Consider the following 116,175-nt stretch of genomic DNA (forward strand, 5'->3'; position numbering starts at 1 on the left):
AGGGGCAGACTGCAGTTAATCCTCTGGGTTAGTTGGGAATCTAGTTGCATAATTGCAGCTCTGTTTGGATTTTCCTTCCTGATGGATGTCCAATAGTATAAATGGATGCACAAATTTGAAAATACAGTTGTGTTAAATATTTCTACAGATGGGGTGATCCAGTACAATTTTACTTTGGTGTAAGCCATTTCAAAGTGAAAGCGGGTTGTTCACCAATGGCAAGAAATGTAGTGCAAATCTAGAATCCTCTTCCCTCAAAATAGCTGTGGGTACTGGGGAACATTGTAGTTCTTAAGACTGATTGGTTGTTAGTTTTTATTTTATTCATTGGTGGAAGGTGGGCATCGTTGGCTGGCCAGAATTTATTATCCATCTCTAGCTGTCCTTGAGAAGATGGTGATGAGCTACAGTCTATGTGCTGTAGATGAGAGGAGGCTCAGTTCTTATGAGTCTGGAATAACTCTGACTCTGCTAATAGAGTTGTAGTTTCTGGGTGTGCCTCTATCATTTTTGCTGAATCCTTGGGACTGTATTCATCTGTTTCAGTGGACCAAAACACTTGCATCTTAATTCGGTCCTCAACATAACGCAGCGCTTCATTAATCTTGTCTCTTGTCTGTCTAACCACAGTGGGACGGAATTAATCCATTCTGGGAATCTATTAATTTAGTCCCACTCATAACTGTCTTTCATGTCAATGTCTGGAATATATATTATTGGTGGGCTGTACTTGGCTTTTTACTTGCCGCCTGCTTGTTATCCCACTTGTCGTCTAACCAAGACCCTTGGGGTTTTTTCTTCTTGTTCTTTTCCCTTTCCTGATCTTAATGTATTAAGACATTCTGCATCTGTAGTACCTCCCCTTGAGTAGTCTCTTGGCTTCTTATCTCTTTTGATTTCATGTGATAGAATCTTTTGCTTGCCCCTATAGTTTCTTCTTCTGACAACAAATACTAATAAAAAACAATACTATGGCTTCTGCTTGTTTTCAGTCATATGGGGTGCATTTGGGTGGTGGCCCAGTCATGTGGGTTGGGTGCTCTTTGCTGTTTTAGCTTGTCCCCCTGACGAGTTTCAATGCAAATATTGGTTTTCTAACCTGAAGATTCTTTGCAGAATATAAAGTACCATCTTTCATTAACAGGACAAGTACAGTGGAACAGCAACATTCTATATAACTAAACCGTCCAGTGGTGCCCATGTACTGAAACTGTAAGAACATATTCTCACCATCTCAACACTAACAATTATCCACATCCCTTCGATGGAGCCGTGTAACAACCCACAAAGCAACTCTCGCCTGATTCCTGTATATGGAAGAAATTTTTTGACAAATGTGAGAGAGAAAACATTTTTCAGAGAAATTCTGTCAATAACAGACTCTGATGGGTGACAAAAACTGAAACCCCTGACTCCTGGTGAGGAATCAGATATGACCTTTAGTCCATTGGATCCCCTGGCTTAGTGTGGAGTATTGTACAACAGAACCCAACACAGCCATTATGCAGATATATTTGGGAGAGCTGCCTGTCATCTGCAGTACTATAACTAGTTTGAAGGAGTCACCAGTCTCTTTCCCAGGTCCTCCATGTTTATACCAGGGCTGCTTGATGCATATTGGGTTTGTAACTAAAGCAGGTAAGTGGAATTGAGATACAGGTCAGCCGTGATCTAATTGAATGAACACAAGAATAAAAATCAGGTCATTCAGCCCCTCGAGCCTGGTCTGTCATTTGATAAGATCATGGCTGATTTGATTGTGGCCTCACTCCACGTTCCTTTTCTGCCCTCAATCCTTGAGGCCCCTGGTGATCAAAAATCTGCCTAACTCAGCCTTGAATCTATTCAGTGAAGATTGCTGGAATACCTGAAAGGAGCTGAATATTCTGTTCCTGTTTCAATGCTCTTACCATTTTGTACTTGTCAAAATTTTAGTGGCTGTCTCTTCCAACACTGCTGGATGCAGTAGTCTTCTGTTGGCAAGTTAATTAAGCTTTTTGTTTTGTTTTCTTGGAGAAATTGACTTTTACTAGAATGTTACTTCAGGGCACTGGACCCCTCTCTCCCTTAATAGTGTATCCATGTGGCCATTCTCTGTGTTTGAGCCTACACTGTGAGCATTGATAGGTTACTGCTACTGCACAAGGATTACTTGATGTCTACACCTGCAGGTCTCACCAGAGCCCACTGCATTGTGATCGAGCACTGAACCTAGAACTTTATTCTGTGAGATTCAGTACCAACCTAGGCTATGGACCTAACCCACTAAGCCATCCAGAGAAGAATTGAAGTGTTGGTGTGTGAACCATAGTTATTGATGAGCACATTAGGATGTGACAGAACTGCTACTTCTTGGTACATGGTACCATTTGTCCCAGGTTTTTCTGTTGTTTCTCAATAAAATTTAGGGTACAGTTTATGCAAATTCACAGTTCAGCTGTTCTTTGAGATATCCATATTTTCCACTCAAAAAATCCAGTAACACAAAAAAAAACTTCGTATGGTGGTCTGAAGTGTTTGCTATTTTAACCCAATGAACCTAAAAAGAAATTGCACAATACATGTCTTCCATGGTACGTATAGAAGATGCTCGACATCTTTGCTTTGGAAACTATTGTCTGAGGAAATCTATGTTTGAAGTTAGTCAGAGAAATGATATCGCCTGCAAATTCAAACTCTGGCACTGTTCCATTAGATCGTGGGTGATCTATAATCGACTGGCATTAGTTTTATAACCATCACTACCTTTACTTGGGAAAAGGTTATCTATTTCAGTTTTTAGCAGAGGAAACAGTTTCTTCTTTCACCTTCCATTCACCACCTAAAACACTCTTGGATAACCCCTTAAACCTCTATACTATTCACAACAGATTCCAGTCTGTAATACAAACCATGCACCACACTGACCATTCCTAATGGAGTTGTTTTTATATGTGGTGATTTGTTAAATTTAAGTACAGTTGCCTTTTGGGGTTGCTTGTACCCCTCCCTCATTTCCCAAAAAGAAGTTTCCACTCACCTCCTCTTCACCCAGCTTCTGTTTCTTTTCTTGTCTCAGTCGAGGACCGATCGACTATCATTTGAGGCACCGTTGCTGCTGCGAATGGCCTGTTGACAGTAACAGTAGTATAGCCACTGGTCTTGTTTAACATTTGAACGAGAATCATGTTTTTGCTGTTGAGTTGGAAAATACCAATAATGGAGCTGACCTGATTGTTGGGAATTGTAACATTGTTTTATAGGCTTGGAATTATTCAGGCCCTGAAAGTGAGGGGCAACAGTGCTAATATCTGGAACATTGTCAAAGTAGAGACACTTGTTAATATGTAGCTCAGAAAAATCAGAAATTTGGTGGAGAATTCCTGCCCAGTCACTAAATGTTGGGAAATAATTGTTACTTGGAGAGTTTCAAATTTTCTGACTTTCAGTTAACATTACCAAAATGGTACATATCGCGTGTGTCTGTTCCCGATTTTGTTGCTAGCGAGTTGAGACTCGGTACAAAACCAGAATATTTAACTAAAGACTTGAATTTGTATAGCATGTTTCACAAACTCTGAACATTCCAAAGTACTTCCCAGTCAAAGTCTATTGTTGAATAGTCTGTGTTATTCTTTAAGAAACATGGCATCCAGTTTCAAGACTACTGTAACTCATGACATGATTTGGCCAGATACCAGAAACAGTTCTGCATATGCAATCAGCTTGCATAGATCTCCTGCTGCATGCGAGTTCCTCAAACCCTTTTGTGGTTTAGTAATAGGTAAAGCTTGATCAAATTTATATGCTTCTGAATTTTAGCATTGCAGAATTTAATCTTTAATTATGTTGTTTTAAAGAATGTGGATTGCCTTGTTTAGAATGACGAGCCTTACTACTTCTGGGAATGTTTGAATTATTGTCAGTAAACATTAAGGTACATCTAATTTGGCCATAAAAGGTCAGAGATTTTCAATATGCTATAGTGCATAGTTAATTCATAATTTTCATGGATAATAATCAGAAACTAATGATCAGATGAGGACTGTACTGGCTCCCTCTGTTCAACCTCTTCAGTTGATTAGAACAAATGTTTTAAAGCTCTTTTTTGCACATGATGATACCACTCTCCAATTAAAAATGTAGTTATCTACTTTTGTGGTGAGTAATAAGGAGCCAATGACCAAGGCCTTTTTTGAGTTAAAACATGTGTAAATCTTTTAACTGTTAAATGTGAGGAAAATAATAAAAAAAGCAACATCAAGCATATGGTCTCCGAGTAGTCACTTGCTCCATCTCCTTCCACCCCCAACACGTGCACAGGTACAAAGTTAAAAGAGAATAGTGTCCAAAAAAAAAAACAGTTTTTAGAGTGTTTTGGTTGTCTTTGAGACCTAAGGTATTAATCTGGGGTCAATTTTGGTTTTCTGGCTTCTTGGATGCAGTCTAGTGTAGTGAATGTTGCAGTTATTGAAAATTCTCAATTCCTTAATGATTTTTCTCCAGCTGTTTCTGCGGGAACCAACTTCTTGAGTGAAAATGGAGACAGAAACTTCTATAATTATTTGCTCAAATGCTTTCATAACCTTCCTTGAACTACTAGTTCCAGTGTGTATTTCCAGAATATTCTTTTGGGTTGGTCTGTCTGCGATGGCTATTATGTCAGTGTTTCATACTTTGTTAATGTCAGTCTGAAACCGTGGTAGGATTTAATGGGTGAAAACCTGACAGTTGGCCCAAAAAAGAGTAGTCCGGTTTCACAGTTTCTGTCGATCATTGGCAGAGTTTCCCCATTATCCTTTAATAAAGATGTGGGAAAGTGGGTTGTTTCTGTGCTCCTATTTTCATAACGACTTTCAAATTTAAACCTTTGTTCCAGCAATATCCGTAGTCATCAAGCCTTGTCTCCATGCAGAGAAACATTTGAGATGGATTCTGGGTAATCCAGGATGGGAGAAAACTTTGAGTTTTTTTTCAGTGTGAAGCGGATTTCCTCGACTTTCTTGGAGCAGTAATTACTGTTTTATAAGTTGTTGCATTGTTTTGGAATTTTTGGGGAAAAAAATCAAAATGACAGTACTTTAAAAAAAGAACAGGTACCACTTGGGAGGTGTAAGAAGGGAGCAGTGACCTTTCACGGCTGTCTGACCAGGCAGTGACCTTTCATGGCTGACTGCCTGTGCTGTTATTTCAAGCATCTCTGGAAATCAGAGTTTGGTCTAAGAAAAATAAACAAACAGTAAAATTCACAACTGACCTTGGAGAAACCTCCGTATTGGGAGCTGCTCACAGTAGGGGAACAGTTGTGTGTTTTTTTAAGTCTAACCATTCTGTGTTTTTTTTGTAAATTTGCAGTAGGCTTTTTTTGTTTGTTTTATTGCAATGTGTCTCTAGATTAAACTTTTTTAAATATAGAGGTACTAAGTTACCCTTGAGCAGTGTTTTTAGAACAGTAAGACTGTGCTATTTTCTGGGTCTGTAGATTGTTAAGGTGCAAAGATGGCTTTTAGTTGAATGATGTGCTTGTCCTGTCAGATGTGGGAAATTTGGGAGAATTTCCATGTTACTAATGATTATGTCTGCAGGAAGTGTGTTTGGTTGCGAATCCTTTCAGAATGCATGGATAGGTTGGAGCGGCAGTTAGAGGTAATGAGGAATTTACAGGAACAGTGGGTGTGATGGATGGCAATTTCAGGAACGTAGAAAAAGCACAGATACAGTCAGGTAGATGGGTTACCAATAGGAAGAGTAGGAGAGGTAGGCAGATAGTGCAGGAGTTTCCTTTGGCTATCCCCATCTCAAACAAGTATACTGATGGAAAATGTAGGGGGTAATGGACTGTCAAGGGAATGTAGCACCAATAACCAAGTTTCTGGTACTGAGACGGGCTGTACTGTAATGAAGGGTATGTCAGGTTCCAAGCGATTGATTGTGATAGGGGACTCTTTAGTCAGAGGCATAGACAGACATTTCTATGGCTGGCAACAAAATATCAGAATGGTGTGTTGCCTCCCTAGTGCCAGGGTGAAGAATGTGAGGGTGCAGAATATTCTCAAAGGGGAGAGAGACCAGCAGAAGGTCATTGTAAACATTGGAACCAATGACATTGGAAGAGAAGAGGACGAGGTTCTGAGGAGAGAATGTAGTAAATTAGGCAGGAAGGCAAAAAGTAGGTCCTCGAGAGTAGTAACATTTGAATTACTCCCAGTGCCATGTGCTAGTGAGAGTAGGAATAGGAGGATACAGCAGAAAAGGATAGACCTGATCTAAAAGTTCTAAATTGGAGGAAGGCCAATTTTAACGGTATTAGGCAAGAACTTTCAAAATTTGATTAGAGGCGGATATTTGCAGATAAAGGGATGGCTGGAAAATGGGAAACTTTCAAAAATGAGGTACCGAGAGTCCAGAGACAGTATGTTCCTGTTAGGGTGAAGGGCAAGGCTAGTAGGTGTAGGGAATGCTGAATGACTAGAGAAATTGAGGAAGAAAAAGGAAGTATATGTGAGGTATAAACAGCAGGGATCAAGTGAACACCTAGAGGAGTATACTGAAGGGAAATCAGGAGGCCAAAAAGGGGACATGAGATAGCTTTGGTAAATAGGGTCATGGAGAATCCAAAGGTTTTCCACAATACATTAAGGACAAAAGAGTAACTAGGGAGAGAACAGGGCCCCCTAAAAATCAGCAAAGTCACGTATATGTGGAACTGCAGGAGATAGGTGAGATACTAAATGAGTATTTTGCAGGATGGAGAAGGATTTGGAAGCTAGAGATCTTGGGAAATAAATAGCGGTATCTTGAAAATCTATATTACAGTGGAGGACATGCTGGATGTCTTAAAATGCATAAAGGTGGATAAATCCCCGGGACCTAATCAGGTGTACCCTAGAATTCTGTGGGAAGCTAGGGAAGTGATTACTGGGCCCCTCACTGAGATATTTGTATCATTGAGAGCCACAGTGAAGTGCTAGAAGGCTGGAGGTTGGCTAACATGGAATCTTTATTTAAGAAAGGTGGAAAGGAAAAGCCAGGGAACTATAAATCAGTGAGCCTGGCATCAGTTGTTAGAGGGGATTCTGAGGGGCAGGATTTACATACACCTGGAAAGGCAAGGACTGATTAAGGATAGTCAACATGGCTTTGTGCATGGGAAATTATGTCCCACTAACTTGACTGAGTTTTTTGAAGAAGTGACGAAGAGGATTGATGAAGGCATAGTGGTGAACATTGTCTATGTGGACTTCAATAAGGCATTCAACAAGGTTCCTCATGGTAGACTGGTTAACAAGGTTAGATCACAGTGAATACAGGGAGAACTGGTCATTTGGATACAAAATTGACTCAAAGGTAGGAGATAGAGGGTGGAGTGGAGGGTTGTTTTTCAGATTGGAGGCTGTGACCAGCGGTGTGCCGCAAGGATCAGTGCTGGGTCCACTGCTTTTTTTCATTTATATAAATGATTTGGACGTAAATATAGTAGGAATGGTTAAGTTTGCAGATGACACCAAAATTGGTGGTGTAGTGGACAGCCAAGAAGATTACCTCTGAGCAAAACAGGACCTTGATTAGATGGGCCAAGAAGTGGCAGATGAAGTTTAATCTAGATAAATGTGAGGTGCTACGTTTTGGTAGGGCAAATCAGGGCAGGACTTATGCACTTAATGGTAAGGTTATTGTCGAACAAAGGGACCTTGGAGTGCAGTTCCTTGAAAGTGGAGTCACAGATAGACAGGGTAGTGAAGAAGGTGTTTGATACAATTGCCTGTAATGGTCAGTGCATTGAATATGGGAGATGAGGGGTCATGTTGCAGCTGTACAGGACATTGATTAGGCCACTTCTGGAATACCGCATTCAATTTTGGTCTCCCTGTTATAGGAAGGATTTTGTTAAATTTGAAAGGGTTCAGAAAAATGTTGCCAGAGTTAGAAGGTTTGAGTTATAGGGAGAGGCTGATTAGGCTGGGGCTATTTTCCCTGGAGTATAGAGGTTTATAAAATCACGAGGGGCATGGATAGGAGGAATAGTTAAGGCCTTTTCCCCAGGGTAGGGGAGTCCAAAACTAGAAATCATCGGTTTAAGGTGAGAGGGTAAAGATTTAAAAGGGACCTAAGGAGCAACTTTTCGTGCAGAGGGTGGTGTGTATATGTAATGAGCTGTTGGATGAAGTGGTCGAGGTTGGTACAATTACAACCTTTAAAGGGCATCTGGATGGGTATATGAATAGGAAGGGTTTGGAGGGATATGGGCCAAATGCTGGCAAATGGGACTAGATCAATTTAGGATATCTGGTTAGCATGGAAGAGTTGGACCTAAGGGTCTGCTTCCATGATGTATATCTCTATGACTCTATGGTCTCACTGTGAGCTATATGATTCCAGATTAATTTTAATTCTAGGTAACTACCCCTTGGATAGCCTTTTCCAGGTATGATAATCTGTAATAGCCATTAGGCATTTCTTTGTGTAATCCTGGAATTTGACTGCTTTAGGCCAGATAACTTTGGTAACCTTTTTAAAGTGATCAGCTCATGTCTAACTTTAATTTCCTCTCTATCTCAAAGTCTGAGACTTCTATATTAGCTGTGGAAAATTGGGCTTGAAAGTGAAGCAGTTGATACAATAAGTACAAATGTTCCCAATTTTTTTAAAAACTGAAAGAATTGCAGATGCTGTAAATCAGGAACAAAACCAGAAGTTGCTGGAAAAGCTCAGCAGGTCTGGCAGCATCTGTGAAGAAAAAAATTAGAGTTAACATTTTGGGTCTGGTGACCCTTCCTCAGAACTGATGGTAGCTGGGAAAACATCAGTTTATTTGCAGAAAATAGGGAGGGGAATGGGGTGGGGAGTAAATAATAGGATAGAGTCCGAAGAGAGAGAAAAGCAGTTGGATAGACAAAGGAGTTGGTAACAATCTGGCTAGGACAGTGAATAGCTGTCAATGGGGATTGGTAGTGACTAACAATAGGTTGTGTGTAATGGCAGACTATGTGATAACAAGACCTGGTGTGTGGGGTAGGGGGCTGGGACATGGGAGAATTTAGGCCCTAAAATTATTGAACTCAATATTGAGTCGGAGGGCTGCAGGGTCCCCAAGTGGAAAAGGAGGTGTTGTTCTTCCAGCTTGCGTTGGGTTCACTGGAACACTGCAGCAAGCCAGAGACAGACATGTTGGCCTGGGAACAGGGTGGTGCATTAAAGTGCAGGCAACTGGAAGCTCACGGTCTTTTTGCGAGCAGAACATAGACGTTCTGCAAAGCAGTCACCCAGTCTATGCTACTTTCCTCCAATGTAGAGGAGACCACATTGTGAGCAGTGAATGCAGTAGTCTGGATTCTGGGAAGTGCAGGTGAAGTGTTGCTTCACCTGGAAGGTATGTTTGGGCCCTCGGATACCGGGGAGGGAGGAGGTAAATGGGCAGGTGTTGCACCTTCGCTGGTTAGTGCCATAGGGCTGTGGGGAGGTGTTGGGGGTGAAGGAAGAGTCGACCAGGGTGTCCCGGAGGGAACGGTCCCTGCGGAAGGCAGACAAGCGAGGGGAGAGGAATATGTGTCTGGTGGTCGCATCTCTCTGGAGGTGATGGAAATGCCATCTGATGATCTTCTGGATGTAGATGCTGGTAGGATGGTAGGTAAGGACAAGGGGGAACCCTATCTCTATGCAGGAGGGAAGAGAAGGGGTGAGGGCGGAAGTGCGGGAGATGGGTCGGACCCACTTGAGGGCCCTGTCAACAACGGTGCTGGGGAATCCTCAGTTGAGCAAAAAGGTGGACATTTCGGGGGCTCCATTGTCTAAGTTGGCCTCGTCTAACACGTGTGTCGTAGACGGAGGAACTGAGAGAATAGGATGGAGTCTTTACAGGAAGCAGGGTGTGAGGGTGTATAGTCCATGTAGCTGTGGGAGTCAGTGGGTTTATAGTGGATATTAATAACCAGTCTGTTCCCAGAAATGGAAACACATGTTGAGGAAGGGAAGGGAGGAGTCCGCGATGAATCAGGTGAATATGAGGCCAGGGTGGAAATTGGAAGTGAAATTGACAAACTTTCTCAATTCTGGACGAGAGAGAGAAGCAGCACCAATGATATCGATATGTCAGAGAAAGAGTTGTGGGTGGGGGCCAGAATAGGACTGGAACAAGGAATGTTCCATATACTGCATGAAGAGACAGGCATAACTGGGGTCCATGTGGGTACCCATGGCCAACTTCTGACCTGAAGAAAATGGGAGGAGTTAAAAGAGAAGTTGAGGAAGAGGACAAGTTCAGCCAAGTGGAAGAGGGTGTGCTGGGTGGGGACGGTTCAGGTCTTTGCTCCAGGAAGAAGCCGAGAGCTGTAAGACCCTCCTGGTGGGGAACGGACATGTAAAGGGATTGCACCGTCCATGGTAATGAGGAGGTGGCTGGAGCCTGCAAACTGGAAATTTTGAAACTGGCATAAAGCATCCGAGGAATCACGTATGTACGTGGGCAGGGACTGGACCAGGGGAGAGAAGACTGAGTCATGGTAGGAAAAGATGAGTTCAGTGGGGCACGAGCAGGATGAAATAGTGGGTCTGTCCAGACAGCCCTGTTTCTGGATTTTTGGAAGGAGGTAGAAGCAAGCTGTGCGGGGCCGGGGAACTATCAGCTTGGAGGCAGTTGGGGAGATCACCGGATGAAATGAGATCAGTTACCGTAGTTGATACAATGGCCTGATGTGTCATGGTGGGGTCATGGTCCAAAGGAAGATCGGAAAAGGTATCTGAGAGCTGGCACTAAGCCTATGCAATGTAGAGGTCAGTACGCCAGACTACAACAGCATCGCCCTTATTGGTAGGCTTAATAACAAAGTCAGGGTTAGATCTGAGCGCAAGGAGTGCAGTCAGTTCAGAGGGAGACAGGTTGGATTTGGTGATTTTCAGCATGTAAACTGACATTTTCCCAGCTACCACCAGTTCTGAGGAAGGGTCACCAGACCCGAAATGTTTACGCTGATTGTTTTCTTCACAGATGCTACCAGACCTGCTGAGCTTTTCCAGCAGCTTCCGTTTTTTTTCCTGATTACAGCATTCACAGTTATTTCGGTTATTATTCAGTTTTTTAACTCACTACCACAAGTCTTCTAGGCATGCCCACCTTGAAGAAGTTCTGCTCCTCTTTCTGATAGGATTTCTGTTCCAATCTTTCTTCTTGTCTGCCGACATTAATTTCACTATCACCCCGGTGTTTGACCAAGTATTTGCTAAAACCTGTTTCCACAGCCATATCACATTCCTCAGTGATTGTCTCTAGCTCACACTCACCCCATGTGGATTCCAACTGAAGTTTCATCCCTCATGTTTTGAATCCCAGGATCACAGATATCTCCATGATGTTCAATGCTCCACAGACAGCTGCCCTTGCGACATCCTGAGATCCATACTCAGTGCCATGCAACGTCACATACAGACTCTCAACCTTTCTCTCCAACAGCATCGCAACACACTGGCTCAGGGTGGCGCCACTCCGCAGTTCCACTTCATTCTCTGGCTCATTTGCCATGCTAACAGGGAACTTTTTCTTTTCCTTTCAGGCATCAAGGCCCACAAGATGCAACAGCTGAGAGATACCCATGGCTTTCTGGAACCTTCCTCTCCTCCCCTACCCTCTGACTCTATCCCCTCTCCCAACCCCACCTCTGTCGGGTATTCACCATCCCTCCTAACCTTCCACTCTCTGATGCTAAACGTTCTGTACTCAGCAAAGGCCTCAGCTTTATCTCTCTACATCCCCACCTTAATGAATTTCAAGCACGACATGATGTTGAACTCTTCTTCCGCTTTCTTCGCCTCTGTGCCCATTTCTTTGGACAAGAGTCCTCTCCCCATCCCACAGACAATTTTGCCCAGTTTCAACACTCTCCCTCCACCTAGACACCTCCCTCTGGACTTTTAGCTGCACTCAATCTGTTCATTGAGAACTGTCGATGTGATATTGGTCACCTCAATTTCTCTGCCCCCCTCACCAAATTCAACCTATTCCCCTCTGAACTGACTGCATTCCGTGCGCTCAGATCTAACCCTAACTTTGTTATTAAGTCTGCTGATAAGGGTGATGCTGTTGTAGTCTGGCGAACTGACCTTTATGTTGCAGAGGCTGAGCACCAGCTCACAGATACCTCCTCCTACCTTCCCCTGGACCATGAACCTACCATGACGCATCAAGCAATTGTATCTACTACGATAACTGATCTCATTTCATCTGGTGACTCCCCTGCCACTGCGTCCAAGCTGAAAGCCCCCAGTCCCACGCAGCTCGCTTCTACATCCTTCCAAAAATCCACAAACAGGGCTGTCCAAGCAGACCCATTGTTTCAGCCTGCTCCTGGCCCACAGAACTCATCTCTTCCTACCTTGACTCGGTGTTCTTTCCCCTGGTCCAGTCCCTGCCAACTATATCCGTGATTCCTCTGACACTTTATGCCAGTTTCAAAATTTCCAGTTTGCAGGCTCCAGCTGCCTCCTCTGTACCATGGACATGCATTCCCTTTACATGTCCATTCCCCACCAGGAGGGTCTTAGGGCTCTCTGCTTCTTCCTGGAGCAAAGACCTGAACCGTCCCCACCCACCACCACCCTTCTTCACTTGGCTGAACTCGTCCTCACCCTCAACAACTTCTCTTTTAACTCCTCTCATTTTCTTTAAATAAGAGGTGTGGCCATGGGTACCTGCATGGGCCCCAGTTATGCCTGTCGCTTCGTGCGGTACGTGGAACATTCCTTGTTCCAATCCTATTCCGGCCCCACCACAACTCTTTCTCCAATATATCGATGATATCATTGGTGCTGCTTCCCTCTCTCATCCGAAATTGGAAAACTCCATCAATTTCGCTTCCAGTTTCTACCCTGCCCTCACTTTCACCTGATCCATCCCTGACTCCTCCCCTTCCTCAAAATCTCTGTTTCCATTTGTGGGGATAGCCTGGCCACTATTATCCACTATAAACCCACTGACTCCCACAGCTACCTGGACTATACATCCATACACCCTGCTTCCTGTAAAGACTCCATCCCATTCTCTCAGTTCCTCTGTCTCCAATGCATATGTTCAGATGAGGCCAATTTCGACAAGGGAGCCTCCGAAATGTCCACCTTTTTCCTCAACTGAGCATTTCCCAGCTCCGTGGTCGACAGGGTCCTCGACTGGGTCTGACCCATCTCCCACACTGCCTCCTTCACCCCCTCTCTTCCCTCCTGCAACAGCGATAGGGTTCCCCTTGTCCTTACCTACCATCTCACCAGCATCCACATCCACAAGATCATCAGATGCCATTTCTGCCACCTCCAGCTAGATGCCACCACCAGACATGTATTCCCCTTACTCCCTTGTCCGCATTCCACAGGGACCGTTCCCTCTGGGATACCCTGGTTCACACTTCCTTCACTCCCAACACCACCCCACAGCCCTACGGCACCTTTCCCTGTAACTGGTGAAGGTGCAACACCTGCCCATTTACTTTCTCCTTCCCCAGTATTCAAGGGCTGAAACATGCCTTCCAGGTGAAGCAACACTTCACCTGCACTTCCCACAATCTAGTCTACTGCATTCACTGCTCACAATGTGGTCTCCTCCACAGTGGGAAAGGAAGCCTGACTGGGTGACTGCTTCGCAGAACATTATGTTCTGCACACAAAAAAGACCCTGAACATCCAGTTGCCGGCCACTTTAACATACCACCCTGTTCCCTGACCAACACCTCTGTCTCTGGCTTGCTGCAGTGTTCCAGCGAAGCTCAATGCAAGCTGGAACAACAACACCTCCTTTTCCACTTGGGGACTTTGCAGCCCTCTGGATTCAATATCGATTTCAATAATGTTAGGACCTAAACTCCTGTCCTAGTCCCCTACTCCACACACCAGGCCTTGTTATCACGTAGCCTGCCATTACACACCATCTGTTGTTAGTCAATTACTGTTCCCATTAACACTATTCACCCTCCCAGCTAGATCGTCATCAACTACTTTGTCTATCCAACTGTTCTTCTCTCTCTTCAGGCTCTATCTTTTATCCTGTCATTTAGTCCGTACCCCATTCCCCTCCCTATTTTCTGCATAAAAACCGACGTTTTCGCAGCTGCCATCAGTTCTGAGGAAGGGTTACCGGACCCAAAACGTTAACTCTGATTTTTTTCTTCACAGATGCTGCCTGACCTGCTGAATTTTTCCAACAACTTCTGTTTTTGTTCCCAAATTTTTAGAGTGTCTGGCCACAGGAGTGGTGCCAGAGGACTGCTAATATGGTTCCACTTTACAAGAAAGGTAGTAGAGATAGATCAGGGAACTATAGTCCACTCAGTTTTACATCAGTGAAAGGGAAACTAATGGAGAAAACAGTGAAGGAGAAAAATAATCTCAATTTGGAGAGGCAAGGTTTGATCAGGAATGGACAATGTGGCTTTTCAGAGGGAAGTCATGACTAACAAATCGAGTGGAAATTTTCAAGGAGGTAACCAAATGTTTGGATGAGGGTAGGGCAGTTGATGTAGTTGATATAGATTTCACCAAGACCTTTTGGCAAGGTCTCACATGGGAAACTGAAAAAGAAGATAACAGCTTCAGGGATCCAAGGTAACTTAGCAAAATGGATGTGTGGTGGTGTACCAGAGGGATCAGTGCTGGGTCCCTTATTGTTTTTAATATTCATAAATGATATAGATGAAAATGTGGGAGGGATGATAAATAAGTTTGAGAATGTTGCAAAGATCGGCCAGGTGGTTGATGGGAGGAAGGTCTTGGGTTACAAGAGAATACAAACTAGTTGGGGAAATGGGCAGACTAATGGCAGATGAAACTTGACACTGATGAATGTGAAGTGATACACTTTGGAAGAAGGAACAAAATAAGGGAATACTCAATGAATGGCAAGACACTAGGAAGCTCAGAGGAACAGAGACATCTTAGGGTGCTTGCCCACAGATCCCTGAAGTTGGCAGGACAGGTTAAGAAGGGATATGGGATGCTTGCCTTTATCAGTTTTAGCATAGATTATAAGAGCAAGGATGTTGTATTGGAGCTGTACAGGACTTTGGTTAGGCCATAGCTGGAGTACTGTGTGCATGGCAGGAAAGATGTGATTGCACTGATGGGGTGCAAAGGCGATTCATTAGAAAAAAAATTGAAACTGGATCCTGGAAATCAGAAACAAAAACAGAAATTGCTAGAAAAAAATCAGCAGGTCTGGCAGCATCAATGGAGGGAAAAGAGAGTTAAAATTTTGGGTTCAGATATCCTTCTTCAGACCTGTTCTGGCCAGATTCACCAGGACGTTGCCTGGGACGGAGTATTTCAGTTATGAAAAGATGAAGAAGGGTACCGACCCGAAACGTCAACTTTCCTGCTCCTCTGATGCTGCCTGGCCTGTTGTGTTCCTCCAGCTCCACACCGTGTTATCTCTGACTCCAGCATCGGCAGTTCTTACCATTTCTGGCTAAACTTGAGTTGTTTTCTTTCATATAGTGAAGGTTGAGAGGGAACCTGATAGAGGTGTATAAGATTATGAGGGGTATGGACAAGGTGAATAGAAAGTAGCTGTTCCCCTTAGTTGAAGGGTCAGTAACAAGGGTCAAAATTTTAAAGTAAAAGACAGTGGGTTCAGAGGGGATTTGAGGACAAACATTTTGACCCAGAGGCTGGTGGGGCTCTAGGATGAACTACCTGGGAGAGTAGTTGAGATAGGAAACCTTACTTACTTTAAAAATTACTTGGATGAGCACTTAAAATATCATAACATTTAAGGCTATGGGCCTTGAGCAGGAAAGTGGAATGAGTGTAAGTAGTACTATATTTTTGGTGGTACAGACTTGATGGGGTGAGGGGTTTCTTCTGTACTGTATGCTTCTGTAAAATAGAATCTTCTATGCCAGGGGTGAATCAGAGCGATACTGAAACCTGGCAAATTGAGGAGTTGCTGCATAAAGCTGGTGCCTAGGGAATTATCTTGTTGACCAATCTAAGAACACTACCAAGAAGACAGCTTGTCTGGAAATTGGCAGCCAGACTTAAGGCTGCATGTTTCTCTGGGTACCTGGAAATACATTGCACAATTTTAAGGCACTACCAATTTAAGTATGTTCTGTACAGCCATTTACCATGTATATATCTCGCATATACCACTTTAGACCTTGTGTACAGAGCTTCAGTGTTAGTCACTTGCTCAGTTGGCTATTAACCTTGTCCATGAGACACTACCCCTTATCACTTGAACCTTTACCCACTAAAATGTTGACCATCCAGCTTCCCGTCCAGGTTCCCGTGTTAGCTGACATTGTTTCTACTTCCACTCTTCCAACATTATCTGCCACTTTTCATAAAACACTGTGCTTATAAGTTATTATTTTACCTCTTACCTTCCTTTCCTCTCCAAAGTCCATAAACACTAACACCTGAAGAAGGAGTGAGGCTCTGAAAGCTTGTGTTTTCAAATAAACCAGTTGGACTATAATCTGGTGTTGTGTGATTTCTGACCTTGTCCACCCCAGTCCAACACCGGCACCTCCACATCATGAATACCACTGCCTAAATTGGTATTCAGTGTTCCAGGTACTCCATGTTTGTATTTCTCCAATCAGATTTGGACCTGTCACAAATGACTTCCTATTTGCCTGTTGCAAGCTAACTCTTCTCCTCGTCAGACTGTCTGCAGCTTTGACATGGATACTCACACCGACGTGCTTCACTGCCTCTCCCCTGTCGTTCGGCTGGGTCGGATTGCACTCACTTGGTTCCATTCTCGTCAATCTAATCATTACTGGAAAATCATCTCCATTGGCTGTTGTCCCTGCTCCTACGTCCATGCTGTTCCCAAGGATCTATTCTTGGCTACCTCTTGCTTCTCATCCACATAGCACCTCTTGGTAATATGATCTGAAAACCCAGCATCATAACAACACTGACAATATCCAGCTCTATAACTGTCTTGACCCCTTTTTGATGGGTTAGCCATTTGGCATTGGGTGAGCGGAAATTTCCATCAATTAAATACTGGAAAGACTGAAGCCATTATCTTTAGCCCCACTACAAACTGCATTCTGTAGGTACTGATTCCACCTCTCTTCCTGCCAACAGGGCTGAATCTAACTGTTCACAACCTTGTGTCCTATTTGATCCTAAGATGGCCTTTTAATCACTTTTTCGCACAATCACTAAGGCATATATTTCCTCAATTGCACCATGTCTCATTTACCCATCACCCTGTACTTATTGATCCACACTGGATCGTGCTGGATGCCTCAATTCCCAACCTTGTTATCAGCTGCCTTCAAGGCCTTGAGGGTTCCCTATCTCTATAATGTCAAGTTCTAAAATCAGTTTATTCTCTGAGCTGCTTAGGCACATTGTCCATCACAATCTATCACAACGCATGAGCAGCAGCCCATTTATGGTACATATATGTATGGCCATGTAATAATATTAAATGGACTGAACAATTAAACCATGGAGAATTAACAGGAATGTCCCTTTAACCTTCTGAGGTATCTTTATTCCTCTAATCCTGGCCCCCTGAGCATCTTATTAACAGCTTTAACATTGGTTGCCATGCTTTAGTTGTTTTGGCTCAAGCTTTAAAATTGCCTTCCTAAATCTCTTCCCTTTTGTTATGCTCCTTAATGTCTACCTCTTTGACTAAGCATTTAATCTTCTGCTCTAATATCACCGTATGTGGCTTAGTGTCAGACTTTGTTGATAACACTCCTATGAACTATTTTGATGTAAAGTCAAATTGTGTTGTTTATCTTGACTGCTGATCTTATGTTGGTTGCTGTGTTATGTGCTAAAGTGTTATATAAATACACGTCCTTCAGTTCTTTTAGGCAAATAAATCAAGGGATTATGGGACTAAATTCAGATGATGGAATTTAGGTGTGGACCAATTGTGATCTGAACGAATGGCAGAGCTAACACACAGGGCTGCATTCTCATAGAATCTTCTGTTCCTGAGCTAATTTGTATTTAAAAATGCGCACTTGGTGAGTTTTGAGATCCGAGAAAGTGCATATTTTCCATTTTGAAAGTGTTCCACGGTACATGAAAAGTTTTGCCACTGGTATTCTGGTTGGGTCTGTTGGACTGATATGGTATGGTTTTAAAACAAAAATTATGTGCTGTGGAAAAAGCCAATGGTCAATGTGAAGAAAGACAATATTGGGACAAAGAGAGTCAAGGCCCGTTTACATGGTTACAAGTGCAGAAGAAGCATTTTATTACAAGTACAAAAACCTGAAGCAGTGTTTACAGAGTGGGATCCACTAGGTAAGCCACATGCATAACAATCTGAGGCCATTTCCATTCCAGATACCGCTGCTCCTCAATTCCTATTGAATTTTGTGTCACATCTGTTCTGACTTTGCTACCTCTTGGTGTCCCAGTGGTGGCTGGCACCTAGGAGGTACTTAGACCCAACTGTGCAGTCTTCTGCCTGATCCTGACCTCGCTCAGTGCAAGGGATAACTATCTGTGACAGGATCCATGGCTGATTTCTGCTTGTTCCCACTGTAGGTTGTAATTCCCAATGTGTAGCTGCTTGGCTGAGATTAGGCTGGGAATTATACCTGGATTGGTTAGGCTCTGTACAACACAACCTTCACAAAATTAATCTTTGTTGAAAGCAGGCAATAGAAATCTTTAGCTGCAATGTGGAAACCAAATCTATGGCATTTGGCTAGCATACCGAAATTCCAAAAATACAACCCAGTAAAATTACAATATAAGTACATACTTAGTATCTAAAATGTAAGCTTTTTAGGAGATACAATAGCACTTTGGTTGCCCAGTATAAAAAATTGCCGAGTAGTTGGGAGGCAGTGTAGTAGATTTGGTAGGTTTCTATCCAATATGGAGGATAAAAGAAGTACATGTTGCAGTTCAGCACCTGTGTAGACAGGTGAGATACCTAAATAAGAGGAGGTATCTGGCTTTTGGAGTCAAGAAGCTGAATCTCCATGTATGCAGCACATTCTGTGGAATTCACCACCACAGAAAGCAGTCGAGGCCAAAACATATGGTTTGGAGAAGGAATTCGTTATAGCACTTACAGGTAAAGGGATCAAAGAATTTAAAGGAAAAGCAGGAATGGCTATTGAGATGGATGATCCATGAACATAATGAACGGTGGAGCAGGCTTGAAGGGCCAAAGGGCCTACTCATGCTCTAATTTTCTATGTTTCTCTTTATACATTTCTTAAATCCAACATTTACTAGCTCTCAGTGAATCCAATTGTGTCGGACAAACGTCTCCACGGTAATGGGATGTCTCTGCCAAATGGGACAATTTCAGTCATCCTGGTTAACAATTCTGTGAGTTATGGGGTCTTTTATACTAGTGGGAATTCAGCATCTGAAATGTGAGAGTCAACAATGCTTGACAGGATTAAGTCATTAAAATGAAAACAGCAGGGAAACAATACAGAGCAGGTTGAGGTGGTGATGGGGATGTGGAAAGGTGACACTTAAGTAAGAAAGACTGAGCTAAACCCAGAGAACACAAGAAATTACACCTGTCGATCAATGTTACTGTAAAACATGCAGATTCTAGATAATTGCTCTCACACCCACAGAGCAAAATTACTTCTCACAACTTGAATCAAATATGCTTTGAAAGTTATTTATACATTCTACATGGAGTAGTTGCTTATATCTGAATGTAAAAATAAATACAATGAATGTATGGAAATAATGTGACCCCAAGTGGAGGTTTCTGTTGGTGATAACAAGCACCAAGCAATGCAGAAAGAGTGAAGAAAGCACATAAGAATCTTCTGTGTCCTTGTCTGCTTCATGGGAGGCCTGGATTCAAGGTAATTGGATTGAAAGGAAAGTAAAATTTAGAGGCACTTGGAAATTTGGACAGATTTTAGGATATGGTGAATGCAGAGTCTTTCATGATCAAAGCTCAACACCAACAAACTAGAAAACGTTACAGCAATATGTAACAATGCCAATTGACCAAGCCTAATGAACAAATGGAAGCAAACATCCATCACAACTGTCCAGCAGGTCTCTTTTAACTTGGGTGCTGACAAGCTTAGAGATCAGGGCATCAGAGATTACTCATTGGTATAGTTCAACGTAAAGAATCTGCAGCCGTCTGTACAAAGAGCAGGACTTTGCAGAAGCTAGTCCATGGATCAAGCCTCGTAGAACTTCCTTTCCATCTGTTTGGTGACTGTTCCACTCGTCATCATTGTTCGAGTGATCTGTTGAGTGATTGATGTCGCACCTTCCATTCGTTGTGTTGTAACGGTCATTCCCTCTGGAACCAAACCACTTAATTAGAGCTTCATAGCAAAGCTGGTGACCCAAATATTCAATAACAGCAGTAGCTGAGCCAGAAGAGTGTGTAGTACATCGGACAGAATAGCACACTCAGCTTGGTATCATTCCCAGCGAGGGAGAATCTCTGCCTTGGTGCCACTCCCAGGGAGGTACAATCCTGGCTCGGTACCATTCCTGGCAGGGTACAACCCCTAGCTTGGTGCCACTCCAAGCTGGATACAAACCTGGCTCAGTAGCATTCCTGGCAGGGTACAACCCCTTGCTTGGTACCATTCCCAACTCAGTTCCACTCTGATTGGGTATAACCCTTAGTTCAGTACCACTCCCATCTCAGTACTAGGCTGAGAACTACAGCAGATGAAGTATTGCTGCCAGAGACTGGGTACTGCAGCAGACAGAGTGCTTTTATTCATAGGCCAGTATAGGGTTTGGTTTTGAAAATGCTGGGGTAAATACAGTAAACGCTGTCAAGACGTACCTGAGAACATGGGGTCGATGGTGGACTGCAGTAGTCCGGTCTGCGTGCTCATATTCCCAGGTACCATGTATCCCTCATGCCTCATTACCATCTGTTTATTGTAGTCAGTAAAGTTTGCTACAATATAAAGATCAAAACATAGCTGTTACAACTTGGAACAAGACCACTGCAATCCATCAATATCCTTCATATCCACTCCACAAATCACTATCATATATAAAGGAAAATTCTCAACTGATCCGTCTATTCTTTCTTACCAGGTTCCATCTCATCATATCCCTCAACTTCTCCAATTACTCTTGACAATGCAAAAACTGCCTACCACATTGTTCTCCACTGATAGTTTCAATGTTCTTTGGTGAAATAGTTTTCCCCATTTTACAACCTAATTTTAAATGTTACCATTACAGGTTCATTACTATCAAGAATTAGAACACTGCATGGTCCATTTCCCATCGTAGCCATTTGTATAAATGAAAGAAGATAGGCAGGCAAGAATGAAGTTAGAAAGGAAGGTAGGTCGGTAGATGGCTGGGTCAATCAATTGACCAATCACCAGTCAAATCAGTTGGCTGCACAAGGGCTCAACTGTTTAAGACAGTGATTAACATACTTAGACACACCTGGAATATTTCAGTGTATAAGATACAGTAATATATGATCTGTTCATTATTAATGACTGATTCTTTCTTACTGAGTTGGCTCCTACCTCCATCTTGTGACTCAATGGTAATGATGCCTTCACGCTCTGGACCATAACCTTGGGTTGTCTTTGCTTGAACTTTGAACTTATATGGAACATTTTCACTGAGGTGAGGTACCATCAGTGTCATCTCTGCATCATCACCCTCCACTTGATAAGTCTTGATTTCACCTACAAAAGGAATTGAGATACAGTGTGAACAAAGTTGAATGAGGCATTTTTGTTGACCACAGTGTTAACTGATACCTACAGCATCATACTGGGGAATAGGACGGTGTGTCAAAAGAGAATGATATCCACAGAACCACACTGGATATTATAGAGAGAGTGATACGAACAGGAAAAGATTTTAATAGATGTCACCTTATAATAAGGATTAGAAAATGGTGGGAGGCAGAGTGGAGGAATGAAGAGTGCAGACTCTGACTGGCAAAGTTGTATTTCCCCAGGGATTTGTGTGTCAGCTCTCCACCATATTTATTAATGATTTGGATGAAGGAATAGATATTTATATATTTGTTTGCTCACAGTGTTAAGGTAGGTTCAACAGCATGTTGTGTAGCTGAGAGCAGAACATCATAAAGGATACAGGCAGATTAAATGAGTGGGCAAAACTATGGCAGACAGAGTTCGTGGTGAGAAATTGTGAGGTCATCTAATTTGTATCCTAGAAATACAGACTGGAATATTTTCTGAATGGCAAGATAATGGACAAAGAAAGAACAGAGATGTTCAAGGGTTTTGTGTTCATAAGTGACTAAAAGCTAATGGACAGGTACAAAACCAATCCCAAAGGCTAATGAAATGCAAAATTAACCAGAGAGAGCTGGGGCAAGGAAAAGGAGGTTGTGCTTTAGTTTTACACCCCAACCTGAAGTAGTGCATTCACCCTTCTGGTACCTTCACCTCAGGAATAATTTACTTGCTTTGAGGGGACATACATAAACTCCCTAAAATTATACCAGAGCACTAAAGCATGAAGACAATTTACTTAAAATTGATTTGTATACTCCCAGGAATTTAAAATGTTGAGAGATAAACAAATAGAAGTGTTTAAAGGCATTCAATAGGGCAGGACACGAGAAACAATTTCCTCTGTTGTGAGACTCCTGAACGAGAGGCTTTATCTTTAAATTAGAATTAGACCATTAGAAATAAAACCATGAAGCACGTCTTCACACAATCAAAATATTGGACTCCTGGAACTCACTGTCCCAAAGGAGTGTCAGTGCTTGGAGGAGTGAGAGCTTTTGTTGAGCTAAGTATTGGAGCAAAGGCAGTTGATGGAGTCAAGATATAGCTCAGCCATGACCGAATAAAATGCTGGAACAGATGTGATGAGATGACTCACATCCTACCTTTGCTACGTGGAACTTCCATCCTATTAGTCAAATCAGTATCAAGCTGCTGAACCCGACTGCAGTTGAGATTAGAGGCATATTGGACATATGACTGTCCAAGTCCTCCACTACTGATGCCATTGATGGTGGCAAGATCAGGGAAGGGCATTTCATTTTAATGGCACAGGCAGATGCTTGTGCCCTGAGGTTGTGAATTGTGCCCCATCTGGAAAAATTGTTTGAATGATCCCAGCAGCCCCATATTAGAAGGTAACTGTGTTTAAGTGTAATTATAAAAAAGCAACTTAATTCCTTTTTTTTGGGGTGTCCTTGACACAATCCCAGCTCGGATTCTACTTCTATCAACCAGTGATCTGCTCGCACCAAGTATTTTCCTGCCAACGATGGCCAGGGGAGCTGATATCACAGGAGCCCTTCACATTGGGAGGACCTGTCCTTCCCAATTTATTCCAATGGTATTGCTAGAGGTGGCAAAATGTCATCATTAACAGACCCTCAGGAACCCTCCCACCTTTATGCTGGATACAATTGGACTGGCCTAATTTCCAGACTATATGACCATAAGGTCTAGGAGCAGAAATTAGGCCATTCGGCCCATTGAGTCTGCTCCGCCATTCAATCATGGCTGATAAGTTTCTTAAGCCCATTCTCCCGCGTTTCCCCCTTGACAATCAAGAACCTATCTAGCTCTGTCTTAAATATACTCAATGACCTGGTCTCCACAGCTTTCTGTGGCAAGGAATTCCATAGATTCACTATTCTTGGGCTGAAGAAGTTTCTCCTTATCTCTGTTTTGAAGAGTCTTCCCCTTACTCTAAGGCTTTGCCCTCGGGTCCTAGTCTCTCTTGCCAATGGAAAAATCTCCCAATGTCCCCTCTGTCCAGACCGTTCAGTATTTTCTAAGTTTCAATTAGATCCCCCCTCAACTTTCTAAACTCTATCGCATATAGACCCAGAGTCCTCAAACACTCCTCACATGTTAAGCCTTTCATTCTCAAGGGATCATTCTCATAACCTCCTGTGGACCCTCTCCAGGGCTAGTACATCCTTCCTGAGGTACGGGGCCCAAAATTGCTCGCAAACCTCTAAATGCGGTCTGACCAGAGCTTTTATAAAGCCTCATAAGTACATGCCTTCTTTTATATTCTACTCCTCTCAAATTTGCCTTCCTAGCTACTGACTCAACCTACAAGCTCACCTTAAGAGAATCCTGGACTAGGATTTGCAAGTCCCTTTACACTTCAAATTTCTGAATTTTCTCCCCATTTAGAATAAGGTGGACAGGAAGAAGGTGGACAGGCAACACTACAGCCATTGAAGCACAGATAAAAGGTAAGACCATTGACAACCCTGTGGGAATGCACTGATGTGCTTCAGCCTTTGATGAAGCAAACTTGTTCAATATAGTATGTGTCCATATTAGCTGAGACTAGCAGGAGATTGAACTTGGAAGCCTTTTATACCAGCATCATCTCTTACCGCCTACTTGACAGACCTTCAGGTTCAGGTCAAAGCATCTGCTTCTCAACACAGCTACAAAAGACACTATAGAAACACCCCAAAAAACTTAGTTTGCAATGAATTGCGGTCACTGTTAATATTTGAGTAAGTAGAATAACTCATTATTTGTTAATAAAGTCCAACAGACCAGTTGAGCATTGGACACTGGAACTCCCTGCTTTACACTGAATGGTGCTACAGGATTTTATTTTTCTGTATATTTTTGAGTGTATGCCGAAATGGGAACAGAACTGTTTAAAAACAACAAGGACTACTGAAGGATTACTACAGTTTTTTACAGCAAGTAACCTGACACTAATTGTAAGTACAGTCCGTTCTGATATAACGTGATAGTTCCATTCTTGTGCGATATCACATTATAAGAAAATCGTGTAATAGCCGTGCCATTTGAACTAATGGGGCCAGAATCACGTTAAAGCCAATACAGGTAAGGAAAGTTTGCATTCTACAAAATGTGGTCTAAATTCTTCAATCGCATTAAAGCCAATTCATGTTGAAGAAACACGCGTTATAGCAGAACCGACTGTACTGTTTATACATGGTTCAAGCAGCAGTGGGCAGTGAGTTTGAGTGTGTGTTTGTGCTTGTGCACGTCAGAGTGAGAGATGGCAAAGGCCTTGCACTTGCCAACAACTATGTGATCGGTTCCTAGAAAGTGGAACAGCTTGCGCTGTTAATAACTTAGTGAAAAACCATCAGATCTCCGCAGGCGCTGTTCTCTGCAATAAAAATCACTTTAAGCCCAAGAAAACCACTTTATTTTTCTTTCAGCAATTACTGTAAGCTATTGATTAATAAGTCAGATACCTTTCATGAGTGTGAGCCAGTCACCCAATACTGAACCACTGAACTATTTTTCCAGTTTTCCTCTTTGCCCATGACACCAAAGTTTCTTTTTCTGTCTATTGGTTTCTGTGTCTGTGGATGGGGGATGTTTATGAGGGGAGGTGTAGATTTTTAACCAATAGAGTTATACGCTGACTGTTCAAAATTATTTACTTTATGGCTGGAGTATTTAATAAATAGTGTAATAAATAAATGTAATAAAGTGACTTTTGTTAAGCACATAAACCTAATCTGCGCTTTCTGTCAACTTGGGTCAGAAAGACAGGTAAATTGGGTAATTCTGTGTACTTCTCAAAATCTTTAAATTTTGTGATGATTCCAGGAATAATGATGCTTAATATTCAGTGTGCTACCTCAATGAATTGCAACAACATTCAGCTCTGAAGACAGGCAGGGCTTAATTTTAATTTATGATCTGAACATGGCACTTCTGATAGTGCTACACCCTCATAGTGTCATCTTGGACAGGGTGCTGAAATCTTGAGATTGCAACCTTACGGACTCAGAGGTGAGGATGCTGCCAGTTAGCTGAATAAGTAACTTGCTGTGGGGAGAAACAGGTGATTGTTTTGGTGCTTACCTTGTCCATCCAGTGGTTCACAAGTCACAAGGTAGCCCATGATGTCTCCATTTGGTTTGCGGGGTTTCTCCCAGCTTAGTTTGAGCAGTTCAGAGTTAATGGCTGTAAAGACCAGGGGTCCTGGAGCACTTGGTGTACTCAGTGTGAAAGGAGAGCCTGTGGAACAAAGGACAGGGATTTAGGATGTTTTCAATTCCTCCAACATTGCGGGATTGTACTCATCATCCAATCAGCAATAATTATTAACAACTACCGCATCAAAATCGAGACTGTTCACGCAAGGCCCCCAACTCTTTGAACGCAGAATGAAATGCAGTCACACAGGCCTGCTTGATCCCTGGTTCAAAGAGTTGAACATCCTGAGTCATGTTACCTCAGCAAGGTTGGACAGCACAGCCATTACAGATGTAATCTGCTCTCCTCAGTTACAACCCAGGCCAGAATTCTCTTTCTTAACCTCTGTGCAATAACTCTCTTTGCCTGAAGCATGGGCAGTTAATGATTGATGACAGGATCAGATTTGTCTCCAGCACCACCTTATTTTTAATTTTTTGTAATTATCTCAATTAATTGGGTTATAGGTCATTCCCTTCACTTACTATTCAACCGTTGATACTTTACTCACACTGACACTTTTGATCACCTGCAGAGACTTGTTATTTAATCTTGTTGACACTGCACTCACACCATTTATATGATTTTTTGGGCTCTCTACCCATTGATCTCTCTGCCTATAGATTCTGTGCCTGCATGCTTTTTTTCACCTGACGAAGGGGCAGCACTCCAAAAGCTTATGATTGCAAATAAACCTGGAGGACTATAACTTGGTGTTGTGTGACTTTTGACCAGGATCTGATTCAGCTGTGAAACAGACTGCCAGTTCTCACCAGTTAGGCTTAAACTTCATTTAGACAGCAGTGACTGTGCAACTTGACCTGAGCAAGGAATTGGTGCCTTCAGGAGAGAAAAATCAGATGGAGATGAAAGAGATTTTTACATTGTCCCCTGCCTAACCGATTAATGGAACCTCAAACTATAAGCAGGAATGAGGATTTCCATTTAGAAAATGCCTTTCAAAGTGTTTTTTTTCCTTTTTATTCATTCAGGTCATGTGGGCACCATGGGTGGGTTGGTATTTATTGCCCTTCCCTAATTCATAGAATCTTCTACAGTGTAGAAGCAGGCCATTCAGCCCATCAAGTTCACACTGATCCTCTGAAGAGCATCCCACCTAGACCCACCCCATCCCTGTAACTCTGCATTTCACATTGCTAATCCAGCTAGCCTGCACATCCCTGGATGCTGTGGGCAATTTACCATGGCCAGTTCACATAACCTGAACTTCTTTGGACTGTGGGAGGAAACCAGAGCACCTGAAGGAAATCCACACAGACACAGGGAGAATGTGCAAACTTCACACAGACAGTTGCCCGAGGGTGCAATTGAACCCGGGTCCCTGGCGCTGTAAGACAGCAGGGCTGCTGTGCTGTCCAAGATGCCTATACAAAGGTGGTGGTGAGCTGCCTTCTTGAACTGCTGCAATCCATGTGCTGTAGTTAAATGCACTATGCCATTAGGAAATTGACCCAGTGATACTGAAGGAACAGCGTTATATTTCCAAGTCAGGATGATGAGTAGTTTGGAGGGGAACTTGCAAGTGGTGGTTGCCATATATGTGCTGCACTTGTTGGAAGTTGTTTTGGGTTTCGAATGTTCTGTCTTAGCAGCCTTGGTGAATTTCTGCAGTGTATCTTGTAGCTAATGCACATGCTGCTACTGAGCGTCGGTGGTGGAGGGTGTGGATCCTTGTGCGTATAGTGCCAATCAAGCAGGCTCCTTTGTCCTGGATGGTATCAGCCTTTGAATGTGATTGGACCTGCACTCATCCAGGCAAGTAGGGAATATTCCATCACACTCCCGCTTGTGCCATGGAGATGGTGCACAGGAGGTGAGATTTCCTAGCCTCTGAATTTCTCTCACAACTACAGTATTTATATGGTGAGTTCAGTTGAACTTCTGGTCAATGCATGTTGATAGCTTTCAGTAATGGTAATGCCAATGGATGTCAAGGGATGATGGTTAAATTCTCTCTTGTTAGACATAGTTAACACCTAATTTTGTGTGGCCCAAATGTCACTTGCTGCTTTTTAGCCGAAAACTTACCATGAACGGTCATCGAATCAAAGAACGCTGAAACAGACTCTTTGGCCCATCATGTCTACACCAACTAACAAACACCAAACAATATTAATCTCATTTACTTTCACTTGGTCCATAGGCTACTGTGCCCTGGCATTTTAAGTAACAAATTGCTTCCTAAATGTTGTGAGAGTATCTACATCAATCATCCTATCAAGAATTTCCTCAGATCTTCTCTAAACCACTTACTCCTCAATTTAAACTTATATCCTCAGGCCTTTGACACTTCTGCCTTTGGAAAAAGATTCTCATTATCTGTCCTGTCTTTGGCACTCATAACTTTATACACCTCAATCAGATTCCTCCCCCACCCCAACCCCTCAACCTCCTCTGCTCCAAGGAAAACAAACCCAGCCTATCCAGTCTCTCCTCATAACTGAGATTTCCATCTCAAGCAACATCCTGGTGAATCTCCTTTACCCTCTCCAGTACAAACATATCTTTCCCATAGTGACCAGAACTGCACATATTATTGCGTTTGTGGCCTAATCAATGAACATTGTGCAATTATCAGTGTACATCCCCACTTCTGACCTTATAATGGAAGGAAGGTGATGAAGCAGCTGAAGATGGTTGGACCTAGGACTTGAACCAGCAGAGAGCTTTTCCACTGATTCCCATTGACTGTAGTTTTGCTAGGGCTCCTTGATGCAACACTTAGTAGAATGCAGTCTTATGTCAAGGGCTGTCACTCTCAACTCATTTCTGGAATTCAGCCCATTGTCCATATTTGAACCAAGACTGTAATGAGGTCAGGAGCTGAGTGGCCCTTGTGGAACCCAACTGAGCATCTTTCATGGTTCTTGGACAGGGTTTGGATCAACTAGACATTAAACAATGAGTTTGACAGATTTGTATTTATTGTGATGATGCTGTCACTTTAAAAAGGTCATTTTGTTCTGAGTTTTTTGAAGAGAGTTTGTAAAGGCAGAGGTGTCAAAGTGGCTATGGAATTTGGCCTAAATCAATAGTTTAAGAGACTTTTTTTAGGTTTTGCTTGAAACAGTTTAACATTAGAAAGGGAGTGGCCAGTTCTCCCAGATCAGGCTTTCTAATTTTTTAGTTGTAGCAGTGAGAAGCTGTTTGGGTCCTAGAAGAGTTGAAGCTTCAGTAAATGATTCCTAACTCTGACTTTCTCTGAAATCTCTCTTGATGTTGAATGGCATGTAAGAATCTGTGTCTGAATTTACCTTTTTGCCAAAGGGTGTGTTTATGGGATGTTACTATATTGGAACAGTTAATTAGTAGTAGGTATTGTATCTATTATTCGGTTAAGTTTTCCAGTAGTTAAGTTATTCTAAATTCCTCTTTCTTTTGTTTGTATTTTAACTATAGTGTTTAAATAAATTGTTTTGCTTAATGTCGAGTGGATTGAGCAGTTGCTTCACATGTGGAACAGCCACTTGACATTTACCTTTAAAATGAAAAAAAGTTAGGGTCTAGGCTACCTTCTTAAAATATTTTGAGGGTTCTGATCTGGTCCATAACATTATACAGCACCTTTCCTAACCTCAGAATGCTTCAAAATGCCTTACAGCTAATTAAAAACAATAGAAGTGTAGTCACTGTTATAATCTCTGTGTCATAGTCAGTATGTGATTTTGACGTACGTTGTAAATTTTTCATCCTCATCCTTCTCAAGTTGTCTACAAGCCATTAACACTAATGAACAAACCATATTTTGCTAAGTATTGGTAAGACTGCAACCATTATCTTTGGTCCATGCCACAAATTCTATTCCCTGAATAGTGACTCCAGCCATCTCTCTGGCAATTGTCTGAACCTAAGCTAGACCATTCACAGCTTCGATCATTTTATATGGAGATGAGCTGTCAGCTATATATCTCCATACCTGTAACAGCATTTGATCTTGTTCTGCCTCGGCTCATCTACTGTCGAAATCCTTGACATTAGTCATTGCAGTGTTCTCATGGCCAGCTTCCCATCTTCCATCCATGAGAATCTAGAATTTGAAACTGGCAATGCGTAACTTTTGCATCAAACTGCATTCACCCATCATCTTGCGCTTGTTGGGCTGCATTGGTTCCTGGTTCTACAATACCTCAATGTGAAAATTCTCATTCCCAAATTCTACCACAGCCTTGCCTGTTTCTAATTCCATAAACTCCTCCATCCTTCCTAGCTGCTGAGATCTCTATATTTCGCCAATTCTGATATCTTACACAGAAATTGCTGGAAACTCAGAAAAAATCAGAGTTTTGGGTCCGGTTTTATCCAACTGTATCCAACTGCTCTTCTCTCTCTTTGGGCTCCATCCTATCGTTTACCCCCTACGCCATCCCCCTCCCTATTTTCTGCATATAAGCTGACGTTTTCCCAGCCACCGTTAGTTCGGAGGAAGGGTCACCAGACCCGAAACATTAACTCTGATTTTTTCTTCACAGATGCCGCTAGACCTGCTGAGTGTTTCCAGCAAATTCTGTTTTTGTTCCTGATTTACAGCATCCGCAGTTCTTTTGGTTTTTATCTGACATCTTACACTTTGGTTTAAATTTCTCCATTGTTGGTGGTGCCAGTTTTCAGCAGCTTGTGTCACATCATTCCCACTTAATTCCCATTCAAAAGCTCTCCGTTTCCCTGTGCCTTTTTCCTCCTTTAAGATGCTCTGGTCATCTGCCCTAATACCTTCCTCTGTAGAATGGTGTCAGATCTTAATGAAGCAGATTGTGACATTGTGCTATGTTACATGTGCTCTATAAGTGCAAACTTTGTTGCAGTCATATAGGAATCTGTGCACTGTAAGGTCCCACAGATAGCAAAACCGTAATTGTGTTGGTTAAGGGATAAACAAAGATAAATATCCATTAAAACAAATTTAGACTGGCTTTTCCTCAATCCTTGCTGACTTTAGACTCTTGAATTGACTCAAACTTTGTAATACAATGTAACACAATAAGTTATTTAAGAGATCACACTCCAACTAAATAGATATCCAAAATGATCACTTGGCTTTTCTCATGGAATTTACTCTTAACAGCAAAACTAACTGGGTATAGATTACAGACAATATTCCAGGTTCCCAGACTGAACTCCTTTTCCACAGTAATATTTGCAATGCTTCATTTCTCACTAGTAGCAACATACAGAATATGTCCAGAGCAAACATCTCAAGCTTTTCAGTCCACTAATTACCTGGAACTGGGCTCAGAGGGCTTAGTGGGTCCACGTTTGATTCAATGGTGATGACGCCTTCTCGCTCTGGACCCCAGCCCTTCTCACTCATAGCTTTGACCTTGAACATGTAGGAGCAGTTGGGTATAAGATCATTGATGATCATGGAGTTCTCGTCGGGATCTGAGATGTCAATTATTTTCGTCTCACCTGGAACATCATGAGACAGTGAGTAAAGTTCAACTTAATCATGTTGTGGTTAGACCAGAATCATAGTTCAATAACAATTACCACCCCTCCTTCTCATATTCTCTGTCAGTATGCATGGTACTCCTGATAGTCTTTGCCTATATATGTAAATTTCCTATCCCCTGTCTATTCCTGTTTGAACAAAATATTTTGTCCTTCATGGATCTCTTCTTGCCAAGCTCGGATCTAAACGAAAAAGGAGCAGAATTAGACCATTTGGCTCCTCATTCCTACCATTCCTACCGACATAATAACTAGGAGCAGGAGTAAGCAATTCAGCCCCACGATACCGCTTCGCTATTTGATATGATCATAGCTGATCTCATCTTGGCCTCAGTTTCATTTTTCTGCCTGCTTCCCATAACCCTTTAATCCATTACTAATTAAAAATCTGTCTGTCTCCTCCTTAAATTTAATCAGTGTTCTGGGGTCCACCACGCTCTGGGGTAATAAATTCCGCAGATTCACAGCTCTTTGAAAGAATTAATTCCTCATCTCTGTTTTAAATTTTCCATCCCTTATACCCAATAAAATCATGAATGATATCTTTGCATTTTGAGTTCCACATTCTCATCTGCCCTGATAACCCTCGATTCCCCTGCCTAAAAATATTCCGTGACCCCTGGCACTCCCACCTTCCAAGGTAGAGAGTTCCAAAATCACACAATCCTCTGAGAGAGTTAACTTTATCTCTGTCTTAAAAGCGTGACCTCGAATTTTCAAAGAGTGGCCCCTAGTTCTGCACTCACCTACAACATTCTTTCCACATCTAACTTGTCAAGACCAATCAGGGTCTATACCAGTTCACCTCAGTTCTCTCTGCCCTAAATGCATGGCCCTAGGAGCAGAGGGCATCATTCCATGCCTTTGTCTCTGGATAGATGTTAGTCTCTTTGTGTATGTTTATATGTCTCTTTGTGAATGCTTTCCCTTCTGTGCATATATTTGCCTGTCTCTTCCAATGTACCAATCAATCTGAAACACAAGCAGAAAAGAAACAGCAAGCCTGGCAATGTTGGTGAAGGAAGAGACACAGCTAACATTTGTTCAACAGTCACTAATTGCTTACATCTAATTTTCTACAAACATATTGGATTATTTTACATTTCTAATCTGTGATGTTCTCAACTGGTGAAGCTCTAGGCTACCCATCAAACTGTGGTGGGAACAAATTCAGACATTGATGAGTACTGGTGAGACCTGGAACTCCCAGTGACAGCTGTGGTTCGTGAAATGTGGAGAGACAGCACTGACCTCCCAGAAGAGGCTGGTACGTGACCCGATAACCCATGACCTTCCGGTCACATTGAGGTTTCTGCCAGCTGACTTTCAATGAGGTTGCTCCGAGGGCAGAGAACACAAGGCGAGTCGGAGTATCTGGGATCCCAGGAGATCGGCTTTCTGGGGAGGAAAACAGGAATCAATTGAGTAAGCCTTGGATCAATTGAAGATTAAAACACAGGCTAAATTTCTTCACAGGTAACAACACCCTTTCCTGGGCTTTGTCTAATGTCCTATAAGATATAGCCAGCTAACTGATGCCAAATGTACTGGAACTTCAATGTTGGCAAAATTGACATTACATTAGCAGATTGGGGTGGGTCTATTTACAATTCCTGCATTTTTCTCTACCGATCAAACTGTCAAGCAGGCAACACTGTGCCTAATGTCATCCAAAATCTTTTCCATTTTCACAGGGCGTCGCGGTTGATGCTGGAAATCTGGCATCAGCGTGGCAGGTAGGGTGTTTGTTTATGAGGTTTGTAAGATTACGATATTTTAGGTAGTAATTTTGAATTGAGGATATGTGAAGGGCATGTTGTATCTTCTGCAATAACTTGTGCAGTTTGTGAGAAAAAGATTTAGATTGTTTTATTGGGGAGAAGGTGTGACAAATTTACACTTAAAGACAATGGCAACAATCTCTGAGTTTACCATGTGCAGACCCTGAGTCTCCCAAACTGCCAGAAGGGTATTGTAGATATTGGGATCTAAATAGTTGTGCTGTAGACTGTTCTAAAATGAAAAATTATTGCTTTTCCCATTTCTATTGGGAATGCCATAAGAGTAGGAGTGAAAGTAGATCATTTAGCACATCAGGTCTGCTCTGCTATTCAATGAGATTTTAAGCTGATCTGCTAATCTTCGACTCCATTTTTCTGAAATATACATCCTCTGTCTTAAATGGGTGATCTCTTACTTTGAGATTATGCCCTCTGGTCCTCAACTTTCCCACAAAGGGAAACAACCTCTTATAAAGACCTTGTCTTTTTAGTTATCTATATTTTAAATTGTGTACTGAAATTGGAAAAGAACTGTTTTAAAATGAAGGACTACTGGAATTTTTGAAAGCAAATAACCTGGATAGTTATTATAAATGTTGTTTATACACCTGCTTATTCAAGCAGTAATTGAAGTATAGTTTGCAGATGAGCTGGAGCTGAGGGATGTGAACAAGATAAAAAGAAATCATTAGACTGCCATAGCTCAGGAGTTCTCTGTTTTCTGCAGTAAAACCCACTGTAAGCCTGAAGAAAACTAACTTATTCTTCCTTTAACAGTTGGTGTAAATTGTGACTTTAAATTGGTTAAGTCAGAGATCTTTTACAAGTGTGAACCAACCTCTTGCAAACCAACCTCTTGCAAACCAGTGCAAGCATCCAGAGAAGAGAGATTGAGAAGCAGAGTTTTGACCAACACAAGGATGATCTGAGCAGATTCCTTGAGCAAAGACTACTGAACTGCTTCCCAGTTTTTTCCTTCATCTATAACACCCATGTTGTTTTCCTGTCTGTATGTGTAAGAGGGAAGTTGTTTGAGGGGGGTGGGGTTAGAGTTTTTAACTAGTAGAGTTATTTGATGGTTCATAATTATTTATCTATGGCTAGAGTCTGTTTATTTGTAGTAAGTAGAAAATGTTAATAAAATGATAAGTGAATAAAGTCCTTAAAATGACTGTCAGTCTACAGAGAGTGCAATGGGTGGTAGATATACAAGGGGAATGACACTTCATGCAGCTTAATGATAAGTTGCCTTCAGAACTTACAATGAAGAGTCACCAGACTCAAAATGTTAACTCTGCTTTCTCAGTTATGAAGAGAGATTGGACAGACTGAGGTTGTCTTCCTTGGAGAGGAGGAGATTGAGAAGGGACATGATTGACATGTATAAAATTATGAGGGCATAGAGAGGGTTAACAGGAAGAAACTTTCCCCTTGGCGGAGAGATCAATGACATAGTTTTAAGGCAAGGGGCAGGAAGATTAGAGGGGATGTGAGGAAAGTGCTTTCACTCAGAGGATGGTTGAGAATCTGGAACTCACTGCCTGTAAGCATGGTAGAGACAGAAATTCTATATTCCCTCCTCAGCACCTTGCCCTTTTCTCTTCCTATGTTGTTAGTTCCAATGTGTACAACGACCTCCTGCTGGTCCCTCTCCCCTTTGAGAATATTCTGCACCCTCTCCGAGACATCCTTTACCCTGGCACCAGGGAGGCAACACATCATTCTGGTATCTCGTTGTTGGCCACAGAAACATCTGTCTGTGATTTGATTTGAGAGTCTCTTGTCAGAATCGATTGCATGGAACCTGATGTACCCCTTGCTCTAGTAGAGCCATTCTTAGTACTAGAAACTTGGCTGTCAGTGCTACATTCCCCTGAGATCCATCACCTCCTATATTTTCCAAAGCAGCATACTTGTTTGAGATGGAGATAGCCACAGGAGACTCCTGCACTACCTGCCTATCTCTCCTACTTTTCCTAGAGGTAACCCACCTACCTGACTGTTTCTGCAGTTTTTCTACCTTCCTGAAACTGCCATCCATCATACCCCCTTGCTCCCTGTAAATTCCTCATTGCCCCTAACTGCTACTGCAGCATATCCATGTTATCTGATAGGGTTCATAACCAAACACACTTCCTGCAGACATAATCATCAGTAACACGGAAATTCTGCCTAATCTCCCACATCAGACAGGAAGAGCACATCACTAAAGGTCATCTTTGCACCTTAACAATCCACAGACACAGAAACCGACAGTCTTGCTGCTCTAAAAAGCACTGCCCTAGGGTAACTTGGTACCTATGTTTTATATTTTAAAAGAACAGTCTAGTCTAGAGACAGATCTCAATAAACACATAAAAAACTACCCTATTCACGATTATAGATTTACAAACAAATAGAATATGATTAGACTTAAAGTACTTAGATGTTCCCCTGCTGTGAGGAGTTTCCGATAATGAGTTTCTCCAAGGTAGACCGTGAATTTTGCTGTTTGTATATTTTTCTTAGAGCTAACTCAGATGTCCAGAGATACTTGAAACTAACAGCATAGGCAGTCAGCCGTGAAAGGTCACTGCCTGGTCAGCGGCTGTGAAAGGTCACTGCCTGGTCAGACAGCTGTGCAGGTTCACTGATCTTTTCTTTCGCCTCCCACATCGTCCCTGCTCCCTCTCTTGTTTTGAAGTATCTTGTTTTGATCTTTTTCCAAAGTTCCAAAATAGTGCAACAGCTTATAAAACAGTAACTATTCCTCCAAGAAATTGAGGAAATCAGTTCCAACGCTGGAAATACCTCAAAAAAGGAGCAAGTCTTACAGTCATAATTTTCTCCCATCCTCCATCTTACAAGCCCAGCCTGTTCCAATCTCTCCTCAGAAGACAAATCTACTGATTTGAAGTATTAGGTTTGTAAACCTTCTCTGAACTAATTTCAACACAATTCCATCTTTTGTTTAATAAGAAGGCCAATATTGTGCTCAGTACTCCAGATGTGGTCTCACTAACTGAAGGATAACATCCTTACATGTGTATTAAATTTCCCTGACAATAAACAATGACATTCTGTTAGCTTTTCTAATTACTTGCAGTACCTGCATATTCAAGTTCTGCAATTTATGGAGAACAAATCGTTTTGCACTTTAGAGCTCTGCAATCACTCACCATTTAGACAACGTATTTTATTGTTCCTGCCAAAATGGACAATTTCACATTTTCTTCAATTTCCCACATTCTCTCCATATGCCAGATTTTTGCCCAGTTTGTAGTTTTCTTATGTTCTCTTCACAATTTAGTTTCCTGCCTATCTTGTTTCATTTGCAAATTTAGCAATCTTACCTTCATTCTCTTGTTTCCGTATCATATATATAAATTGTCTGAATATGAACCAATTTAAATCCGAAACTGAATCAGAATCTCAATATGAATCTAAATCAATCTGAAATGCAATCATTTTGAATGTGAAGCTGAATCAATCTGAATTGGAATCATTCCACGTGAATCTCAATATGAATTGGAGTCATTCCGAATGTGATCCTAAATCAATCAGAATTGGAATCATTTTGAAGTTGAATTGCAATCAGTCTGAATTAAAATCATTCCAAATGTGAACCTGAATCAATCGAAGTTGGAATCAATCTGAATTAGAATCATTCCAAATGTGAATCTCAATCAACCTGAATTGGAATGATTTCACATGTGAATCTCAATCAGTCTGAAACAGAATCATTCTGCATGTGATCCTGAATCAATCTGAATTACAATCATTCTGAATATGATACTGAATAAATCAGAATTGGAATCATTTCAAATGTGAATCTCAATCAGTCTGAATGGGAATCATCCTGAATGTGATCCTGAATCAATCTGACTTGGATTTTCAATCATAATGAATATGGATTGGAATGCAAGTTATTCTGAATGTGGATGTAATAATTGTGAATAAGAATCAGAGTTTAGGGAAATAAGGTCTAACCATGTAGAACCATCTCCAGGTTCTCAAGAGCTGCATTTATATCCTCGGATTCAGTGCGTCTCCTCCCTCCAACCATCTGCTGTGTGTTCTTGTAGTTAACCCCTTTCTTTCCATACATTCGTGATTCTGCGCAAACAAACATCCATCAGGAACTCAGAACAGTATGACTGGAGCAGTCCGTCCCTCTATCTCAATTAACCAAGACTTCCAATCCTCCTCCACTGAAGGTACGGCTGTCGACTGGGGTATAGTTTCACAGTTTCTGCCTTGTTGTCCCTCCTGTATATTTGACTCTGAAACCCAATGTCAAATAGACACTGCACCTTTAGCTGCACCTTTTCACTGGATTGCAATCAGGATTTTGGCCCCTTCTTAGCTTCAGGCTCACCCAGAGAGCTGTCCATCTGAGATTAACTAATGCAGCCCGAGTTAGAATCTGACAGCTTACAAGAACAGGAGGTAGCCAAGCAGTCCCTTGACCCTGTATTGTCATGCAGATCGACAATGAACAGTCTGTATCTTAACTCTACTTGCCTACCATGCTTCTGTAATCCATAACAAAACAATCAACAGCAGTTTTGAAATTTTAAATTGATCTTCAGCCTCAAATTTTTTTTGAGGGGAGACTGTGGTGATTGTAATGAGGTCAGTCAGGTGGACCTCATAGAATATGAGTTCCCTGATTGAGGCTGTTAATCTGGTCCAATCAGGAAGCCCTGGCTGATAGATAAGAACAGAAGTGTCAGACATCCTGTTCACTCTGAGTGGGCTGTGAGGGAGCTGGATCAGTGACAAGGACTCTCTGAATGTAAATAAAGGGTGACTTGGTGATGGGATACTGGTCTCTGTGGAGTTATTTCAGTGAAGATAAGAGAAAAGCATGCTCCTGAAGAAATTTGCTTGCAACAGTTGTCTTTGAATTGGGGTAAGCATTTCTGATATCTTGCCATTAAATGGGAAGCTTGACTTGTTCGATCCTGCCATCAAAGACTGGGCACATGATGTAGAAAGAATGTTATTTTTTCCGGGCAAATGACATTCAGGGCAGATAAAAAGCAATGAGTAATTCTCCTTACAGCTTGTAGACCCACAGCTTTTTAGGTTATTAGGAGTCTAACTTTCCCTGAAACACCAGATATTAGAACGCTTCAAGAGCTGACGGAATATTAGGGCCCCAAACCTCCTCTAATTGTGTGATGCTATTGGCTTTATTAGGCAATTCAAGAACCAAGGGAATCATAATGGGATTTTTGATTAGGTTGAGACGACTGGCAAAGAACAAAGAACGAAGAAAATTACAGCACAGGAACAGGCCCTTCGGCCCTCCAAGCCTGCGCTGATCCAGATCCTCTATCTAAACCTGTCACCTATTTTCCAAGGATCTGTATCCCTCTGCTCCCTGCCCATTCATGTATCTGTCTAGATACATCTTAAATGGCGCTATCGTGCCCGCCTCTACGCAGAGGGTGGTGGGTGCCTGGAACGTGTTGCCAGCGGAGGTGGTAAAGAACTTTCCATGCATATCTCCCTTAAACTTTTCCCCTCTCACTTTGAAATCATGACCCCTAGTAATTGAGTCCCCCACTCTAGGAAAAAGCTTCTTGCTATCCATCCTGTCTACACCTCTCATGATTTTGTAGACCTCAATCAGGTCCCCCTTCAACCTCCGTCTTTCTAAAGTAAGGTTTAGATAGAGGATCTGGATCAGCGCAGGCTTGGAGGGCCGAAGGGCCTGTTCCTGTGCTGTAATTTTCTTTGTTCTTTGCCAGTCGTCTCAACCTAATCAAAAATCCCATTATGATTCCCTTGGTTCTTGAATTGCCTAATAAAGACAATAGCATCACACAATTAGAGGAGGTTTGGGGCCCTAATATTCGACCACATTTGGAATACTGCGTACAATTCTGGTCGCCACATTACCAAAAGGATGTGGATGCTTTGGAGAGGGTGTAGAGGAGGTTCACCAGGATGTTGCCTGGTATGGAGGGCACTAGCTATGAAGAGAGTAGATTAGGATTATTTACTTTAGAAAGACGGTCAAATGTGGTTCTATACAACTGTAACATGACCTGCCAACTCTTGTACTCAATACCCCCTCCGATGAATGAAAGCATGCCGTATGCCTTCTTGGCCACTCTATCGACCTGTGTTGCCACCTTCAGGGTACAATGAACCTGAACACCCAGATCTCTCTGTGCATCAATTTTCCCCAGGGCTTTTCCATTTATTGTATAGTTCGCTCTTGAATTGGATCTTCCAAAATGCATCACTTCGCATTTGCCTGGATTGAACTCCATCTGCCATTTCTCCGCCCAACTCTCCAATCTATCTATCTATATTCTGCTGCATTCTCCGACAGTCCCCTTCACTATCTGCTACTCCACCAATCTTAATGTCATCTGCAAACTTGCTAATCAGACCATCTATACCTTCTTCCAGATCATTTATGTATATCACAAACAGTGGTCCCAACACGGATCCCTGTGGAACACTACTGGTCATAGTTCTCCAGTTTGAGAAACTCCCTTCCACTACAACCCTCTGTCTCCTGTTGCCCAGCCAGTTCTCTATCCATCTAGCTAGTACACCCTGGACCCCATGTGACTTCACTTTCTCCATCAGCCTACCATGGGGAACCTTATCAAACGCCTTACTGAAGTCCATGTATATGACATCTACAGCCCTTCCCTCATCTATCAACTTTTGCACTTCCTCAAAGAAAGCAGAGGCATGTGACTTTGGTTTGACCCTTAATGAGATGCTGAGAAGCCATTTAGTATGTGGATTAATGATGAAATCATGCAAGAGCACCTACAAGCTAAAGCCTAACTGGACTTCAAGCATGCACGACAACTGGCTTTATCATTGGAAAATGTGGCAAGTGGATGTTATGAGTTGCAGGGTATTCCAATGGAAGTTGACACTCTCAGCAATCTGATTGTCCTTAGGGAACACCACTTGAATGAAGACAATTGCATAGCCCCACTCAGGACTCTAGATCAGCCCACAGCAAAACCCTAAAACAAAGCCAAGCCTTGGCCAAACGGTTAAAATTTTCTTCAGGATCCGGGCTAGCAAGACATTGTAGTTGCTATCGGTATGTGGACTTGAAACAGCAAAACAATCCCACTAGGCCTAAATTGAGTAAGAGAACCCATGAGCCGGTATCCAGGAGAGTGTAAACCCTGGAACGTCCACCTAAATCTGGTTTGGAACAGTTAAATTGCTTAGCAACGTCAAAATCAGAACCAATCAAAATAAATATATGGTTAAATGGTCACCTGGTTCTATTGGAGGTCGATAACAGCATGCTTATTTCAGTGATTGCAGAACCAGTCTTGAACAAAATTCGCTTTAGATTCCAACCATAAGTTTGTGCAAGACTTCAGCTAGACTGAGAACCTACACGGGGCAACCTTTACAGATTAAGGGTACAAATTTGTTTCCGGTCTCTTACGAGAAGCAGCTAGTTCAGTTACCACTGATTGTAGTAAAAGGCCCAGTCCCAAGCTTGATGGGGCAGAATTAGTTGAGAAAGATTTACCTAGACTGGCTCAATACTTTTCAATTAGAAAATGGTTGCCTGAGTGAAATCCTAATTAAATACCCAAAAGCTTTTCAGGAAGGTCTAGGGAGTATCAAAGGAGCCAAGGCCACCTTACATGTTGTCCAGGAAGCAATTCCACATTTCTGCAAGGCCCAACCGGTGCCATTTGCCTTAAATGTAAAAGTAGAGGGAGAAATCAGAGGGCTGGAAAGCGAAGGAACCATCAAACCATTCCAGTTTGTGGAATGGGCAGCAGCAGTTGTACCAATTGTGAAACCCGACTGGTCAGTTTACCTTTGTGGGGATTTTAAACAAACGGTAAATCCCTTTTCAAAGCTATTTAAATACCCAATCGCTTGCATAGATGATCTATGTGCAAAGCTGGCAGGAGGGATGTCCTTCATGAAGCTGGCCATGAGCCATGCATACTTGCAATTATGGTTAGATGAGGATTCCCAGTAGTAAGCTACAATTAACATCCATAAAGGGTTTGTATCAATGTACGAGACTGCCATTTGGGGTTATTTTCAGCCTGTGCAATTTTTAAGCAGAGGATGGAGAACATGTAACAGGGTCTACCCCAGGTCACCATTTACCTCGATGATGTGCCAATAACAGGGAAGACCAATAAGGATCAGTTAGAGAATTTGGATATGGTCCTTAGATGTTCTCCCAGGTGAGTGTACACCTTAGAAGGAAAAATGTGTGTTCCAGGCACCCCAAGTGATCTATAAAGTCAACAAGACCAGGTTACACCCATTGGAAGAAAAATGAGAGTGGTCAAAGGTGCCCCGACTCCCATGTCAGTACCGGACCGGTGTGAATTATTATGGGAAATTCATACAGAACCTGTCCTCCATCCTGGCATCTTTGCAACAACTCTTAAAAACAGTCAGCCTTGAAAATGGTCGCATTGCCAAGCCATAGCTTTCAGTGAAGTGAAGAAACTGCTGTCATCCTCTAAGATGTTGGCATCCCAAGTGAGATCTGGTATTGATACGAGATGCCTTCCCATATGGTATCAGCATAGTATTAGTTCATAGGTGGTTCAGTGGAGAGGAAAGCCCAAAAGCATATTCATCCAGGACTTTGGCTAATGCAGAGCGCAAGTACGCCCAGACAGAGAAAGAAGGTTTGGTGGTCATATTTAGAATCAGGAAGTTCCACCAATACCTTTACAGATGTAAATTTGTACTTAATAACGGACCACAAACCTCTGCTAGGTCTAGGTAAAGAGGACAAGGCAGTGCCGTTCATGGCTTCAGGTCGAATTCAGTGTAGGGGTAATATGAAGTGTGTATAATTGCAAGTTGGAACACTGTCCAGGAGGCCAAGTAGCAAATGCCAATGCACCGAGCTACCTCCCGCTGGCAGATACACCAATGGTGGCACTGCCAGTGGAAGAGTCCGTAATGGCACACTTCTAGTCACAGCTGACCATATAAGATTTTGGACACAGAAAGATCCAGTCCTGGCAAAATTGAAGCAGCTGGTGGTGGTGGGGAAAACCAAAGAGCCATCACAACCAGAATTGAAAGCTTTTTGGACCTGGAGAGATCAGATCACAGTAAAGGATGGCATATTATTATGGGGAACAAGAGTGATTGTTCCAAGTAAAGGTTGATGCCAGATACTGGCTGAACTCCACCAGGGATATCCAGGGGTTATGTCTGGTGGCCAGGATTTGATGCATAAATAGCTGCATGGATGGGGCACTGCCCAGAGTGCCAACAAGGACAAAAATTATTGCCAGCAGCTCCTCCACATTTCTGGGAATGGCCCAGTAAATCCTGGACTCAGTCACAGGACGACTATGCAAGTTCTTTCATAAGCTCAAATGTTCTTAGTCATTGTGGACGCCCACGCAAAGTGATTGGTTGTGCATAGAGTTCATTTGTCAAACACGGGGACAACAATAGAAAAACTGCGTGCATCCTTTGCAACACAAACTCCCGGAAGTGTTAGTCACAGATAATGGGCCATCATTTACCAGTAGGGAATTTGAGTATTTCCTAAAGTTGAATGGTATTCGACATATAAGGACAACTCCATACCAACCATCATCCAATGATCTGGTAGAAAGAGCAGTCCAAACTTTGAAGGCAGGCTTAAAGAAACAGCCTACAGCTTGATATCAAAGTGTCCCAGTTTCTATTTGATTACAGGATCACCCCTCCTATAACTACAGGATAGCTCCAGCAGAGTTTTTAAATGGGGAGAACAATCCGCACCAGATTAAATCTGATCTTCCCAGAACTTGGGGATGTGGAGGGGTGGATGAAATGGCATCAAGAACGCCAATGCTAGACTCTAGACTCCATTAACAGAGAGACAGTTTACTTCAGGGATGGAGTTTGGTGTTGGAACCACAGGAATGGCCCTTGCACGGGTAAGAGGCATGATTGATGCGAGGTCAAGTCCAGTCACGTATAAAGTTCGGGTAGGTGTGATGGTCCTGAACAAGCACGTGGACCATATGAAAGCAAAAAATCACAAATTGTGCAGGAGCAAAACATGTCCACCAGCTGTGTTCAACCATCCAGTCCAGGGGAGATGCTGGAAAAACAGAGGAACTCTCTATGCATGGATTCTGCATTTGCCAGTACTGTGTACAGATTTCAGGATGTTAACTGCATTCTGTCTTGTCAAATTCCACCAGACAATGATTTTTAGCACTATAACATCAAGGTGATCTTCTGGATTTGTGTCAGAATGGAATCTTACAGACTTTTTTTTAAATTGGCTTTTTATCTGTAGTTTGCATTTTCCTAGATTTGAAATGATCCTGAGAGTCGAGACAATGCTGTAATTAAAGCCGTTAAGGCATTGTGATTGTGAGAGAATAGACAGAACAGCTTATTCATGTGTATAATGGAGCCTCACATACGTTCCCAACCAGAGAGTCAGGTGAGAAAGGATTTCTCTGCCCACTAGCACAGTACAATTGTCTCAGGTGCCTATTTCCCCTCCATAGAAGAAGGGTGATATCTATCAGAGTTCCTGCTCCTGATCACACTGCAGAATAACACAGCACAACAGGAAGCTATTTGGCTTGTCTTGGTGGTGCTAGCTCTTTGAAAGTAATCCTGCTCTTTCTTTGTAGTTGTCCAAATTTGCCTCCTTCAAGTCTTTACCCAATTCCCTTTTCCCTAAACACTCTGTCAACATCTTTCATAGCCTCCCCATAGTCTTTTCTATTCTAAGGAGAACAATACCAGTTTTATAACTGAAATCCTTAATTCCTGGTACTATTCTAATAAATCTCCTTTGCAGCCACTCCAATCTTGACACTTCCTGAAGTGTATTGGCCATAGTCTGTCACATACTCTAAACTCAGGTTTAACCAGTGACAGAAAGTGTACTCATGTGGTTGTTGGCTGATGCCTGCTGTGATTGAATGTACAGCTAGGATTAACTGCTGGGGTTCACATACGAAGAACGGTCTCCGAACTGGAGGGCAGTTGGCATACACTTTACTCCACATGATAACACTGCATGTCTCAACAGACCTGTGTCTCAACAGACCCAGTGGCTGTGGAATGCAAAGTGGATGTGGAAGGCACTAGATGAATGCCAGCTCATTATTTATGAGGCAGCAAGAGTCAGTGTCTTTACAGCATAAAATGCATGAAATTCTTACATAAATTATTCATTTAGATTAGCTTTCTCTCAAAAGTTACAACAAATCAAATCCCAGAAATGCCTATCTCTATGATTCAGACATAGGAGGGGAGATGATTTGAGCACACAGTGTGTTACACACTGGCATAGTTCATACTGACCCTGTCCCAACATCATGTTAGTGTGAGTGTCCGAGGACATGGAGGAGACTTCCATCAACTTGGTATATTGCTGGTTGTACGTGGTGAGGGTGCTCCTATTGAGGGTGCTGTTGGCACTGCCAGGGAAAAGAGAGTTCATCTCCCATTTCCCGTTGATCGGCATATCTGTGGGGAAAGGAGAAAAATTGTGTTCAGTAAAGCAATCTAGAATTCTACCCAGCAGCGGGCATCAGCAAGTATTGTCTCAGTATCAAAGTCACTGCACCTGAGCACCAGCACCACTCCACCTTTTACCCTTGATCCATTAATATTCAATATATTTTTGGACATCAGCTGCAAAGTGAGGGTTACCAAGAAGTAAACCTTGTGCCAATGCCTTTTCTAAACTTAGTGAAAACCTACTGTCATGAAGGCCTCTGCAGTTTGGGTTTTCAGAGTTGGAACTCACTGTTCCACTGGAGGATGGTAACATTTGGGAGTATGGATTCTGTTGGGTTTAGAGCAATGGAGGACAGTGGGAAGAAGAGTGAACCTGCTGATTTTGAGAGATTGGTCCGTGTATTGGAATGTATGTGCAAACATCAATCAAACCATCAATGTGACATCACAGCTGTACTTACAGTCAACACAGGGGAGAAACAGGAAAGAAAATTCAACAATTAGGGTTAATGAGATTGCACTAAAGAAGCACAGTCCATTTGGTTCACAGTCAACATGAGTTGAGGTTGGGAATCATGCTGAGTAAATTGCTTACAACATACAGTGCTCAGACCTTGTTTAGTTCCTAACTATCCTTCTAGACATATTTTTTAAAAGTATGTTCATGGAATGTAGGAATCACTGGCTGGACCAGCATTTATTACCCATTCCTAATTCTCAATCCCTTGACAAAGTGGTGGTGAGCTTCCTTCTTGAACGCTGCAGCCCAATTGATGTGGGGATACCCAAAATGCAGTTGGGGAGGGAATGATATATTTCTAAGCCAGGATGGTGAGTGGCTTGGAGGGCAGTGTGCAAGTGGTGGTGTTCCCACGGATCTGCTGCTTTTGTCCTTCCAAATGGAAGTGGCTGTGGGTTTGGAAGGTGCTGACCAACAAATCTCTCCAATATCTGTTATCTGTGCTAGTATCTCAGTACTAGCTCATATGATCATGAGGAAAAGTAAAGAAAGAGAAAGCTTGCATTTACATAGCACCTTTCACAACCTCAGATCTCAGCAAAGAGCATTACAGCAAATACTTTTGAAGTGTACACTCTACTCACTGTTGAATGAAGCACATGACAACATGGACAAAGAGGTAGCACAATCATTACACAGATCAAAGAGGAAAGGAGTTCAAATCCCTCTAAACTGGCAAAGTATTTCTGAATGACAGAAGAGGAAGGCCTGCAGAGAGTAGAAGACCTGGTTGCCACAGAACATTGATTATAGAGGTACATCTCAGGCTACGAACTTTCACTTTGTATTTTATTAAATGCTTTACAACGATCTTGTAGCATTGAGGCATGACCTTACATGTATAGTCAAGTATATATCCAGACATCAGTAGCCACTTGAATCTCAAATTCTCTCAGGCAAATTTGACTCTTCCTGATCAGTGAGAAAAAATGTGGCTCCATCTGCCACTTGAACCAATAGTTTCCCATTTCTGTCAGCAAATGCCATACATGGGTCACATGTATGTCCCTCCAATACGGTCAGGTAAAACAGAAGACCAGAGTCAATTTAAAAATCAGGGCAGGAGTGCTCTTCTGGGCAGCAGTGTCCTGACCCAGCCCACGCAGTTGCAGGGTCCTCACAGCAGTTTCCTTCTAGCCCGCCCTCACCTACCTCACTGCCACTAGCCCTCTTTTGGTGCCTCCAAACCACTCGGTGATCACTACCCCTCCTCTGGCTGATCAGACAGAAAGTCATTGGTTTCCCTCTGAGATAGATGACCAGCTGTTAAAGATTACCATCACAAACTGACCACGTCAGACTGCCATTCACTCCCACTGGGAGTTGAAGTCAGCCCTATTGTCCCACAATATTTATTCAGAGGCTGCAGTCCCTGCCTCCCAGAGAGTCTGTATGTTGCTTGCACTTTGTAAGCAGCGGTAACAATGTCCATTTGGTATGAGATGTAACATTTGAATTTGCACAATAAAAATAACTGACCCCAGCAGCATGCATAAAGTGCTAACAGATCCTTAACCCCTTCTGCATGCATCTCTGTTCAGTTAAAAGGAGTGTACTCAGTAAGGATGGGAGGCAGGTTTCTCAGACCACTGAGAAGTTTGCGCAGAAATACAAGTATGTTAATGAAACAAGCATTGTGAGATCTTCACCTTGACCTTCCTGTGTTTGGGGCGTAGCCTTCCTCCTCATGGTGTCTGAATACTCAGTGTCTTCGGAGAGGAGGCTCTCAATGTCTGAGGAAGCATGCGTCAGGGAAGAGCTACAGGAAAGGCGGGGTATCACTTCCACTGGTAGCTGCCACGTTACCTTCCGCCCATCGAAATCATCGCCCAGCAGTTGGACATGTTGCCATTTGGAGCCTTGCAGAACAAGTTAATGACTCGTGTTGGTATATAATCCCAGAAAATGGTTCAGCATCAGCCCAGCAAGGCCATATGCACAAACCTAACCTACCAATGTCAGACGGGAAACACTCAACAGACCGGCTTGAATAGAGAGAGGTACCTAACCACTACACAGGACTGTGTGCATGGCATGTGTACACAAATATATCTATACACACAGGAATGCATGCACACAACTGCGCGCATACACACATACACCTTCCCATACATGCATGACCCCAAATACAGAGAATTAAGAAGGATCAATGGTCATTATGAGGGAGTCAATAAATGGGGAAACCTCTGAACTTTAGATAAAGGTAATATGTTACCAATTTTCAAAACTAGGTAATGACTGAAATAGCAACAGACAATGCTGGAAATACTCATCATGTCTGTCAGTATCTGCAGAGAGAAAACAGACTGATGAAGGACCATTAAGTTGAAATGTTAATTCTGCATCTCTCTCCACAGATATGGTCAGACGTATTGACTATTTCCAGCACTATCTGCTTTTAGTTCTGATTTCTAATATCCACAGCATTTTGCTTTTGTACAAGTTCGCTACTGACACCCAGTTATTTTGCTCGAGTACAGTCTAAGTTAATAGAATCAATTATCAGGAATAAACCTGAAGATGAGAACAGGAGGCAACATATATTCAGAATCTACTTAAACAACCACCTTGATTCTTTGAGAAAGTGTCATTCCAATCGGATTGTTCACTTCGAAAGTAATGTAACAAAACTCAGCACCAGAGACTACCATTTAAATTTAAAGCTGTGGTGATTCAAGGGATACTAAAAGCATGAACTGATGAAGAAACTACCTGGAAAGTTGAAGGATGCTTCTTTGTGGGAATTGGCCCAGCCTCAGTGTTTCCAGATTGTTCCAACAACCTGGACAGTAAAGCTCAACACAAACTGTTCAAATTTACAAATGATAGCAAATTAGGCTACTATTGTGTCTAGTAGCCAAGGACTATATTGAACCAAATCTCGGAATTTTTTAAAAGAATATTCAGTTCCCAGGTTGGGATATCTATGATGAACAACTGTCTTAGCCATCCATCACCATATCCATTTGGACTATTAGGTTCTACTCTCCGTTGCTAAGACTAAACTGCTGAAAAGGATTTCTCTGGAATGTAAAAATAACCGATAGTTTCACTTCTTTAAGACGATAAAACAGAGGAGCATAAGTAGGCCATTTGGCTCATCAAATCTGTTCCACCATTCAATGAAATAATGGCAGATCTGATAGGATTCAACTCCACTTTCTTGCCTTGATTCCCTTGCCGATTAAAAATTTGTCTATCTCAGCTTTGAATATCCTTAAGTGACCCAGCCTCTACAGCCCTCTGTGGTAAAGAATTCTACAGATTCATTATCCTCCAAGAGGAGAAATTCGTCCTCAGTGCTGCTTTAAATGGGTGACTACTTACTCTGAGATTATGCCCTTTCGTCTTAGATTCTTACACAAGGGGAACATAAGAAATAGGGACAGGAATAGGCAATTCAGCCCTTAAGCCTGCTCTGCCATTTAATATGGTCATGACTGGTCTCACCTCGTATTAAATGATGGAGCATGTTCAAGGGGCTGAATTGCCTACTCCTGTTTCTAGTTTTCGCATTCCCTCTTTGGAACAGCCTAGGAACAAAAGAAGCAACTTCTCAGCATTTATCCTGTCAAAACTTAAGCTGTAATATTGAAGCCATTTTAAAGCACCCTCCCCTGCTCCTCCAACTTCATGTCCAATAACAAATGTGAGGAATTTGTGGGTGTCTTTTTGTCACAAAGACAGCTGACATCTGTTCAGTTGACTCTGCCACTTCCATTGTTTCTCCCAGCCAATGTGCCAAATCTCTCAAATTCTCAGAATTCAAATTTTTCTCTAGATTCTAACCATCTCCTATCAGGCGGTCTCTGAATTTGCTACATTCATGAATCTCATCTTCTGATCCTTTAACTCTATTCCCACTACTTTTCTGACGTTCCAGCTTCCCTCTCTGGCCTCTTTGCCAGTTAATTTCCCTCTAGATCTAGATCCCTGAGCAAGCTTTTAATCATCTGTCCAGATATCTCATTGTGATTCAGTGACAAATTTATAATCAATAATTCTCTGTGAAGTTCCATGCTGTACATCTCAATGACTCTATGACTGTAAGTGCCTCAAGAGGTTTGGCTGTGTTAAAGTGTTACATCAATGGAACAGTTGTTGTGCCCAGTTCCTGAGCTGTAGTTTAGTTCACAAGCAAAACATGGAGCTGTACCCTATAGTCAAAACAGCGCTGTGCAAGTCTGGGGAGCTCTGGGACAACCTGTCCACGGCTCTGATCAGACTGTGCCTTAGCTGCTGTGGCCATTTCAGGTCTAATAAAAACACAAAGGAGATACTCAAATGCTAGAAGTGATGCACAGAGGAAAAATGACCTTAATCCCAAATGAGAGGAAGGAGAAAGAAGAAAGCAGAGATCTGTCCCTGTAGAATGCATATAACGAACTGCATGATAAAGTAAACACAAACATGACTTCAAACTGAAACCATTTGAGAAGTACAAGCTCCAACAGCAAAACAGAAATTTAGGATTGATGCTAGAAGGTTCTACTTCAAAAAGGAGCTAACAAGATACAAGTCTTTAAAATAGGAAGGTTATGGATGAAATTGAAAGTAGGAAGCTCTTTAAATTAGACAATGAACGTAACACCAGAGAATATGTATTAACTATCAAAAGATCCAAGCAAGGCCTATTCCCATTAGGATTATAGAACAGACTCCCAGAGAAGTTAGCTTGAAAGACGAAAAGAATTTACATATATCATAACACTTTGTTATTCCCTCAGGCTATCCTAGAAACATCCCACATTTGATTAATTACTTTTCAAGACACCATCCCACATTTGATTAATTGCTTTTCAAGGTGTCTCATGTTAAAAAATGCAGCCAATTAGCACCCAGCCTGGTACATTTTGCTGGATGCCCTTGTTGTTGATGTGACAAATGAGATCCATGAGCAGAAAACAAATCTGTTTTCATGGTGCCACTTAAAGGAGAAATGTTGACCAGGACACCAGGACAAGTCTCTGTCAAAGAGGGTGGTATTAGTGACAATGATGCTGAACCAGTAATCCAGAGGCCATGGCTAATGCTCTGGAATCAGGAGTCTAAATTAAATTTAAATTCAATCGTAAAATCTGAGCTTGAAATTCAGTCTTGGCAATGGGAACCATTAATAATTGTTGTAAAAGCAAAACTGGTACATAATGTTCTTTCGGGAAGGAAATCTGCCATGCTTATATGGCCCTACATGCGACTCCAGACCTGTGGCAATGTGGCTGACTCCAAACCTGTCTGCTGCAACGGCATAACAAGTCACTCAGTTTAAAGGTAATTAGAGAGTGGCAACAAATGCTGACCTTACCAGTGACGCCCATATTCCAGGAAATATTTTTTAAAATAAGAGATGGGCAGAGGGCCCTTGTTTAATATCTTGTCTGATAACCAGCACTTATGTTATCTGTAAAAAGGGGCTTCTTTTTTGTATCTGTTGAGAAAAACATTGCGAGCTGTGGGAATATTATCAGCACCTTTTTTTTGTGTTTGGAACTCAGGAAAAGAATCATGTAGACTTTAAAGTAGGAGATCACAAGGAGTGACGAGGATAATGCCAGGAACTTAACCATCAACATTCTCATCATCAACAGCAATATTAGCACAAGAATTACCAACATCCTCATCGGGCAACCAAAAGATCCAGCATCTGGGGGCCAGGATGGAAATGGAGTATGTAGTGAATGAATAGCTAATGTGGTAAGTGTTAAAGATGTTTTTGAGAAAGTTGGAGGAACTTAAGAATTCCAAGGCAGTAAAAAGCTTTGTCACCAGAAACAGAGCAGGGAGAGTGCAGACACAAAACAGAGGAGTGGAGGGAGTAGTTGGGGCATGAAGCCTGAGCAGGTTACAGCAGCAGAATATCGGAGAATTTGTGAATTAGAGCAAAGATTTTGGAGCCTTTTGATGGAGTGGGCTTTTGTAAGTCTCCTGATTTTTTCATATTCTTGCAAAAAAGATTACGATCTTACCTGAAATTGCTGAAGAAAGCACTAGGAATAGAAAAAAAAGGTCATAAATCACTGAAGGCCTCAGTAAGTCCCAAAATTGTTAAAAACACAAGAAAATCAAAGAATGGGTGAATATATTGAAGATAAATGGGTAAAACTGTTTCAGTCTGGCTCTGGACAGGGATATGTAAAGTTTCACAGAATAAATGGACTGAGTGATCCTGAACTCTTGGAGAATGTGCAAAGTTGAAACAAGAATCACAGGACACACACTGGGTTCCCACATGAGTTAGGATGTAGCTTGGACTGGAGAGTTCTAGTAAGGTTTGGAGCAGTGACTGACATTGGAGGAAGATGGAGTCACAGTTACAGGAGAATAAGATCCACAGCTGAGAATTACAGATCGGTTTGTCTCATAACTAGAGTGGAGAAATTCTTCAACGGAAAGCTAGCAACAAAGATTCAAATGTGTCATCAGAAGCAACCAGCAATGTGTAGAGAAGTAACAAATTGTTTCTTACAAACCTATTGGAATTCTTGGAGTGGGAAACTAAGCTCACAGACTTCTCTCAGTTACTGTATGTAGATTTAAAAAGAAATTGACTAATTTCCTCAAATCAGCTAGAAAAGTTAAGGCTTGTGGAATTTGCAAATTCGTTTAAATGGATTGAGAATTGGTTCAGCCCAGACAATGTGAAAAGTGAGCATCGGAAGAGCAGGAAAGTCGACGTTTTGGGTTTGGACCCTTCATCGGGACTGGGGAGGGAGAAGGGAGCTAGAAATAAATAGGGGGTTTGAGGCTGGGGCAAAGGTAGCTGGGATGATAATAGGTGGGTGCAGGGAGGGAATTGTAGAGATTGGTCAATGGGAAGGGTGGAGCGGATAGGTGAGAAGGAAGATGGGCAGATTGTGTCAGGTCAAGGAGGCGGGGGTGAGAGGCAGGAGTGAACACGGGATGAGGCTGGGGGTGGGGAGATTCTGAAGCTGGTGGGCTGTATGTTGAGGCAATTGGGCTGTAAGCTCCTGAGCCGGAATATAAAGGTATTGTTCCTCCAGTTTGTATGTGGCCTCATTTTAACAGTGGAGGAGGCCCAGGATGGACATGTCACCAAGGGAATGGGAGGTGGAGTTGAAATGGCTGGCAACCAGAAGGTGGTGTTGAATGGAGCGTACATTGTGCAGATGCTCTGCGAATCAGTCACCGAGTCTGCGCTTGGTCTGTCCGATATAGAGGAGACCACATCGGGAGCAACAGATGCAGTAGGCCTGATTAGAAGACATACAGGTGAATCTCTGCCAGATTTAGAGTGATTGCTTGGGACCTTGGACGTAGGCGAGAGGGGAGGTGTAAGAGCAGGCGTAGCACTTCCTGCGGTTGCTGGGAAAGGTGCCAAGTATGGTGGTAAGGTTGATGGGGAGCGTGGAGCTGACGAGTGAGTCGTGAAGCGAGTGGTCCCTACGGAAAGCAGGTAGGGGTGGGGAAGAAAATATCTTTTGGTGGTGGCGTTTGATTGCAGATGGCAAAACTGGCCGAGGATGGTGCATTGGATTTGGAGATTGGTGGGGTGGTATGTGAGGACCTGGGGTCTCTATCCTGATTATTGTTGGGAGGAGGGGATTTGAGAGCAGAAGTGCAGGAGATTGGTTGAGGGCATTATGAATTATGGGACAGAGGAAATTACAATCCTGGGAAGAGGTGAAGGATGGTTCCTCAGCAATTTTTCCTTTGATTCCTCCCACTTCCTACAAACCAAAGGGGTGGCCATGGGAATCCGCATGGGTCCAATCTATGCCTACCTCTTCGTAGGATGCTTGGAACAGTCCCTCTTCTGCAGCTAAACCAGCACCATCCCTCACCTCTTCCTCCGCTACATTGATGACTGATTCAGTGCTGCCTCATGTTCCCACGAGAAACTCGAACAGTTCATCCACTTCATCAACACATTTCACCCGGACCTCAAATTCATCTGGACCATCTCTGACACCTCCCTGCCCTCCCTGGACCTCTCTGTCTCCATCTCCGGAAACTGATTTAGCACTGACATCCATTTCAAACCCACTGACTCCCTCGGCTACCTCGACTACACCTCCTCTCACCTACCCTCCTGTAAAATGCGATCCCATACTCCCATTTTCTCGGCCACATCTGCTCCCAGGATGAAGAGTTCTACTGCTAGACATTCCAGACCGCCTCCTATTTCAAGGACCATAATTTCTACTCTCCCATGATTCATAATGCCCTCAACTGCATCTCCTGCATTTCCCATGCTTCTGCCCTCAAACCCACTCACCCCATCAACAATAAAAGGATAGAGTCCCCTTAGTCTTCACATACCACCCCACCAATCTCCAAATCCAATGCATCATCCTTGGCCATTTTTGCCATCTGCAATCAGACCCCACCACCAAAAAGATATTTCCCTCCCCACCCCTATCTGCTTTCTCTAGGGACCACTCATTCTGCCTCGCCAGCTCCACACTCCCCATCAACTTTACTACCACACCCAGTACCTTTCCCTGCAACACAGGAACTGCTACACCTGCCCCTACACCTCCCCTCTCACCTCCGTCCAAGGCCCCAAACAATCATTCCAAATCTGGCAGAGATTCACCTGTATCTCTTCTAATCAGGCCTATTGCATCCGTCGCTCCCGATGTGGTCTCCTCTATATTGGGGAGACCAAGCGCACACTTGGTGACCAATTCATGGAGAATCTCCCCACCCCGACCTCATCCCATTTCCAGCCCTCCCTCTCATCCCCGCCTCCTTGACCTGATACAACCTGTTCATCTTCCTTCACCTATCTGCTCCACCCTTCTCAATGACCAATCTCCACTAAAACACCTCCGCAATCCACCTATCATCATCCCAGCAACCTTTCCCCCCGCCCCCCGCCCCCCTCTCTATTTATTTCTGAGCCCCGTTCCCCCTCCCCAGTCCTGACGAAGGGTCTAGACCTGAAGCGTGACTTTCCTGCTCCTCCGATGTGGTCTGACCTGCTGTACTTCTCCAGCTCTACATTTTATCGATTCTGACTTGCAGCCTCAGCAGTCCTTACTATCTCCAATGTAACAAGTGACCACACTTCCAAAAGTAACATTTCATATTGAAATTGCATTGGGATATCCTGAACAAGGTATTATGGTTCAGCTTCAATGAATATCCTTAGCAGCAGAAGAGAAAGATGAGTAGTGAATGGAAAGTGTTTTTACCGTGAAAGAGTGTTTAAAGATTACTCTCTGGGGATCTGATCTAGGAGTCTGATGCTTTAACTGTGAATATTACTGGAGCAGGGAATCTGGAACAATGATTAAACATTCTGAATGCACACCTTTCTCTGCACGTAAGTAATAAATAGAAAAGACAAATGTTATCTTCAAAAATTTAGACCTGTACATAAATGGAACTTAACTTGTGGTTTGGGTTTCAAACTGTATAAATACTATGTACTAACACTAAAACCTGAAGAGTGTCTCTGACAGATTTGAAAAGGAGGAGGATCCATTACTGCTTAAAGTAGGGAAGGTACAAATGTCAAGTAGTGGGGGTTGTCCATGATAGAACAGTCATCTATGGACTAGACTTGATGAGCTGAATGGTATTTTCCTTGTCCACATTTACTTATGGCCCGTTGTACACAAGCTGTGGTCTCGACACTGCTGTTTCAGATGGTTGCCTCTGATGTAATGTGATTGTAATTAAAGCAGAGAGGTGCTGGAAATGAAGGTCATACCTAAGTCATCAGAAGTGCTCGGTCTGGGTGATCGCATTACATCTGAGCTGTACATGAGGAAGTTCTCATACTCATCGTGTGCTTCGGCATCAATAATCGGAACATCTGGAATGATGGGAACTGTGGGTGGCAGAGACAGACAATTAAATAAGCCGTTGGTTCACTTTGGCAGAGATTTTCAATGTTATGGCCACAAGCTTTTAGAAAAATTTCTCATTTTAGTTTTGGAACAAATACAAACGGCAAACACAACTTTGAATCTTAAAATGTATTTTCAGTGCTATCAGCATCAGATAAATTTGTGTGTAGCATCACAGCACAGAACTATGCCAGTTCATCTCACTGGCTGTCTCTTGTTCTTTGGGAACAATGACAGATTTCCTATGTTTAGTGAAAATGAGGCCAACACAGCATGGGCTTTTTACATGTTACCAGACTCAAGTCATAGCATGAGGGGCATTGCAACATTAAGTATTTCTGACCAGGAGACTCTCCAGCTCTTACTGTCTGCCATCAATGCATTGGAAGGATTTGCATGTTGATAATCAACCTGTATCGCTGCATTACAAACAGCTTCTACGGCCATCAATACCGGGACTGGGTTTTATGTTTACAGCAGTACCCAAACTAATACATATTAAAATTGGCTAAAATATCCTTCTTTCAAATTACAATGTTTTTTCATGACTTCTTTAGTATGGGTGGGCAGGGAGTGGAGGGTCCCAATGGGTGAAGACTCAAACACCTGACCAACAGGCAGAGGTTGTGAGATAGACTGATCAGAATTTAGAGGGAAGATGGCCTCATGTTGGGTCAAGGCAGATCTTGTGGATGCAAGATGTTTTTTTTTCTGTGATGAATGGACCTGGGGAATGGGTTGCTGGTTTATGAGCTGAATGATGATTCACTATGAGAGCTGGACCCGTTTCTCGCAGTGAGTTGAGATCACCTCATATACAAGGAGGTACCTGGCAACATTACTCAGTGGGATCTAGTGTCCATTGCCTAGAGGTGGTGATCTCCCTGGTGTGTGTGTATTAATTCTCTGACTGAGTGTTCAATACTCTGCATGAGACTGTTCGCTTACTGGACATTGGCCGTTTTGGCTGCGTGGAGAGGTTCATTGTGGCTTCTCGGACAGGTCCCCAACCAGCGCCATTCTTGGCTCGCACTGTGTACCGATATGGCTGTTCGGCTTTCAAATTCTCGATCATTACCATCCGCTTCTTTGGCTTATCGATTTTCACCGTCTTTTTAGGTCCAATGGGCTCTGTCAACACGTAGCAAACAAAACAGTCAGAAACTCGGACGTTCCAGCCTGTCCTCTTGCTCAGGATCGTAGCAGAAAGGTATGCACACTTAAAGCTTCATGAAAGAGGGCAAACCCCAGACACACTCATCACGAAGCACCTAGAAATTTGATCATGCAAATGCTTCTGAGTATATGTCTGGAGTTTTTCCCTGTTTTGAGAGGTACTTACTATTCTCATCAGTCACCACAGTGTAAGTGACTTCATACTCTGTGATTTCCCCGTTGGTTTCTGAAGGTTCGGCCCAGCTCAGTTGGGTCACAGTTGGTGAAATGACATTGAATGCCAATCGTCCCGGCTCATTTGGTACTAAAAGGAGACAATAAGAATATCAGCATTAGTTTTCCTCATATTGTACTCCCCAGTGTCCACCATCTACATGTCAGGAGTGTGACGGAATGCCAAGTGCAGCTCCAGCAATAGCCCAAGAAGCTCGACATCATCCAGAACAAAGCAGCCCGCTCAGTTGGCACCCCATCCACCAACTTCAACATTCCCTCCCTTCACCAGTGCTGTACAGAGACAGCAGTGTTCTCGATCCACATGATGGAATGTGAATATATCTTTTTTGATCGCTCTTTCCTGTGACTTCTACCACCTGGATGAACAACGGGTACAGATACGATACATGGGAACACGACCTTCTCCACCAAGTCACACACCATCCTGATGTGCAAGTATATTTCCATTACCTCCTCAACGCTGGATCAAAGTACTGGAGCCCCCTCCCTAACAGTATATTGAGTATGCCTTTTACCTCAAACTACAGCAACTCATGAAAAAGCTCACCAACAGTTTCTCAATGGAATTTAAGGATGGGTTTTAAATGCTGTCCTCATCAATGACACTCACATTCCACGAATAAATTAAAAAAAAGGATCTTAAGGCAAAGGCAAAGTAAGAGTTGCCATGATGAGGGTTTTCCAGATTGTGACCTAAACAGCTGCAAGTACAATCCCCTCCATTACTCACACCATCTGACACTCATGATCACCCGCAGAAACCTATTATTCGGCCTGTCGACACTCCACTCACACCATTTGTGTGATCCTTTAAATTCTCGACCTATAAATTCTGTGCCTGTAGTTCTCTCTCACTTCACCTGTTGAAGGGGCAATGCTCTGAAAGCTTGTGGTTTCAAATAAGCCTGTTGGACTATAACCTGGTGTTGCCTGACTTCTGACCTTGTAATTAGAGACAACAGAGAGGTTGATGGTGGAATTTTGAGATGGTCTCGCCAGTTATTTTAAAAGGAAATGCATAATAACCAGCAAGGAGAGATTATTTCTAATGTTAGCTATCATGGATTGAAGAAGGGAAGTTGGGCAGCCAGAAGGTTAGAGGAGTTGAGGGAACAGAAGTTAGACCTGATGGATGAGGTTGAAGAGTGTGAGAAAGGAAGCTGGAGGAAAATGAGATGGAGAATTAATGGTTAGTATTGCTCAGGGACCAATGGTTGGGAGGGAAATTTGCCTTAGGAGGTGAGGGGGAAGTGGGAAGCCTTTCAGCTTAATGAGCCCATGGCTGATCGTCCAATTTAGAGTCTTTCTCCCACACTATTTTCATATTCCTTTACATCATTCATATTTAGAAATTAGTCAGTCAATCTCTAATTTAAACAAAACACTTCCACACTCCCCTGCGATTGAGGGTTCTAAAGATTCACAACTGTCTGAGTGAAAAGGTTATGCTTCATCTCAGTTCTGAGTGGCTTCGCCTTTATTTTAAAATTATGTGCCTTGTTTCCAGACTCCATAACCAGAAAAAACAACCTATCTGCACCTACCCAGTCTACTGCTTGAAGTATCTTGTAGCTTTCAATGAGATCACCTCTCATCTTTAAAACTCCAGAGAATACAAGCCCAGTTTGCCTAATTTCTCCTCGTAGCTCAGTCATGCCATGCCTAGTAAGGAGACTGAAGCTACATACAGTACTCCAGCTGCAGTCTAACCAATTCCTATACGATTGAAGATGAATGAATAATTCCTAACATAATGATGATTGAATTCAGAAACTATTTGCACCTGTTTCTAGAGCTGAGGCTAGAGAGAGCAGAGGCAAGGGACTGAAGGAGAAAAGATGCTAAGACACATCCACACCCTTGGTCCAAGTAGATTTTGGGGAAGGAAGATCTGTCACACTGCACAGCAGAGCTTCTGTCCTGTTCTTCACAGGCCAATGCAGAATCTACCAGAAACATGATCACCTCCTGTCTGCCAACAGAAACCCTGTGCAATGTCCAATTGAATGGTAAATAATAGTCATGTAAGGAGTTAATTTTATCTTTCTGATGTGATGTAAAACTGAGGCCTTAACTGAGATCCTAACTGCTCTTCCAAATAGCTGTAGAGGATCCCGTGGCCACTGTTTTGAGGAAGAGCTGGGGTGTTATGCTCCAGAGGCCAATATTTATCCCTCAACTCCTATCACTAAAGCTGGTTATTTCACATTGCTGCATGTGGGAGCTTGCTGTGCAGAGGTTGGAAGCTACATTTCTAAAACTGCAACAGTGATTACCGTTCATTGGCATCAAAGCACTTTGCAATATCCTAAGATCATGAAAGGCATGATAGAAGTATAGGCTCTTTCTTTCTTGATAATAGTTCTGAGGTAACTTACAGTCTTCCAGTGTGCGACACTGAACAACCTCCGAGTGGGGCCCAAAACCTAGTGAGTTGTGGGCACAAACATTCATCTCATAGTCACAATATGGGTAGAGATTGGTCAGATCAGCAGAGGGAGTAGTCGTTTTTATGACCCGAGAAGAATTCTCATCCCCTTCAATCCAGTAGGTCACCTGTACGTGAAAGAGCTTTAGTTAATTTACCTGATCCATTCAACTTCCCTGGGATGAAGGTGCTGACCATTAGAAAATAATTACACAAAATATACTTCACAGAAACAGGCCAGTCAGCCTGTCTGCTTTGTCTTGGTGTTTATATTCCACACAAGTCTGCTCCCATTCCATCTGTCACATCTCAAACTTTCAATATATCTTTTCTTTTCCCTCATGTATTTCTCTTCTTCTATTTGCCTAAATTACTTTGCCTACAAGTTTACAAGTGTCACATTCAAACCACTCTCTGTGCAACAAAACTTCCCTCTAATACCCTCTTGATTTATTAGTGACTATCTTGCAATGATGGCCCCTTATTTTGGAAAGTTCTCTCCCCATCTACTCATCCAGCAATTTAAAGACCACTGAAGATGGTCTAAAGATTTGAAGGTCACTTCTAATTCGCCTCCTTTCTCAGGAAATAAGAAACATATTTTGTGATAACTGCAGTCACTTGGATCTGGAACCACACTGATAGATCTTTTCACTTTCACCAGACCTTGTGTGTTTGTTTTGTGGTATGGAGACCACATCCGTATACAATTCTATACACCTGACCTTACCAGGTGAGCATAGTTTCACTTTAGAATTCTGTACCCTCAGAAATAAATTCCAGTGCTTTGTTAGCACTTTTAGTTGCTTTGCCAACCTGTATTGTTATTTTAAATGATATTTATACCTGTATACCTAGATTTCTTGGATTTTTTACCCATTTGTTTCTTATTTTCTAATGGCACAGGTATCATTTCTGTTTTCCTACCGAAGTGCATCGCCTTACAATTGTCTATAACAAAGTTTATTTGTCACTTTGCTGCCCAGTCTTCATGTTTTCTAATGTTTCATTACTTTATGTGGAATTTTTCCTCCTTGTTGGCTGAATCCCCAGTTTGGTATCATTAGTACATTTTATATTGAGTCCACTTGTTGAGTTAAGTCTAAATCTTTAATGTAAATATAACTAACATTGGTCCCTATACTCTCATTTCCTACAGACAAAGGGGGTGGCCATGGGTACCCGCATGGGCCCAAGCTATGCCTGCCTCTTTGTAGGTTATGTAGAACAATCCCTCTTCCATACCTACACTGGCCCTAAACCCCACCTCTTCCTCCGTTACATTGATGACTGTATCGGCACAGCCTCGTGCTCCCACAAGGAGCTCGAACAGTTCATCCACTTCAACACCTTCCACCCCAACTTTAAGTTCACCTGGACCATCTCTAACACCTCTCTCACCTTCCTGGACCTCTGTCTCCATCTCGGGCAACCACCTAGAAACTGATATCCATTTCAAGCCCACCGACTCCCACAGCTACCTAGAATACACCTCCTCCCACCCACCTTCCTGCAAAAATGCCATCCCCTATTCCCTATTTCCTTCGCTTCCGCTGCATCTGCTCCCAGGAATGAGGCATTCCACTCCCGTACATCTCAGATGTCCTCGTTTTTCAAGGACCGCAACATCCCCCCCCAGTGGTCGAGAACGCCCTCGACCGTATCTCCCGCATTTCCTGCAACTCATCCCTCACACCCCATCCCCGCAACAACAACCAAAAAGAATCCCCCTCGTCCTCACGTACCACCCCACCAACCTCCGGATCCAACGCATCATCCTCCGACTCTTCCGCCATCTGCAATCCGACCTCACCACCAAAGACATCTTTCCCTCCCCACCCTTATCTGCTTTCTGGAGGGACCACTCTCTCCGTGACTCCCTCGTCCATTCCACACTCCCCTCCAGCCCCACCACACCCGGCACTTTTCCCTGCAACCGCAGGAAGTGCTACACCTGCCCCCACACCTCCTCCCTCACCCCCATCCCAGGCCCCAAGAAGACTTTCCACATCAAGCAGATGTTCACCTGCACATCTGCCAATGTGGTATACTGCATCCGCTGTACCCGTTGTGGCCTCCTCTACATCAGGAGAACCAAGCGGAGGCTCAGGGACCGCTTTGCAAAACACCTACGCTCGGTTCGCAATAAACAACTGCACCTCCCAGTCGCAAACCATTTCAACTCCCCCTCCCATTCCTCAGACGACATGTCCATCCTGGGCCTCCTGCAGTGCCACAACGATGCCACCCGCAGGTTGCAGGAACAGCAACTCATTCTGCTTGGGAACCCTGCAGCCCAATGGTATCAATGTGGATTTCACAAGCTTCAAAATCTCCCCTCCCCCTACCGCATCCCAAAACCAGCCCAGCTCGTCCCCGCCTCCCTAACCTGTTCTTCCTCCCACCTATCCCCTCCTCCCACCTCAAGCTGCACCCCCATTTCCTACCTACTAACCTCATCCCGCCCCCTTGACCTGTCCGTCCTCCCTGGACTGACCTATCCCCTCCCTACCTCCCCACCTACACTCCCCTTTACTGGCTCCATCCCTGCCTCTTTGACCTGTGTTTCCTCTCCACCTATCTTCTCCTCTATCCGCCTCCCCCTCTCTCCCTATTTATTTCAGAACCCCCTTCCCCTCCCCCATTTCTGATGAAGGGTCTAGGCCCGAAACGTCAGCCTTACTGCTCCTATGATGCTGCTTGGCCTGCTGTGTTCATCCAGCTCTGAACCTTGTTGTCCGTATACTGATTGTTGTGGAATACCACATTTGACTTTCCTCTATACTGAGTAATGATCCTTCACCTAAACTCTCTACTTTCTATTCTGTCAACCAATTTTTTGTCCATTCACTCTGACTCCAGATGTCAAACCTCTTTCATGAACTTGCTGTGTGGAACTCATTGAAAATGCTGACTTATCTGGTCACAGCAACAATCAAAGTTTTCGCACAATTAGGGGAACAGCATAGAATCATACAGTGGAGAACGAGGCCATTCTGCCCATTATGCATGCACTGACTCTTTGAAAGAACTGTCCAACTAATGCCAATAACCAGTATTGCTTTATTTTTCAAATATTTATCAAATTTCCTTTAGAAGGCTATTATTGAATCTGCCCCATTCACCCTTTCAGGCCCCGAATCATAATAGGTCAATGCATAAAAATAAAATTTTCATTATTGCCTCCCAGGACTTTTTCTGTCAATTTATCTTAATTTGGCACCCATTGTTGACTTATCTGTTAGTGGAACCAAATTGCTCCCTTTCTATCTTATCAAAACCTTCCTAATTTTGAACACCTTCATTGAGTCACCATTTAACATTAAAACTTAGTTATTCTTTGTTCGAAGGAGAACAATCCCAGTTTCTCTCATCAACACCTTTGGAGAAGGAGGCATATGCTTTACCATGAGCCATCTGTCATGTTCTATTGGGACTCAATAGGCACCAGTGTTGGATGGAAACCAGGAAACTTAAACCTATTCATATGGGATGCACCATTGAACCTTGAGGAGGAGTGGGTGGCAATGGAGAAGCCACACCAGATGTACCATGGAACCACAAGGGAGAAGAACGTATAGGAAGTACTGTGGAACTTTAATGGTGGGACCAAGAGAGTACCATTCAGCCTCAGAGGGGTCTCACATGGAACTTTAGGAGAGGCAGAGAAGATACACCATGTGTAAACCTTAAATTCATCATTCTGTTCAACTGTTATTTGTTTATGGTGAGTCCAACTAGAGCTTTCAGTCTTTGGTACCACAGAGAAAGAATGTTGAGCTAGCTAACAAAGGGTAACAGTTATGAAAAGGATTTGGGTAATAGGCTATAGCTGGCAGTGTAATATGCTGAAAGTTCAGGAGTTCGAGCGTGCCTTCTCTGCCATTTAATGTATTTGTGTGGATGCTCTGCATCATTTCCTTTAAGGATGTCTGTGGAACTCTCAGTCCTACTGTAGGAGTCAACAGTCCTGCTGCTGTCAAGTAATCCCCAATGATCGCGGAGTTCAGTACTTCACACTGACACCAGAATCAATGCTGCTCACAACCTAAGCAGATGGTCAAAGATCCATTACCTTATATTCTGATGGTCGGCCTGGCGGAGGGGTCCAATTCAGACGGATTCTTCTGCTGTCAATTGGGTGAGCTTTCACATTGGTTGGTGGGGAATTAATGGGGTTGGCATCCTTCAGAGGGATTGTTGCTTGATTTACTGTAATATCAGATAGCAGTACACGTTAATGAAAGACCTTAAAAAAAACTTTCTTACTGACTATAGAAGGATGGGGAGCAATCCAGTACTATTCATCTGGACTGAAAAATAAAATATACGAGATTGAAACATTAGAGAAGTTATTTAGGATGTGCGGCTTAAATGTGTTTTTCATATATACACACTGAAAATACAGAGCAAATTGAATGCATTCAAATACAAATTAAACTTGTTGGTTATGATGTGGTAATCATTAGATGGTTGCACACCAACCAAGATTGGGAACCAAACAGACCAGTTTATAAACTCCACAGAAAAGTCTGGGAAAATGATAGAAATAAGATTAAACAGCTTTAAAGATAGAAGAGAATATAATGAGAGGTCAATAGACACTGGAGACTTTATGGATGGAATTAAGAAATAGAAAAGGATAGTAGGATTAGTGTAAAGGCATCCAGTATCAGCTCCGAAATGATAGACTGCTTCAATGCAGAGATCAGATAAGTTTGAGGCAAAGGCAGGATGGTTATAATTAGAGGTTTTAGTTGTCGTATATAGATTGGGGTAAGGCTACTACATGAAAGAAAGGTAGCGAAATTTCTTCAGTGTATTCAGAATAGTTTATTGCAACGTGTCCTAGAACCAAGAAGGCATGTCATATTAGATATTACAAGTAATGAATCAGGTATAGTTAATAGCCTAACAAAATGTGAACATATATCTAAAAGTGGCCAAAATGTGATCAAATTCAGCCTGATGTTTGGAAAGGAGAAACACAAAGCAACAACTAATATTCTAGATTTAGGTAAGGATGGCTTCAATTGGTCGAGACAAACTGTCCACAATATACTGATAAATCTGCTGATGCAGAAAACCACAGAAAATTGGAGGACAGAATTCTGAAAGAATTTGTGATGCAGAACTTTATACATCTAACAGGCAAAGGCTTTACTTGCCAACAGAAAAAATGGAAGACTAATGAGGTGAGAGACAACATTAAACTAGGGGAAAAAACACAAATTGCAAAAATAAAATCCTGGTATCTGGGAGAGAAACAAGAAACAGCAAAGGGTGAGAAAATTGATAATAATCACTACAAAATGAGTACTGAAAGAAACGTGCAAAGGATATGACATTCACCACAAAAAGATTTATTACGTAATTAGAAAAAGAAGATGGTATGAGTAATGTTCTCCACTTGAAAGCTGATTATAGTGCTATTGTCAATGAAAATAAGGGAAGTGTTGGATCTCTATTGTGTCCGCATTTACAATAAAGGAAGAGTTCAGCATGATAGAGATCACAAGGAAACTAATACTGCATTGAATCAGGGAAGGGGACTCACCAAAATTAACAGTGATAAACATTGATACAGTGATTTTAATGTAACTAAACATTTCAAGGTACTTTACAGAAACATCATGAACTTGATACTGAGCTACACAAGGAGATATCAGTCCGTATGACTGAAAGCTTGATTCATGAAACAGAACCTAAGGAGCACCTTAGAGGAGGATGTGGAGGTAGAGGGAAACATGCTCGAACTCTAGAGCTCAGTGTCAAGGCAGATGAGGATGCTGCACTCAGTGATGGAGTGATTGTTCGGCCAGAATTAGCATAGTAAAAAAGTCCACAAGGTGCTCTGGGGCTGGAGGGGACAACAGAGACAATGAAAGACAAGGAGAGACAAGGCCATGGTTGTTTTAAAATGAAGATATTGCTTGACCAGAGAAAATTTGAAAACATTGGAATTGCAGAGTGATAAATATCCAGAACCAGATAGATTCTATTTAAATGATCATGGGTGAGAATTTTGTAGATTCCCTCAATATAATCTTTCAAAGTTGTCTCACTTCAGGAACATTCCTAGAGAATGGAAAATTGTCATTGTGCTATTCAAAAAGAGTGAGAGAGAAGAAAAGCACGAGGTTATACATTGGTTAAGCTTACATTTGGTGTCAGAGCAGCTTGGTCACTGTGCACAAGCAGACGGCCACAGGAAAGAGAAGGTTCGCTAGGCTGACACCAGCTATGGAGAGACTCTCTAATGAGGAGAGTTTGAGAAGATTGGGCCTGTACTCATCGGAATTTAGAAGAACGAGAGGCACCCTCATTGAAACATACAAGATCCTTAGGGGACTCAAGAGGGCTGGTGCAGAAAGGTTGCTTCCTCTTGTGGGAGAGTCTGAGACCAGAGGCATAATCTCACAAATCCCACATTTAAGACAGAGATGAGGAAGAATTTCTTCTCTCACAGAGGGTTTTGAATCTGTGGAATTCTTTACCACAGAGGGCTGTAAAGAGTGGATCATTAAATTTATTCAAGGCTCAGATAGATTTAGGTTTGATAAAGATAGATTTTTAGTCAGCAAGGGAATCAAGGATTATGGGTAAAAGCAGTAAAGTGGAGTTGAGGATGATCAGAGCAGCCATAATCTCATTGAATAATGGAGCAGACTCAACGGATTGATAGGCCAACTTCTACTCTTACATCATATGATCTTATTAAGTCCCACTTCAAAGCTGTAAGCACATTATCCAGGTAATTGTGAATCACAGAGTAGGGTGACATGGTGGCTCAGCGATTGGCACTGCTACCTCACAGCGCCAGGGACCTGGATTCGATTCCAGCATCGGGCGACTGTCTGCGTGGAGTTTGCACAGTCTCCCTGTGTCTGCGTGGGTTTCTGCTGGGTGCTCTGGTTTCCTCCCAAAGTCCAAAGATGTGCAAGTTTCACAGAATCCCTACAGTGTGGAAACAGGCCATTCAGCCCAACAAGTCCACACCACCCCTCCAAAGAGCATCCCACCCAGACCCATGCCCCTACCTTTTCCCTGTAACCCTGCATTTCCCATGTCTAATCCACCTAACCTTCACAGACCCAGATACTATGGGCAATTTAGCATGGTCCATCCACCTAACCTGCACATCTTTGGACTGTGGGAGGAAACCGGAGCACCCGGATGAAACCCACGCAGACACGGGGAGAACATGCAAACTCCAAACAGACAGACAGTCACCCGAGGGTGGAATTGAACCCAGTCCTTGGTGCTGAGGCAGCAGTGCTAACCACTGAGCCACCATGCCACCAGTTAGGTGGATTGGCCATGCTAATTTGCCCCAAGTGTTCAGGGATGTGTAGGTTAGGTGTGTTAGATATGGGAAATGTAGGGTTAGGGGATGGGTCTGGATGGGATGATCTTCAGAAGGTCTGTGTGGAGTTGTTGGGCCAAATGGCCTGTTTCCACACTGTGGGGATTCTATGATTCTAAGTTTTAGAAGATATGGGAGTACGTCAGGTGAGTGACTGCAAGACATTGGTATGAGTCACAATCTGGATTCCACCTGCAACAAGCTTTGATGTCAGCACTTTCTCACACTTTCTAGTTACCCTGTCTCCCCATTCCCCCCTCACCACCATTCTTGACCTCCAAGTCTCTTATGGAAAATTTCCCTTCTGTTTTTGAGGGATATATAAAGTTGTCATGGATGGAATAGCATAACTACCACTGCATAATAATGATTCATGTTGTAACAGGCGTCCACTGTGTAAGATACGCTGCAGCAACTCAGTCGGGCTCCTTCGACAGCACTTTCCAAACCCATGCCTGCTCCTACAAGGACAAGGGCAGCACATACATGAGAATACCAGCGCCTGCAAGTTCCCTCCAAGTCACTCACCATCCTGACCTAGAGCCATATCACCGTTCCTTTACTGTCGCTGTGTCAAAATCCTGCAAGTCCCTCACTAACTGTCCTGTAGGTGCACCCACACCTGCAGTGGTTCAAGAAGGCAGCTCACCATCACCTTCCCCAGAGCCATTAGGGTTATTGCAATAAATGCTGGTCCAGTCAGCAACACCCATATCCCACATAAAAATAAAAAGACTCATTGTTTATGAGGAGCTGGTTTCTGAGTTGTCACATGGCCCATATTCTGAAATAACAAGACCTTTAGAATTGCTCAGCTGTAATCCAACATGGCATTGACAACGGTCTGAGCTTTAAAGCTTGCAATGCTCCGAGGTTGTACAACAGCACTCAGCATAACTGAAATTCAGCCAAAATGTGGTTCAGCAATAACATGGTTTCACTTCTTAGACCCCAACGTCTGCAATATATCAGACTTCCACTGTAGACCATATAGATCATAGACTATATAGACCACTACACGACCATATGCCCAAAAAAATCAAAGGGGTATTTTCCAAAGGAAACAGAAAGGCTGAAAATGCTAACAGAGAAAATAAATGACTAAAGCAATGACGTGTAAGATCAGAGGTTGGTGATGTGAATAAGAATCATGTAGACAAGGGTCAATTTTCTGTCCTTAGGGGCACTGCCCCCAGTGCTGATACAGAATTCAGATCTATTCCATAACATCTACTAATGTTGCTCAAAACTGATTTACCCTCATTCAAAGTGTGACAGTAAGTGATATCCGAGCAGGGGCCATCTGCAAGATCATTGTAGGCCAGTGCACTCATTGCGTAGTAACAGCCTGGCTGGAGATTGATGAGCTCAGCAAAAGTATTCTTTGTCTCTATGACCTGAGAGGCAAGCCTGTCATCCTCAGGCCAGTACTCCACCTGAGAAAAGAAAAGCATGTCCAGTTAATAAGAACACATTAGAACACAAGAACTAGGAGCAGGAGTAGGCCATCCGGCGTCTCGAGCCTGCACCGCCATTTAATAAGATCATGGCTGATCTTTTTGAGACCAGCTCCACTTACCCACCCACTCACCATAACCCTTAATTCCTTTACTGTTCAAAAATGTATCTAGCCTTGCCTTAAAAATATTCAGCGAGGTAGCTTCAACCACTTCACTGGACAGGGAATTCCACAGATTCACAACCCTTTGGGTGAAGAAGTTCCTCCTGACCTCAGTCCTACATCTGCTTCCCTTTATTTTGAGGATATGCCCTCTAGTCCTACTTTCACCTGCTAGCGGAAACAACCTCCCTGCCTCCATCTTGTCTATTCCCTTCATAATATTATATGTTTCTATGAGATCTCCCTCATTCTTCTGAATTCCAATGAGTATAGTCCCAGTCTACTCAGTCTCTCTTCACAATCCAACCCTCTCAACTCTGGAATCAACCGAGTGAATCTCCTCTGCACCCCCTCCAGTGCTAGTATATCTCTTCTCAAGTAAGGAGACCAAAACTGCACACAGTACTCCAGGTGTAGCCTCACCAGGACCCTATACAGCTGCAGCATAGCCTCCCTGTTTTTAAACTCCATCCCTCTAGCAATGGCAGACAAAATTCCATTTGCCTTTTTAATTACCTGCTGCACCTGCAATCCTACTTTTAGCGATCCATGCACAAGGACACCCAAGTCCCTCTGCACAGCAGCGTGCTGCAATTTTTTACCATTTAAAACATAGTCCATTTTGCTGTTATTCCTACCAAAATGGATGACCTCACACTTATCAACATTGTACTCCATCTGCCAGACCTTTGCCCACTCACTTTGACTATCTATATCCCTCTGCAAACTTTGTGTCTTCTGAATACTTTGCTCTACCACTCACCTTAGTGTCATCTGCAAATTTTGCCACACCACACTTAGTCCCCAACTCCAAATCATCTATGTAAATTGTAAACAATTGCAGTCCCAACACTGATCTCTGAGGCACACCACTAGCCACTGACCGCCAACCAGAAAAACACCCATTTACCCCTACTCTTTGCTTTCTACTGGTCAATCAATCCTCTATCCATGCCAATACATTACCTGTAATACCATGCAACTTTATCTTAAGGGCCACACCAAAGGCTGCTACATATGTTGCCCACTTAGTTATAGAAATATGGAAAGCCTATGGCACCAAAGGAGGCCATTTGGCACATTGTATCCGTGCCAACTAATAAAAAACTATCCAGTCAAATCCACCTTCTAGCTTTTGGTCCATAGCCCTGCGGACTATAACACCTTAAATGCAAGTCCAAGAGCTTTTCATTACATATGGTGAGGAGTCTTCGCTCAATCCCCTCCCTCCTTCGGACAAGGCATTCCAGAACTCCCACTACCATCTTTTCAGCAAACAAATTCCCCATCAACTCCCTGTCTTCTATCAATTACTTTAAATTCACACACCTTGGTAATTGACCTCTCAGCTAAAGACTGAAAGTTTGCAGATGATGCAAAAGTGGACAGGTGGTAAATAGTGAGGAGTATCACCTTGGATTACAAGAGGATATGGATGGCTGACCAGTGGTAAATAGAATTCAATCCAGATAAATGTGAGGTGATACACTTGGACAGGACAAAAAGTCAAGGGGATACATAATGAATGGTAGGATCCTGGGAAGCATCCTGGGAAGCATTGAGAATCAGAAGGATCTTGGTGTACCTGCACACCGGTCCCTTAAGGTAAGTGGATAAATTGGTTAAGGTGGCATATGGGAGACATATCTTTACTTACTGAAGCATAGAATTTAAGAGCAGGGAGGTTATGCTGGAACTGTATAAAACATTGGTTAGGCCACAGCTCTGGCACTGTGTGCAGTTCTGGAATCTACATTATAGGAGGGATGTGATATCATTGGAGAGGGTGCAGGGGATGTTTACCAGGACGTTGCCTGGGCTGGAGAGTTTCAGTTATGAACAGGGAGTGGACAGAATAGAGTTGCTTTTCCTTACAGCAGAGGAGATTGAGAGGGGACATGATTGAGATGTATCAAATAATGAAGAGCATGGAGGGGGTAGACAATATTCCCAGAGGATGGTGGGAATTTGGAACTCCCTGGCTATGAGGATTGTAGAGGCAGGAACCCTCAACATTTAAGAAGTATTTAGTTGTGCACTTGCAATGTCAAGGCATTCAAGGCCATGTGACAGATGTTGGAAAATGGAATTAGAATCATCAAGTGCTTGTTTTTGACAGGTGCACATGCAATGGGCCGAAGTGCCTTTTTCTGTGCTGCAAGTCTCTATGATTCTCAGGACTACAGGCACTTCCTGTCCATTCTATTTAGACCCTTTGTGATTTCATAAGCCACAATTAGTTTTTTCTCAGTCTCATCTATTCTAAACAACCACGACTGATTTAATCATTCCTCATTGCTAAAATTCTATAAGCCTGGCAACATCCTCAGAAATCTCCTTTTCCAGAAGACTACATCCTTCCTGTTTGTTAGCGACAAGAACCATATGGAGTGATTAGTTGCTGTCTAACTATGTTTTTATGCAGTTTCAGCTTAACCTCCCACTCTTATACTTTAGGCCTTTGCTGATAAAGGAAAGTATCTTGTGTCCCCACCTTTAGGGTTCCTTGGACTTTCACTCCAAGATCCCTCACTACCTCTACACCTAGCAGTGTCCCAGCATTTGTATAGTCCTTTGCTTTGTTTTCCTTCTGAAAACTCACCCTTCTCCAGACTGAATTTCATTTGTCACTTTTCTGCCCACCCAATCAATCCATTGATATCTTTCTGCAGTCCACGACTGGTTTTTACTACTAAACACATGGTCAGTTTTTACATTATTTGCAACCTTCCATTTAAGTTTAAATCATTGATATGTACCATGAGCAGCAAGGGTGAGGACAGAGTTCTTCAGAACCCAACTGGAAGCAGTCATCCAGTCACTAAAACACTCATTGTCCATTAACTTTGGCTTCTTGGCACTGACTCAGTTCTGAATCCAACTTGCTGCCTAAGCTTTTAGTTTTCTGACCAGTCTGCCAGAAATGGGACTTTGTCAAATGTGTTGCTAAAATCTGTGAAGACTATGTCAAACCCGCAACCTTCATTGACCCTCTTCAAACAATCAGCTAAGTTAGTCAGACACATTTTCCTTTATCAAATCTCCACTGACTGACCTTGATTGATCCATACATCTCTCAGTGATGATCGATAGTCTCAATTTCTTTTCTATTGTTGAGAACTACACAGGTGTAGCTAAGTGTCCTCTAAGTGGACCATCTAACTGTCCACCACCACCTGCGAGTTCCCTTCCAAGCCCCTCAGCATTCTGACATGGAAATATATTGTCATTCCTTTACTGTCGCTGGGTCAAAATCCTGAAATTCTCTCCCTTACTGCATTGTGGGTCTACCTATAGCATGTGGACTGCAGTGGTTCAAGAAGGCAGCTCACCATCACCTTCTCAAGAGCAACCAGAGATGGGCAATAAATGACGGCCAGCCAGCAATGCTCACATCCCAGGAATGAATTACAAAAGAAGTTCCTCCATTTATCCCTTTCTACCTGTTAAGCCACAGTACACTATTAGGAGTCCTCTGGGGCCACTCCTGTGGCCAGAAACGTCCTGTAGCCAAAAAGGAATAGAGAATAAAAGGTCAAAGTTTTGCCTTTCTGACCCCACACTGCCCTTAGCAGATTACCCAGGTTCATTGTCTAAATCAAAGTCCAGACCAGCCAAGGCAAGTTAAGGTACCCCCAGACTGAAACTCACACCAGTGTGACAGGAGTCTTAAGCCCATCCTCCTGTACCCTTTCTCTAGCCATACATTCAGCTTCACTACCCTGTTATTTCTGCACACAGTGGTGAAAGACACTGGGAGTAATTCAATAATTACTACCTTTGAGATCCTACTTTTTAATTCCTTCCCTGGCTTCTAAAACCTTGCCTGCCTCTGTCATTGGTGCTGATATGGACCAGGACCTCAGAACTATTGTGACATCCCTGACTCTGGCACTGAGAAGTTACATACCATCATACGATCACGCCTTCACCTACACAAATGCCTGTCTGCTCCCCGAACTGTTGAATCTCCCAGCACCAATATTTTCTTGACTTGCCTCCTCTCCACCTGCACCAGCCATGATAGCGTGAACTTTGTCAACCTGAATTCCCCACTGAATATCACTGAAGGGTGTGGTGTTCTCCTACATGACTTGCTTGATTTGCTAGCAGTTATAATTCCTTCTCTGCCTGCACACCTAGAAGCTGTGGGATAACCACATCCAGAAATTTGTTATACATATTGCTTTCAAATTTACAAAATGCACCACAATATCACCAACTGTTGCTTAAGCTCCAAAACCAATTGCCAAATTAGTTAGAGATAGTAGGAACTGCAGATCTGAGATAACAAGGTGTACAGCTGGATGAACACAGCAGGCCAAGCAGCATCAGAGGAGCAGGGAGGCTGACGTTTCAGGCCTAGACCCTTCTTCAGATCCAATTAGTTATATTGCTTAGTTAGTTATATTATTATCCAGTTAGTTATGTTATTCAGGAACAAAAACAGAAGTTGCTGGGAAAGCTCAGTAGGTCTGGTAGCATCTGTGAAGAAAAATCAGTTTCTGAGGAACGGTCCCGCACCTGAACCGTTAACTCTGATTTCTCTTCACAGATGCTGCCAGACCTGCTGAGCTTTTCCAGCAACTTCTGTTTTTGTTCCTGACTTACAGTATCTGCAGTTCTTTCAGTTTTTAGTTATGTTATTTGGTTACTTATGTTTCTGAATTATTTATAATGCCCAGTTAGCTATATTGTTGCCCACTTAGTTATATTGCCCAGTTGGTTATTTTATTGCTCAGTTAGTTACACTGTCCATTTAGGGTCTGCACACAGCTTATCCATCAAAGTTATTTTTGTTGATTCCAGTTTTTCATGCCCATTTGCCTCATATATAGTTTTTGTGTTATTACACTCCACATCAAATCCAGTGCCAATTATGAACATATTGTGTCACCATTTGCAAACCCTTTAGATGTCCCACATCTGGGTCTTTCCTGTCCCCTCTACATCCTTGCTGTGTTTTTTTGGGTTTAACTAACTATAGACAGCAAACCCACTTGAAGGACTGTTTATAACAGTAAATATATAAGTACCTAAAGGGCTTTCAATGGTGACACTATATGGTCATTACTGACACTGGATTTGATGGGCAGCGTAACACAAAGAACTGTGGATGCTGAAAATCTGAAACAAAAACCAAAGTTGCTAGAGAATCTCGGCAGGTCTGGCAGCATGTGTGGAGAGATAAACAGGAATTGAAGTTTCAAGTCCAGGGACCCAGATCTTCTGAGTTTCTTCAGCAATTTCTGCTTTCGATGGGCAGTGTGCTAGGCTGGTAGTTCAGATACCCTGGAACAGTTTGAGTCTTACCCTGTATCCTGATGGCTCACCCGGAGGTGGGCTCCAATTCACCTGGATCCTCCTGCTGTCAATTGGATGAGCTTTCAGGTTGAGAGGTGGGGTGTCAATTGGGATTAGCTTCTCTGAGATGAGACAGAGGAGTATTAATAAATCATCATCAGTACTCACTGTCTGAATCAATCAGGCATCAAACAACAGAACAATGACCCACTTAGTTTCGAGCTGTGTGAGTTGTCCAAATTGTACACTCAAACTATTTATAACTTATTTATAATTATGTGGGGCACATATAAACAACCAGTGTAACCCCTTGCCACATGAACAATCAGGTATACAAAGATAGCTTTTGTTAGGGATTCAGTAACAGAATCAAAACAGAACATAGGAATAAACAAATCTTATTTAGTTTGGCAGGCTGTAATCAGCAGGAAACCACAAATACCATTGCTTTGTCCTGAGCCATTTAAAATCTGTACCAATGACTTGGATGAGGAGTCTTAAGTGTAACATATTCATTTGCTGCCAAGACAAAGGTAGATGGAAGATTAAGCCACAAGGAGGTATGTAAGGTAGGTGGCAAAATGTAGAAAAATGGAAACACAATTTTTTAAATGAGACAGTGGAAAATGATAGTTTTCAGAGGAATCTGTGGATCCTATAAGAATCACACAAGATTAATATGCATGTACAGCAACTAATAGGAAAGCAAATGTTAGCCTTTATTATTTGGGATACTGCATTAATTAAGTCTTACTGTGATGATTTAGGATGAGACCACACCTGAAATACTGTGTACAATTTGAATCTCTGTACAAGGACAGGACAAACTTGTCTTGGATAGAATCCAATGAATGGTCACAAGACTGACTCGTGAAATGTAGGGATTGACCTATGAGGAGATGTTGAGTAGAGACCTATAGTTGCCTTAGATGAATGGGAAGTAATTTCATTGAAGCATATAAAATCCTTACGGAATTGACAGGGAGAATGGGAGCTGGAAAATGTTGCCCCTGCCTGGACAGCTTAGAATTAGGGTTATGTGTCTCATTTAGGACTGAGATATTGTTACATTTTTTCACTCAGTGTTCTTACAATTGGAGATTCACAAGATTACTATATTTTAGGGTAAAACGAAGGTGGTTATGTAATCTATACTAAAGTTTGTATGACAACAGGTATGGATGATAGAACTGTTAAACATTAAATGAAGATTTTTTAAAAATGGCAGTAAATGTTAAAAATGTCAGGTTATAAAAGGCTTTACTTGAAGTGTCTTTGATTCCAGGATAAATTTGGATTTGGTGTCTAAATAATAGTTGTCAGCATTACTACCTGAATACAAGGTTCATGTCATTCATATTCCCACAAGAATGGGTCCAGCAGAAGCCATTGCAAAGGATTGGGTACTGGCTTTCCTAAAATATCACAATGTCACAAACAGGTGGGTTAGGTCCACATGAGAACAAGCAGCTAGAGACAAGAAGTCTTTATGACTCATTGTGCCAGAATGTAGGTAGAAGCTTGGACATGTTTGAAAAGACCAAATTAATAAGGAGTTAAGATGAAGCTGCAAGATTTGCCTGCATTATACTGTAGAGGCAAGATCCCTAGTAAGACTTTCAGAGTAAAGAACAATTCTGGGGCTAGAAGCTACCAGGCTGAGAAAGGAACAGAACAGAAGCAAATCCTCAGGAGCTAAGATTCATTATGAACTGATTCTGGGAAAATTTCATGTCTAAGTAAAGGTTAGTATAAAGTATAAACATGAAGTATGATTTATCAGCTGGATTTAAAGAAAAGATGAAAAATTTCTGTTTTGTGATTTAAAGTATAATTTGCCTACAAAAAAACTGTTTAGTCAATAGTGATTTCAGTTTTATTTTATACTAAAAGCCTTAAAATGTAAAATCAGTTTTTAAACCAATAACGGAAAGTTCAAATTCTTTTGTTATTACTGCTGTCTCAAAGGAGTGTAATAATTAAAAATGTCTACTCCAGTGAGCTGTGGAAATTCAGTTTTGAATATACTCAAGACTCAAGATGAAATTATGGCAGGGTAAAATAGAGCTCAAAAGACATATTACTGGATGGTACAGCAGGCTCAAAAGGACCATATGTCTTGCGTTCATTTCTTATGTCCACCTTTACACCTTCTCAGTCACACTCACACGCTCACTCACACACAGTATCACATACACTCCATGTATAGACAGATACACACACAAAGACATTTATACATAATCACAGAGACACAGGCACACACACTTGCAAACATATACACACACACATACACAAAGACCCAGGCATACAGCCACACACAGCCTCATAGAAACATACACATACTTTCACACTGACACACAGATGTGCACACTCACAGAACTACAGACACACACTTGAATAGAGACACATGATCATTCACACACACATATGTCACTCTGAGCAGGATTAAAAGTTTCATCAAATGACTGTTGCCCATCTGAGCTGCTTAGTTAGTTCTGTGCTGTGGCCATCCATCTATTTCTGATGGGTTTGTGTTGTGACAATCTGAGGAGAAGTAGCCTGCTCTAATATGGGGAAGACCCGAAACAGGGCTCCTCAGCCACCAGATGGTGACACAGTTGGGAAATTTACCCTGGATTTCCAGCTGACTGTGTGAGGGGCAGGAGCCTGTGAAATGTCAATGTAATGTTTCTGTATTACTTTCCAGGGCCCTCTGAACTGGTTGATATTATTAGTAATGCTAGTTTGAATCTTGTATTACAATTAGCGTTACAAAAAGTGGAATTCAACTATATTACCTTGATCACTTCTTCACCAATCAACTGGAAGAAGCTCCCAAGTTCAGTTCTGGACCATGTGCAGCAGGGTAGTTTGTCTCAGCACCTTTGGGCTATGAGAGAAGTGAGTGCCCTCTGATGGAAGAGAGTAGGTCAGTCTGTACATACCTGTAAATGGTGTGTGTAGACATGTGGCATGTGACTGTGTGCTCACATGAGCAAGGTTTGCCCACTTGCCCATGAGTGGGTGTTTAAATGTGGTGTGGGGGGAGAGGGTGCTGGAATGAGTTGGGCTTGCAGGTGGTTGTGTGTGTCTGTGGGTGGGCTGCGTGGTGTATGTGTGTCTGTGGGTGGACTGTGTCCTGGATGTGGGTGTGTAAATGAGGACAAAATGTACACTCGAAGTGATGCAGCCCTTGGTGAAATAGCCTTTCAGATCACACAGAACATGGTTGCCATTGGCCTGTGCCAGGGCCCACATTACCAGGAACAGTCTCTTTTGGATCATTTTGTTGGGGATTTAGGTGGTGGCCAGTGACCAAGAGGGAGCATAAAAAGTTACGCAACAAACAAGGCACCGGTTAAACACACCGTTATCATCAGTGATGATGACGTTGGTTTCGGGATACTTCCCAAGCTTTGCTCCATTTTGGGGATTATACAGCTCCATGCAGAATTTTTTCTCCTGCTCATTTCCCAGCAGGGTATCAATCTCGGTCTGCTCCAGGAGAACAACAGGAATCTCTTTGCGAGTCTCACCAGGCTGGAATACAATCTGGTTCTCTGTTGCTCTGTAATCCTACAAGGGACAGAAAAGCAAGATGTAAGAAGTGGAAGAGTAGAGACTCTTCTTTCCAAGAAAGCAAGTTAAACCTTTATTAAAGACTGGTTAGGCCTCAGCTGGAGTATTTTGTCCACACTTCAGGAAGGATGTCAACGCCTCAAAGAGGGTATAAAGAAATCAAGCAGGATCTGTAATCACCGTTTTCATTTAACGATGTTTAGGTTTGGGGTCGCAAGAGATTGCAAAAGTCCTGATTGTTGCTAAACCTTATCTTTTAATGAACATTTTCCAAGAAGTTGCAATCTCACACAGAAAAGGTCAGACCTGACACATGCTTTAATTGGAACATAAAAGATTCTGAAGGGGCCTGACAGGGTAAACACTGAGCGGTTACTTCCCCTGGCTAGAGAATCTCAAATACAGGGGCACATTCTCAGGATAGGGATCAATCATTTAAGACTGAGATAAGGATAAATGTCTTCACTCTGAGGCCTATGAATCTTAGGAATGGCCTACATTAGAGATCTGTGGAAACTGTTGTTGATTAAGGCTGAGATAGATTTTTCAAACTTGAGGGAATTAAGGGATGTAGGAAGCAAGTGGAAAACTGATGATGAACGAGAAGATCAGTTATGAGCATGTGGAAGGCATGTACAGAAGCAAGCTTAAATATGCCAAATGGTATACTACTGCACTTAACAATGGCATCAGGAATATTTGGGGCTCCTTCACAGCTATTATTACAGACAATAAAGCAATTTTAGCCTCTGTTATAAGGCAGGAAACAACAAATTGTGCACAGTAAACTCCCAAAAAATTAACAATATGATTGTGACCAAATCTCTTGTGTTACATCAGGGATAAATTTTAGCTATGATACTGGAAGAATTTCCCAACTGTTCTGTGAATTTGTGCTCCGAGATCTTTTACAGTTAATGGGAGGGCAGGTTTTAATGCCTCGTTCCCAAAAACATCCTATCCGGAGAATTGCTTCATGTAGAATTTACAGAACAAAAGCATATTTGTGCTCCAAAGTAGACTTAGAATCATAGAGTCATATGTCATGGAAACAGACCCTTCGGTCCAACCAGTCCACACTGACCGTGTTTCCAAACTAACCTAGTCCTACCTGCCTGCATTTGACCCAAATCCCTCCAAACCTTTCCCATTCATGAACTACTCCAAATATCTTTTAAATGTTGTAACTGTACCTGCATCCACCATTTCCACTGGCAGTTAATTCCACACACAAACCACTCTGTTGGCCCCATGTCCTCTTTAAATCTTTCTCCTGTCACCTTAAAAATATGCCTCCTAGTTTTAAAATCACCCACCTTAGGGAAAAGACCTTTGCTATTCACCTGATTTATACCCCTCATGATCTTACAAACTTCTGTAAGGTCACCCATCAACTTCCTATGCTCTAGTGAAAAATGTCCTAGCCATTCCAGCCTATATTTATAACTCAAACCCTCCATTCCTGGCAACATTCTGGTAAATCTTTTTTGAACCCTCTCCAGTTTAGTAATATCTTCCTATAGCAGGGTGACCAGAACGGCATTCTCTCCCAAACTACTTTATCTAACCATTTCGGTGTGACCTTCTATTCCTTTCTCCCTTCTATGTTTATCTAGCTCCCCCTTAATAATCTTTGGGGGTCAGTTAGCTCAGTTGGCTGGAGTGCTGGTTTGTGATGGAGCATGACAAAACAGCTTGGGTTCAATTCCAATACTGGCTGAAGGTCTCAACCTTTCCCCTTGCCTGAACTGTGGCAGCCCTCAGGTTAAATAACCAATAGTGATCTCTCTCTCTGATGAGATAGCAGCTCTACAGTCCTTTGGGACTATGGTGAATTTAGCATTATCACTTAAAGCCATCTTATATTATTCACTCTCAGCAGGGTAGCAGACACTCTCAGAAAAGTTACTCCTGAATTCTGATTGGATTTATTAGTGACTATCCTATGTCATGGCCCCTAGATTTGGACTCCCTCACATGTGGGAACAATCCACATGCCTTGAAAAAATTTAGAAAACAGCCCAGCTTCCAACATTGTTCTTATTCCCCCTAAAGGTCACCTCTCACTCCCCCAGCCACACCTTTGCCATGTTATATCCCTCAAGTCATCTTTCATGTCCCAATGCCATCCTCTGCCTCTTTCATACTCCCTCATTTCCTGTCCCCTCAGAGTCACCTTCCGTTCCATGCTTCATTATATCCCCAAGCCACTCAATATCCCCTCCATGCCCCACATGTGCATGTCTTCTCATATCTCATGCAGCCTAATGCATTCTTCATGCTCTCTGTCTCCAAACCTCCTCCAATCCCCCATGCCCCAATATCCCTTGTGCCATTTCCATGTCCCATCATTCTCCCATGTCTCCTCAATCCCCCATGCCATCTCAAGCTCCCGCAGATTCTCTATGTTACCTCCCTGCCAACTCACAACCCCCTGCCATCCCATGCCCCCATACACTCATGCCAACTCCTCGTGGCCTCATACCCCTCATTCCCCTCCCACATTTCTTCAGCTTTGGATGCATTATAACACCTTTTGCATTAGGAAAAGTACTGCAAAGCATGTTAACACTTACATTATGCTGGTCAATGTAATTTTTGACTTAACTTTGCAGGTCAGAGTACTACAATCAATTACCATTAAAATTAAAAATTAAAAATGCATCACTAGTGGAATTTGAAATTGGCAATACATTTAACATGAGACTATCAGATTGCTACCATTTCATGGGAAAATTGACTTGAGAAGGGATGACAGTCTGGAAACAGACCCTTCGGTCCAGCCAGTTCACACTAACCGTGTTCCCAAACTAAACTCTTCCTACCTACCTGCATTTGGGGATGAGAAACGGGTTGACTTCATTGAAACTTACAGTTTTGAAGGATAGATATAGATAAACTTTCTTGAGGCTAGTGAGTCTAAAACCAGGTGACGTTACCTCAGTGTAAAGGGCAGGTCATTCAGGACTGAGATAAGGAGGAATTTCTTTATTCAAGGAGTGAAGCATCTTTGGAATTCTCTACACCTGAGGACTGTGTAAACTCAATGTTTGAGCAGGTTCCAGACAGAGTGCGACAGGATATGAGGACAGTGTAGGGAAGTGGTGTTGGGGTAGATGATCAGCAATGACTTTTTTATTCATTCACAGGATATGGGTGTCACTAGCTGGACCAGCATTTATTGCTTATCCCTAATTTCCCTGAGGGCAGTTAAGAGTCAGCTACATTGCTGTGGAGCTGGAGATTAATGTAGACCAGATCAAGTGAAGATGGCATTTCCTTTCATAAAAGGACATTAGTGAGCCAGATGGGTTTTCCCAACAGCTGGCAATAGTTTCATGATCATAATTAGACTCTTAACTCCAGATTTTTATTGAATTCAAATATCACCATTTGCTGTGGCAGAATTTGAACTGAGTCCCCAGAACATTGCCTGGGTCTCTGGTTTAATAGTCTAGCAATAATACCACTCTCCCTTATCCTAACTGACCTAATTGAATGGCCCAGCAGCTTCAATGGGCTGAATAGCCTAATCCTGTTCCTAGGTTCCTAACTCCGCAGCAGGCATCTCCCAGTAGTCACCAACTGTCTGACCTGGTGGGGTTTTTTTTTTTTTTTTTAGGGATACAAAACCTGAACTGGCACATGAGAATAGAAGTGGAAAGAGATTTAGAAGCCTGTGGTCCTCATAGTGGCATCTCCAGACTCTAGAGAACAGGCCAGTGGCATTTACACTCGTGGCCTGCCTGATCCATGAGGAGATCAGACAGAAATAGTGCTGGGTCAGAAAGGCAGAGGAAATTTGCTTTTGCTGCCAGAGAAATCAGAATTTCAGGGTTCTTGAGTTGGTTTCCAGCTCCGGAATTTCTGGCCTCAGAACTGTGCAATCTGGAGACTGTATCATCGATACAGACAGTGGCAGACAAGAACTGTGCCTCTCTCAGAAACCAGCCCAGCTGGGGATCCACTCCACACAGTCAGCTACAGTCATTGTGATGAACAATCCATAAAGTGTCTGGCTCAGCAAACTTTGCTACGTGTGTCAGCCATACCTTGCCATCCTTGGCGGTGCGATCTTTTATCCTGTAAGAGACCTGTGTGCGTCCATCCTCCCGTATCTCCCGGATAAGGGGGATTTTGGCCACCTTGTCTTGCCTTTGGTATCTGTATGATGGCTGCAGAAAGGTGATAATACTTTTGGCTACTGGAAAGACAGAAATGTACACATGTCAAACGGTGCCAAGAAAGATTAGCACCAGAAGTTCACCAATGTTGTGATACTGCTCCCCCATGCGCCCCCCCCACCCCGAGCCAGTATTCCACTGGAATTACGCCAGCCAATCTCCAGCCCAGGAACATGTACAATCATGTCAGGGTGGGAACGTGTGTGGGTTCAGATGCCTTTCACAATCGAATGTCTTTCTGCCACTCATTGCCTAACTTATCCATTGCAAATGGCCACTGTCATTTGTGGAGCCATAGCCTGGACTGGGGGAACAAAAAAAAAAAAAAAAAAAAAGAGAGAGAGAAGGTGGCAATGGAGATGGTGAGGCAATGACCTAGTGGTATTATCACTAGACTGTTAGTCCAGAGACCAGATAACGTCCTGGGACCTAACCAGAAGAGGCACCAGATGGAATCCCCAGGAGTGATGCCTCTCCCAGTTGAACAGAGTGTAATCAAGTACTCGGCTTTCAGCCCTTCAGAAACAAATCGTGGGCAAAGTAACTTTGAGAGTATAATATATCAATATGAAGATAGAACGGAGGTAGCTAGATTGGGGTTTAGGGGCTGAATGACAGGGGCCACACTGAACCAGAACCATTTGGGTCAAATTGAGATTCCTAAAGACGTACAGGCCTGTTTGATCATGGTGATGTACACAAATGGCTGGTCAATCTCTGCATTTCCCTTTGGAACATCAACAGCCTCCACTTGCAATTGCTTCTCATCATCATCTTCATCCTTCACAAAGAGTGGGACCCGCACATCAATGAATTCGACACCATCTTGGAATTCCACTTGCCCATGAGCATCTGCCAAGACAGTAAGGAACACAGATTTGCTCCATACACTGAAACACTTGCTGTTACACCTTAGGTCCCTGACATAGGAACAGACCTGGGAGGAGACTGAAATCTATTCAACTCACACAGCTCTCACCACTATTGTCACAATCATGGAATGGTGTATTTAAAGGTAAATCTTAAGATCCACTCCATGCAGCCACCTCCACTCCTCGTGATCCATTCCATACACCATTTCCCTAAATTGCTCAATGAGCCACTCCATACAGTCAATTTCAGTCCTAGTACGTCACCCTGTACAATTCCCTCCAGCCCTGGGGGATCCACTCCACACAGTCAGCTACAGCCCTGGGGGATCCACTCCACACAGTCAGCTACAGTCATTGTGATGAACAATTCATAAAGAGTCTGGCTCAGCAAACCTTGCTGTTTGAGACTCACCTCGATCAGATGCCACTGTATAGTAGCCGGGCAAAACCTTCAGACTGTTGAAGGCACCCATGGACACCATGTCTTCAGTTGTATTGACAATCTGTTTCTCTGCTGATCGAAAGGCGGGTAATTGTGTGTCGATGATGGTCAGGTCCTGCCTATGGTGAAACACAGTCAGAATTACTAAGTAAACACTGCAGATAACCGGACAAACTGGAGATGTTGGATTAAGTTGACTTTAAGTCCTGGACATTAATAGGAAGGTTCAAGAGCAAATTGGACAAAAACTTGAAATGGGAACAAAAGTGGTATAGTGTTGGAAAAGTGGTGGGGGAAGAGAATCATAGAGGTCCACAGCATGAAAACACACCCTTTGGCCCAATTTGCCCATGCTGCCCAGTATTCACAATTTAAACAAGTCCCATTTGCTTGCATTTGGTCCATATACCTCCGTACCTATCCCTTCCATGTACCTGTCCAAATGTTTAAATGACAAAATTGTACTCACCTCCACCACTACCTCTAGTAGCCTGTTCCAGACATTCATCGCCCTCTGTGTGAAGTAATTGGCCCTCTGGACCCTTTTGTATCTCTCCCCTCTCACCTTAAACCTATGCTGTCTAGTTTTAGACTCCCATACAATGGAGAAAAACTGTCTGCCATCTACCTTATCTATACTCTTCATGATTTTATACACCTCTACAAGCTCACCCCTCAGTCTCCCATGTTCCAGTGAAAAAAAGTTCCAGCCTATCCAACTTCTCCATATAGCTCAAACCTTCCAGTCCAGGTAGCATCCTAATAAATCTTTTCTGTAGTAGCGCGACCCTCACCAACATCTTGTACAGCTGAAACAAGACATTCCAACTCCTGTACTCAATGCTCTGACCGATGAAAGCCAGCATGCCAAAAGCCTTCTTCACCGCCCTGTCTACTTGTGACTCCACTTTCAAGGAGCTATGAACCTGCACCCCTAGATCTCTTTGTTCTATAGCATTCCCCAGGGCCCTACCATTGATGGTGTAAATCCTGCCCTGGTTTAACCCTCCAAAATGCATTTATCTAAATTAAACTTTGTCTGCCATTCTTCTGCCCACTGGCCCAGTTGATCAAGATCTCGCTGCATTCCCAGATAACCTTCTTCATTGCCCACTATACCACCAATCTTGGTGTCATCTACAAACTTACTAACCATACTTCCTAAATTCTCACCCAAATCATTTACATAAACAACAAATACCAGTGAACCCAGCACAAATCTCTGTGGCACACCGCTGGTCACAGGCCTCCAGTCTGAAAAACAACCATCTACCACCATCCTTAACCTTCTACTGTCAAGCCAATTTTGTATCCAATTGGCTATCTTTCCCTTGATCTCATGAGATTTAACCTGCCATGTGGTACCTTGTCAAAGGCCTTGCCAAAGTCCACATAGACAACGACTACCGCACTGCTCTAATCTCCTTTCTTGGTCAACCGTTCAAAAAACCCAATCGATTTCCCATGCACAAAGCCATGTTGACTATCCCAAATGAGTCTTTGCCTCTCCAAACGTCTGCAGATCCTGTCCCTCAGAATCCCTTCTAACAACTTATCCACCATGCATGTTAGGCTCACCAGTCTAAAGTTACCAGGCATTTCCCTGCAGCCTTTCTTAAATAATGGCACAACATTAGCCACCCTCCAATCTTTGGACACTACTTGGTGTAAACTGGCCCTTTCAAAGAGCTGGTACACGAATGGTGACTGAATAGCCTCCTTTTGTGCCATAGGATTGTGTAAATATTGATCCCGTAACCCAGAACTACACACTTGCTTCACTCGAGGTTGGGTTGTACAATGGTGTTAATAAGTCCCAACACCTCTCCAACGAGGGTCTGGGCAGTGCACAATATCAAGGCATCAACAGGATTTTGCAGCCTTGATACCTGTCCAGCACCTTCTGTTTATCAAAGCATGGTTTAATTTGGTGGGCAAGAGCAGAATTCATGAGATAATGGGAAACTGGGCCTGAAGAGTTTCAAATACTTAAAGGGATAGACAGGTTGGATGCCAGTAAAATGCATGGCTCCCCCAGGAACCAGGGGGCATAACTTCAAATAAGGGGAAGCCATTTGGGGCAGGGATAAAGGGAATTCCCTTTCGCTCAGAGGGTTATGAATCTTTGAAATCCTCTATCCCAGAAGAGATGGAAGCTTGATCTTTAAATATGTACAAATTAGAGATTGACAGCATTCTCAATAACATAAAGGGATTCAGAGGTAGTGTGGAAGAAGGGTGTTGAAGTGGTTGAGCAGCCCTGATCGTACTGAATGGCGGAACAAGTATGATGGATTGAATGGCCTACCCCTGACCCTCTGACCCTAAGATTTACTCACTGGCAGGTCACAGGTACAGATATAGCTCATTCTAACCATAACATGCTCAAGGTTTCCACTCTACAGCATATGATCTAGGCTGACACAGTAAGCGCAGTCCTGAGGGGAGAGCTGCACTGGCACAAGTGCAGTCCTTCAGATGAGGAGATGTTCACTCATGAAGAAAGGTGCCAGTAGGTCAAGCCCACAGCAGCACATCAACAACTAAATGTTGAAGAAAAGGTCATTTTAAAATATCTGTCAACATTTGTGAACAAGGAAGGTGCAGTCAATGTTCCGGAGTGAGCTGTACAAGCGTGGTGTGGGCTGTGTCAGCTGCAGGTTGGTCAATCGACAGTGATCATTTATAACTGGCAGGACAAAACATTCAGAATGTGCATTATAGGCTAGAGAGTGTCCAGAAATCACTTACCTTCTTCCTGCATTTGGTTGAAGCCTAAAAATAGAAATCACAGTTTTAAATGTTAGATCAGATAAATTCTCAATTCCAAGTATTTATAAACATCACAAAAAGGAGATTAAAGGGGAGAGAGAGAGAGAGAGAGAGAGAGCGCGCGAGAGAGAGAGTAGGGAGATAGAAAGACAGAGGGGGGGAAAGAAAAAGAGAGGCACAGAGAGAGAAAAATACACAGGGGGAAGAGGGGCACGGAGGTAGAGAGGGACAGGGGACAGAGGGAGGGGGCACAAGAGGAGCGGGAGCACAGAGGTAGACAGCACACAGAGAGTGAGAGGAGCATGGGGGAAAGGGGGTACGGGGAGACAGGAGCACACGGGGGAGAGGGGATACTGAGGAAAGGGGAAGAGGAGCACAGGGAGCTAGATGAAGCTCCAGTGAAAGGAGAGAGAGCAGACATGCCAACTCTCCTGTGACATGACTGAGAGAGACATGATTTCTCAGCCAAATACCAGTCACACTGATAATCTTATGAGAGAGATGTGAAACCTTGTGATTTTATTTTGGCTGTTTATTGTGGAATTGTTCACACTCCTAGGTCATCCTGACACTTTTACCCTAATTCAGATCCATCTCTGACCAACGGGTTCTTCTGATGCCAGGAAATCTTGCTAAAGTGGAACAAGAAGTTCCAACTGTGACAGTGATGGGGTTGGATGGAATAGTAATGGCAGCTTTCGGCCATGAATGTTGGTGAGAAGTGCACAATGGTGACTGTAAGATGTGATATGATTAGTTCAGGCTGACAGTGGTTAAATTAAAGCAGAAATTGTAGTGATCTTGCCTGAGTGATTGTACAATGACTTAACATCTGCAAATTCAGACAGCTTTTCCAATTCTCATTTGTAGGAGTGAAATGAGGCCAGTTGGCTCCTAGAACATTGAATGTGCTTGAACTTAGACTCATGTTATTGCTGATGAATTTTAACTCCGTGAGAGAGGGAACATTTACAAATACTGTCAGATTAAGAGCTGAACTGTTTGTGTGTCAGATATGAACATGAGACTGGAATCAGGGCCAAAATTAAAGACAGCAAGATTTTTTTCCCCCCTGAAAGACACGGATGAACCTTTTGCGTTTTTGCAACAATCACAATCACTTTAAACTATCCTAACTGAATTGAAATTCTCCAAATACCATGGTGGAATTTAAACTCCTGTACTCTGGTTTATTATTCTGTGTCTAATTAACTAATTTCGAGATATTGCTAATGAAAATAATGATTCAAACTAATTATTGAATTTAATTCTTTAAATATTTATATGGCGTGGATGGGGAGCCAATATAGTGCATCATGATACATAAGGTATCAGAATTCTCGGGGACACATTGATAGCTCAGATCCTTCTGGTCATCCAGTCATTGTTTATATGCTTACATTAATGTAACTGTTACTATTATATTTTAAATAACTCCAATTTGAAGATGATAATAGTTACTCCACAGTAGATAGAAGCATTTTTAATGTGTTTTTGCATGTTTTAATGTATTAAGTTTCTGGTTCATGTGTTAGCATTCATTTCAGAAGGAGGCAGCTGTTTCAGCCAATAAGTGGCCTCGTTGAGAGGGGAGATCTTTCTTTAACATGTGGGAATAACAAGTAGAATTTTAAAAAGTTATTGTATAAAGCACTTATAGATGCAGAAATATGTAGTTCTTAAGAATTAGCAGTTAAATAATTCAGTAATGAGCTTTGACAACAAACGTCAATCATTATTGGTTTAAAAATTGAGAAAATAGCAGCTGATGCTTTTTATACTGAACTAAGAGATTGTGGTTGACATTAGAGAGAGATAACACAAGAACAGAAACAGAATGCGACTCACATGTACAAGACCTGACAGACTCAAGAATGTAGGGAAGAATCCTTACCTAAACTTGGTCTTCCGGACTCCCTGGAAACCTGGCATGGTTTTGAACACATCATTGAGCTAAAGTCACACAGGTCAGAAGTTAGTTGTGATATTAAACAGTTATTAAAATACACAGTATTTTCAGAACAGAAACTGGTCATTTATCCAACTGTTTACACACATCCTTCCTCATCTCACCCAATGGCGTATCCTCCTATTGCTTTCTCCCTCATGTGTTTCTCAAACTTGCCTTTAGAATATAGCATGAACAGTTACAGCCTATCACTGTCACCCCAGGATATTGACAATGAATGTGATAGTGCACAGATACAGCCTGACTCTCATGAATCCTCCTGGGTCCATGGGTCTGGGTAGAATCAACTAATATTATTGTGTTGCAGTATTTCTCAGTGGTTCTAATGCATTGATAAAACATTGTAAGTTGTATCTCAGAGTATCGTGTATTTACCCCCAGATTTCCACCTCCTAATTCTCCCACTGAGTCTCTCTGATGGATTCTAGTCTTGGTTCAACATCTCATGCTTATTCTTCACTAGATTGTCCTGAACCTCTTGGTCTCAGTGGGTGTAGAGGTGAGCCCCATCTTGTCCTAATCACTGACAAAACTCCTGGAAGTTGAGACCAGAATCCCAGCTCATTGGTTCGAGCAACAGGTGAGAAACAATGGAAGGCAAACTGAACAGATTGCAATAACTGCATTAGACCAGACCAGGAGCTATAACCTCAACATTTCTGTTCTATATAACGTAGCGCTACACTGACCTTTACCCAAGAAAGGTAAAGCTCACATTCAAAAGGAGTTTGTTTACTGTTAGTTTATTAAAATAGATATAATAAATAAATAAATAAATACATATACAATAGTAAAAATCAAACATATTCCTACCAGTCTTTTCCATAATAAATTACAATGCCCACATTAACAATGGAAACTACCTCTATGAACACATCATGCTACCACTGCATCAGCAATTTTTGTTATAAATTTATATTAGATAATAAAATTGAAGATACCTATGTAATTCTGAAAGTGGGGTTGAGTCATTGTGGTAAGTTCACAGGGGATTGACTAATATTAGAGAATAAAACTGAATTGGAATATACCGTAAGAAACTGTGAAGGAAACAGATTATGTGCTGTCTTTGGATTAGCTGCAATAAAAGCTTTTAGCAGGAAAGCATGCATGGTGGATGGGGAAATAAAATAAAACTGTGATCGCAGAATGAGAGCATACAGTCTGCACTGTCCCGGTGCATGCATTCACACTTACATTCTCCTCCACCTCCATGCGTAGCTGCTTAAACTCTGTTGAGTCTGGATTCTTCAGCACATCATTGTATATTCGGGCTGCTCGCAGTGACAGGTTGTACAGAACTGAGAATGAAAAGTTGTACAGGATCAGAAAGTACTCAGATTAGATGGAGTCATCCACTATGATATTAAAAGTCTTGCATTTAGTCACTTGCTTAAACATTACACTTTACCTCTGTCACACTTCCCTGACAGAATAATGTTGACTTGGTGAGTTAACTTTGTTTGTATCCTTATTATTCACCTATTTGTGGACAACACCAGGATTGGCCATGGCAAGGGATCAGTCCAGCCAGTTAAAGAATGTTTCTCCGGAAGTGATGGACAATCCACAGAATATGTATTCCCATATTTGGGTGACTTTGTTCAAATAGGATGGCAATGTTGAGGTATTCAGGTATCCACTGCTGTTGAGGAGTTGGCATTATTAAGTAGCCAGAAGTTCAGTTATTTGTGACAGCAATGGAATAAATAAACACAGTCTAGGGAGCGAAGCTGGGTCTTGCTTGGCTTTGTATAAATTCCATTCAGACCGGGAATGTGCTTTGAAATACTGGGCAAGGCAGCCCAAAAGTTTCAACATTCTGTGTGGCTGCACCAAGGTCAAAGAGTCCTTCTTCTAATAGAGATATCGTAGACTTTCACACTGCATGGAGTTCCATGTAAGACTCTTCTCTTATGCTGCTGAACCAGTTAACTGCTGGGCATGAAACAGGTTCGACACAAAGCCAGATTTAAAGGTAGCCGTTCTCGACAACCACAAACCTTCCAACAATTTTAAAAGTTGTACAATGTGATCAATACAAAGTTAAAAATCTTACTCTTATTGGGAAATTAAAAATGAGGCAGCTACAAAACAAAAATTGGTGGCTGTTGACTGTGGCATATTAATTACATTGCACAGATCCCACATTCCTGACCTTTGGAATTTAATTGGCTGTGTAACATTGAAAGATGTTTGTCTATCCCAATCCATTTCTTTCCTAGGCTTCTTGGATTCTGGGTCTTGGTGACTGTACTTTAGCTGCCTAGGCCCAAGGCTCTCCATCCTGTTATCTCTCTATCTTCTTTTAAGGTTGTCTTTACAACTTAACCCCTTGACCAAATTTTTGACTGTGTCTTTACTTAGTATGAGCTTTTTACATGATTGTGCTCCTTGTGAAGGAACTTAAGTTCTTAGGGCTAAAGGGATCAGGCTGTGGGGAGAAAGTGGGAACAGGGTACTGAGTTGGATGATCAGCCATGGTCATGCTGAATTGCACAGCGGGCTCGAAGGGCCTCCTCCTGCTCCTATTTTCTGTGTTTCTGTGAGATGTTTTAGTCTCTTAAAGGCACAATATAAATGTAAACTGCTGTTATTGCATGAGTAGGACCAGCACAGAAATCTCAAAGGTTTGTTTAAACAGAGGACACCAAGATGCCACTTTTCAAACCATTGAAGTAGCTTTCTGTTCAAAAATGCTGAACCTCTCCCTCAAGACTCACCAGTATCATCAGGATTGGTTCCCTGATACCGTTTAGAAGGTTCTCTGTGAACGTTGTCCATCACCTTCCACCTCACAATGTCTGTTCCGACAGGCTTGTTTGTCCGTATCATTGGTGTGTCAAGGTAGGTGAGCTTGCTTTGATTTAACATGTGGCGGTTTTCCTTAAATCCAACCTTGGTACCTGGAAATAGAACAAAGGCAGATTGAATAAAAGTAGAAGCTCAAATTGGAAGAGTTGGGGTGATGTGAATAAAATGTCTAATTTGCTTAAAAGAATCAACAGGGTAGAATTACACAGAATCAGGCCATTTGGCCCAAGCAGCCTATGCCAACAGGATACAGAGAAACAATTTCTTCGAGTAGAGGAGTCCAGAACAAGGGAAAATAATCTACAGATTAGACCCAGGCCTTTCAGGAATGCTGTCAAGAAGTACTACTTCACAAAAATGGGTAGTGTAAATTTGGACCTTTTCCCCTCAAAAGGGGATCAAATTAGGGTTTTCAAGACTGAGACAGATAGATTTTTGTGGGTAGGGGCATCGTGCGTTAAGTGGCAAATGCAGATAAATAGTGTTGACATATGGGTCAGCTAGGATCTGCTTGAATAATGGAATAGACTCAAGGGGCTGAATAGCCTTCTTTAGGTCCATGAAAAATATATTAACTGTACTGAGCTGTGTTTACAACCATCTATAATTTCTTGCGGTCCTGGGCAGACCAGTTGTCATTCCGAGCTATGATGCATCTAGATATGATGCTTTCTGCAGTGTGTCTATAAAAAATGGTAAGAGTCTTTGTGAACATGCTGAATTTCTTTAGCTTTCTGAGAAAGTAGAGGCGTTGGTGTGCATTTTTGATTGAAGAATAGCTTCTTCCCCGCTGCTATCAGACTTCTCATAAATTAAAATTGATCTTTATCTGCACCTTCTCTGCAGCTGTAACACTATATTCTGCATTCTGGTCTATTACCCTGATGTATTTATGAAAAGTATGATTTGCCTAGTTAGCACTCAAAACAATGCTTTTCACTGTATCTTATACGTGTGACAATAATAAATCAAATCAAATTGTTCTGAATGATTGGGTCCAATGTACTGAGTTTGGTTTCCCTGGGTGTTTGCTGCAGTCTATTGAGCTCCAGTATTAGATCAAGGCCTGAGCGGGTCTGAAGTTTGAGTATCCATCTTTGGCAGACTGCTGCCTTCAGCAGGACACCCAAACCAATAATGGTCGGTTGCAGTGCAGAATGTCACGTCAAATTGAACTCCCAGCACCCATTTTGCACCCGATCAGTTTCTAGGCCCATGATTCTTCACCGTCCGATCGATTTGAGAAATCAAATTTAGTGCAGAGATTCCACAAGACTGAGATTACCTGCAGCACAGCATGGCAGCATCGCACAACATGGGAGTCTCGCACAGCAAGCCTGTGAAAAGAGTCACAGTGAGCCACATCAGGTTTTCAATAATTGGATTTCTGGTCACAATACTTTTCATTTGGTAGCAATTTGAAAAAAAACACACACAGCAACCTGTCAGGAACGTTACAAATAGAACTGGGTTAATAACACAAAGTTCAATCTGGGACAAACCCCATCTGCTCTGTGACACAGAAACCAACACCATCTGATACTCAAACCCAATTCTGAAGGAACAAAAACAGAAGTTGAGGTTGTTGACTTGCTGGTCGAGCTGGCTTGTTCTCGTTCAGACGTTTCGTCATCATGCTAGGTGACATCATCACTGGAGCCTCTGATGAAGCAATGTTCTTCTACTCCGCTTGGAATTTATACTGTTTGGTCCGTTATGGTGAGTAGTGTCATTTCTGGTTTTGATCTGTATGGGTTTGTATATGGGGTTCAATTCTATGTGTTACAAACCCATACAGATCAAAACCAGAAATGACAGTACTCACCATAACGGACCAAACAGTATAAATTTCAAGTGGAATAGCATAACACCACAACCTGAGCTACAGATCTTTGCCAAAACGTTTGAAAAACTGCTGGAAAAGCTCAGCAGGTCTGGCAGCATCTGTGAAAAAAATATCAGAGTTAAGGTTTCGGATCTGGTGACGCTTCCTTAGAGCAGTTATGAATAGGGCTCCAGTTCTGAAGCCCTATCTTCAAGTGAGTGCTCTGTTACCCAACACAATTTGACCTGAGGCTCAATCCTAATTTCAAGGTCCAGTCCCCAGTGTGATAATTCATGGATAAGGTCAGTCAGCAGCTCAATTTTCTGAAGTTTGTTTGTCCACATTTTCACCATGTCTGACACAATAGAGTCAGTTCTCTGAGCCTACAGTCAATTTGATATAGGATGCATTGGAATATTTGGTGCCTATACTGAAGTTCTCAAGATTTCATTCTGAACAGCCCCCAGTGACAGCTGGCCCATAACAAGCCAGGTTAGTACAGTTAATACACTCTGCCTTCTCCTTTCTGTACCATAGTGTGAATCGGAAATGAGCACTCACCCGAAAACAGGCACAGTACTTCCAGCAGAGCAACAACAGGAGACCCAACAACAGCATCAGGAATATGATGAGTGGAATGAGCCAGAGGAAACCTCCTGGAGGACAATCTGGAGATGGAGAATAACATCATCTTAGCAGATATTAGGGATAATCTAAATACCAAAATGCACCTTTCAAACCCACGACCACTTCCATCTAGAAGCACAAGAGCAGCAGGTCCATGGGAACAGCACCACCTGCATGTTCCCCTTTAAGCCACTCACTGTCCTGCCTTGGAAATATATTGCTGTCCCTTCACTGTTGCTGATTCAAAATCCTGAAATTCCCTCCGTAAGGGCATTATGGGTCAGCCTACAGAACATGGACCACAGCAGTTCAGCAAGGCAGCTCACCACCACCTTCTCAAGGACAATGAGGGATGGGCAATAACTAGTAGGACCCCAGCAATATTCACACCCCATGCGTGAATCAGAAAACAAGAGACTATAAGGAGATGTATTAATACAAATCTAACATAGGATGGAAACTGGAAGAAAATTGATTAATTTTTCCAGTTATGTATGAGAGCAGGAATCAGCACCGATGATGTTAATGCTAAACTGTTTAAATCCTGTCAAACTTACTTGTTACATGCATTTTCTTTGTTTGAGTTGAGCTTTTGTAGCTTTGCTAAGTCGATAAATGCAAGAGCGTAAATGAAAGAATTATCTATATGGTCTGTTATATGCTTTTGTTAAAAGTTTTTTATGTTAAGGACTTTTATTTTCAAAGCCAATGTAAATGAAACTTCCATTGTGGTAAACCTTCTTTCTTGTAAGGGGAAAAGGTGTGATAAAATCCTATTTTTCTGTCTATCCATTTTATACTGTGCAAGCTGCAATCTGTGAATACTATAACATTCAGAGAACACAGAGTGCTCCAAGAGATTGCTACTTTTGACTGTTCCAAAACATTAGTGACATCTGTACTGCCTAAGAACAAAGGTGGGCTTATTGCAAGGTTTGCAGTAGATTATGCAAAACAGTTCAAGTGTCTCTCAGAACAGTTCAAAGTTTACATGCAGTTGGAGTCAGAAACAGTGAGACCGTGTATGAGAAAAGGAGGACAGAAGGAGGCTCCATGTTAAGTGGTGCAGCTGTTTAGTTGTACTACAAAGAGAACACTATTTCTGTGTGGTTGGAGCTCAGGGGGAAGTCCCAAGAGCAGCTGGAAAGCTCTGTGCAGTTAGGAGTCAGGGAAATCCTAGAAGACAGTTTGTATAGCTGAGCAAGATTAAAGCTCTGGAAAAGAGAACTAACGGCAGTATTGGCTTGGTGAAGCTTGCTGACAATGGAAAAGCCATGGTTGTAATTGGAGTAGGTGCGAGAGTTTCATTTTCAGAATCTAGGAGGAGCGTGGATCTCAGAAAAGTAGGTGAAATATCAAGGATGAAGTGGTTTTTGAGGGAATTTGGAGGTAAGTCATCAAAAGAGAAGAATTGAAATGCCTTTGATGTGATTGATGGTTCACAGAGTATATTGCTGCAAAATCCGTAGCACCTTACTTAGCTGCATTTACTATTTGATGTACTCTGGAGTGTTCAACTACAGTTTGTCTGTAGGCCTGTTTGTTTCTGGCTACTTCTGGACATTAGAATATAAATTATACATACATACATGTAGCAGATTGCATTATTGTTCTAACATTATGTATTAAATTTTAATAATGTTGTTCCTAAGTTTGAAATCTTATGGCTTTACTATCAAAGTACCTGAGATCTCATACTTTGTCTATTTTAAAAATAAAAGTTGTAGGTCCCTAACCAGGCCACAATGTATGTTTGATGGCCTGCTCTGGAGCCATAACAGTGTGCAGGGTTGGTCTCTGGAGAATGACTTATTCTTCTTCATACATCTTTTCATGAGGAAGTAGGAACTATCAGAGAAGGGCACAGCAAGATCCCACCTAGCTCACTCTCCAGAATTCAGCGATAATGGAGTTGATGAATAATCAATCAATCTTAGTTCATGACTCTAGTGCCACATGGGAGGTGAAGAGAAAACCAGAAGTATCCCATAAGCAAGCCAAAATGTTCACCCCACTTCATCTCTCCAAATTCTCAGACACTTCTGTCCTTATTCTCATTAGAAGCATTGGTAGCCAATCAACAAAAGTCAGAATTCCAGTTTTATTTTCCACGCACCTTTCTGTTTCAGCACCTCTACGTAAGTTTGGTTGCCAACTAGGGGCATATTCACTGTGTAATAAAATGTACAGTCATCTTCCTCATCACGGAACTCACAGTGTTCTGTCACTTCTTTTTCTGTAATGACAAAATAATATTTGTAAGTGTCGAGGTGCCTCATATTGCAGACCTTTCACCTGGCAGTTTTTGAATTGAAGCTCGTTCCAGAGATTTGAGTCTACAATCTAAGTCGATGCTCCCTTGCAGTACTGAGGGAGTACTGCACTGTCAAATATGTCATTCACTCAAAGTGGTGCCTGCCCTCTCAGGAGCACATTAAAGTCTCACAGCACAGTGAGGTGAACAGGTTCCTCTGCTGACTTGGCAGCGTGCAGTATGCAAACTGCCGAGCCATTGGTCAGTCTCACCCAGCCGTGTCTGTAAATGTAGCTTCATCCTTCGACCATGTGACAACAGTGAGTGCACTTTACAGTATCTTAGATCAGAGTCACGTTGAAGATTACAAAGGGAATTGGCAGACCTGATCAGGGAACACTGTCCACTCAGGAAACAGTCTCAAATCCAATGGAGCACAAGTTTATAAAATGAGGAGCTTATGAGTAGGAGGACATTCCAAGACAGCCTCCTTAAGTTCAGCAATAGGACCGATGTCTAAATGTGGACAGTACAGAGGGTTCAAAAGATGATTCGCAAGAGTGGGACTTTCCTTCAGTAGTAATTCAGTACAGTTCCAACTGACCTGGTTTCAGTTCCTCCACAAAAGTAAAGACGCTTGTGCACTTCTTGCAGTTGTTTCCTTTCTTGTCCCCAGTATTCCAGGCCCAGCATTGGACACAGGTGCGAATGTCTTCACATAGCCCCAGCTGCAGCAGTTAGAGAAGGAGAGAGGAACAGTGTCTATGAGACAGGGACACAAACTCATCCCCGAATTGTAACCCCAGTTTCAAGCCCCAGTTGACAATGAGAATGGAGCAGGCTGTGGGGTATATGGGAGGATTTAAATCAGGGCTAACGCCCGTCCCCTTTGTTCCCCACAAGCTCCTGCCCACTGCCATTGAAAGTATACAAGGACCTCATTAAAAATGCTGAGGTCAGGGGCCTGATACCATCAGTCATACTGAGGCAGTTTACACTCGGATTTCTATCTCGTGCTAAAAACTTGCTGACAAGCAGCTCAAGGCCAGAAGAGGCCCAGGGCAGTTTGAATTTTTTAAAAGTCTCCTCATGAGTCCAAAGGGACCAAACAGGCACAGCCCCACAAAGAATTCTAAGCCTCCCTATCCGGTTTCAAGAACTGCAGGGCTTCTCCCAGGACAACAAGAGACTTTCTTTGTTGGAGGTGCCATCTCCTGGATGAGATCTTAAACCTGTTTCTTTTTCAGCTAAAAGGAAATGATCTGGGTAGCACGCTGGCTCAGGCGTTAGCACTGCAGCCTCACAGTGCCAGGGACGTAGGTTCAATTCCCCCCTTGGGTGACTGTCTGTGTGGAGTTTGCACGTTCTCCCTGCATCCAAATATGCGCAGGTTAGGCGGATTGGTTATGTAAAATTGCCCATAGTGTCCAGGGATGTGCAGACTAATTGGATTATCTGTGGGGTTACAGGGATAGAGTAGGGAGATGGGCCTGGTCTGGGGACCCTCTGGATGTGCGGTATGGACATGATGGGCTGAATGACCTGATTCCACACTGTAGGGTTTATATGATCCCACAACACTGCCTAAAGAAAGGCAAGGACATCCTGACTAATATCTATGACTATTACAAAACAAATAATCAGGTCATAGGTACATATGGGAGCTTCCTGTATCTTAATGCCTTGCTGTATTTTCTACATTATAACAGTATTTCATAGGCTGTCAAGCATCATGGGCTTTTTTGAAGTTGGGAAAAGAATGGTATGAATGATTACATACTTACCAAGTACAGTAAAGAGCTACAGGTCGGATCAACATTGTTATCATCACACCGACATCTTCCACAATCACAGACACCTTTACCATTGCAGAGTCCCTGTAATCAGGAAAATAAAGGTGGAAACTCTAGGTTAGAGAACATCCTTGCACCCAGCTCCTCCCCCTGGCCATCACTGGTTTTGTTTGAGTGAGCAAGTAGAGAGGAATTCTCCCCTTTGAACAGAGTAACCAGGACACTCCCAGACAAGGTCCTTGCTGAAAACGAGAAATGTTGAAGTCCTACCAAGTTTTTTTTGTGTGACAGCAGATGGAGCTCTGACACAAACTACAAGACAGTCGGAACTGCCGATGCTGGAGAGCTAACAAGGTGTGTTGCTGGATGATCACAGCAGGTCAGGCAGCATCAGAGGAGCAGGAAAGCTGACATTTCGGGTCTGGACCCTGCTTCAAAAATGGGGGAGGGGAAGGGGACTCTGAAATAAATAGAGAGAGGGAGAGGCGATGATAGAAGGTGGATAGTGGAGCAGTTAGGTGGGAGGGAAGACGGACAGGTCAAGGAGGCGGGGATGAGATGGGCTGGTCTTGGGATAAGGTTGGGGGAGGGAAGATTTTGAAGCTTGTGAAGTCCACATTGAGACCATTGGGCTGCAGGGTTCCCAAGCGGAATACGAGGTGCCATTCCTCCAGCCTTCGGGTGGCATCGTTGTGGCACTGCAGGAGGCCCAGGATGGACATATCGTCCAAGGAGCGGGAGGGGGAGTTGAAGAGGTTCGCAACTGGGAGGTGTAGTCGTTTGTCACGAACCGAGCGTAGGTGTTCCACAAAGCGGTCTCCAAGCCTCCGCTTGGTTTCCCCAATGTAGAGGAGGCCACATAGGGAACAGCAGATACAATATACCACATTAGCAGATGTGCAGGTGAACATCTGTTTAATGTGGAAGGTTTTCTTGGGGCCTGGGATGGGGGTGAGGGGCAAGGTGCAGCCTTATCACCTCAGGTGACCTCCCACCCACAGCCTCCAAACTCATTGTTCCCCAACCACGCACCGCCCGCTTCTATCTCCTTCCCAAAATCCACAAACCTGGCTGCCCTGATTGACCCATTATCTCTGCTTGCTCCTGCCCCACCAAACGTATCTCCACTTATCTCGACTTCATTTTCTCCCCCCACCCCGGTCCAGGAACTCCCCACCTACTTCCGTGACACCACCCACGCCCTCCACTTCCTCCAAAACTTCCAATTCCCTGGTCCTCAACATCTCATCTTTACCATGGACATCCAGTCCCTATATACTTGCATTTCCCATGCAGATGGCCTAAAGGCCCTCTGCTTCTTCCTGTCCCGCAGGCCCGACCAGTCCCCCTCCACCGACACCTTTATCTGCTTAATCGAACTCGTCCTTACCCTTAACAACTTCTCCTTCAACTCCTCCCAATTCCTATAGACAAAGGGGGTGGCCATGGGTACCCGCATAGGCGCAAGCTATGCCTGCCTCTTTGTAGGATACGTGGAATAGTCCCTCTTCCACAGCTACACTGGCCCCATCCCCCACCTCTTCCTCCATTACATCAATGACTGTATCGGTGCCTCCTCGTGCTCCCATGAGGAGCTCGAACAGTTCATCCACTTCACCAATACCTTCCATCCCAACCTTAAGTTCACCTGGGTCATCTCTGATACCTCTCTCTCCTTCCTGGACCTCTCTGTTCCATCTCTGGCAACCACCTGGAAACTGATATCCGTTTCAAGCCCACTGACTCCCACAGCTACCTAGAATACACCTCCTCCCACCCACCTTCCTGCAAGAATGCCATCCCTGTTCCGAATTCCTTTGCCTCCGCCACATCTGCTCCCGGACATCCCAGATGTCCTCATTTTTCAAGGACCGCAATTTCCCCTCCACAGTGGTCGAAAATGCCCTCGACTGCATCTCTCACATTTCCCGCGTCTCAGCCCTCACACCCTCTCCCCGCAATAACAACAAAGACAGAATTCCCCTCATCCTCACGTATCACGCCATCAACCTCCGGATCCAACGCATCATCCTCCACCACTTCTGCCACCTGCAATCTGACCCCACTACCAAGACATTTTTCCCTCCCCACCCTTATATGCCTTCCAGGGGGACCACTCTCTCCATGAGACCCTCGTCCGCTCCACGCTCCCCACTAGCCTCACCACCCCCAGCACCTTTCCCTGCAACCGTAGGAAGTGCTACACCTCCCCCTCACCCCCATCCCAGACCGCAAGAAAACCTTCCACATTAAACAGATGTTCACCTGCACATCTACTAATGTGGTCTATTCTATCCGCTGTTCCCGATGTGGCCTCCTCTACATCGGGGAAACCAAGCGGAGGCTTGGAGACCGCTTTCTGGAGCGCCTACGCTCGGTTCGTGACAAACGACTATACCTCCCAGTCGCAAACCACTTCAACTCCCCCTCCCACTCCTTGGACGACATGTCCATCCTGGGCCTCCTCCAGTGTCACAACGATGCCACCCGAATGCTGGAGGAACATCGCCTCATATTCCGCTTGGGAACCCTGCAGCCCAATGGTCTCAATGTGGACTTCACAAGCTTCAAAATCTCCCCACCCCCGACCTCATCCCAAGACCAGCCCATCTTGTCCCCGCCTCCTTGACCTGTCCATCTTTTCTCCCACCTATCCGCTCCTCCCTCCTCACTGACCAACCCCCACCCCCATTTCCTACCCACTAGCCTCATCCCCGCCTCCTTGACCTGTCAGTCTTCCCTCCCACCTACCCACTTCCTCCTTCCTCACTGACGAACCCCCATCCCAACTCCCTACCTACACCCACCTTTACTGGCTCCATCCCCACCTCCTTGACCTGTCCGTCTTCTCTCCACCTATCTGGTCCTCTATCCACCTTCCATCATCGCCTCCCCCTCTCTCCCTATTTACTTCAGAGTCCCCTTCCCCTCCCCCATTTCTGAAGAAGGGTCCAGACCCAAAATGTCAGCTTTCCTGTTCCTCTGATGCTGTCTGGCCTGCTGGATTACTAGTCCGCTGTTGTTACCTTTATGTTGCCACCTCTCCTTATCCTGGAATTTACCCCTCCTCCCGGGAAATATGTTCTCTGAATCTGCTTTATATAATTTAACCCTTTAAACCCAGAGTATCGTTTGATGAGAATGTCATACCAGCGGCACAGATTAAATCTGATCTGAAACAGGAATGGGTGGTAATGTTTTGACGATAGCACAAGCAATGGTTAACCAGTATCCCAAGTTAAAAATCATCGAAAACGCCACCACCAGTGTCCAGTTTCCACCCGACACAGTGTATGTGATGCTGTGATTTAATTGCAGTCTCACCTCATTGGCGTCAATGCATGTGGCATTGCTGATAGGGCACTCACAGGAATCACCTGTCCATCCTTCACTACATTTGCACTTTTCCTCAAAACATTCACCGCGATCTGTGAACAAACCAGAACCAAAACTGAATCAAAAACCAAATTTATACACTCTGAAGGCACAAAACCCAATTGGCCAAAACTCGATGGAGAACCCATCAAATCAATGCAACCCATATTGCCAACACAATTACTCAATGCAGTGCATACTGCCAAGACCATTAGTCAATGTAAATCATTTTTAATTATAAATTTGATCAAATAAACATAGTGATTACTGGAAATCTACAATTATTTGTCAGCATCTAGAAAGGCAGGCTTAACTCAAAGATCTGATAAAGCATCTCCAAATATTGATATTCCTTTATTCTTTCAACTCTTGATGTCTGGGTTATTTCCACCTTTGTATACTTTTCTGAAGCCAAACATTTGCGATTCCTGTTGAAGTCAAGGCTGCAGAGAAGGGGCAACCCAAAGGAGCTCCACATCCACAATGTTCTCATAGTCAACAGAAGCCTTTTACCCCTGAATCATATGCTTGATTCCTGGAGAGGTTGATCATTTAACACTCTTCAGGGATTCCGTGACATTAAGTTCAGTGTTACAGTTAATATTCACAGTTGGCCCTGCCAACATTTGGTGGCTCACTATCTCTAAAAATGGAGGAGGTGCCATTAACTACCAACAGTCTGCAGTAACCTATAGTCAACGATGTATCACTTCAGGAGCGATCTACCTGCTCAGTGTTGTTCATTGCCATCCTGAGGTACTAAAACCCAATCATCATGTTTCAGTGGTGAGCTAACAGAAGAAACCTGAGCACTGAACCTCTTGGTGTTACAAACTGGCATTCCATGATTTCCCATTCACACTGGGTCAGAATCTCCTGCACTGTGTGTTTCCTGGTCTAAACATCATGAAATCAAACACAATTGCATGGATGACAGCACAAGATCTGAGTTCAACATTCCCATTGCAGTACTGAGAGAGTGCTGCGCTGTCACAGGTTTGGTTTATCAGATGCTCATAACATCATTTCTCATTGATGGATATTAAAAAGACCCCATGACATTACTGGAGGGAGAACAGTGTGTTCTCCCCAGTACTCAACAATATTCCTCAAACAGCACTGGCAATTTTGTTCTTTGTGTCATCATGCTGTGTTTGACTTGCAAGTAAACACAAGCTTTCTTCAAAAAGAGCCTGTTAGTTGGAAAGGGCTTTGGATCATATCATAAATTTGAGCCAAAGCTTTATAAATCTTGGTGATCTTTCTTTTGCTGAAATCCATGGGAGAAGTCTAATTTCCATACTAGCAGCCCCCCACCTTTAGTGCAAGTGTCACTCACCATTACATATAAAGCCAGCAAAACGTGGGCAGAGCAGGGTGCTGTATTGACAATATTTTCCCTCAAATCTTTCCAGGTGGTGATCTGATGGATTGCAGTAACAAACTCCACAGTAACAATCCCCACGACCGGAGCAAATCTGGGAATTATCAAGTGGATTCTTGCAGGCTTCGATCTCAGTACTATTCTGCTTACTTGTGTTACATTCACAGGTCTCCCCATGCCTGAAGAAGGAAATGTACAGTTTCAACTTCAGTGAAATAACAGCCTCACTCAGTGGCTAGCATGGTTGATTTCAGAAAATGAGCCTTTTTCCCTGACGTTTAGGCGAATTAGAAACAGGTGGTGGCCATTCAGCACCTTGAGCCTGTTTCACTTATCAAATCAAATCTCAATTTACCCAACTCAATTCCATATCTCTAAATACCCAATTTATCAATCCCAGTCTCCAAACATCCAATTGATGTATTATTAGGATACAGGGTTGGCCATTTAGGACTGAGATGAGGAGAAATATGTTCTCCCAGAGAGTAGTGAGCCTGTAGAAGCCTCTGCCACAGAAAGTGGCCGAAGCCAAACCATTTAATGTTTTCTAGCAGGACTTAGATATAATTCTTAGGGCTGAAAGAATCAAACGGTATGGGGAGAAAGCAGGAACAGAGTACTGAGTTGATTTGTCAGCCATAATGATATTGAATGTTGGAGCAGTCTCGAAGGACCTATCCTATTTTTGTTCCAACTCCTGTTCCTATTTTCTAAGTTCCTATGACCTCTGACCATTGCTGTGTTTGTGAAGAAGAGTCTTAGATTTCCCTTTGTGTGAGGACAAGCTCCCTGACAGGAACCCTGAGCAGCCTGACTCTTCATTTTAAGATTACTTTCCTTAGTTCTTGATTGCCCAGAGGAAGTAGCTTTTCTGTATCCACCGGCACCGAATCAGCAGAAATTTATTGCAATTAAAAATTGGGAAGACTAAAGCCATTGTTTTCGTTCCCCATTCCAAAATCTGCTCCTCACCTACCAACTGCTCCCTTGCTTTAGCACAGTCTGAGTCTAATCCAGACTGTTTGAAAACTTGGTGTCGCATTTTACCACGAGATGAGCGTCCAACCACATATCTTGCTCTATCGTCAAGACCTGTAACAAATCAGCTAGCGTGGCCTTCCTCAGCTCATCTGCTGCTGAAAGTCTCATTCCTACCTCTGTTAGGGCAAGACTTGACTTTCATCTACCACTGAGCTGCCCATTCTAGCAGCCTGTCTGTTTCTTCCTGAATTTTATCTCTGTCCTCCTTATGGTTCACACTGCTTTCAATACTTTGTGCTATTTGCAAACGTTGATATTGCACCCTGCACAGGTAAACCTAGGTTATTTATTCATCATGAAAAGCCCAGCGCCAGTCGCTGGGAAATTCCACTGCAAACTTTCCTCCAGTTCAAAAAAGGCACTCTCAATAACTGTCTGTTTCCTGGCACTCAGCCAACCTCATACCATATTGCCACTGTTCCTACTAATCTAAAAGCTTCAATGTTATTGATAAAACTGTTAAACAATGGTTCATCAAGCACCTTTTGAAAGTTGACATTCACCACACCAACATAATCAACTCTTGCTGTAAATTAATCAAAAGTAACTCAATGAAATTAGTTCAACATGATTTGTCTTTAAGGACTCTGTGCTGGCCCTTTCTTAATGAATCTACACTTTCCCAACTTGGTGAAGCTACAACATGGACCATATGCATTCTTAACAGTGACAGGAGCATGCAAGAGACAGAGCTAAGCAATCCCATAACCAGGGGATCAAATGTAAGTTCTGCAGTCGTTCTACACCCTGTTGTAAATGGTGGTGGACAGTGGAGGAGATGGCTCCACAAACATCTCCATCCTCAATGATGGGGAAGCTCAGCACATCATCACACACAAAGGCCAACATCTTCAGCTAGAACTCCTGACTGAGGGGATCTACCACAGTCTCTGGAGGAATCCAAGTTGAAACACCCACTCAGCACATTTGTTCGACTTTTAAATTCAAGATTTACGAATGAATTGAATTGAAGTTCCCCAGATGGCATGGTGGGACGGGTAGGCCTTTGGGTTATTAGTCTAGTAACATTAACAATACGCTAATTCCCCGCATTACAAGAATGACGACATTCTTCAAATCTACTTAATTTGCTCAAAAACTCTCTCAAAGCTGCCGAGGACATGAGCGGGACAATTGAATTGCAGGTCCCTTTGCTATTCTTTCGTGGTCAGCCCCACATGGCTGTGCTTATTTCTTACCAAGTATCTTTGCACACGCACTGCCCGCAAATAAAGTCACCTTGTTCTTTACATTTTGAAGAGTTCTTCTCTGGATTCTGTTGATGAATTACAGCAGAGAGGTTAGAGAGTGTGAAACACCAATTGTAATTTTCAAAGTAACGCATGGTAATGCGATCTTACCAATTCACACAAACATTTTTCACACAACAGGGAGGTATCCAGTGAGAAAGCGTCTGTGAAAGTGCTGGGCTTGACAATTAGGTTTGCTTTCTGGTCCTTTTCATAGGTACACACATGCTTGTTTTTAACGGAATCCAGAGCTTTCACTTTCAGCTCAAACTCTTTCTGTTTATGAACAGATAAAAGAAACAGCATTAACAGCATAAGACCCTCGATCCGTGCAAACTCCTCCAGCCCGCATACCCCTTTCTATCTCTGTCACCTCCTCCAGTCCCCTACACCTCTCCCTATCACTGTAACCTCCCCTAGCCCCTACACCCTTCTCTATCACACTAACCTTCTCTAACCCCTATACTCTTCCCTCTCACTACAACTTTCTGTAACCCCTACACACCTCCTTATCACTGTAACATCCTCCAGTCCCTACACCCCTCCCTAACTCTGTAACCTCCTCCAGCCTCTATTCCCCTCCCCACATCTGTATCTCCTCCAGTCTCTATACCCCTCCCTGTCTCTGTAACCTCCTCCACTCCCTACACCCCTCCCTATCACTGTAGCTTCCTCCAGTCCCTATACCCCTCCCTAGCTCTGTAACCTCCTCCAGCCCCTATACTCCTCCCTATCACTGTAACCTCCTCCAGGCCCTACACTCCTCCCTATCACTGTAACCTCCTCCAGCCCCTACAGCCCTCCCTATCTCTGTAGCCTCCTCTAGCCCCTACGCTCCTCCCTGTTACTGTAACCTCCTCCAGCCTGTACACCCCTCCCTATCCCTATCTTCTGGCAGCTTGTTCCATACACGCACCACCCTCTGCGTGAAAAAGTTGCCCCTTAAGTCCCTTTTAAATCTTTCACCTGTCACCTTATACCTATGCCTTCTAGTTTTGGACTCCCTTACCCGGGGAAAATGACCTTGGCTATTCACCCTATCCATGCCCCTCATGATTTTATAAACCTCTATGAGGTCACCCCTCAGCCTCTGACGCTCCAGGGAAAATAGCCCCAGCCTATTCAGCCTCTCCCTGTAGCTCAAACCCTCCAACCCTGGTCGCATCCTTGTAAATCTTTTCTGAACCCTATTTAGTTTAACAACATCTTTCCTATAGCAGGAAGACCAGAATTGGATGCAGTATTCCAAAAGTGGCCGAACCAATGTCCTGTACAGCCACAATATGACATTCCAACTCCTATACTCAATTCATTGACCAATAAAGGCAAGCATACCAAACGCCTTCTTCACTATCCTGTCTACCTACGACTCCACTTTCAAGGAACTATACATCTGCATCCCTAGATCTCTTTGTGTGTAAGTCCTGCCATGGTTTGCCTTACTAAAATGTAAGTTAAACTCCATCTGCCACTCCTTGGCCCATTGACCAATCTGATTAAGATCCCATTGTACTCTGAGATAACCTTCTTCACTGTCCACTACACTATCATCTGCAAACTTACAAACCAAATCTCCTATATTCACATCCAAATAATTTAATAAATGACAAAAAACAGAGGACTCAGCACTGATCATTGCGGAACACCGCTGGTCACAGGCCTAGCTTGATAACAACTATGTGACTGGCTTCTTGGTAACTGAGTAACCTGTGGGTGTACATGATCCTGACAGAAGACTTTGGACTGCTGCAAGGGGCAGATGGTGTGTCTTTCTGTCCAGGAAAATGGCTAAAGCCTGCAGAAATCTAGTTTATTTTCCATAATCAGTTGCAGCATGCAATGGCCTGTAGCCAATAGCTAAGAAACTTTGTAATTAGTGTGCCTTTCACTCTGTGAAAGGGATTGAAAAAAAGAAAATCCTGGCAAGTAAAAGTTTCATTTCAGCAAACCCTGTGAATTGAGGTCTTTGACTGCTTCCCCAGCTTTTCACCCCTCTATTCATAATACCTTTTCTTTTGTTTTGCCTGTGTCTGTCCATATAGAGTCACAGAATCATACAGCATGGAAACAGACCCTTTGGTTCAACTTGTCTATATTTTAGAAGGGGGTTAGCATTTTAATTAGTAAAATAATATACTGACAGTTCACAGTCAATTGCCTGTGGTTAGAATCTATTTCCTTGTAATAAATAAGAGCTCTTGTTCTCACAGATCTGGTCTATGTTTTCTGTTGGCCTTGGTCTATCTAACAGGTAAATTGGGGACTTGGTGTACTTGGATAATTTTTTGACTTTGTGATGACTGCAGGAATAGTAGGGCTTGATTTCCAGTGCACTATCCCAGTGAGAGGGGTGCCATAACTACAAGCAGGGGCAGGGACAGAAATCAGGGACTCAATGTTGCCTCTAGCCTAGGCCCACAGCCCCAAATCCAAGCACAGCAGGGGCCTTGTGGCCCTGCACTCTGGGGTTACTGAGCAAGATGTACCCTCCCCATGTCCTGGGCTCGCGTCACAGCATAGCTCACATCTGAGCAAAAAGCTGTCAAGTGGTAGTTGGTGAATTTGAACTCTCTGAATCAGTCCAATGGAGAGAAATTAGAATGCAGGAATCCTGAAGGCTGATAGTATTTTCAAAAGTGCTTTAACAAATGTGCTTTTTACCCTAAATTGCCGGAGCGATGTTTTGAGGCTCACAATGTGCACAACACACACAGTAATGAGCTATTCCTGATAGTCCAGGACCGCAAGAGTCAAAAGATGTTATCGTCACAACAGTAAATGATCATTGGCATCAGAATTGATTGATACAAGCCTTGAGGCTTATCCTTGTAAAGAGAGATAAGGAATATTGAGATCAAGGGAAGCATATGTTAAAGGAGGAGACACCTTGGATATTTACTGGGATGATGGGATGTCAGTCATGCTGGCTAGACCAGAATTTATTTTCCCATCTTTAATTGCCCAAGAGAAGGTGGTGAGCTATTTTCTTGAACCGCTGTAGTCCATGGTTCGTAAGGACTCACCTAGTGTTGTTTGGGAGTTCCAGGATTGTGCCTCAAGTGATACACTTTTGAATTTATTCATTTTGTGGGGTGTGGGCATCACTGGACCAGCATTTATTGCCCGTCCCTAGTTGCCCTTGAGAAGGTGATGGTGAGCTGTCTTCTTGAACTGCTGCAGTCCACCCGTTGTGGGTCGACCCACAATGCTGTTAGGGAGGGAATTGATTGGGAATCAACCCAACAGTTAATTGGGTCAATTTTAACAGTGAGTGATAAGGAGTCATTAGCCCTTGATATAACTCTCCTGACTGATGTCAATGGGGAGGGAGGTGAAGAGTTTGTTCCTCAACTGACAAAGTGAAGATCTACCCTGAGGAGTCTTGATTTGAACACAGTCAGGATACAGGGCAGAAGATGCATCAGGAAATATTTTGAGAGTTTTGGGTCAATGAGCAATACATGGCTCTGATGGGTTTGATGGTTCCTTACAGACCTCTACAGGCTCATCAATATCAAGGAAATGACAGAGTGACATTGATCTGCAGCAAGCAGCTTGCAGCCCAGTGCAAATAGAGGCAATTGTTTCCCTTCCCACACTTCTACTGCTCCTCCTGCTGCCTCACTATTCCAGAGCACTGGATATTGTTAAAGTTACAACTGAGCTTTTCTGGTCAAACACTGTCTACACACATGCTTGTACACACAAACACACTACTGGGCAGCAATAAGAAGGCAGGCATTCCCGGATTTCCCCCTGCTCTCTAACGTTTGCTGGTTGACACAGACTTGGGTTTCTTACCACTTCTCCTGGGGCCACAGTGAAGATAGAAGAGTCACTCTGAGACGTGGCAGAAGATAACAACGAGACTTTAGCCGACATTGTTATGGGGACATTCTCAGCTCGGATTTCCATCTTGGAGCGGATATTCTATAGAAGGAAGGACACAGACTAATCAAAACCAAAGCCTGGGGGCGCTGCACTGCTACTATACCAGATCACAGCACAGGTTCCATAACAATGCAGCAGGACCTGTGTGACTCAACAGTGACACCATGCAACATACAACTTGGTACACACACCAGGCATGTACTGGCCATTGTGAAGAAATCATATTTGATCTGAAACATTAACTCTGTTTCTCACTCAGCAAATGCTACCGGACCCACTGAGTTTCACCATCTCTTCCTGTTTTACATTTCAGTTTCCAGCAGCTACGGTAATTTACTTTATTCTATGTGGCCAGTGCGGTCTGGACAATGGACAAACTTATTTTTATGGAAGCAGCGCTTGGAGGACGTTTTACCTCAAATGCATTCCGTAACAATTCGATTATATTGGAAGAGTCTTCCTGGAGCTGCCCAATATCAGACACAGGAAAATATTTACACAATTTCTGTAGAAAAATAAGAAATATATGAGAGTTGGCATCTTAGTGTGTGTAGTGAATGAAAACAAGCCAATCTAGCAAAGAGACGATTGAAAAAGTTTGATATGTAAGATTAAGCTAAACCATGAAGTCAAATATACAATATATTGTATCGCCTATGATATACAGTGTGTCACATTCTCTAGTCTAATATTCACTATATCACTGCATAACAACTGCAGTATTTGCTGTACCACATTCTCTGTAACATACACTGTACCACATCTACTCCAATATTCACTGTATCACATCCCCTGTAATATGCTACTTTTATACCTCATATTATACATCTACAAACACACAGACCAATATAGGAATAAGACATCTCAAGCCTACTCCACCATTCAGTAAGATTATAGTTGATCTAAATACTTCACATTCCCGCTTACACTGATAACCTTTCACTCACTTTCTCTCAAGAATCTTTTCAATTCTCTCCCTGAAACATGGTGGAAGCAGTTTTTGAATATTTTTAAAATTCACGACTTTGTATATGCTGTATCAAGCCAATTGTTACATAGCTTCTGATAATGAGCAGTATGCCACACACTCTATATCATACATTGTAATATATACTATATGACACTCTCACATATGTATTATAGATTCTGTAACATACACTGTATCAAACCAACTATAACATACAATATAACACATCACCTTTCTTTCAATGTATCACATACTCTATTATAGAACATATCACACCTTGTAATATACATTGTATCATGACCTTAAATGTACAGATTATCTCACTCCACTATAACACACTCTGGGCTGGATTTACAGCTCTCACCAGCAGGTATATAGCAGCAGAGGGTTTGGGGGAGATAGGCTCATAGAACATATCACGTGCAGGACATGGCCTTCCCTCCTGTCTCATGACCTGGCTCCTATTTTGAGAGGGGATGGTGGCAACACTGGGCAGTTCACTCACCCTTGGACCTAGTGAGATCAATAAGTGGCCAATTAATCACTGCAGTACGTTATGCTACCCCTGGGGGGAGACGGGTGGGGGAGTGCACTGCACATGGGTTGTTACTGGGCAAAAGGCATCTGGTTAGGTATGTGAATAGGAAGGGTTTCAAGGGATATTGGCCAAATGCTGACAAATAGAACTACATTAATTTAGGATATCTGGTCAGCATGGACGAGTTGGACTGAAGGGCCTGTTTCCATGCTGTACAGCTCTATGACCATTTGACTCTAAGTGGGCATTGTGACCTCCCTTCAGGTGTTGCCAATGATAATTGAAGACATTCCCCCCATCACCACTTCCCAACATCGAGGACATACCCCTCACCATTAACCATCCCTCCTGACCTCTCCAATCAAGCCCCCACTGCCTTCCTTCCTTATGGGAACTGTCAGCCCCACTGGTCAAACCTGGCACTATTGGGAACACACAGCTGCCAGCTAGTTGTATTGGGCGCCCATCTCCCAAGACAGAAGCCAAGCTTAGCTCAAATGGCTGCTCAGCAACAACTTTATCAGGAGTGCGCTCCAAGTTGACTTTTTGGTTGGAGAGGATGGGGTCCTATATTCCCTCTAATCTTTTTCTTGTTACTGCAGGACCTCTGAGCTCTGTGTGCGGCCCTGAACTCCAGTACCAGAACGCTATGCACCCACGTGCCAATCAACCCTCTGAGCAGCTAAACAGATGCACAGTTTAGAGGGAGAATGGTGGGATCCTGGCATCTCATAAATTCAGCCATATACCATCCCCTGATATACAGCGTATCACACCCTCTGAAATATACACTGTATCACATGCTAGGTAGTGGACATTCTATCATACTAATAGTAATGTACAATGGATCACATCCCCTGCACTGTAAACTTATAACACCCCCGTAATGTACACTGTATCACACCTCCTGAAATATACACTCTGTCACACCCCCTAATATACACTGCATCACACCCCTGTCATTTCATAGAATCACATATTGTGCATATAGAGGCCATTCAGCCCATCTTGTCTGCACTGACCGTCCAAAGAGTATGCCATGTAGACCCATCCCATGCCCTATCTGCATAACCCTGGATTTCCCATGGCTAACCCAACCACCTAGCCTGCACATCCGTGGTCACTACAGATAATTTAGCATGGCCAATCCACCTAACCTGTAGATCTTTAAACTGTGAGAGGAAAACAGAGCACCCAGAGGAAACCCACACAGACATGGGGAGAACGTGCAAAGTCCACACAGTCACCCAAGGCTGGAATTGAACCTTGGTCTCTGGCTGTGTGAGGCAGAAATGCTAACCTCTGAGCCACCATGTCACCTGTATAAGCTGTATCACATTGCCCACACCCCCACCCCACCATAACAGACATCATAGCACACTCCCTGAAATATACATCGTATCACAACTCCTGCATCATACACTCTGTCACATCTCCTTGAATATACACTGTATCACACCCCATCATAGACACTGCATTCACCCTATACTATGAACCATGTAATATGTTTGACTGTATATATATTTTGAAGGTAAATATTAATGTGTACTGTATAACACAACACATCTCAGGTACTATCCTTAGTAGGTTTATGTAATAGTGAAGTACAGAGTCTAAGTATTAAATAAAATTGGGCCATTAGGCTAGTGTGTTTCTCAACCCATTTGATCATAGGTTTCTAAACCCCCTTCTCCTGCCTTCTCCCTATAAATCTTTATTATTCAATATGAATAGCTTATAATGTAGCTTCTATTGTGAACCCTTGATTCCCAGTGTCTCATAGAATCCCTACAGTGTGGAAACAGGCCCTTTGGCCCAACAAGTCCACACAGCATCCCACCCAGACCCATTACCCTATAAGCCCACCTAATCGACACATCCCTGAACACTATGGGTAATTTAGCATGGCCAATTCACCTAGCCTGCACATCTTTTTTGGACTGTGGGAGGAAACCAGAGCACCCGGAAGAAACCCACACAGACACAGGGAGAATGTGCAAACTCCACACAGACAGTCGCCCGAAGGTGGAATTGAACCCTGGCGCTGTGAGGCAGCAGTGCTAACCACTGAGCCACTGTGCTGCCCCAATATTTGATTCCCTGACCGGGAATTGAACCTGGGCCGTAGCAGTGAAAGCGCTGAATCCTAACCACTACACCACCAGGGATGGTCTCACAAGCAACTTTGCAGTAAGCAAGATGTTTTACAATAAACAAGAACTTCTACAATAAAAACCAAAAGAACTGTGGATGCTGTAAATCAGGAACAAAAACAGAAGTTGTTGGAAAAGCTCAGCAGGTCTGGCAGCATCTGTGAAGAAAACATCAGAGTTAATGTTTTGGGTTCAGTGACCCTTCACTGGACCTGAAACGTTAACTCTGATTTTGGTACCTAAAAAAATGAATGGTCCTTCAAGGTGTTCGGATAAGGGATCTTTTGTTGGGAGTGTAAAAGTAAAACTGGATTCATTCTATACTTAGATAAAATCTATGTTGTTGATATAGTGATACTTACTTTGCCTAATTTATTTTTGTATGAAACAAAGTTTATTTATATTTAAAATATAAAATGCTCATGGTATAACTCTCTTGGTTAATTGCACTGTTCAAATTTCACTTTAAAAGCTCATGATCCCTGCTTAGATCCCAACACTTACACATTAGATAATGTATAATCCATCCTGCAAAATGTCTTGCGGACAGCATTAAAACAAAATGAACTCTGTTTTCTCATGCTAAACATCTTACCTGGTAATAAGAATAAGAGTGGTTGGTAACTGCAAAGATTGGGATAATGCTTCGCTCTGTAAGATGACGAATCAGAGTTGGAATCGATGGGTAATCTTGCAATGTGTGCCAAGTATAGGTATTAGTCGAGTCCAAGTGGCAGCCTTCGTCATTCCGTTTCAGAATCCCAGAGAGAACATTGGAGCCATCAGCCTCATAATGAAAGGCAGACTCAGTAGAGAAGACTAATATGTGAGTACTATGATTCCTCCAGCCAATGTGATTCTGCAAAGAATTGAACACAGTGCTCAGGAAAGGGAGACTCAAACAGAAAGATGTTTCATTACATAGAGTATTGACTGACAAGGGCAGAGTACCCAATAATGCAACTTCAGGGCAATGGGCCATCAAATAAAACACCAGACAATATTGTAGGAGCTTCATGGTACATTCATTGTGGTCAAAACTCAGTATTTTAGCATTAGACTAGGTCATTGATTCCAGCATTACACAGGAAAACCTGCACAAGTCTCAAAGTCTTATAGAAATGAAACTGAACGGATCATCTAGCATCGACCTAGGCACCGGAAAAGACAATGGCAGAAACAGCCCTGTCGACCCTGCAAAGTCCTCCTCACTAACATCTGGGGGTTAGTGCCAAAACTGGGAGGACTGTCTCACAGACTAGTTAAGCAACAGTCATACTCACAGAATCATACCTTACAAACAATGTCCCAGACACCACCATCACCATCCCTGGATATGTCCTGTCTCACCGGCAGGACAGACCCAGCAGAGGGGGCGGCACAGTGGTATACAGTCAGGAGGGGGTTGCTCTCGGAGTCCTCAACATTGACTCCAGACCCCATGAAGCCTTATGGCTTCAGGTTAAACATGGGCAAGGATACCTCCTGCTGATTACCACATACCGTCCTCCCTCAGCTGATGAATCAGTACTCCTTAATATTAAGCAACACTTAGAGGAAGCACTGAGGATGGCAAGGGCACAAAATATACTCTGACTGGGAGATTTCAATGTCCACCACCAAGAGTGGCTCGGCAGCAGTACTACTGATCAAGCTGGTTGGGTCCTAAAGGACATAGCTGCTAGACTGGGTCCGTGGCAGGTGGTGAGGGAACCAACAAGAGGGAAAAACATACTTGACCTCATCCTTACTAATCTGCCAGCTGCAGTTGCATTTATCCATGACAGTATCGGTAGGAGTGACCATTGCACAGTCCTTGTGGAGACGAAGTCCCGCCTTCACATTGAGAACAACCTCCATCGTGTTGTGTGGCACTATCACCGTGCTAAATGGGACAGACTTCGCACAGAACTAGCAACTCAAGACTGGGCATCCATGAGGCACTGTGGGCCATCAACAGCAGCAGAATTGTACTTCAGCGCAATCTGTAACCTCACGGCCCGGCATATCCCCCACTCAACCATTACCGTCAAGCCAGGGGATTAACCCTGGTTCAATGAAGAGTGTAGGAAGGCATGCCAGGAGCAGCAGCAGGCATACCTGAAGATGAGGTATCAACCTGGTGAAGGCATCAAACAGGACTATTTGCACACCAAACGGCAAAAGCAGCAAGTGATAGAGCTAAGCGATCCCACAACCAACGGATCAGATCTAAGCTCTGCAGTCCTGCCACATCCAGTGACGAATGGTGGTGGACAATTAAACAACTCACTGGAGGAGGAGGAGGCTCCACAAACATCCCCATCCTCAATGATGGAAGAGCCCAGCACATCAGTGCAAAATATAAGGCTGAAGCATTCTCAGCAATCTTCAGCCAGATGTGCCAAGTGGATGTTCCATCTCAGCCTCCTCCAGTGGTCCCCAGCATTACAGATAGCAGTCTTCAGCCAATTCGTTTCACTCCACGTGATATCAAGAAACGATTGGAAACACTGGATAATGCAAAGACTACGGGCCCTGACAACATTCCGGCAATGGTACTGAAGACTTGTGCTCCAGAACTTGCTGCTCCCCTAGCCAAGCTGTTCCAGTACAGTTACAACACTGGCATCTATCCTACAATGTGGAAAATTGCCCAAGTATGTCCTGTACACAACAAGCAAGACAAATCCAACCCGGCCAATTACCGCCCCATCAGTCTACTCTCAATCATCAGTAAAGTGATGGAAGGTGTCATCAACAGTGCTATCAAGCAACGCCTCCTCAGCAATAACCTGTTAAGCAATGCCCAGTTTGGGTTCCATCAGGGCCATTCAGCTCCTGATCTCATTACAGCCTTGGTTCAAACATGGACAAAAGAGCTAAATTCCAGAGGTGAGATGAGACTGACAGCTCTTGACATCAAGGCTGCATTCGACCAAGTGTGGCATCAAGGAGCCCTAGCAAAACTGGAATCAATGGGTATCGGGGGCAAACTCTCCGGTGGTTGGAGTCATACCTGACACGTAGGAAGATGGTTGTGGTTGTTGAAGGTCAGTCATCTCAGCTCCAGGACATCTCTGCAGGAGTTCCTCAGGGTGGTGTCCTAGGCCCAAACATCTTCAGCTGCTTCACCAATGACCTTCTCTCCATCATAAGGTCAGAAGTGGGGATATTCGCTGATGATTGCACAATGTTCAGCACCGTTCGTGACTCCTCAAATACTGAAGCAGTCCATGTTCAAATGCAACAAGATGTGGACAATATCCAGAGATAGTAAGAACTGCCGATATTGGAGTCTGAGATAAAACAATGTGGAGCTGGAAGAACATAGCAGGCCAGACAGCATCAGAGGAGCAGGAAAGCTGATGTTTCAGGTCGGGACCCTTCTTCAGAAACGTCGGCTTTCCTGTTCATCTGATGCTGCCTGGTCTGCCGTGTTCTTCCAGCTCCACACTGTGGACAATATCCAGGCTTGGGCTGACAAGTAGCAAGTGACATTCGCGCCACACAAATGCTAGGCTATGACCATCACCAATACGAGACGATCTAACCACACCCCTGGACATTCAATGGTGTCACCATCACTGAATCCCCCACTATCAACATCCTTGGAGTTACCATTAACGCAGAAACTCAACTGGATTCACCACATAAACACAATGGCTACAAGAGCAGGCCAGAAGCTAGGAATAATGTGTTGAGTAACTCACTCCCTGACTCCTCAAAGCCTGTCCACCATCTACAAGGCACAAGTCAGGAGTGTGATGGAATACTCCCCACTTGCCTGGATGAGTGCAGCCCCAACAACACTCAAGAAGATTGACACCATCCAGGACAAAGCAGCCCGCTTGATTGGCACCACATCCACAAGCATCCACTCCCTCCATCATCGATGCTCAGTAGCAGCAGTGTGTACTATCTACAAGATGCACTGCAGAAATTTACCAAAGATCCTCAGACAGCACCTGCCAAATCCATGACCACTTCCATCTAGAAGGACAAGGGTACCAGACATACGGCAACACTACCCCCTGCAAGTTCCCCTGCAAGTTCCCCTCCAAGTCACTCATCATCCTGAATTGGAAATATATCACCTTTCCTTCACTGTCACTGGGTCAAAATCCTGGAATTCCCTCCCTAATAGCATTGTGGGTCAACCCACAGTCAGTGGACTGCAGCAGTTCAAGAAGGCAGCTAACCCCCACTTTCTCAAGAGCAACTAGGATCAGGCAATAAATGCTGGCCCAGGCAGCAATGCCCACATCCCTCAAATGAATAGAGAGAGAATAAAAACAATGAAGTTTGGTAAAGTTACCATAGTCCTAGAGGACCACAAAGCTGTGCACTCATCCAAGAGATGGTATGTGTGTGTGTGAGAGAAAGAGAGAGAGAGAGAGGTGACTGGTGTTTTAACCTGAAGGTCAGGGGAGAGTCCTTCATGGTGACCTTAGCCAGTGCAGAATTAAACCCATGCTTTTGGTGTTACACTGCATTGTAAACCAGTTGTCCAGCCAACTGAACTAATTAACCCCCTACAATGCAAAACAGCCCTATTGCACAGCGTGCGTGGACTGATTCAGGGATGCAGTCTTGCTCTAGACTGTGAAGACAAACTAAATATTAAGAAAAATATACATTCCAGATGAGCACGTAAAATTCCAGGGCATAGTAGGCTATGGAGCAGTGTAGTTTGGTGTTTGTTGGTCGGAATGGACATGGTTGGCCGAAGGGCTTGTTTCTATGCTGTTTGACTCTATGACTGTATCCCATACTGTGAATTCAATGCACTTCACATGATCACCACCTCTCTTGGGCTCAGTGAGACGAAGCTTCCAAAGCCATGAACTCTCAGACCGAACTCCTGTGCAATCTACAGAGGAATGTCTCCAGTTTGAGGGACTGGAAGCAAATGAGAAAATAACCTTACACACAGCAGTCATTTGTATGGATACTCATAGATCCATACTGGTGCAGAACATCAGAGAATCTCATTGACCATGTCAATAGCTTAATACCATCTCTACAGCCACAGACTGGATGGATCTGGCAATAATGCAGGAGCTGCATATCATGGTGGGGACAGGTCTGTCACTATATAACAATGGGGCTATAGTACTAGTGCAGACAGCTCTGTCACTGTATAACATTGGTGGGGACAGGCCTGTTGCTGTATAACACTGGGGTACAGCACAGGTGGGGACAGGTCTGTCACTGTATAACACTGGGGTACAGAACTGGTGGGGACGGGTCTGCCACTGTATAACACTGGAGTACAGCACTGGTGGGGAAGGGTCTGTCACTGTATAACACTGGGGTACAGCACTGGTGGGTACGGGTCTGCCACTGTATAACACTGGGGTACAGTACTGGTGGAGACGGGTCTGTCACTGTATAACACTGGAGTACAGCACTGGTGGGGAC

General features: G+C 43.1%; 2 protein-coding genes across 3 annotated transcripts in view; one reads left to right on the forward strand and one right to left on the reverse strand.

The window, feature by feature from the left end:
• galk1 (galactokinase 1) overlaps window positions 1-11,651 on the forward strand; it is a 30,580-nt gene extending 18,929 nt beyond the window's left edge. Inside the window, exon 8 of one of the 2 annotated variants that reach the window (XM_048610724.1) lies at window positions 11,526-11,651. In XM_048610724.1, coding sequence (XP_048466681.1) covers window positions 11,526-11,555 — 30 coding nt within the window. In that variant the 3' untranslated portion in view covers window positions 11,556-11,651. Of the gene's footprint in view, window positions 1-1,144; window positions 4,244-11,525 lie in introns of those variants that run through there. The other variant, XM_020531006.2, reaches the window with a different exon arrangement.
• A 6,506-nt stretch (window positions 11,652-18,157) lies between these two features.
• On the reverse strand, window positions 18,158-111,754 carry itgb4 (integrin, beta 4). Its single transcript, XM_048611152.1, has 36 exons — window positions 111,368-111,754; window positions 107,530-107,619; window positions 107,025-107,153; window positions 103,335-103,499; window positions 103,173-103,249; window positions 100,888-101,111; window positions 99,498-99,601; window positions 96,165-96,257; window positions 94,985-95,108; window positions 94,243-94,362; window positions 92,061-92,167; window positions 90,960-91,011; window positions 89,584-89,766; window positions 88,058-88,161; window positions 86,786-86,844; window positions 84,871-84,894; window positions 82,090-82,238; window positions 81,478-81,657; window positions 80,674-80,825; window positions 76,411-76,618; window positions 73,052-73,164; window positions 67,376-67,553; window positions 62,827-62,963; window positions 58,702-58,879; window positions 56,253-56,390; window positions 55,859-56,041; window positions 54,772-54,891; window positions 46,742-46,951; window positions 44,414-44,578; window positions 37,085-37,210; window positions 32,586-32,732; window positions 31,104-31,292; window positions 25,752-25,907; window positions 21,450-21,614; window positions 20,741-20,857; window positions 18,158-20,239 (listed from the first exon to the last, which is right to left on the reverse strand). The coding sequence occupies exons 1-36, from the start codon at window positions 111,752-111,754 to the stop codon at window positions 20,115-20,117; spliced, it is 5,178 nt and encodes a 1,725-aa protein (XP_048467109.1). The 3' UTR covers window positions 18,158-20,114.
• Between the last annotated feature and the right edge of the window lie 4,421 nt (window positions 111,755-116,175).

The sequence above is a fragment of the Rhincodon typus genome, chromosome 23 (genome assembly GCF_021869965.1).
Source record: "Rhincodon typus isolate 14 chromosome 23, sRhiTyp1.1, whole genome shotgun sequence".
Taxonomy (NCBI): Eukaryota; Metazoa; Chordata; class Chondrichthyes; order Orectolobiformes; family Rhincodontidae; genus Rhincodon; species Rhincodon typus.

What these genes read in the sequence shown, in the direction of transcription:
- itgb4 (XM_048611152.1), bottom strand. Translation starts at nt 111,754, where the DNA reads ATGGCCCATTGCCCTGAAGTTGCATTATTGGGTACTCTGCCCTTGTCA. An exon ending in GCATGGAGGTGGAGGAGAAT is followed by an intron (nt 86,845 to 88,057) that starts GTAAGTGTGAAT and finishes GTGTGACTTTAG; the next exon opens with CTCAATGATGTGTTCAAAAC. An exon ending in TGTGGTGACTGATGAGAATA is followed by an intron (nt 56,042 to 56,252) that starts GTAAGTACCTCT and finishes ACGTGTTGACAG; the next exon opens with AGCCCATTGGACCTAAAAAG.